General features: G+C 42.2%; 1 protein-coding gene across 2 annotated transcripts; it reads left to right on the top strand.

Annotated features, from left to right (window-relative positions):
* Positions 1-11663: 11663 nt before the first annotated feature.
* oacyl (O-acyltransferase like) lies at positions 11664-83670 on the top strand. Of its 2 annotated transcripts, none has more exons than XM_072573527.1 (16): positions 11664-11807; positions 14012-14151; positions 14229-14307; positions 21388-21529; positions 21625-21869; positions 26314-26373; positions 29977-30147; positions 31735-31837; positions 34965-35066; positions 65466-65631; positions 67704-67783; positions 69391-69504; positions 71177-71306; positions 73026-73095; positions 77789-77931; positions 83018-83670. In XM_072573527.1, exons 1-16 carry the CDS (start codon positions 11678-11680, stop codon positions 83117-83119), a joined length of 1977 nt encoding a protein of 658 aa, XP_072429628.1. In that variant the 5' UTR covers positions 11664-11677; the 3' UTR covers positions 83120-83670. The 2 variants fall into 2 exon arrangements, with proteins under 2 accessions (XP_072429628.1, XP_072429617.1); XM_072573516.1 differs by having other exon boundaries at positions 72909-73095.
* Positions 83671-130439: the final 46769 nt, after the last annotated feature.

Genomic DNA, 130439 nt, shown 5'->3' with positions numbered 1-130439 from the left:
AGAGATTATCTTATGATGAGAAGTTGAGTAGCTTGGCCTGTACTCACTGGAATTTACTCACTGAGATTCCCAAAGCTCAGCTCTAACATGTGGATCATTCTGGGTAATCTCCTTTCTCAGACTGTGAGAGCTGGATAGAAAGTAAGTATTTTGGGAACTTGTGAAATGTTCATGTGATGATTTTAGAAAGGAATATTTTGTTAATAAAATTGAGTTGAACTGCAAACTGAATTCTGTGTCCCTTTTAGTTGAGTTGATTTGATCTATTGTCATCATCATAGAGTCATAGAGATGTACCTTGAAAAACTTGGCGAGTAGTACAGGTAGATCAGAGTAAGCAAGGGCATACAGATCATAGGGTGAAAAAAAAACTTGGACAGAGTAAGGATTATAGGTTACTTCGTGCTGAGAGCAAGATCAACATTAACAAGATTAGCATTATTTGAAGTTAGAGAAATCATTCATCAGTCTAGCAACGGCTGGGAAGAAGATGTTCGTGTGTGTTCAAGCTTCTGTATCTTCTGCCTGACAGAAGAGGTTGTAGGGTGTCTACCTCATCGATAAAAGAGCTTGGGTAAAGTGTTTTTAATACATTAACTGGTTGATGTGTCCAAAACACTTATTACAAAGTACCTGCTGATTTATATTTAAAGTGAATATAGTTACTGCCAAGAAAGGCTTAAAATATGAAAATCGTTTCAGATTATCTGTTGTTTGAATGCTCAGTACTGAATGTACTTCTATAATATCTAATAACCTGTTATAATAATTACTTTGTTGCATGTGTTGGGCTTCCAAGAGCCCAAAAGCTTTTAGCTGTAGAAGCAGGAGTGAATCGCAATTTCAAGAGGTAAAATCACAATGTACACAATGTATTTTAACTGGAACAACTGGTCTCAGCCTTGCAGCTGGTAGATTTTTGTTTACAAGTAACATTCAGACCACACAAACGCCAGGCTATAACCATCACCAATAAGAGACAATCTAACCACAGCCCCTTGATATTCAGTGGTGTTATCATCACTGAAGTCCCCGCTAACAACATCCTGGGGGTTACCATTGACCAGAAACTCAACTGGACTTGCCACAGTGGCTGCAAGTCCAGGTCAGAGACTAGTATACTGCATGAGTAACTCACCAGTTGACTCCTGAAAGCCTGTCCATTGCCAACAAGGCAAGATTATGATGGAATACTCCCCTCTTACCTGGGAGAGTGCAGCTCCAGTGGCACTCAAGAAACTTGGCACCATTCAGGACAAACAGCCATCTTGATAGGCACCACATCCACAAAAATCCACTCTCTCCACCATCAATGCTCAGGAGCAACATTGTTACTTTATACAAGATGCACTCCAAAAATTTCCCAAAAATCTTTAGACAGCACCTTCCATATATGACCAATTCCATCTAGAAGGACAAGGACAGCATTCCAAAGGAACACCCAACATCTTCAAGTTCCTGTCCAAGTCACTCACTATCCTGACTTAGAAATGTATCGCTGTTCCTTCATTAAATTGGGTAAAATCCTGCAAATTCCTCCCAAATGGCATTGTGGGTCTACTTAGGACAAATGGAACTGATGAGATTCAAACAAAGCAACTCATCATGACCTTATAAAGGGTAGCTAGCAACTGGCATAGCTAGTGATGCCCACATCCCATGAGTGAATAAAACATTTTCACTATGATGAATGAGATTCAAGGCCCCAATTCCAACTCTCACTGAACTTCATGTTTTGAATGCAGGCAGCTAAGACATTCACAAATTTTTGTTTACCAACTTCATACCTCAATAGGTAGAATCAGAATCGGAAACTTGTAGAAAAATTATCTCCTAACAGAAGTGAATAAAGTTGGAGAGGGTGGACAAGCTAGGACCTTTTTCTTTGGAGTGAAGGAGACTGAGAGGGTCATTATAGAGGTGTATAAGATCATGAGAGGCATGAATAGGTTACTCAGTCTTTTTCCTCAGGTTTGGGGAATCACTGACTTGAGGGCATCAGTTTAAAGTTAGGGGGAAAGAATAAAAGGGAACCTGAGGGGCAACTTTTTTACACAGAAGTGGTACGCATATGCAATGAGCTGCCAGCAAAAGTGGTTGAGGTGGATACATTAACAACATTTAAAAGCCAGTTGGACAAATATGTGGATAGGAAAGATTTAGAAGGATATGAGCTAAGTGCAGGGAAAAAGGGTTAGCGTGGACTGACATTTTGGTCGGCATGGATCAAGTTTGGGCCAAAGGGTCTGCCTCCGAACTGTAGGCTCCATGATTCTAAGTGTGGATAGAAGATAATTATGGGTGAAAGTAAAGATTCAGATAAATGCAAGGTGCTGCATTTTGGGAAAGCAAATCTTAGCAGAACTTATACACTTAGTGGTAAGGTCCTAGGGAGTGTTGCTGAACAAAGAGACCTTGGAGTGCAGGTTCATAGCTCCTTGAAAGTGGAGTCGCAGGTAGATAGGATAGTGAAGAAGGTTTGGTATGTTTTCCTTTATTGGTCAGGGTACTGAGTACAGGAGTTGGGAGGTCATGTTGCGGCTGTACAGGACATTGGTTAGGTCACTGTTGGAATATTGCGTGCATTCTGATCTCCTTCCTATTGGAAAGATGTTGTGAAACTTGAAAGGGTTCAGAAAAGATTTACAAGGATGTTGCCAGGGTTGGAGGATTTGAGCTATAGGGAGAGGCTGAACAGGCTGGGGCTGTTTTCCCTGGATGTCGGAGGCTGAGGGGTGACCTTATAGAGGGTTACAAAATTATGAGGGGCATGGATAGGATAAATAGACAAAGTCTTTTCCCTGGGGTAGGGGAGTCCAGAATTAGAGGGCATAGGTTTAGGGTGAGAGGGGAAAGATATAAAAGAGACCTAAGGGGCAACTTTTTCACGCAGAGGGTGGTACGTGTATGGAATGAGCTGCCAAAGGATGTGGTGGAGGCTCGTACAATTGTAACATTTAAGAGGCATTTGGATGGGTATATGAATAGGAAGGGTTTGGAGGGATATGGGCTGGTTGCTGGCAGGTGGGACTAGATTGGGTAGGGATATCTGGTCAGCGTGGACAGGTTGGACCAAAGGGTCTGTTTCCATGCTGTACATCTCTGTGACTCTATGACTCTAACTGCCTATTCTTACACAGACAGAAATTTAAAGGGTTGAATGAGAAGCATATAGCTTTTTGTTTTAATACAAAACTGCTTAACATAAAATAATCATCTCAATAGGACAATGGATAGCCATGAAATATTTGTTTTATAAACTGTACATGTTTGATTAGTGACAGGAATCGGCACAGAGCTAAAAGAAGACAACTCATTCTTTTTTACCATTCTCATGATTCATCAGAGCCACTCTGTTCCCAATCTGAGTATTTTTAAGTTAACTTACAACACTTGTGTTCATCTCAAGCGACACTGAAAAATGTCCCATCCAAGATGTAGCTGCTAACTTGATTGGTGCCCAACCAACACATTGAATATTTAGACCCTCCACAGCAGATGCACAACACCAGTTTGTGCCATTTACAAGATACACTGGAACAATTTGTCAAATGTCTTTTTGCATTCTCTTCCCTGCATCCTCCACCACCTAGAAAAGTGAGGGCCACAGCAGCATGGGAACACCACCACCTCCAAGTCACACTCCATTCTGACTTGGGAATATATTGCTGGTCATTCACTGTTGTTGGGTCAAACATTCTGAAACTTCCTTCCTAACAGCACGTACCTACACCACATGGACTGTTGTGCTGCAAGGCCCAACCTCATCTTCTCCACAGCAATTCAAGATGGATAATGAATGCTGGTTCAGCCTTAGACATATACATTCCAAGAATGAATTTTAAAAAATGGTTCACCAATTTCTCCCGAAAGCATATTAAATGTTTTAATAATGATAAATCAAATAAATTGACTCTCATTCCAACTTAGATGTGAATGATCACCATGTGAATTGATTCCCATTAACATTTCATAGATTAACATGCAGTCACAGAGACAAGGTATCTGATACAGTCATGTAAGTACATCAGAATGAGTTTCTTGTCTCTCAAAGACTGAATATCAAAGACAATATACTGCTGTTCATCTCAAAATGGAATTGGCAGGAGCTGAAACAGTTTGTCAAACTATTCGCCTGCCCATAAATTGTAAATTGTTTGTGGGGAAAACTTGATGGTTCATACCCTTGCCACTCCAACCAAAAGAAGTTACATATTCCATCAAAACATAGCATAGCTATGCACAATGAAGTCAAATTGCCATCTTCTGTTAACAGTGTTTGCTTGTCACAGTATTGAGTCACAGCACTAAAGTGTATACTGAATTCTGTGATTCACTTCCTGTAACATTTCTATTTTAGGTTTGAATTGTCACAAGATCAATTTGAGTTTAACTTACTATGCGCATATTAACAAAAGGGAAAGAATGACTTAGGTATAACCTAATTCCACATAAGCACGTGAATATTTGAATTAGGAGCAAGAGTAGACCATTAGGCCCATTAAACTTGCTTTGCAATGTATGGCAAAGTGTTTCACGTGAATTGGCAAATTACTGTAATCATCAGTAAGTGATGGAAGGTGTTGATAGTGCTATCAAGCATCACGTCCTCAACAATAACTTGCTCAGTGACACCCGATTTGAGTTCTGCAAATGCCACTCGGCTCCTGGTTCAAAGAAGACAGAAGAGCTGAGTTCCAGGGTGAGGTGAGAGTTACAGCCCTTGACATCAAGGCCGCATTTCACCAAGTGTGGCATCAAGCAGCCCGAGCAAAACTGGAGTTAATGGGAATCGGGGGAAAAACTCTCCACTTCTTAGAGTCATTCCTGGCACATAGGAAGATGGCTGTGATTGTTCGAGGTCAGTCATCTCAGTTCCAGGACATCTTCACAGGAGTTCCTCAGCGCACTGTCTGAAATCCAAACATCTTCATCAATGACCTTCTTTCCATGTCAGAAGTGGGATATTTGCTGATAATTGTACAATGTTCAGCACTATCCATGACTCCTTAGATACAGAAGCTGTTCATGTTTAAATGCAACAAAATCCAGACAGTATTCAGGCATGGGCTGACAAGTGGCAAGTAAAATTCAGGCAATGACCACCTCCAAGAAGAGAAAATTATACCACTACTGTTTTGCATTCAATGATGTCATCATCGTTGAATTCCCCCACTATCAACATTCTGGAAGCTACTATTGACTAGACACTCAACCAGATTCTCCATATAACTATAATGATTACAAGAACAGATCAGAGGCTAGGAATACTGCAGCAAGTAATTCATCTCCTGACTCCTCAAAGCCTTTCCACCATCTACAAGGCATAAGTTGAGTGTGATGGAATACTCCTTACTTTTGGATGACTGCAGTTCCAACAACACTCAAAAGCTTGACACTATTCAGGACAAATGAGCCCATTTGGTTGGCACAACATTCACAAGTACCCACTCCCTCTGCCACTGATGTTCAGTAGCAGCAGTCTGTACCACCTATAAGATGCATTACAGGAATTCACCAAAGTCCCTCAGTCAGCATCTTCAAACCTCATGGCCTCTACAATCTAGCTGGCAAGGACAGCAGATTTATCCCTTCCAACCATTCCCAATCCTGACTTGGAAACATATCATCATTCCTTCAATGTTGCTGGGTCAAATTCCTGGGGGTCCTTTCCTAATGGCTTTGTGGCTCTATCTACAGCTCATAGCATGTAGCGGTTCAGGTATGCAGCTCACCACCAGCTTCTGAAGTGTAATTAAAGGCAGCAATAACTGTTTGCCCAGCCAGTGATACCCATACCATGCTAGTGCATAACAAAGGTGGAATACTGTATTCACATAGAAGTAACATGATGGAAGAAGAAATAGGGCTAGGTGTATTGTATGCAGTCCATTGAGCCAGTTCCTGCCAGAGCCCTACAGTATGCCGCATGCCTCCTAATCTCAGATAGCTAGAGAATAGCTGCTAATATCATCTCAAGCGAAAGAGCAACGTGATTCGTAGTGTACTTACAGTCAATTTCAAGCACTTTAAATGAGCACTTGATTACTCGTCCAGCAACAGTACTGCAATGCCATCAGTGCCCAGAAAGCTATAATTTGGACGACCCAATGATTATAGTTTGTCAATGTTCAGTTTCATTTCTGTTGTACATCTAAATAAGTCTTTTAGTCACTGCTGCTGCTTCTTGTTCCAAAATGTGTTGCATTGTGAGATCTTATCTACATTGTTGTTCCATAAGTCAAATAATCTCCTTCCTTTCCCTTGACTCCTTTCCCAGCCCCTCCCCCTCCCTTCCATTCCTCCCTGCCACCAACCAGATTCATTCCTCCCATTGACCAACCGGGTTGTACCCTCTATCTGTGTTCGCTTATACACTTCACCATCCTGCCCCCACCACCCCTTTTATCTGCAGGTCCCGCTACACACAACCTCAGTCCTGAAGAAGGGTTGGACCCAAAACGTCGACTTCTCCACCTCCTGATGCTGCCTGGTTTGCTGTGTTCTTCCAGCCTCCTGCTTGCCTACCTCCACAGTATTGCCACTGTGCACTGGACATTCGGGACATGAAGTGCCAAATATCAGGGACGATATCAGGATTAATTAAAAGGTAAGAATTTGTTGGAATCTTTCTGATAAAGCAAAAGAGTCATTGGGAAACTGCTGATTCTTATGGTGCCCCAAATCTCACTTACATGTATCGCATTACATCTACTCAGACCCATATGTTTTGGTTACCTGATTTCTCCATGGCGTTATGGTGAAAGAGCCATTGTGATCAGCAATGTTCTAATTTTTCACAGCCTTCTCCCCTCTGCAGTGCTGGGTTGTGCAGTTTTCTTCATTTTGGGTATTCCTTTGAGATAGAGAATGACTTCCTTCCACTCTGAAATTGTAGGTCCTGAGGGCACTAAACAGTCCCCTGCTGGATCTCCACACTTTGCCTTGCAAAGAGGTGTGAGGCTGAGATGCTTGGGTTTTCACTTGCTCCTTCTGTTCTTTGTGCTTGACTTCCACCTGTGCATGATGGAGATGTTCAAGATGACTGGCACAAATGCAGATGCTTCTTCACCAACATTGCTTGTCTCAGGCAAGGTATTCCCACAAGTAGGTGAGGATGTTATATTTAGCATGGAGGCTTTGATGAAGCCTTTAACATCTTATTCTCTGTCGCTGTTGAAGAAGCTCAGAGTGGAAAGTGTTACAACACTGATAGCAAGCCAAACTCACTAACACTGCATTTGCAACACAGTTAAATTAAAACATTTGACCATCAAAATTGCTCAATTGTTCCTAACCAGACTTTATATATAACCAATTTTGGACTCCAAATTCATAGCTTAAGCCAAAATTAACAATTTAGCAGAACATCGACAAACTAACAAGGCAATCTAATTAACATGTATAATCTTAAACCCAGTCTTTTTTGATTACCAACTTCTACTTGTATACCAACAGACCAACAGATAGAAAGACAGACAGAGTTAAGGGATAAATTATTATAAAGTAAAAGAATTATAATTTGCTAGTTCATTAACTATTTCAACAATGAATACCAGGCTTTCATGAAATCTGATATGTTGGATTACAGACACAAATCTTGTTTAAAGTCCAAAGTCACTGCTCAAAGCAAACAGCTTCTGCAGACCTTCAGAAACATTTTCTGAAATCTTTTAGACTGGGTTTTTTCTCAGGAATTTCAGCAAGTCAATAACTAGAGAGTAACTGGAGAGAAAGAGTGAAGTTAAAATTAGAATTTATAAAATACAATACTGCACAGAAACAGGCCCTTTGGCCCACCAAGTCAGTGCTGATTTCTACTCCTTATTGAGACCCACTAATTATTGCCCATGCACAGTTTCTATCCCTCAGTTCACCTTCCATTCTTGTGTCTATCAAGACACTCCTTAACCATTGTTAATGTGCCTGCTTCCACCAGCTCCGCTGGCCATGTATTCTTGGCACCCACCACCCTCTGTGAGAAACATTTTCTCTGCACTTAAATTTTCCCTCTCTCAGTTTGAACCTGTGCCCTCTTGTGGTTGACCTTTCCACCCCAGGAAAAGCCTCTGACTATCCACACTATCTATGCCCCTCATAACTTTGTAGACCTCTAACATATCGCCCCTCAGCCTCTGTCTTTCCAGTGAAACCCAAGGTTATCCAACTTCTCCTCATAACTAAAACCCTTTATACCAGGCAACACCCTGGTAAATCTTCTCTTCACCCTCTCCAAAGCATTTGTGTCCTTCTGGTTATGTGGTGACCAGAATGCATGCAATATTCCAAATGTGGTTGAACTAAAGTTTTCTCCAGCTGTAACATAACTTACCAATACTTGGATTTGATACCCCAGCCAATGAAGACGAGTGTGCTGTATATGCCTTCTGACCACTTTATCCACCTGTGTTGCCACTTTCAGGGATCTGTGGACCTGAATGCCCAGATCCCTATGTATGTCAATACTCCTAAGGGTTCTATCATTTATTATATATTTTGCATCTGAATTTGATCTTCGAAAATGCATCACCTCACATTTGTCCAGATTAAATTCCATCTGCCATTTCTTTGACAAATTTGCAATCTATCTATATCCCACAGTATCTTTTGTCAACCTTCCTCACTATCTGCAGCTCTGCTAAATTTGGTATCATTTGCAAACTTACTAACTTACTAATCAACTTACTAGCCACCTACATTTTCCTTCAGATCTTTTATATCTATATTACAAACAACAGAGGCCCCAGCATTGATCCCTGTGGAACACCATTAGTTACTGATCTTTATTCTAAAAAGCATCCTTCCACCACTTCTCTCTGTCTTGTCTACCAAGCCAGTTTTATATTCATCTAGTTAGCTCACTCCAGATCCCAGGAGACTATATCTTCTGCACCTAATGTACCATGAAGTACATTATCAAATACCTTACTTAAGATCATGCAGACAACATCAACTGCCCTTCCCTCATCAATCATTCTTGCCACCTACTCAAAAAACTCAATCAAGTTGGTGAGACATGACCTTCCCTGCACAAACCCATGCTGCCTATCCTGTTGAAGAAAACTCTCAAGACTCAGACCTTGAGAACTGATTAGTTTATTACACGATATATCATGGGGAATTCACCATCCTAACTGTGGCTTTACAGGATACTACAGGATTATATAGAGAAAGCAGATAGGGCTGATCATTAATTACACAGTTTGGAATGCTTACAAATTGATACTAAATTAGAGGTTAGTCATTAGGGTCAAAACTAAAGCACTATTATGCATTCCACAAGTGGACAGATTTACACAGATTGCTAACACTAAGCAGAGATGTCTCTAATTAGCTGAATGACTGTGAAGTGGCAATAATTCGTGAAGGAAATGAGACTAATTGACAAGTCTATGTCCGCTTGACCGATTCTACAGTCTGCACTGATCATTTATCAAAGTGGGAAAATCACGAACTTGACACCTCAGGAAGATAAGGCCTACCTTTCACATTACCTCATAGTAAGGAATGGACAGCCAGCAAAGTTCTGGGGACACAAAATGGTTTCTCAGCCGGATTAGGAAAATGGCTTCCAGGCAAATTATGTCAACCTTCCCCAACACTATCACTAACAAGTCCATTCACTTCCAAATGTGCATACACCCTGCCTCTCAGAATCTTCTCCAACAGCTTCCCCACTGCCAATTTCAGGCTCACTGGCCAGTGGTTACATGGATTATTTCTGTTTCCCTTCTTAAGCGAAGGAATAACGTTGGCCATTCTCCAGTCCTTTGGAACTTCATCTGAGGTCAAAGATGATGCAAAAATATCTGTTGAGGCACAAACTATTTCCTCGCTTGCTTCTCACAACAACCTGGGATAGATCCTGTCTGGTCCTGGGGACTTGTCTGCCTTAATATATTTCAAGATACACAACACTTCCCCCTTCATTATGCTGACCTACCTGAGAGTATTCAAACACCTTTCCCTAACCTCAGCATCCCTCATGTCCCTCTCTTTGATGAATACTGATGTAAAGTACACATTAAGGACCTTATCAATTTCCTCTAGCTCCATACGTACCACCTCATTTATCCTTGAGTAGACCTATTATTTCCCTAGCTACCCTCTTACTTCTAATATATGTATAAAATGCCTTGAGGGAATGCCTTGACGTTGAGAAAATGGAAACCCTTTCTGTTAATGAAGGCCATTGAGGTTAGGGAAAGGTGTGTAAATACTCTCAGGTAGGTCAACACAATGAAGGAGGAAGTGTTAGGTGTCTTGAAATACATTAAGGTAGACAAATCCCCAGGGCCAGACAGGTCTGTTTGAGCATTAATTGTATTAGGCCTATAGTCAATGACATCCTGCAGCTGGGGAAACATGATGGACCTCTCTGCCTGACTGCCACATTATTTAATATGACTCAGAGTTACTGGCCATTTTGAATAGCATATTGATCACACCCTTGATACACAGATAGCCTATAGACTGCATTGGTCCCAAAGAGATCCTTGGAAAGACACAGTAGTGTTGGGTGTAGAGCAACAGTGAACTTTCACACCACTGGAGTTGGGTATTCAGCAAACCTCGGTTTATGCTGCTGTACAGCAGAGAGACCAAAGAAGGCCTCCCAATGGTCTCCACTGACACTGTCACTTAAACATTTGGAGAAAGTTCAGCTCAAGCAATTTGAAAGAGACAGAAATTAGACCCTGTTTGATGAGTACTCTGTTTTACTTGGCCAGGCACCAAAGCCTCTTGGCCCCTAAGTACCAGGATAAAAATTGAAGAGCAGAGTAAACTACAGTTAATAGTCCTTTCAAATACCATAACCTAAGCCTGACTGCCTCAATGTCCAAATTTCACCTTCCATGGCTCTGTCTGCTGGTAAAATCCTGAAGCAATGTCAAAACTTTTTACTTCCACTCAAAAAAAAGAGTTCACTCTCATTTTACCTTCGCCACCTGAAACCACTAACTCCAAACTCACGCAAAATAAACCTGCAGGCTTAATTCTTTTCTCTCAGTCAGACAGGTTTTCCTAAATAATAGCAAATACTGTTCTCCGAAAGTACGACTTGGCCATGAAGTATTTGGAGGAGCTTCTGAGGAATTGATAAATTGTTGTATGAAGAGATTTTCCTCAGCGTAATTACATTCTGATAATTTTCCTTTCCATATTTCAGTAGTTATTTCCTTGCAATGATCAATTTCCAAACTGACATTTAACAGGGTATCAATCCTTTCTCCCCTTGATGCTGATTGGGTATTGGGGACTGCTGTCATTGGAAATCAGTTTCATGCAGTAAGCACTGAACTAACTTGGACAAATTTGCTTTCAGAAGCAGTGACCATGACAGTGATGTGACAAATGATTACTTTAACTGAAAAGATAGTGAGATATTATATTTCCAATGTGGAAATTTTTCCTACGAACTTGTGCATCTGTTAATTGAACAGCTGTCAATCAAATAGCTACAAGGATTTGCATTGTTCATACTCTCTTGAATATAACTAATTTCATGCCTTTAAATCATATCGTGAAATTATAGAGCTTTTGATGAGCCATTTTGATGGTAGCATCAGGAACTAAGGTCAAATGACATCATAAATGTTCAAGTGTATCAGTATATATCTTTGCAAAGGACTGTAGTACAAAGATTTAACACACCAGCAAAATGCTGAGGGTCTGGATGTTGCTTGTTCTGTCCCTGCCTCAGTTTAGAATGTTTGAGAGAAATTTATCTTCAAAATGCCTGGAAGATACCAATGAGTTTCTAGAGGACCTTCAGTCTGAAACGCCCCAAATGTATGCCTTATTAAGTAAGTACTGTCAACATGATTCTTAAACTGTGAAATATAGTGAAATTTTTAACAGAAAAGCTGATTTCATATGCAGAAGAGTTTAACTTAGAAAATCCATGTCAAATGACTGTGCAGAAGAGTGAAGAGAAGGTGAACAGAAGGAAGGTGTGTTAAATGTTGAGTGGAGGAAAAGACGGGAACTCAAAGAAATAAACAATGGAAGGGGAGAAACAGAATGACATGAAAAGAATGAAAAAGCAGAAAAAAATAGACAGAAGTCTGAGTTTTCAGAAATTGAGAGTCCCATTTTATTGCTTGTGACCTCTTGGATGGTTATCTGTATTGGTGGAAAGGCAAAGTGCAGCTTGAATATTTTTGAATTTGTTCATGAGGCCAGCCTTTATTCCTATTTCTAATACACGTGACATTGTGCCCATCTGATAGCAGCCCTTTCAATAGTCATCCCTAAGAAGGGATTCCGAATGAAGGGCTTTTGCCCGAAACGTCGATTTTCCTGCTCCTTGGATGCTGCCTGATCTGCTGTGCTTTTCTAGCACCACTTTAATCTAGACTCTGGTTTCCAGCATCTGCAGTCCTCACTTTTGCCTATCCCGAAGAAGGGGTTGAATTTGTGGGCATCTTTCCTCTGACAAGCACAATGCATGTGACATACACCATCTGTCAGGCTCATTGTAGTCTGTACCAAAAGACATGTCTAGTGTAGCATTTCTTAGCCAATGAGTTTGGATGTGTCAGGGTTCTTTCGAGCTGCAGAAAATGGAGATTTTACTTAACTGAAACTTTTATTTTTTGATTGCTCTTTGGGAAAATGTATCTGGTATCTATTCACCTCTTTCATTTGCCAACTTTTTTTGCTTGGAAATTGCATTACACAAAGAGGGTGGCCCAGAAAAGGTGAACACTTCATGGCATCATTTCAAAGGCTGGCTGGCGAGTTACCCCTAATGTCCTATTAATATGCATCTCTCAACAACATCCCCCAAAATAAATCTTTGGTCATTATCATATTAATTTTATGGAAGTTTGCTGTGCTTATATTGGCTGTCATGTTTTACGTTACAATTGCAACTACACTCCAAAAGTACCCAACTGGCTGTAAAGAGCTTGAGGTGTCCTGTGGTCATTGAGAATGCTATATTAATGCAAGGCTTATTTCTACTTTCCCTCAGTCTTCTCTAGAGTATATAATTTCAGTTTTTCCAAACAATAAGTTCATAAGGTTATCGAGCAGAATTAGGCCATTCAGCCCATCAAGTCTGCTCCATGATTCGATCATAGCTGTTATGTTTCTCAAACCTATTCTCCTGTCTGCTTAACCTATTCTCCTGTCTCCTCCCCTTAACCCTTGATCACCCTACTAATCAAGAATCTACTTATCTCTGCCTTAAATACACTCAATGACTTGGCCTCCACAACCTTCAGTGGAAATGAGTTCCACAAATTGACCACCCTCTGACTGAAGAAATTCCTCCTCATCTTAATTCTCAAGAGTGATCCCTTCACTCTGAGACTGTCCTCAGGTTCTAGTCTCTCCTACCAGTGAAACGTCTTCTCCACCACCATTCAATCCAGACCTCTGGGTATTCTGTAAGTGTCAATGAAAAATTAACCTTCCATTGAGTACCAACCCAGAGTCCTCTACCTCTCTTGGTATGATAAGTCCCTTGTACAATCTCAGTAGCATATCTTTACTTTTGTATTCTAGCCCTCATGAAACATTTCCCAACAGTCAGATATCTTAAGATAGATATTATCCATTTAGTTTTTCTTTTTTGAACTGTTACATGTGGCTGGAGACCTTTGTTGATATCTAGTGAACAAAATTGCCCACAATCCTCCAGGTATTGCTTTACTCTATCTGATTTTTTGTGCCATTCTATTCAGCTACAGGAGTTATATTTTAAGTATTTTTCTCTGCTCTTATGATGAAATTTGAATGGAAAACGGTATGAGTTGCTCACATGACACTTTGGAGAAATGCTAACTGGTGTGATTTATTATTTAGCTCCTGAGCCCACACAGAGCTATGCTTTATGAAGCTTCAGCCAACAGATCAATCCTTCTATAATAGGATGTGGTTTCCTAACCATTGCACTCAACTTATATGCCTTCAGGCTAATGGATACACTCTGAATTAGTTGATGTAAAAAAAAGTCATTTTCAATGCATAATAAACATATTTTCTTTCTTTGGAAATTTAGTGTATGATTCTATTGGAAAAGATGGCAGCAATATTCTACATGGAAACATTGATCAACTGGGGTCCTACAGTGAATGTACCTCAGCTCAAAGTCCTTCTGGAAAGTTTAGTGGACAATATTGTAAATTGACAATTCAACAGGTATACCATTGCCATTAAAACAAATATTGCTTGCTTGTAGAACTGATCTTGCAATAACATTTTGCTGTTTTTAATAGGGCAAGATTGACTATAATGTTGCTATTTGTGTGCCCAGTTCTTGTAAGAACGAAGACATAATGATGCTTGAATGGCTTGGTAAGAATGACTGTATCTTATAATATGCATGCACAGCATTCGCTGTCATTTGCTGTCAATGGAGGTGTTTATTGGATATTAGCTCAGCTCCAAGGGGAAGGGAGGCTGGACCAGATCTGACCTATTACTATATAATCCTTTGCTAGTCAATTGGAGATGGCACTGAGAACGCCAACATGCGTTCTTTGTGATAAATGTAGTACGAAAGTAATTCCATTTTTTGGAACAAATCAAATAGAGGAACATGCACAAATTGTCCCCTTGTGATCTGTAAGTTTACATAATTGTTAATATTGTGATTATAATTTGATTTTATATTTTATTCCATCTCCAATCTCCCTATGAAGCCCCTTGCTTAGATTGGAGTCTGCCATTCCAGTGGGAAGAGTAGAAACCAAAATATCCACATTTACTAAACAATGCCCCAAATGAATTTACCAACAAGATTTCACTTTTGTAACTTATTTTATTGTGAATCATTAATAAAACAAATAAAAAATGAAATGAAAATCAAACAACACTTCAAATAAAAGGTAAGTGGGGATGTGAGTTACGAGCATCATACGAAGGGACTTTCAGGGAATTTGGACAGGCTGAATGAATGGTAGATAGAATATAATATGGTTATAATATAATGTATGAGATTATCCACTGTAATAAGAGAAACAGAGGTTCAAAGCACCGTATTTCTTAAACGGTGAGAGACTGGAAAGTGCTGATGCTGATAATGACCAAGATGTCCTGGATCATGTCACTGCAAATTAGCATGCAGCTGCAGCAAGCAATTCAGAAGTCAACTGATATGTTTATCTTTATTGCAAGAGGATTTAAATACAGCAGCAAAACAAGAATATCGGTGAGACTGCAACCGCACCATTGTGTGTAGTTCTGGTTCCTGTTGTTTAAGGAAGGATATGCTTGCCATAGCAGATCTACAGGGGAGCTTCACCAGATTAATTGCTGAGATGGTGTGACTGCCCTATGAAGAGAGAATGAGGAGACTCGGTGCGTATTCTCTGGAGTGTTAAAGAATGAGAGTTGAATTCATGGACATTTATAAACATTTTAATAGATGTGAGGTAGAAAAGATGGGTAGAACTTACAGGGATTTGAACGATGTGGGGTAGGATGAAGACGTGCAGCAAAATTGGACGAAAAATCTGGTGAGGCCCAAATCTAATTCAGGACCAACTTGTGCCATCTTTGGTGCTTTTTACAAGCAGCATGGCAAGGGTCTCACTAGGTAACGAGTTGCCCATTGATGGTGATTATTGCTTATTCTGTGCCATGGTGACAGATCAACTCACCTCATTCAGCCTCCTATCTTACCAAACCCATTAAACAAAGAACAAAGAACAAAGAAAATTTACAGTCCAGGAACAGGCCCTTCAGCCCTCCAAGCCTGAGCCGATCCAAATGTACTGTCTAAACCTGTCAGTCAATTCCTAAGCATCTGTATCCCTCTGCTCCCCACCTCCTCATGCAGCTGTCCAGACGCATCTTAGATGAATCTGCCTTGCCTGCCTCTGCTGGCAACGCGTTCCAGGCACCTACTACCCTCTGTGTAAAGTACTTGCTGTATGTATCCCCCTGAAACTTTCCACCTCTCACCTGGAAAGCATGACCTCTGATTATTGAATTCTTCACCCTGGGAAAAAGCTTGTCTCTATCCACCCTGTCTTTACCCTTCATGATTTTGTAAACCTCAATCAGGTTCCCCCCTCAATCTCCTTTTTTCTAATGAAAACACACCTAACCTACTCAACCTCTCTTCATAGCTAGCACCTTTCATGCTGGCAACATCCTCGTAAACCTTCGCTGCACCCTCTCCAAAGCGTCTACATCCTTTTGGTAATGTGGCGACCAGAACTGTACACAGTATTCTAAATGCAGCCGAACAAATGTCTTGTACAATTTTTACATGACTTGCCAGCTCTTATGCTCAATACCCTGTCCGATGAAGGCAAGCATACTATATTCCTTCTTGACCACTCTATCCACCTGTGCAGCAACCTTCAGGGTACAATGGACCTGCAATCCCAGATTTCTCTGCCCATCAACTTTTCCTAAGGCTCTTCTGTTCATTGTATAATTCACTCGAGAATTAGTCTTGACTAAATGCATCACCTCACATTTGTCTGGACTGAAATCCATCTGCCACTTTTCTGCCCAACTCTTCAGTCTATCTATATCCTCTTGTATTCTCTGACAGTTGCTTATGCTTTCTGCTACTCCACCAATCTTCGTGTCATTTGCCAATTTGATGATCATACCAACAGTGCCCTCTTCCAGATCATTTATGTATATTACAAACAACAGTGGCCCTAGCACTGATCCCTGTGGAACACCACCGGTCACCTTTCTTTATTTCGAGAAACTCTCTTCAACTACTATTCTCTGCCTCCTTATGCTCAACCAGTTCTTTATCCACCTAGCTAGAACACCCTGCACACCATGTGACTTCACTTTCTCCATTAGTCTACCATGGGGAACCTTGTCAGACGCCTCACTAAAGTCCATGTATATGACATCAACAGCCCTTCCTTCATCTATCAATTTGGTCACTTCCTCGAAGAACTCTATTAAGTTGGTAAGGCATGATCTCCCCCGCACAAAACCATGTTGCCTATCACTGATAAGCCCATTCTTTTATAAATATAAATAGATTCTATCCATCAGTACCCCCTGAAGCAACTTTCCCACCACTGATGTCAGGCTCACGGGTCTGTAGTTACCCAGAATATCTCTACTACCCTTCTTGTACAGGGGGACAACATGAGCAACCTTCCAGTCCTCCGGCACCTCACCTGTATTGAAGGATGCCACAAAGATATCTGTCAGGGCCCCAGCTATTTCCTCTCTCGCCTCCCTCAGCAACCTGGGATAGAATCCCATCCAGTCCTGGGGATTTGTCCACCTTAATAACCTCTAGCCTACCCAACACATCTTCCCTACTTATGTCAACATGATCTAGCCTAATCAAACTTCTATCTCTAATCTCAACATTCATCATGTTCCTCTCCTCAGTGAACACTGATGCAAAGTAATCATTCAGAATCGCACCCATTCTCTCAGGTTCGACACACAGCCTTCCTTCATTATCCTTTAGTGGACCAATCCTTTCTCTAGTTACCCACTTACTTCTTATACAAGAATAAAATGTTTTGGGATTCTCCTTAATTCTGCTTGCTAAAGCTATTTTATGACCCCTTTTAGCCCGCTTGATTCCTCATTTAAGACTTGTCCTACTCTTCTGATATTCGTCCGGGGCTGTTCTGTTATTAGCTGCCTAGACCTTATGTACGCTTCCCTTTTCCTCTTGGCTAGTCGTACAATTTCTCCTGTCAACCACAGTTCACGAATCTTGCCCTTCCTATTCTTTGCCTTCAACAGGACATGCATATCCTGTACTATCTTTAACCTATCTTTGAATGCCTCCCACATCTCAAATGTGGACTTCCCTTCAAATAGGAGTGTATAATCCACATTTCTGAGCTTTTGGTATAATTGGTCTTAGCCCAGTTTAGTACTCTTCCCTTAGGACCAGTTTCTACTTTATCTACGAGTATTCTAAAACTTACAGAATTGTGGTTACTGTTCTCAAAGAAATCCCCCACTGCAATTTCTACAACTTGTCCTGTCTCATTCCCCAGTACCAGGTCCAATATGACCCCTTCCCTCGTCAGACTATTGACATACTGATCCCTCCCACAGTCCAAAGATGTGCAGGTCAGGTGAATTGGCCGTGCTAAATTCCCCGTAGTATTAGGTAAGGGGTAAATGTAGGGGTATGGGTGGGTTGATCTTCGGTGGGTCAGTGTGGACTTGTTGGGCTGAAGGGCCTGTTTCCACACTGTAAGTAATCTAATCTAATCTAATCTAAATCACTCCTGGACATTTCTTACAAATTCTACACCATCCAGACTTCTGACACTAAGTGTATCCCAGTCAATGTTGGGAAAATTAAAATCTCCCATCACTACTACCCTGTTGCCTCTATATCTTTCCATAATCTGTTTATCTATTTGTTCTTCTACCTCATACTCACTGTTGGGAGGCCTGTAATACAGTCATAACAATGTAACTGCACCCTTCTTATTTCTCAGCTCCACCCATAATGCCTCACTACCCAAGACCTTCGTAGTGTCCTCCTTTAGCACAGCTGTGATATCATCCCTGACCAGCAATGCAACTCCACCCCCGCTTTTACTTCCTTCCCTATCCTGTCTGAAGCATCTATATCCTGGAACATTTAGTTACCAATCATCATGCCCTTCCTTTAACCAAGTCTCTGTGATTGCAATAATGTGATACCCCCAGGCACCAATCCTTGCCCTAAGTTCATCTGCCTTACACACGAGACTCCTTGCATTAAAGTAGATGCATTTCAGGCCACCAGTTCTTTTGCGCTCATCTGCTCTCTGCCTACTCTTCTTTTATTAATGTTACCTTCATAATTCTTACAGTCTCCAGTCTCCATCTCGCTGCCTACTTGTTTTCTCTTCTGGTTCCCAGCCCCCTGCCACATTAGTTTAAAACCTCCCCAACAGCAGTAGCAAAAACTCCCTCAAGGACATTGGTTCTGGTCTGGTTCAAATGTAGACCGTCCATTTTGTAATAGTCTCACCTTCCCCAGAACCGGTCCCAATGTCCAACAAACCTGAACCCCTCCCTCCTACACTACACCATCTCTCAAGTCATATGTTCATCCTGTCTATTTTTTTCATTTGTATGCTGGCTAGCATGTGGCACTGGTAGTTATCCCGAGATCACTACCTTTGAGGTCCTCCTCTCTAATTTCTCTCCTAGCTCCCTGAATTTTTCTTTCAGGACCTCATCTCGTTTTTTACTTATATCATTGGTGCCTATATACACCAAGACAATTAGCTGTTCACCCTCCCCTTTTAGAATGCTCTACAGCCGATCAGTGACATCCCTGACCTGAGCACCTGGGAGGCAACATACCATCCGGGAGTCCCGTTTTTGGCCACAGAACCGCCTATATACTCCCCTCACAATAGAATCCCCTATGACTATGGCCCTACGAGCATTTTTCCCACCCTTCTGAACAGCAGTGCCCACCACGGTGCCATGATCTTGACAACTGCTGCCCTCTCCTGGTGAGCCATCTCCCCCAACAGTATCCAAAACAGTACACCTGTTTTGGAGGGAGATGACTGCAGGGGACAGCTGCACTCTGGATGCATAGACTTAGATGGCAGAGTGTGCACCAACAATTAGTATTGCAGCAAGGACACCTTGTAGTGTAACACTTAGCTCATAGACTGGATTAGGTTGCATCTCAGACCTGCTAACTTTCTCTCTCAGCACTCACTTACTTAATGCTTACCTGCAAGCTTAGAGCAGCTAGCTTGTTCTCTTAACACTTGCTCACATAATGCTGAGACCATCCTTGACTGCTTTGCATTGCCTTGTCAATTAGTGCAGACACATAGCTAAGTGGCTAGCCTTGCTGCTCAGCATTCCTCAATGTAGGGAGCACAACCTCCTCCGTTTGTGGTTAAGTGGTCCTGCCACACAATGTCAAAGGCAGCCACCTATACAGGTCACGGGAATTGACCACAATCAGATGTTTGGGTGGAGTATTCTCATTTAGGGGGCTTGTGTCTCTACAGTCCAGGGAGTAAGTCATGGTCAGTCATTTGGCTCCAAAACAGGCAGTTAAGGGGAGAGGGCTGGTGTGATTGAGATGATGTATTGGCACCAGTCATATCTTGTTCAGGACTGGCTGGTCATGTTGGTCAAGGGGTTGGCCACAGTCTATTCATCAGGTCCAGCTAGAGAAAATAAAATGGGAAGAGAAAAAGGTGTGACAGTGGGGAGCAAGGGTGGTTGTTAACACTGGACTGAGTCTTGACAGCTCAATCTCTGAATCTTTGGAATTCTCTACTTTAGAGGGCTTCAAAAATTCAGTCTTTAAGTAAGTTCAAGGAAGAGATTGATAAATTAGTGAGTTTTGAGAAGATTTGTGCTCATGTTGAGGTTCTGGATGTATGTTTCCTCGTTGAGCTGAAAGGTTCTTCTTCAGATGTTTCGTCACCATACTACGTAACATCATCGGTGAGCCTCCAGTAAAGTGCTGGTGTTGTGTCCCGCTTTCTATTTATTAGGTTTCCTTGGGTTGGTGATGTAAGTTTCTGTGTTGGTGATGTCACTTCCTGTTCTTTTTCTCTGAGGGTGGTAGATGGTGTCCAAATCGATGTGTTTCCAAAAGACTGGGACATAAAACCAATGCTTCACCAGAGGCTTACTGATGATGTTACCTAGTATGGTGATGCAATGTCTGAAAATTAACCTTTCAGAGATTACTAAATTTTCAGCTACTAATAACAGAATAGGATATAGATATTTTATAAGAGTATTGAATTAAATGATCAGCTATGATCTAGAATATCAGGATAGCATCAAGAGGCTGAATGGCCTTCTGCTGCTTCTCTGTTCTCTATAATTTATACAGATATTTAAAGTCCTTACTAAATATTCTTAAAAACAGTTACAAAATTCATGATCTTTTCAAGAAGCTACAAATGTTCCTTATTGCTGGTGGGTCATATGGTGAATCCATTCTGTTTCAATGGAGAATAAGGCAAAATGAGCATGTGGTGTCATGAGAATTTCAGCTCCCTCAAGTTGCCTATTGTTTTTGATTATTCGTGAAATAGTTTTCTGAGATGTATCACAACTTCAGTGTCTCGATATACTCAGCCTATCATTTAGGTCAATCCCAGTATCCTGGCAGCAGTTGTGATACCTCCATTCTGCAGCAGTGTACAATGCCTGCTGCAGTTGAATCATTATCACTGGCTAGAGGGCAGCTACTGAAAAACCGGGGGCTATCTTTTGACAAGCTTGAATGTGACTCTGGTGTGCAAACCATGGACATTTGGTTGCAAATTTGGATTACTGCTAATATTATTATTGTCTCATTTCCAGTTTTTAAGTACAAATGTGGATGACAAGATTTGGTGTTAATTTTTTATAATTTTTACTAAATTGCATAGTCAAATCTACATTTGTATTATTAAACAATATACCTTTAGCTTTGTTTTCTACTTTCAGGTTTGTTCAAGTACAAGAACACGTCTTTCATATCTCCTTCTCCAATATTATTATTCCTTGCAAATAACAATATATACAGAGTGAAAAGTGTGTATTGCCAAAATAGCGTTCCTAACATTGATGTCTTTGTTGGCATTTGTATGTACGTATTACACATACATAATACCTTATGACTTAACATTGCACTTGCATATTTTACATGGAGAATGTCTCTTAAAATCCTTTTTTCTAAAACAGGTTTGTTGTTGTTCTTTTCATTATCATGACAATATCTGGGACAATATTTATTACAATAAAAGAGTGGAAGACCAAATCAGCTGGTAACAAGCTGAAGGATAGTTTAAGTTCAGCTCACAAGCACTATGGGACAGTTTCATTTCATAAAATAAATGGTCAGCAATTGCAAGTAAGTACCCTAAAATCCAAGCTTGAATCACCAGGACAAAATCCAATGGAAACAACAGAAAACAACAATGGAGAAGGTAAGATGCATTTAACATTATAATAATATATCAGTGAAATAGATGTTGTATCATGACATAATGTGAATTTTTAAAAAATGTTATTTGATGAATCTGAGTGTCACTGGCAAGGACAGTATTTGTTGCCCTTACTGAGCTTAAACCTACTTTATGAAACAACCTTGACACATGACACATAATATTAAGTTGGCATGGGGTCACATGGATGGTGGCTATGCTAAAATTGTGGCTGAAAATGATAATTGGGCAGAATGGAAAGGGCTGTATTTCACTGTATATGATCTGTAGGCAGCCACATTAGAACACTTAATTTCCAATCCATGACTTCTCTTAAATTTATGAATGCAAATTTCACTTGTCTATTATTTTGTAAATAAGCTACACAGTTGAAGAGAGGTCAGGATAGAAATGATAGGATATTTTCCCTTTCATGCTTAGATATAAAACCAACGTTGTAGATTGGCTGCACTTGAGAGAAGCTGCCTGATTTTCAAAAGATCTCATAAACTGGTTGACTGTAATGTCCATTTTATGCTAACACAGCAAGTTGGAAATCCCCCTAAAATCATAATGCTGTAATGTTAAAATGATGTTAGTCCTTGCAGTAGTAAATTTGGTTAACACATAGCTCCGGATATTTAATTATTTGTTTCTTAAATTGCTACCTTATTATTGGATCTTGTAATCCAGCTTTACAAGCAAACTTGTTTATGCTGTTTATGACTGACTCCTTAAAACAGTATTAGTAAAAGAAATATAATCCTTAATGTGATATTATTGTGTAAATCAGCCCCTGAAGACTTCTTCACATAATTATTTTACTGCATAGAGGAAGCCATCTGACCACACAACTGGATTTTCATGGAGTTGGGGAGAACTCTGCAAAATTTTAAAAAACATAGCCAGGACTCGACTCTTGCCACCCCTGATTTTTGACATTGCAGAAAGGGTGAGGCTGGCGTAGATTCTTACCCACTCCCTATAAACACAATCTGGCCAGCTCCGCTGCAGGAATAGGCACCTAGAACAAAGAACAATGCAGCACAGGAACAGGCCCTTTGGCCCTCCAAATCCACGCCAAGTTCACATATTTTGCCTTTCCATACTAAAACTGTCTTCACTTAGAAGGGGCTTTGAGTATAAGGATAAGCAAATTATCCCTCTGTTCCCTTCCTATTCATGCTCTTGTCCAGGTGTTTTTTGAATGCTGCTGTTGTGTCTGCTTTCACCACCTCCTCTGGCAGAACGTTCCAGACACTCACCATCCTTTGTGTGAAGAACTTGCTTCGCACATCTCTTTAGAACTTCCTCCCCACAACTTGAACTTATGTCCCCTAGTAATTGACCCCTTTATCCTGGAGAAACGCCTCATACTTTCCACTCTATCCATGTCATTTACAATCTTATAAACTTCTATCAGGTCACCCCCTCAGCCTCCTGCGCTCTAGTGAAAACAAATCCAGCCTATCCAACTTTACTTCATAGCTAAAATCGCCCATACCAGGCAATATCCTGGTAAATCTTTTCTCTATCCTCTCTAAAGCAATCATATCCTTCTGGTAGCATGGTGACCAGAATTGTACACAATATGCCAAGTGTAGCCTAACTAAAGTTCTATAAAGCTGTAGCGTAACTTGTCTATCCTTATGCATAATGCCCCTTCCAATAAAGGTAAGCATGCCTTAAGCCTTTTTTACTACCTAATCTACCTGCGCTACCACCTTCAGTAATCTGTGGACCTGTACTCCCAGATCCCTCTGCATATCAAAACTCCTAAAGATTGTGCCATTCACTGTATAATTTCCACTTGTACTTGACCTTCCAAAATGCATCACCTCACATTTGTCTGGATTAACCTCCATTTGTCGTTTTTCTACTCATGCCTCCAACTATCTATATCCTGTATCTTCTGACAATCCTCCTCACTATCTGCAACTCCACCAATCTTTGTGTCATCTGCAAACTTACTGATTAGACCAGCTACATTTTCCTCCAAATCATTTATGTAGGTAATGAACAGCAGAGGTCCCAGCACTGACCCCTGTGGAACTAGTTACAGTTCTCCATTCTAAAAAAGCATCTTTTAACCACTACCCTCTGTCTCCTGTGATAAAGTCAGTTCTGTATCCATCTTGCCAGCTCGCCCTCATACCATGTGACTTAACATTCTGTACCAGTCTGCCATGAGGGACCTTGTCAAAGGTTTTACTAAAGTCCATGAAGATAATGTCAACCGCTTTTCCCTCATCAATCATCTTCATCACCTCCACAAAAAGCTCGATCAACTTAGTGAGGTGTAACCTCCCCAATCCGTCTATTGGTAATAAATCCATTTGCTTCTAAATATGCATAGATCTTGTCCCTGAGAATCTTTTCTAATAATTTCCCTTCCACCAACATGAGGTTCGCAGGTCAGTAATTTCCAGGATTATCTCTGCTACACTTCTTACACAATTGCATAACATTGGCTATTCTCCAGTCCTTTGGGACCCCACCTGTGGCCAAAGAGGATACAAAGATGTCTGTCAATGCTCCATCAATTCGTTCTCTTCCCTCCCTCAATATTCTGCGATAGATCCCATCAGGACCTGGGGACTTATTTACCTTCATACTTTCTAAGATGCACATTACCTCTTCCTTTTTAATAGCAACGTGGTTTATAAAAATGATACTCCCTTCCCTGAGATCATCTTCCACTAATTCCTTCTCTTTGGTGAATACCGACATAAAGTATTAATTTAAGACCTCACCTACCTACTTGGCTCCCTGCTTTGTCCTTGAGCGGGCCAACCCTTTTCCTGGCTACCCTCTTGCTTTTTATCTGAGAAGGTGAGGACTGCGAATGCTGGAGATCAGAGTCGAAAAGTGTGGCTGGAAAAGCACAATAAATCAGGTAGCATCCAAGGAACAGGAGAATCGACATTTTGGACATAAGCCATCCTGATCAAAGCTAGCACTGCTGCCTCACAGCGCCAGTGACCCGGGTTTGATTCCCACTTTGGGTGACTATGTGGAATTTGCACATTCTCCCCATGTCTGTGTAGGTTTCCTCCCACAATCCAAAGATATACAGATTAGGTGAATTGGCCATGTTAAATTGCCCATAGTGTTAGGTACATTAGTCAGGGGCAAATATAGGGTCTGGGTGGGTTACTCTTCGGAGGGTTGGTGTGGACTTGTTGGCCCAGAGGTTCTGTTTCCATACTGCAAGGAATCTAAACTTTTCTTGACCCCTTTTAGCCCTTCTAATTCCTTGTTTATGTTCTTTCCTACTTTCATTAAATACTTCAAGGACTTTGCCAATTCCCATCCTCCTAAACTTTATGTATGCTTCCTTTTGCTTTTTGACCAAGGTTATAACATCCCTGGTCATCCAAGGTTCACGTAACTTGCCATGCCTGTTCTTCATTCTCACAGGAACATGCCAATCCTGAACTCTTATCAACTGCTGTTTGAAATACTCCGACATGTCTGATGTAGATTTACTTTAAAACAGCTACCTCTGTTAATATTCTTCAGTTCCTGCCTAATATTGTTGTAGTGCGCCTTCCTCCAATGTAACACCTTCACCTGAGGACTGTTGTTATCCTTACCCATGAGTATCTTAAAACTGACAGTATTATAAGCACTACTCCCAAAATGCTCCCCCACTGAAAGTTCCCTCACCTGACTAGGCTCATTTCCAAAACCAGGTCCAGTATAACCCTCTGTACCAGGTTTCTTTGAATTGGGTCAGGTTTTAAAGCAATTGTGGTTCACAACCCCTTGGAGGTGCCATGAACAATTTTCTGGATGAGAGAAACTTTCGTAAAGTAAGTTCAAAAAAATCTTACCAATACATCTTCCAACCTCATACTGACCTCTGACCCGCTGCAAACCATCATGGCAACTCATACCTTCCATGTTAACCAATGGGCACTTCCATCTGCATTCATCGAGTTTACACTCTGTTCAGTGATGATGACAGCAGTGAAGACCCTGGTTCCCCTCTACAGGCAATGTTTCATAATCACAGCTGTATCCCTGAACTTGTTGGTGCTGTGCATTTATTCTTCTCTTCTTCCTCCTAATGCTAGCACAGCTACTGGGGTAAGTTGATCATGGAAGTACTGACCTGTGAAAAATAGTAGGAATGGGATATTTGTTTCCATTTGAGATCTTGACATAATTAAGCTATCCTTCAGGCTCTATCTTGAATGAACACTTCCCTCCAGCTTTGGTGTAGTGCTTTCTCAATGACCCACAAATGGTTTTTCTTCTTCTTCATTCTGTCACATTAAATACGTTTGGAGTTTTTGAAGCCTTGATGCTTACTTTGTCTTCTATGCATTAGCATAACCTGACTCTTTGTTGCCTTCATTAGCTCCTCTGGTAGATACTGTCCTGCAAACATAGGATCGACAGTGTGCATTAATGGTTTCATGCCCATGTTGTTCACTTACAGATAAACGGATCTGGGAATGCTCCTGTTCAGCTGAATGTGCCACCACCACCACCACTGCTGGTGAGTCTTAGATGCCCTTCTGCTCAGAGTTAAATGAACCACAGGACAGGTTTGGGATGTTGATAGAGTTTATTCTCCTTTATTTTGCAGAGAGTAATTCACTTCAGTGCTAAGGCTGTAAGGGATTACTGGACCCATACTATTTTTTAGTTTCTGTTTTGATTCTCTCTGAGGGGAGAAATCTCAGGTCTCCTCCTTATTTTCTGCACATTCTCTGTGAAGCCATCATTTTGCATGACAATTTTGAAAAGTGATGATGCTTGTAGGTCTCTCTGCTATAGGAAGGATGTTTTGAAACATAAGAGGGTTCAGAAAAGATTTACAAGGAAGGCATGCCAGGTATGGAGGGTTTGAGCTATGGAGTGAGGCTGAGCAGGCTGGGCTGTTTTCCCTGGAGTGTCAGAGGCTGAGGGGTAATGTTATGGAGGTTTATAAAATCATGAGGGGCATTGATAGGGTAAATAGGCAAGGTTTTTTTCCCAGGGTAGAGCAGTCCAAAACTAGGGGGCATAGATTTAAGGTGAGAGGGGAAAGATTTAAGAGGGGCCTAAGAGGCAACTTTTTCATGAAGAGGGTGGTGCTTATATGGAATGAACTGCCAGAGGAAGTGGTGGAAGCTGGTAAAATTACAACATTTAAAAGGCATCTGGATAGTTACATGAAAAGGAAAGGTTTAGAGGGATATGGGGTAAATGCTGGCAAATGGGATTAGATTAATTGGGGATATTTGGTCAGCATGGATGTGTTGGACTGAAGGGTCTGTTTCCATGTTATAATTCTCTATAATTCTATGACTCTCAATATTTAATCTGATTCATTCAGCCTTCACCCTGCATTCTTTGCTACACTTTTCTCCAAACACTGTCGATCAACGTCTTACTTTCCCCCATGACTATTGGCCTTTTCACTACCTAACTAGATATATCTTTTCTTCCCCCTGGTCCCACTTCCATTCAGATCCCCAAGCCCAGCCTTAGTCTTATTGTTTATTCATCTATTCTTTCTCCTTTACCCCATTGTATTCCCCACCTTAAATATGCAACTCCTACACATCCTTAAATAAAATCAGAAATTGCTGGAGAAACTCAGCAGGTCTGGCAGCATTAGAACAGTTTTGAAAAAGGGTCACTGGACTCAACATGTTAACTCCATTTCTCTCTTCACACCAGACCTGCTGAGTTTCTCCATTTCTGTTTTTTGTTTCAGATTTCCAGCATCTGCAGTTTTATGTTTAATTCCATGTTTTCTTGTCCACCTCACCCGTAACACTGTGATTCTCCCTTCTGCACCCCTGTTGCCCCCTTCTATTCCCTAGTATTCTTCCACTGTCCCTCACAGCAACACACAAAGTTTCATTTGATATTGTTCTTCCTATCTAACCAACTTTTGTGTGACACTTTTGAATTAAACATTCTTTTGAATTAAAATCCATTTGGGATTAAGCTTCGTTTGCCTGCCCCTGTCAGTTTTTCTGGCATCAGATATTGTGGTTTCTTCACTTGAACAAGCTTGTTGCCAGAGTCATCTTCAATCTTCACTCTGTAAGTGTTAAAGAGCAACAAGAGAAACCAAGACCGCAAGACTTTCCATGAGTTGGTTGATCTGGTCAGACTTCAATTTTACTGTGTAAGCGTTTGGGCAAAGAAAAGCTTGATTTTGAAGGAACCATGTTACTGAAAAAGTTTGTAATCGCAATGGCTTGGAAGGTGAAGTCCACCCAGCCATGCAGACACATTGTACATTTTATATATGGTTGAGTTTTTGAACACATCTTTCTATTTTTTGCGTACCCAGATTGTGCCTGTACATGGAATTCCAGCCAGACTGAGGTGTTGATTGTTAGTTATGGAATGCAAAAGATGTTCTTGAGCATGTAAGTTAGGAAAGCCGACAAGCCTGAAAGGTTCTGAGAATTTAGTACCAAATATTTAATGCATTATTCGGAAACAAATATTTTGCCTCCATCCAATTAAATTCTTCCACATCCCTTTGCAAAAGCTTTGTGTGAACTCTTAGTCTATAAGATATCAGAGCAGCATTAGGTCATTCAGCCTGGTCAGGTCTGCTCTACCATTCGATCAGCCTACTTTTCTCAACCCTGTTCTTCCCATCACCCTTGATTCTGTAATTAAGCAAAAACCCACCTATCTCTGTCTTAAAGACAGTCAATGACTTGGCCTTCACAACATTCCATATGAATGATTTACTCAGATTCACCACCTTCTGGCTGTAGAAATTCCTCCTCATCTTAAGTTTCTGTCCTAACTTTCAATTTCATATTTATTAATTTAATTTAAATTCTACCAGCTACTGTGGTGGAATATCTGCCCAAAACATAAATATTCTGTCACAGAGACATGGAGACCTACAGCTCGGAGATAGGCCCTTTGGCCCAAACTGGTCCATGCTGACCAAAATGTCCATCCATTCTCACCCCATTTCCCTGCACTTGGTCCATATCCTTCTAAACCTTTCCTATCCATGTATTTGTACAAATGCCTTTTAGATGTTGTTAATGTACCCACCTCAACCACTTCTGCTGGCAGCTCATTCCATATGCATGCCACCTTCTGTGTAAAAACATTGCCCCTCAGGTTCCCTTTTATTCTTTCCCCTCTTATGTCTGCATTGCTAATCCTGAGACATTACCATTATGCCATCATCTCTCCACTTGACATTTCTTTATCTTGTTTCAATTCTCAAAAAGTATTGATTATTTGAGAAATAGTTTCAGGAGAAAAAGCTAATAATAAAGCAATGTTTTGTCTTGGATATATCTGTTTCAATAAACTCTTATACCACTCTGATGTGTCACGTTAATCTCAAACATAAGAAGTAAGTTCCTAAAACTCAAAGTTTATCTCTGAAATACATGCATTTTCAAATCAAATGCAGTCGGTTCTGCTACAAAGTGGTAGTTTCATTCATGTGCAATCTTGTGTTATAAGAAAATCACGCAATAGCAGCACCACTTAAACTAATGGGATCGGAATCACATTATAACCAATACACGCTTTAATGTTTGTGCTTTAGTGTTCCCAGTTTGTCATCACGTTACTGCAAATTCACATTAACGAAACACGTGTTATCGCAGAAATATCTATCTGCAACATATTACAATCTTTCCCTACCTTACTATGTGATTTCTTAATGTGGTATTACTTTAAACTTGGCAAATGATCCTAACTGAGTTAAAATGTCTTGAACTTTTATTAAGACACTAAAGACTTTCAATTGCAAATGGAAACAGAAAATGTTGGGAACTGCTCATGTCAGGGAGCATCTTTGAAGTGAGAAGCAATTAATGTTAATCAGGTCAATAAATCTGATCAAAATAACCTTGTTTTAACATAATTTTAATTATCTAATTCTTTTAAATCTTACTAGGTTAATTTTTCTTCATCTATTTAATATCATACTTACCAGTAAAACGGGCATGGAAGTAAAGTATTGTTGAAGTTAAATGAAACAAGTTGAAAAATAAGGAATTACATGGAATTACTAGTTCTTTGAATAGATTTAAAAGGACACTACAGTAATTTACAGTAATCATCATGGTACTAATAATAAACCTGTTTTTTCCATGGTATTTGGTCTTTGCAGATATCATCAACTGTATACTATCAAGCTTTGCTGTACAAAACAGTGTCCCTGCCCTGTTATCCACTAAGAACACCATGAGATCATATTCAGTAATATACGGGATCCGAGTTTTGAGTTTACTGTGGATAATTTCAGGGCACGTCTGCCATTTCACTCTGTTTAATAATCTAGGTAAAGTTGATTATATTAAGCTTATCTGTGCATGCATGCCTTTTTGTAGTTATTATATTGTTTGTTTTGAAACATTCACTTACAATAAAGAGAAAATTTGAGCGAAAAATATTAATAAAACAGCTAATTAAAATGATAGGGCTGTCATAATGTACCTCTGTTTACAAACTTTCCTTATATGACATGCAGGCAAACTGACAATAGAAGTATAAAGTAGATGTGTCGCATATAGACAGGATAATGACAAAGGTATTTGGCACGCTTGCCTTCATTACTCAGTCCTTTGAGTACAGGATTTGGGGTGTTATGTTGAGATTGTACAGGACATTGGTGAGGCTTCTTCTGGAATACTGTGTCAATTTCTGGTCACCCAGTTCTTGTCAGGATATTATTAAGCTGGAGAGGGTTCAGAAGAGATCTATCAGGACGTTGTCACATTTGGAAGGTTTGAGTTAGAAAGAAAGGGTGGATGGGATTTTTTTTCACTGGAGCATAGAAGATTGAGAGGTGACCTGATAGAAGTTTATAAAATAATGAGAGGTATAGATAGAGTTGATAGTGTTTTTTTCCCCTAAGATGGGGAATTTCATGACTGGGGGCACATTTTTAAGGCGAGAGGAGAGAGATTTAAAAAAGACATGAGACAAATTTTTTGGACAGAGGGCGGTTCAAGTGTGGAATGAACTTCTGGAGGAAGTGGGTGGATGTGGGTACAGTTACAACATTTTAAAGACATTTGGATGGACACACGAATAAGAAAGGTTTGGAGGGATATGAGTCAGGAACAGGCAGGTGGGATGAGTTTAATTTGGGATTATGTTTGGTATGGGCTGGTTGACCAAAGGGTCCGTTTCCATGCTGTATGACTCTATGACTGTGCTTAAAAGGAATTTTTTTCTCCACCAATTAATTTGATATCTATAATTGAATTCTAAGCAAACTAATTAATTGGTTTTGATAAATCCTCCAGAGGTAGCTCAGATAAGTATCTATTTCAGACATTGAAGTTTTTTGCAATAAAGATAATAACAGATTATCATCTACTCCAGGAGCATCAGGGATAACATTCTGTATTTGTGATTCTAAAGCAGAACAATATATGACATTGGCCATGTAAAATGATTCGCCCTTATTGAGCCAATTTGATTTTCTGTTCTGTTAATGCAATTTTTTTAAAATGAGGAAATGAGCACAAAAAGATAAAATTAGTTCCGTGATGTTCACTTGCTACTGGAACTGAGAATATTTTGCTTGCAGTTTAGGACAAGCAGAATTGAACAATGTGTTGCATGATACTGTCATCATTCAGTACCTTTGGGGATTGGAGAAAAAGTTTCAGGGATTTATATTCTTGAAAAATGTATTTGCTGTAGGTTTCTTTTCTCGGCAAATTGAGTATTGGGTATAATCCTTAGGAAGTCAAAATATTACTAGGGTCATGGAAGTCATGAACTCTTATTACGTATTCTCTTAGCTTTATGTGAAGCAAATAATTTTCTCTGTATGTTTACATCGTACTTAAAAAATGTCCACTTAATGAATCCACTTTAATAACTTCAAAAGTATATTTTTATTGATTTCTTTTAGATAATCCTGTACAGTGGTTGGTGTCTGTCCCAAACAATGCCCTTTATATTTTTTCTCTGGGCGGTCCATTCTATTTGACAGTGGATAGTTTGTTCCTGATTAGGTGAGTTAAACAGCTTCATTGGAACAGGTGAACTGTGATGTGACCTTTGTAACTCCTTGCTTGTAAAAAATCACCAGGCAACTGACGGAGTTGTTCAGGCACCGATGAAGGGTAAGAGACGAATTTGGGTATGATTATTGAGAGTACATTGAACATATTCACTATCAACAAACTAATCAAGTACTGAGATCCTCAAGGCTGTATTAAATTGTGTTTCACACTGTATGTATCACTGGTGAAGACATACTTTAAATATTACATGAAACATGTGACACACAGTCCTAGATTACACTGCAGTTCCATTCTGTTTCTCAGTTGGGAGATTGTGGCTGATGCCTGACGTTTTATTGATATAATGCAAAAATAAAATAGTCTCTTTGGCAGTCCGAAGGTAATTTAGATTGGCTGTGGCTTCAGACTGGAAAGTTTATTTATGTTTTTGAATGTTTTTCAAAATTAGTGTATTTTCTCTCAGCATATACCATTAAGTAGCTGGATGAAAATTGTGGTCCAGGTACAATCCAATTGTCCTAGACTGTGCACAAAACTAGTGCAAGCATCATTTTCTTATAGACATTGCTAGCTGTTCAGCATTTCTTGCATGTCCCCAGTTGCACTTGAGAAGGTAGTGGTGAGCTGCCTCCTTCCATGTGCAGTAGGTAGACCCACAATGCTGTTAACTAGGGCATTCTAGGATTTTCACCCAGCAACAGTGAAGGTATGGTGATATATTTCCAAATCAGGATGCTGGGTGGCTTTGAGGCAACTTACAGATGGTGGTGTGCCCATGTGCCTGCTGCCCATCTCCCTCAAAATGGATGTAGATTTGGAAGTTGCTGTCTAACATGCTCTTCATGTTTCTATTGTTGTGGGAAAGCTCAGATCTCTGATCAGCCTTGGAGATTCTGTAGAATAAGGAAAGAATCAGCTCGATCCAATTGTTATATTGGGGCAGCACCATTTCAACCAAAGTGTAACAAAAAGGAAAAGAGGTCAAAAGCTTCATACGGGGAACCACCAGCCGGAGGAACACTCCAGGATATAAAGGTTAGCATGTACCTGCCAATGAACTCAATGCTTGAGTATGCCAAAGCATGTGAGGTCAGATAAAGGTCACCTTATTTAAGTAATACTAGTGAATGCCTTCACTACTGGGAGCAGATCTTGAACATGCAGCAAACAGGGCAACTATTTTGTGTGGCAAAGCCTAACTCTCTGGGCTTTGTCCAGCAGCCTTATAAATTGTAGGCTGCATCACTTGACAACCAAATACTAGAGCTTGCCCCACACATCCAATTGGTTCTGATCCTCTAGTCTGTGGCTCCTCGGAGACAAGATGTATGACTGAAAACGTATGTTGAGACACCATTGTCACCTTGATATGTTGACTCACATTGGAAATGCCCATATGAACTTCCCACGAGTAATTCCTCTCATCTCTGGGACCCTTCACTGACTGAGAAGCTTCTTCTCACATGGTGCATTTCCCCACTACATTTTCATCAGATTGTGGCTCAGCAAACTGTTAGCTGGAGGACCTTCGACTGGACACCTCCCCTTCGATAAAGCCGATATCTTCTAGACCAGATTGAGACAAGCAGACAAGGTTGTCATATTTGATGTATCTGGCCCCTTGGCAGAAATTTGAGGAAAGACATTCTGGCTATTGAGGGAGTGCAGCGTAGGTTCACGAGGTCAATTCCTGGAATGGCAGGATTGCCTTACACGGAAAGACTGAAGCGACTGGGCTTGTATACCCTTGAGTTTAGAAGACTGAGAGGGGATCTGATTGAAACGTATAGGCTTATGAAAGGACTGGACACTCTGGCAGGAGGGAACATATTTCCGTTGATGGGGGAGTGCCGAACCAGAGGACACAACTTAAAAATACGGGGTAGACCATTTAGGACAGAGATGAGGAGAAACTACTTCACACAGAGAGTGGTGGCTGTGTGGAATGCTCTGCCCCAGAGGGCAGTGGAGGCCCAGTCTCTGGATTCTTTTAAGAAAGAATTGGATAGAGCTCTTAAAGATAGTGGAGTCAAGGGGTATGGAGATAAGGCTGGAACAGGATACTAATTAGGAATGATCAGCCATGATCATATTGAATGGCGGTGCAGGCTCGAAGGGCAGAATGGCCTACTCCTGCATCTATTGTCTATTGTCTATTGTCTATTGTCTATAAATGACCAATGCATAGTCCTTGTGGGATAAAGTCCTGTCTTCACATTGAAGACACTCTCTATTGTTTGTGTGGCACAGTCACAGTTTTAAATGGGATAGATTTAAAGTTGATCTTATAACTCAAATCTGTCTATCAATGAGGCCTTGTGGGCCATTAGTGGCAGGAGAATTTTACTCAACCACAATCTCTAAATTCATTACCTCTCTCTGTACCATTCCCATCAATGCTGGTTCCATGAAAAGTGTAGGAGAACATGCCAGGAACAGCAGCAGGCATAACTATTAATGATGTGCCAGCTAAAGAAAGGAAGAATGATAGAGAAAAGTGATTCCAGAGCTAATGTGGGATATAGCATGTCAAAGCTCTGCTGCCCCGTGGAATGCAGATGTGAACGGCAGAGAACAATTAAACAACTTACTGCAGAAGGTTGCACAAACACTTCCATTCTCATGATGATGGGGCAGCCCAACACTTCACAAAATACACAGCTTAAAATTTCAAGATGTATCTTAATTTTACTGCATGGTAGTAGACACTGTAAGTCTCAAAGATGGGGTTATGGTCAGTAGGATGAAGGGCTTCATCTTATCATCAGCTACCAATTAATTAAAGATGGCTACCCTGTATCCAGAAACAGCCAATGTACCTGAGAGCTAGCAGCACAGCAGTGTCACTGGGAGTCATGGCTACTGCTTGGACTGCAGCTGGCAATTGACCAGAATTTGTGAAAGAAATCAGTGAATTCCAAAGCATAACAAATAATAAATATAGACCTCCACACAATTGTACTACATTTAAGAATGATAAATGTGTTGTGATGGCCTGTTAAATTAGATATTAAGTGATTAGGCTTTGGTAATTTTAATAAGCAAAAATAATCCTACATTAAAAATACAACACTGACCCTGAACAAATGCCAATTTGTATTGTGATCTTTTTCAGTGGTTTGCTGAGTGCAAGAACACTATTAAATATGCATCATCAACCTGAGCAAGGTCTGACCTTCAAAATTCTAAAGGACTATGTTATTAGAAGATTACAGAGGTAAGATGCTGTTTAATATCATTGGCCAGTTAACAGGTTTAGCATGAAATGTAGGCTGATGCTTTAACATTTGCTGTATTGTTAGAGGTGCTGCCTTTCCAATGAAACATTAAACAAGATGTTTTCTGTCTTTTTAAATGGATGAAATCGATCAGCTCTGTCTTTGTTCAAAGAAGTAGAACTTCTTTCTAAATGTTCTGACCAATATCTACTTCTGATAATATGATTAATCCCTGGATGAAGTTCCACAATTTATTATGGTGCAGACAAGGCACCTCAGATTATAAAGCATCCATGTGAGGAGAAATGAGCTAGCCCTTTTTTATTATTAACTCACTTCCTCAGTTGGTCACAACAAAGTTAATTTGAAAAGGATCCTTCCATTTGGAGACCTTTCTCCCAGACCAAATAAAAGTATGTTTTAAAAGGAGTCAATAAATAGAAAGCAGGAATTATCAACAGTGCTTTGCCTGAGGCCCATGGAAGATGTTACCTAGTGTGGTGACAAAACATCTGGAAATGAACCTTCCAGCTCAATGAGCAAACCTACATCCAGGAGCCAATTTAAATGCATTTGGAAATAATAACGCAAAACATACTCACAGATTAGGAATAAGAAGTAAGTTCAAAGAAAGTTAAAAATGAAAAAAAAAGATCCTTGTCTGAGTTACTTGTGAAGAGTAAATAGTGAAAAGTTGTGGCCATTACATTGAATGGTACAGGTAGCATTGGTATTTGTTGTTGAGCAATTAGTTTTTAGATCATTGGTTTTTCAGGTTAGTTTGAGATTCTTTTGTCCTGGTTCCCTTCGATGGTGGTTGGCTAGCAGCGGTCCATGAGAGCAAATATTATTTTCGTTTCTTTGCCTCCAGTGCAGAGGTGTTTTATGCCTGTTCTAAAACTGTGACCTTCACAGCACATTAGTACACACATTAGTATGTCAGGACACTAACACATTTAGACTAGCAGCTGCAGTTGGTTTTTAACCTTTTATTTGTATATTCCTGGAAGGATAAAACAGGAACACGCCTGCAGGAGATGGCTTCCTGCTGACAGGGTGATGGCTGGTCAACTCATCATCGCTTCCTTGTTAATCTTTCAGTTTGAAGTTTCACTGACTCTATACAGGAGTGGTGTGCCAGGGTCCCTGCCAGACAAGCCACTGAATTTATATCCACAGTCCTCAATTTAAAAAAAAACATATATTAGAATTAAATATTTGATAGGTGCATAAGTACTCTGGAGTCCTGATTCATCATCATGACCCTGAATCAATATTGCTGAAACCAATCATGTGCTTCATTCATTGTTCTTTGTAGAAGATTCATGTAAGCAAATTGACTGCCACATTACCATGAGACAATAAGATATAGGAGTAGAAGTAGGCCATTCAGCCCATCAAGTCTGCTCTGTCATTCAATGAGTTGGTCGCTAATCTGGTAATCCTCAACTCTACATAACAGTGCCAATAATTCAAAACTATATCATGAGATCATGAAAATCATTATATAAGCGCAGGTCTGTCTTCTAAATGTCTTATTTTGTTTGCTCTCTTATGCAACTCTTTCATTAAACTGGCCATTCCAAAGAATAGTCATATTGGATTCAAAATATTGACAGGTTCTGTCTCCTTCCTACATTTTTTCAATACTTTATGGTTTTTTATTTAAATCTCCAGTATTATTGGCTTTGACCCAGTCACACTGAAAGTTAGAATGATTTGGAGATGCTGGTGTTAGACTAGGGTGTACAAAGTTAAAAATCACACAACCCGAGGTTATAGTCCAATAGGTTTATTGGAAGCACTAGCTTTTACCTGATGAAGGAGCAGCACTCCGAAAGCTAGTGTTTCCAAATAAACCTGTTGGACTATAACCTGGTGTTGTGTGATTTTTAACTTTGAAGGTTAGAAGAGGAACTTGCACTGCTGATTATTTGATGTTGTATGATATTGAATTTGAACCAAATTTTTGAAGTATAATTACGTGTTTTATAAGAAATGCTGCAGCTAATTTGAACACAGTCATCTCAACTCCAGAACATTTTAAGAGGATCGTGTGCTTAGTCACTATTGGACTTCATAAAGACTGGAAAGTGCTTTATAAATACATACATATTATTTACCATTACTTTGCATACTTATAAGCATTTATTTGATAGATTTTTTTTGTTTCCAACTTGAAATGACTCAGAAACAACTATTGCAAATCTCATCACAACACATGACATAACCTTCTAATGACATATCTCCTTGATGCCATTCCTCACAAATTTGTTGCTACTCTTCTGAAAACTGGAGGCATGTGGCTGATTGCAAGTCCCATAGGAATACTAGTGGATATGTGTATCCTGAATTACTTGGAATATGTACTCTGACTATTCTTTGACTGGAAGAAGCCATTATAGCCCTATTGTAGAGGGATTAGATTTGTAGCAACAGTAGCAGTGTTGTCACTCCTTGTTTGTCATTCAAACATTAAATAAACCTGAATGGCCTGTTTCTATGCTTTAACGTAATGCTACCACTTAGGAGAAAATGAGTGCTAGTAAGCTTAATGAATCAGATTATAGGGAAATATTATTACGAATCTACATACCTCAAAACCAAGTATATTGAATCAACAAATTTAAGCCAAATGTTCTTTTCATTCAGCATTTGGTAGTCTGTTGTCTGGGCATTGATTTTAGCAACTCTAGACTTTCTTTTATCATGTGGTTGAGGCCATACTATCAGTTTGGGATCAAAACAGACTGGTTGACAAGAACTGCGTTCAGACTCTGTGTTCAAAGTAACATGATTTATTGTACATTAATACTAAATATTGCAATACAAGCAGTTGTAGATATACGATGATCTAATTGTATAGTTACTTTGGGTAAGGAACTAATCTATTTTCTTTGTGAGTTCATGCCCATTTGCTTTAACAGCACTTTCCCATTCTATAATGTTCTAGACTAGTGTAGTGTTTTTTGATGGAGCTTTGTCTTATCTGTTCTAATTCTGCCCACACTGTGCTATTTGTGCTCAGTCGGTTACAACTCCATGACTTCATCACAAGGTTAAATAAGTGAAACCATAATACAACAAAATGATAGCTAAGCCTCCCATTTTTCTTATGTCATGGGATGGCTGTGACAAAAAAAGTTTTTTTTTTGGTAGTGTGTTTTTCAGAACACTATTCCAGTCATTGGGAAGTATCTAATTTTGTATGTTGACCTTTTGGTCTGCTCTTAAATGTGAATCAACTATGTAGGTCAATTGTTTTCTTTTTCCTTTTCAAACTGTTGAAATGGTAAGTTCGTTCCTTCATATTTTCTTCAGTTTCCCTCAGTTCTTTCCATAGACGGTATGTCTGCACCCTCCCCATGGTCTTTAGTCAGATTATAGCCATTGCCAAGCTGTTTTGTTTCTCACTGTCATTGTATTGCCTCATGGAGATAATCTTTTACATCAATTAACATTTTCCTTGTTTTCTGCTAAGCTAGCTGCTTACAGGCTATTTAACCCATTGTCTTTTGTTCTGTGATTGGATTGTCTAATGATATGTTTCTTCAACTCTACATATTGACAAAGTGTCTACACCCTAGTCTCTTCACTTCAGAAATACTGACTAACCTGCCATCCAGAATTTTCTGTTCAAATTTCACATTTTCATGCATTTTGTCTTTTACCTGTACTATCTGATATCTTTTACAAACCCACCGACTCCCACAGCTACCTGGATTACACCTCTTCCCACCCTACCTCTTGCAAAAATGCCATCCCGTATTCCCAATTCCTCCACCTCCGCCGGATCTGCTCCCAGGAGGACCAGTTCCACCACAGAACACACCAGATGGCCTCCTTCTTTAGAGACCACAATTTCCCTTCCCACATGGTTAAAGATGCCCTCCAACGCATCCCGTCTACATCCCACACCTCCGCCCTCAGACCCCACCCCTCTAACCGTATCAAGGACAGAACGCCCCTGGTGCTCACCTTCCACCCTACCAACCTTCGCATAAACCAAATCATCCGCCGACATTTCCACCACCTCCAAACAGACCCCACCACCAGGGATATATTTCCCTCCCCACCCCTTTTCGACTTCCGCAAAGACCATTCCCTCCATGACTACCTGGTCAGGTCCACACCCCCCTACAACCCACCCTCCCATCCTGGCACTTTCCCCTGCCACAGCAGGAACTGTAAAACCTGCGCCCACACCTCCTCCCTCACCTCTATCCAAGGCCCTAAAGGAGCCTTCCACACCCATCAAAGTTTTACTTGCACATCCACTAATATCATTTATTGTATCCATTGCTCCTGATGCGGTCTCCTCTACATTGGGGAGACTGGGCGCCTCCTAGCAGAGCGCTTTAGGGAACCTCTCTGGGACATCCGCACCAATCAACACACCGGCCCGTGCCCAACATTTCAACTCCCCCTCCCACTCTGTCGAGGACATGGAGGTCCTGGGCCTCCTTCACCGCCGCTCCCTCACCACCAGACGCCTGGAGGAAGAACGCCTCATCTTCCGCCTCGGAACACTTCAACCCCAGGGCATCAATGTGGACTTCAACAGTTTCCTCATTTTCCCTTCCCCCACCTCACCCTAGTTCTAAACTTCCAGTTCAGCACTGTTCCCATGACTTGTCCGGACTTGTCCTACCTGCCTATCTCCTTTTCCACCTATCCACTCCACCCTCTCCTCCCTGACCTATCACCTTCATCCCCTCCCCCACTCACCCATTGTACTCTATGATACTTTCTCCCCACCCCCATCCTCCTCTAGCTTATCTCTCCACGCTTCAGGCTCACTGCCTTTATTCCTGATGAAGGGCTTTTGCCCGAAAAATCGATTTCAAAGCTACTTGGATGCTGCCTGAACTGCTGTGCTCTTCCAGCACCACTAATCCAGAATCTGATATCTGCTGTGTATTAGATGATCCATACATCAAGAAGGTTGACTCTTAATTGGCTTCTGGGCAATTTGGGAAGGACAATAAATGCTGGCACAGTCAACAATGCCCACATCCTGTGAATGAATTTTAAAAAAGACCACGGGCAATATGATATTTTTGTTCAAATTTGTTATCAAATGTAAGTTCAGGGACTCTGAGTCTTAAATCTCATAAAACTCTTCAGTATCAATTGTAACATTTGTCCAACCTAATTAGATTAATCAGCTGTCACACCAAGGGTAAATTATTAGATGACACATCGATGCCAAGATTAAATCTATGTGCTCCATTTATGAAGAGGAAAGTTACATCCTAAAGCTCATCTCAGCTAGTAACTTACTGAATAGGAGAATATCCTGAAACTGTTTGCTAAGGAAAATTCTCTGTCAATTAGATGAGTTGTCTAAGATAATTTGTTCATAAATGTCTCAAAGATGATAATAGTTTGATTCAATTTAATATGCTAGAGAGTGTGCAACAGTCGAATGTCAGAAAAATGTTGCACCAATTTCAACGCACGTGTGTGATGATCGCCTGCATTTAAAGGACACAACAGGAATCTTATTGTCAACCCCCATTAAGGTCAAATAAATGTGTTATGAAACTTGTCTGCAGCATGCCAGGAACTAATGTTCCAAGTTTTAAAATGCCAGGGGGTTACCAACACCATCAGAAACTGATCACCTCATGGCAGTTGGATAAAGAGTGTGGAGCCAGCTGTGATTGCATGCATCGAATCTGCTCTTGAAGTGGTTCATTGAGATAGAGGGGACTGAGAACTCGGTAAGGTGATCCTTTAGCCTTCTGCAGCTGGCAGGGAGAGTAGGCACCCAACTCTTTGTTTATGAATGAGGTTGGCACCCATCCTGGTATTGTCAGGACAGAAGAGCAGGAGGCAAGCTGCCAAAAACAGATGAGTTGTCAGCTACTGAGAAGGAAAGCTTCGACTCTCAATAGAGAGCTGAGTGTCAGATTTCGGGCCCTTTGGGGATGCAGGAATCAAAAAGCCCTGGGTGGTAGGAGATAATTTGAGGAAACAGGAAAGCAGGATGGTAATGAGACTAAACCCAAGGATAGAACTAACCAGAGACAACAGAGAGCCTTTGCTGCAGGAATCTGTGATTCCAGGAAGATGATATCTGGCATTTCTGTCCTCATTGCCAAAGACCTCATGCCTTGCAGCACTGATCTCCATATCCTGCCAGTAACAATCAAAGGTGACGGGATATGTTGTATTGTCTGGGAGTTATTTCTTCATAAACAGCCACTGATGTGAACATACTTACGTTTGCTGCCATAACATAAGAACAAGACTTCGGTAATGTATTGCTGAAGAATTCAATAGATTTTTCTTAGAGTTCCTGATTCCTTCATATATTATGATAACATGAACCCGTGTGATTGGCCAGGCTAAGCAGTTTGGATGTAAGCTGTAGCATACTGCACTCAGCTCGTCAAACCCCAAATAGACTCAGCCACAGATAGAGTCTGAGACATTTATACTATCTGATCACATGACATGATTCAGTGATAATATCATCAGCATGTATTTTAAAGGTAAACAAAACACTGAAAGAACTGTGGATGGTGGAAATCTCAAACAAAAACAGAAATTGCTGTAAAATCTCAGCAGGTCTGGCAGCATCTGTGGAGAGAACTCAGAGTAATTGTTTGGGGTCCAGTGACCCTTCCTCAGAACAGTTCTGGAGAGATGTACATTATTCTTTATTACTGTTAGTTTATAACTTGGTTGTCTTGCTGCTGGTTGCTAGTGTCAGTGGACACCATCAGTGGACTAACATCAGTGGACTTTTCTTTCTCAATTTCTGTATGTGTGCTCGGTATATTATTCAGTTGTCTGAGCTGGTTCCTGTGCTTTTGCAACACAGCACCATGATCAATAATGACTTTTTACGTTCTGAGCTGGTATAAGCTTTCTGAAACTTTTGGTTGGATCCTGGTATTTGACATTGGGTTTCCGACGTATGCCCTCTGTCTGATGCATTGTTATGGTAGTTCACTATCTGCTCACTGGTGCTGTATCTGTTTCATTCTCCTCTGTCATTGAGGAAGACAGTCCTCTGGCTCTTTCATTCCCACCACAATGGGTGTGGTTGAAACCTTATTAATGGCTTCAAAGCATACATCTGTGTATACTTGTAACCCTGCCACTGCTTGACCATTCATATCAATCAGGTTCAAGATTTCAGGAATTCAAGCTGAACTTGCGCTACAATATGACTGTGCCACTGCATGAAATTAATGGTCCATTAAATGCTGTGAGGCAGTCTTTAGTATCATTAGAGTCTTTTAGGGCCTTTAGGGTCATTTGTTCAAGTACATCTCTTTTAGAGTGGCTAGTGTAATATGTTGGGACTAGCGCCTGTACTTATTCTTGAAATTATAGACCAGTTAGTCTGACCTCAGTGGTGGGAAAGATGCTGGAGTCTATTATAAAGGATGAAATTACGACACATCTGGATAGTAGTAACAGGATAGGTGAGAGTCAGCATGGATTTATGAAGGGGAAATCATCCTTTACTAACCTTCTGGAGTTTTCTGAGGATGTAACTCTGAAGATGGACAAGGGAGATCCAGTAGATGTAGTGTACCTGGACTTTCAGAAAGCTTTTGATAAAGTCCCACAAAGGAGGTTAGTGAGTAAAATTAGGGTGCATGGTATTGGGGGCAAAGTACTAACTTGGATTGAAAGTTGGTTGGCTGACAGGAAACAAAGACTAGTGATAAATGGCTCCATTTCGGAATGGCAGGCCAGTGGGGTACCGCGAGGATCAGTGCTGGGACTGCAGCTTTTTACAATATATATTAATGATATAGAAGATGGTATTAGTAATAACATTAGCAAATTTGCTGATGATACTAAGCTGGGTGGCAGGGTGAAATGTGAGGAGGATGTTAGGAGATTACAGGGTGACCTGGACAGGTTAGGTGAGTGGTCAGATGCAGTTTAATGTGGATAAATGTATGGTTATCCACTTTGGTGGCAAGAACAGGAAGGCAGAATACTACCTAAATGGAATCAATTTAGGTAAAGGGGCAGTACAGAGAGATCTGGGTGTTCTTGTACACCAGTCAATGAAGGCAAGCATGCAGGTACAGCAGGTAGTGAAGAAGGCTAATAGCATGCTGGCCTTCATAACAAGAGGGATTGAGTATAGAAGCAAAAAGGTTCTTCTGCAACTATACAGGGCCCTGGTGAGACCACACCTGGAGTATTGTGTGCAGTTCTGGTTTCCTAATTTGAGGAAAGACATTCTGGCTATTGAGGGAGTGCAGCGTAGGTTCATAAGGTCAATTCCTGGAATGGCGGGACTACCTTACGCTGAAAGACTGGAGTGACTGGGCTTGTATACCCTTGAGTTTAGAAGACTGTGAGGGGATCTGATTGAGACATATAAGCTTATTAAAGGATTCGACACTCTGGAGGCAGGAAACATGTTTCTGCTGATGGGTGAGTGCCGAACCAGAGGACTCAGCTTAAAAATATGGGGTAGACCATTTAGGACAGAGATGAGGAGACACTTCTTCACCCAGAGAGTGGTGGCTGTGTGGAATGCTCTGCCCCAGAGGGCAGTGGAGGCTCAGTCTCTGGATTCATTTAAGAAAGAGTTGGATAGAGCTCTCAAGGATAATGGAATCAAGGGTTATGGAGATGAGGCAGTAACAGGATATTGATTAAGGATGATCAGCCATGATCATATTGAATGGTGGTGCAGGCTCGAAGGGCAGAATGGCCTACTCCTGCATCTATTGTCTATTGTCTATTGTCTATTTCACGGTGTGTCGATCTAACTTTCAGAACACACGATGCTGATGGTTATTGACGTGTGTGTAAGGTTGACACTATGAAAAGCTTAGTCATCTTCCAAAATGTACTTTTTACTTTATTGACTGAACTTAATTTATGTTTGTGCATATTTTAAATATAACCCTTGGTGCCTGCATTGTGCTGTTGTTCTCACTTTTTTCTATCCCTTGTGCCTTGTTGCAGTGTGATGATAATGTGGCTTTAAGATGTATATTTTGTCCTGGTTTATATTAAGAGACAAATTGAGCAAAAGGTGTTAAGCAGTCTCCGGTAACATTAACAGTTTGTAAGGCCTTGGGTTATTTTTCAAAGTTGGAATAATGGAGGTAACCTGGATAGGTGTGGCCAGGTCTAACAGACTAGGATTTCTTTTTTAGCTTTTAGATTCAGCAGAAGTTGCTGGAGTCTCAAAGAAGTGGCTATTTTTCCCCCTCTCTCATTTATAACTAGAAGCTGGGGTTTCTCTTCCTACTGCAGGCATTGCCTGTGAGAAAATCTGATTTCTGAATTTGCCTTTTTGCCAAGGGATGCATTTGTGGAAGCTACTATATTAGAGCTGTTAATTAGTAACTATTATTGTATCTATTGTTCTGTTCAGTTTTCCAATAGAGTTAAGGTAGTCTTCAAAGTTTGTGAGAAGATTTATAGTTCGGGTGCTCGTTGTTGTGGTTCGGTTCATTGAGTTGGGAATTTGTGTTGCAGACATTTCGTCCCCTGTCTAGGTGACATCCTCAGTGCTTGGGAGCCTCCTGTGAAGCGCTTCGGTGATGTTTGCTCCGGCATTTATAGTGGTTTGTCTCTGCCGCTTCCAGTTGTCAGTTCCAGCTGTCTGCTGCAATGGCCGGTATATTGGGTCCAGGTCGATGTGTTTATTGATAGAATCTGTGGATGAGTGCCATGCCTCTCGGAATTCCCTGGCTGTTCTCTGTTTGACTTGTCCTATAATAGTAGTGTTGTCCCAGTCGAACTCATGTTGCTTGTCATCTGTGTGTGTGGCTACTAAGGATAGCTGGTCGTGTCGTTTTGTGGCTATTTGGTGTTCATGGATATGGATGGTTAGCTGTCTTCCTGTTTGTCCAATGTAGTGTTTTGTGCAGCCCTTGCATGGGATTTTGTACACTACGCTGGTTTTGCTCATGCTGGGTATCGGGTCCTTTGTCCTGGTGAGTTGTTGTCTGAGAGTGGCTGTTGGTTTGTGTGCTGTTATGAGTCCTAGTGGTTGTAGTAGTCTGGCTGTCAGTTCAGAAATGTTCTTGATGTATGGTAACGTGGCTAGTCCTTTGGGTTATGGCATGTCCTCATTGCATTGTCTTTCCCTTAGGCATCTGTTGATGAAATTGCGAGGGTATACGTTTTTGGCGAATACATTGTATAGGTGTTCTTCTTCCTCTTTTTGCAGTTCAGGTGTGCTGCAGTGTGTTGTGGCCCTTTTGAACAGTGTCTTGATGCAACTTCTTTTGTGTGTGTTGGGGTGGTTGCTTTCGTAGTTCAGGACTTGGTCTGTGTGTGTGGCTTTCCTGTATATCTTTGTGGTGAATTCTCCATTCGGTGTTCTCTGTACCATCACGTCTAGGAATGGGAGTTGGTTGTCCTTTTCTTCCTCTCCAGCGAATCTGATTCCTGTGAATGTGACGTTGATGATCAACCAAATATATGAACAAATCAACGGCATATCCATGGGCTCACCCATCTCTGGACTCATATCAGAAACTGCAATGCAAAGATTAGAACAAACAGTCTTACCGCAAGTTCAACCCTAACTCTGGGTGAGATATGTGGATGACACCTTTGTAATCATTATAAACACAGAAATAGAAAACACACACCGGATCATCAACGCCACACTCACAGGAATCCGATTCACTAGAGAGGAAGAAAAGGACTACGAAAGCAACCACCCCAACACACACAAAAGAAGTTGCATCAAGACACTGTTCAAAATGGCCACAACACACTGCAGCACACCAGAACTGCAAAAAGAGGAAGAAGAACACCTATACAATGTATTCGCCAAAAACGGATACCCCCACAATTTCATCAACAGATGCCTAAGGGAAAGACAACGGGAACGAGGACATGCCATAACCCAAAGGACTAGCCATGTTACCATACATCAAGAACATTTCTGAACTGACAGCCAGACTACTACAACCACTAGGACTCATAACAGCACACAAACCAACAGCCACTCTCAGACAACAACTCACCAGGTCAAAGGACCCGTTACCCAGCATGAGCAAAACCAGCGTAGTGTACAAAATCCCATGCAAGGGCTGCACAAAACACTACATAGGACAAACAGGAAGACAGCTAACCATCCATATCCATGAACACCAAATAGCCACAAAACGACACGACCAGCTATCCTTAGTAGCCACACATGCAGATGACAAGCAACATGAGTTTGACAGGGACAATACTACTATTATAGGACAAGTCAAACAGAGAACAGCCAGGGAATTCCTAGAGGCATGGCACTCATCCACAGATTCTATCAACAAACACATCGACCTGGACCCAATATACCGGCCACTGCAGCGGACAGCTGGAACTGACAACTGGAAGCGGCAGAGACAAGCCACTATAAATGCCGGAGGAAACAACACAGAAGCACTTCACAGGAGGCTCCCAAGCACTGAGGATGTCACCTAGACAGGGGACGAAACATCTGCAACACAAATTAAGTTAGTCTTAGTTCATCTTTATATTGTTGTATGTTATCTATAAAGTTTAAATAAATTGTGTTTCATTTAAGGTTGAGTAGTTTGATCAGTTTAATTGCATTTGGAATGCAGGACTTTGTATTTGCTTTTAAAGTAAGAAAATCATAGAGTCTAGGTTATCTTCTTAAAATATTTTTGACAGGGTCTGGTCTGGTCCATAGTGCCAGGGTCTGGCTTGCTTTTGAAACCAGATTTTCTGAACATGTGTGCCCAATGACCTTTGATGTCACATACTTTGCAGATGTGAAACGATGCTGGGCAAGTTTGGATAGTTGTGAAAAACCAAGTCTCTGACAGATGTTGTTGGTTTGATGCACTTGGCTGACCTTAACAACAGTGTCATCTATACCTAAAGCATGTAATTGATGCTGGCCAGTCTTATGGTTTCCTGTTGATGTCCATTTCCAGTAAGACATCAACAGTATGGCTCTTTGCCTTGCCCAGAAGCTCTTACCTGACTTTTAATCATGTAGAAATGATTAGCAAATTGGTTAATCTCTATGGAAGGTTTTCATTAGATCATAAAATCATTACAGTGCAAAAAGAGGCCATTTAACCTACCAAGTCCACACCTATCATCCAAAGAGTATCCAACACAGACATTTATCCTAACCCCGTAATCCCACATTTACCATGGCTTGCTCACCCAGTCTACATATCCTTGGATGTTACGGGCAATTTAGTATGGCCAATCCATCCAACTAGCACATCTTTGGACTGTGAGAAGAAACTGGAGAACCTGGAAGAAACCCATGCAGACACAGGAGAGTGTGCCAACTCCTCACAGACAGTTGCCAGAGGCTGGAATCAAATCAGGACCCTGGTGCTGTGAGGCAGCAGTGCTAATCACTGAGCCACTGTGCCATTTTCTTCAGAGGAATCACACTCATTCCTTTGCTGCAGCATCTTACATCCAATTCATCAACAAGGCTCGTGTAGTTAAAAACTGAAAAACTGCAGATACTAGAAATCTGAAACAAAACAATAATTGCTGGAAAAGCTCAGCGGCTCTGGCAGCATCTATGGAGAGAAATCAGAGTTAACATTTTGGTTCAGGCGACCCTTCTTCAGAACTGATGTTTAGGCTTTTGTAGTTGTTGTCTGTATGACCTGGGTTGAAGTCTGTTAATCTGGAAGTTGATTCGTAGCTTGAACTGGTCTTCAAACACTCTTCAGATCTTGTATGTATCTTTTTTTAAAATCATCTCTTGGAAAGATTAAATGCAGTTAAGCTGTAAAACTCTTCTTTAATGATAGTAAAGAAGATTATTAGAGGTCTCCTCTCAGGATCATATATTGCTTAATCTGTGAAAGAAAGCTACATATGTATTGCTTAAATTGTTGTAATTGAGTGAAGATGCCACTCACTGCTCAATCCATAACCAAATGTTTGGCTTCTGTTTCTCCTTGAAGGCTTGCAGATATTTTTGTTGAAGTGGAATGCAGGGCTTGTTTGCAGAATTATAGAACAGTTACTGCTCAGAATGAGGCTATTTGAGCAATCAGCTCTGCACCAACTCTCAAAATTAGCATCATGACTTAATTCCATTGTCCTGCCTTTTCTCCCATTCCCTTGCACACTGTTTCCATTCAAATAATCATCTACTGCATCCTTGAATAACTTAATTGTATTTCTTCCACCATGTTTTCGTGCATCACATTCCATATCTGACCACACATTGTGCGAAAACATTTTTCTCACATCATATTTACTTCTTTTACAAATCACTTAACATCTGTGCCTTCTAGCTATTGGTCCTTAGATGAATGGGAACAGTTTCTCCCTGTTTGTTCTGTTCAGCTCCTTTATGATTTTAAAACATTCAATCATATCTTCTCTGAGCTTCCTTTTCACCGAGGAGATCATTCCCAACTTCTCCAATCTATCCTCATAACTGAATTTTCTCATCTCTCGAACCATTCTTGTAAACCTCTTCTTGACTCTCCCCTGTGTTTTCAAATAATTCCTGTAGTGTGGTGCCCAGGTCTATACTTGGTACTCAATACTCAGCCATACACAAGACCAGCTGAGGTCGAACATGTGTCTTCAACAAGTTCAGCATCACCTCCTTGCTCTTATATTCTATGTCACTATAAATAAAGTCTAGGATTTGGTATACGTTGTTGTTGTCTGTCCATGTTACTTCGACCAAAAATGCATCATACAGTCATAGAACATAGAAAAGTACAGCACAGAACAGGCCTTCGCCCACGATGTTGTGCCGAGGATTATTCCTAATCAAAAATAAAATAACCTAACTTACGCACCCCTCAATTCACTGCTATCCATGTGCACATCCAGCAGTCGCTTAAATGTCCCTAATAACTCTGCTTCCACCGCCATTGCTGGCAAAGCCCTTTATGCATTCACATCACATAAAGAATCTGCCTCTGATACCTCCTCTATATCTTCCTCCTAATATCTTAAAACTATGACCCCTCATGCCAGTCAATCCTGCCCTGGGGAAGTCTCTGGCTATCGACTGTATCAATATCTCTCATTACCGATCTTCCTCCTTCTCTCCAGAGAGAAACATCTAAGCTTAGTCAACGTCTCTACATAAGGCAAACCCTCCAGTCCAGGCAGCATCCTGGTAAACTTCCTTTGTACCCTCTCCAAAGCCTCCGTATCTTTTCTATAATAGGATGACCATAACTGGACACAATATTCCAAGTGTGGTCTCATCAGGGACTTGTAGCAAAACCTTGCGGCTCTTAAACTCGATCCCCCTGTTAATGAAAGCCAAAACACCATATGCTTTCTTAACAACCCTATGCACTTGGGTGGCAACTTTGGGGGATCTATGCATTTGAACACCAACTGTTCCTCCATAACTGCCAAGAATCCTGCCTTTAATCCTTTATTCAGCATTCAAGTTCGACGTTCCAAAGTGCATCACTTCGCATTTATCCAGGTTGAACTCCATCTGCCATTTCTCAGCCCAGCTCTGCATCCTGTCTATGTTGTGCTGTAGTCTGCAATAGCCCTCGATACTATCAACGGTACCTCCAATCTTTGTGTCATTGGCAAATTTTCTAACCCACCCCTCAACCTCCTCATCCAAGTCCTTTATAAAAACTACAAAGAGCAGAGGCCTAAGAACAGAGCCCTGAGGGACCCCACTCACCATTGACCTCCAGGCAGAATACTTTCCATCTACAACCACTCTCTGCTTTCTGTCCGCCAACCAATTCTGAATCCAGACAGTCAAATCTCCTATAGCTCATACCTCCTAACTTTATGAATGAGCCTACCATGGGGAACCCTATCAAATGCATTGCTAAAGTCAACATACACCACATCCACTGCTCGATCTTCGTCAACCTGCCTCGTGACCTCCTCAAAGAACTCAATAAGATTTGTGAGGTATGATCTGCCCCTCACAAAGCCATGCTGACTGCCTTTAATCATGTTATGCTTTTCCAAGTAGTCATAAATCCTATCCCTCTGAACTCTTTCCAGAACCTTGCTGACCACAGGTGTAAGACTGACTGGTCTGTAATTGCCAGGGATTTCCCTATTACCCTTCTTGAAAAGAGGAACAATATTCGCCTCCCTCCAATCCTCCGGTACGACTCCTGTGTACAGTGAGGAAGCAACGATCTTCGCCAGCAGCTTAGCAACCACCTTTCTCGCTTCCTGGAGCAGCCTGGGATAAATTTGGTCTGACCCTGAGGACTTATCAATCTTAATGTTTGCCAAACTTTTGTGCACATCAACTTCATCAATCTTGATCTGGTCAAGCCGGTTTCCCTGCTCCTCAAAAATTCTCATTCACAAGTAGTCCCTTTCCTTCATGAAAACCAAAGCAAAAAACTCATTTAGGGCTTTCCCTATCTGCACTCCACGCACGAGTTCCCTACACTATCCCTGACCAGCCCTACCTTCTCCCTGATCATTCTCTTATTCCTTACGTATGAGTAAAACACCTTTGGGTTCTCCCTAATCCTTCCTGCCAAGCCTTTCTTGTGCCCCCTCCTGGTTCTCCTCAGTCCATTTCTGAGCTCCTTTCTATCAAGCCTGTAATCCTCTCAAGTTGTGCTAGACCGTGGCTTCCCCAGCTTACATAAGCTGCCTTCTTCTTTTTGACGAGAAGTTCCTCTGTTCTCATCATCCAAGGCTCCTTACTCTTACTCCTTCTTGCCTGTCTCAGAGGAACAAATTTATGCATCACTCGCAACAACTGCTCCTTATGTTTGTTGTGCCCTTTCTGTGGAACAATTGCTTCCAATCTATACTTCCCAACCCCTGTCTCATAGTGTCATAATTTTCTTTTCCCCAATTAAATATCTTATCATGGTAACTGCTCTTTTCCCTCTCCATGGCTATGGTAAATGTGAGGCAGTTTGGTCACTCACCAAAGTGCTCTCCCACCATGAGATCTGACACCTGTCCTGGCTCATTGCTGAGCACCAAATCCAAAATGGCCTCTCCCCTCATCAGCGTGTCTACATACTGATTAAGGAAACCCTCCTGAACACACCTGACAAAAATGGCTCCGTCCAACCCATCTGCACTAAGAAGGTTCCAGTCAACATTGGGAAAATTGAAGTCACCCATAACAATAACCCTGCTATGTGTGCACTTTTCCAAAATCTGCTGGCCTATGAGTTCTTCAATCTGCCTGCTGCTATTAGGGTGTCTGTAGAAAACCCCCAGTGAGGTGGTTGCTCCTTTGCTGTTCCTAACTTCCACCCATATTGACTCCGTAGACAAACCTTCCTTGACAATCTTCATTTCTGTAGCTGTGATGCAGTTATAGAGTCATACAGACCCTTGTCTATAAGGGATCTTACCAATTTTTATCGATGCACTACAGAAAGCCTTCTTCATGATGCATCAGAACTTGGTATAACAACTGCTCTTTCAAAGACTGTACTACTACAGAGAATCATGAATGTAGCCCAACTCACCCATGCTGACGAGACATCCCAATCTGACCTCATCCCATTTGCTAGCATTTGGCTCATATCCCTCTAAACCCTTCCTATTCATATACTCATCCAGATGTCTTTTAAATGTTGCAATTATTCCAACCTCCACCACTTCCTCTGGCAGCTCATACCATACATGCATCAGCCTCTGCGTGAAAAAGATACCTCTTAGGTCTGTTTTAAATCTTTCCTCTCTTACTTTGACCTGATGCCCTCTAAGTTTAGAGTCCCTCAGACTAGGAGAAAGACTTTGGCTATTCATCCTGTCCATACCCCTCTATGTGGTTGCTTCCCTCAGCCTCCAACCCTCCAGGGAAAATAGTCCCAGCCCTTTCAGCCTATCCCCATACCATTACAATTCTCTGCATTGAAAGCAATTTGCCATCTATCTGCCCACTTCCCCCTTCCATATGTCTATATCCTTTTCAATTCCACATTGTGGAATTGATGCATTTCATGACGCATGCAAACTCGGTTTAAGATCTGCTCTTCCCATGACTGTATGAAACTACAGAGAATCATGAATACAGCCCAATCCATCACGCAAACCAGTCTTCCATCCATTGACTTCATCTATATTTCCCACTTCCTCAGGAAAGCAACCAACATAAATAAAGACCTGTTGTGGTTCTGTTCGCCGAGCTGTTTCTGTATCTGACACATGGTGGAAAGATTCGATTCTTTCGGCATTCATGGAGGAACCGGGGTTGTTCGTATGTGGCACTTAGGCGGTTGGCACAGGATTCCCATTTCCTGGCTTGTCTTAGCGTCTCTCGCCCGTAGGTGTTCAAAGTTTGGGAGAAGATTTGTAGCTCGGGTGCTCGTTGTTGTGGTTCTGTTCGCCGAGCTCGGCGAACAGAACCACAACAACGAGCACCCGAGCTATAAATCTTCCCCCAAACTTTGAAAACAAAGACCTCTCCCATCCCAGATATAGTCTCTTCTACCCTTTTCTGTCAGGCAGAAGAAATAAAAGTTTGAACGAACGCATGAACAGATTCAAAAATAGTTTCTTCCCCTGTGTTGTCAGACCTTTGAACGGACCTCTCAAATGTTCTCTCTTGCTGCACCCGCTCTGTGGCTGTAATACGATATTCTGTTCAGCTACCCTGATGCACTTCGTACAGTATGATCTGCCTGTATAGCACCCAAAGCAACACTTTTCACTGCATCTTGGTACATGTGACAACCATCACTCAATCAGTTAATCACCTGCATGCCTTGAAATTATTCCCACATACCATGATGTGGATCATTATTATATAGCAGGAAGAGCAAGGGTCCTAATACCCATGCCAGTGAAACACCATTACAAGCCTTTCTTCAGCCCTAAAATATCCATTATCAATTACTATTTGAACTCTATCTTTCAATAATTTTGTGTTCACATCACTGCTATACATTTCATAACATAAACTATAACCTTTCTCATAGCAGGTGCTGTTTACTCCTTTTTATTATTCTTTAGCTATTCTTTATGTTTGTTTTTCCTTCTCTTGCTTCTATTTTACAATGCTTTGCAGTGTTGTAGTCTCTTTAACGAGCGCTGTTGCTTTTCGAACAGTGTCTTTAATAAATAAAGTCCTTGTAGAAGCAGGTGTCAGCCACTAGAGGGGTTTCACATGAATGAAGGAGTAATGAGCTTTGATAGGGAGGTCACTGTGTTTAAACTGATGGCACCCTTTGACTGCTCATTTTAATTTTAGATTGTAAATAAAAAATGTCTGGCTGCTGAAGTAACTCCACAGAGGCTGGTATCGCTTCACCAAGTCATCCCTTGTTTAAATGTGGAGAGCCCTTGTCACTAATCCAGCTCTCAGAGCCAAGTCTCAGAGTGAACTGTACCTCTCACACTCCTGTTTATATTTTTAAATATTTTTTATATTCTTTTCCCCCACTCTACTGCCTAACTGCGGTACAGTTTATATTTTCCCCACCCCCATGTTGTGTGTGTGCAGGTGTGAGACACAGTGTCAGACATCAAGTGTATGAACCTATATTCAGTTTCCACCACCAGGAAGAAAGGAAATACCAGGTGGCCAGTGACAAGCAGTGCCCTTCACATCAAAGGGCAATGCTGCGTGATCAAACAGTGAAGGGGAGGGCAGGGGTTAAATCAAAATAGAGTTGGAGGGGGAAATAAAACACTCCATTTGCGGTGCAAACCTCTCTCTGTAAAGCTCGAGGCTGTTGGTAGACATTGTATCCTCCTTCTCCAGAGATACCAGGACACAGACATAACCATGGAAGAGGACAGGCAATTGGCCATAACAACCCCCTTCACAGATACTCCTGTTTATATCTGTCAGCCAGAGCTCCCTGGTTGGATCATGTTAACAGCACCAATCAGGGAATGCGTAGTCTATGAGGTCCATCTCGCTGACCTCATAAAACTCACTACATCCTTTCCCCTCTGAGTCTGAGGACATAGACCAGTTCTTTTTGTTTTGTAGCTCCTGGGACATTTTAACACTGGGTGAGGTTCTTCCAACTGTGATGACACTATGACTTTAAGAGGTCTTTTTTATGCAGAAAGGTTGAGACAGACGTGGGAAGCAGGCTGCTCAAAGCCAATAAAGTAAATAGTTTGTGAGGCCTTGGGTTTTTTAAAAAGTTGGAACAATGGAAGCAGCCTGAATGGGTGAGGTCAAGCTCCCACAGAGCCAAAAGTTTTAGTTTTAGCTTTCTGCAGTGGCTGGGTCTTGAAGCTGGGTGTCGAAGCTTTTATTCCTCTGTCTGTTACAGCTAGAAGCTGGGATTCTCTTCCTGCTGTTAGAATGGTAGGTGAGACAATTTATTTTACTGAATTTGCTTTTGCTAAGAATGTGTTAATGGGATGTATTTGTATTGGAACAGTTAATTAGGGTGTTTTGCTTAAAGTTGGTAGTTTGCCAAATTGAATTGCATCTGAAAGGGTCGAGACTATCTTTTTTAATATAGTTTGAGGGGGTTTGGTCTGATCCATAACATAATTCTGCCTCTTATACTGGCCGGGATGTCTCAAGAAGAAAGCATTCTCCTCCTCAGGCATCAAAGTCATCAAGATAGCGACATCTGTTATGTCTATCTCAGATTCTGAGGTATAGTCAATGCTTGATGGAGAGAGAGAACCCACGGGTTCCAGAACAGTCGGAAAGACTGCTCCTACAACGTTCGCTTTCATATGGTCCACGTGCTTGTTCCCAAACTTTACACATCACTGGAGCTGACCTCGCATCGATCATCTAGGAGAAAGTGAGGACTGCAGATGCTGAAGATTAGAGTTGAAGAGTGTGTTGCTGAAAAAGCACAGCCGGTCAGGCAGCATCTGAGGACCAGGAGAATCAACAGTTTGAGCATAACCCTTTCATGAGGAATGAGGTCATTTCTAGCATCACACTTTTCGACTCGCATCGATCATACCTTCACCCATCCCCGTGATTCCTACACCAACTCTATCGCCTGAAGTAAACGGTCTCTCTCACTTAGCAGAATCTTGTATCGAATTTGATGTTTCTGATGTTGTTTCACCCTTCCCTCCACCATGCCCCCCACCCCTTCGCACCCACTCCACCCCACCCCCCAACACCCAGGGCCAGGAAGATCAGATTTCAACTGGTGTGGAGACTTCTCCCTATTCACAATCTTGCTGGAGCTATCCCTGTAGTTGCATGAGGTGTGGTCCCATAATCAAATAGAAACCAGGACAGTTTGGTACCGAATGAAGCTGTAGGCTGTTTCTTTAAACCTGCCTTCAAAGTTTGGATTGCTCTTTCTGCTGGACCACTGGATTATAGAAGGTATGGAGCTGTCCTTATATATTGAATGCAATTTGCCTTTAGGAAATACTCAGATTCTCTGCTGATAAATGTTATCCGTGACCAACACTTCTGGGAGTCCATGTACTGCAAAAGGTGCACAATGGAAGCAGCCTGAATGGGTGAGGTCAAGCTCCCACAGAGCCAAAAGTTTTAGTTTTAGCTTTCTGCAGTGGCTGGGTCTTGAAGCTGGGTGTTGAAGCTTTTATTCCTCTGTCTGTTACAGCTAGAAGCTGGGATTCTCTTCCTGCTGTTAGAATTGTAGGTGAGACAAGTTATTTTACTGAATTTGCTTTTGCTAAGAATGTGTTTATGGGATGTAACTGTATTGGAACAGTTAATTAGGGTGTTTTGCTTAAGGTTGGTAGTTTGCCAAATTGAATTGCATCTGAAAGGGTCGAGACTATCTTTTTTAATATAGTTTGAGGGGGTTTGGTCTGATCCATAACATAATTCTGCCTCTGATACTGGCCGGGATGTCTCAAGAAGAAAGCATTCTCCTCCTCAGGCATCAAAGTCATCGAGATAGCGACATCTGTTATGTCTATCTCAGATTCTGAGGTCTAGTCAACGCTTGATGGAGAGAGAGAACCCACGGGTTCCAGAACAGTCGGAAAGACTGCTCCTACACCGTTCGCTTTCATATGGTCCACGTGCTTGTTCCCAAACTTTACATATCACTGGAGCTGACCTCGCATCGATCATCTAGGAGAAAGTGAGGACTGCAGATGCTGAAGATTAGAGTTGAAGAGTGTGTTGCTGAAAAAGCACAGCCGGTCAGGCAGCATCTGAGGACCAGGAGAATCAACAGTTTGAGCATAACCCTTTCATGAGGAATGAGGTCATTTCTAGCATCACACTTTTCGACTCGCATCGATCATGCCTTCACCCATCCCCGTGATTCCTACACCAACTCTATCGCCTGAAGTAAACGGTCTCTCTCACTTAGCAGAATCTTGTATCGAATTTGATGTTTCTGATGATGTTTCACCCTTCCCTCCACCATGCCCCCCACCCCTTCGCACCCACTCCACCCCACCCCCCAACACCCAGGGCCAGGAAGATCAGATTTCAACTGGTGTGGAGACTTCTCCCTATTCACAATCTTGCTGGAGCTATCCCTGTAGTTGCATGAGGTGTGGTCCCATAATCAAATAGAAACCAGGACAGTTTGGTACCGAATGAAGCTGTAGGCTGTTTCTTTAAACTTGCCTTCAAAGTTTGGATTGCTCTTTCTGCTGGACCACTGGATTATAGAAGGTATGGAGCTGTCCTTATATATTGAATGCAATTTGCCTTTAGGAAATACTCAGATTCCCTGCTGATAAATGTTATCTGTGACCAACACTTCTGTGAGTCCATGTACTGCAAAAGGTGCACAAAGTTTTCCTATCATTGTTCCTGTGTTTAACGAATGAAGTCTATGCATATCCAGTCCCTTTAAATGGGCATACACAATGACTAAGCACATTGAGCCAATGAAAGGATCTGCATAGTCGACGTGTAACAGGGTTTACTTGGCCATTCCCATGAATGTGGGAGAGCTGCTTTGTTAGCACTCTGGATATTGCCCCACCAATGTGGCTATGTCTGCATCCAATCCTGGCCAATTGACATAACCTCTTGCCAACATCTTCATTTTGGAAACCCCTGGTGGAGTTCAGCCAATATCTGGTGGTTACCTTTGCTTAGGACAATCAATGTAGTTCCCCATAATAATACGCCGTCCTCAATTGGGATCTGGTCTCTTGAAGTCCAAATTCTGATGGTGATGCCTTTTTGGTTTCCCCCATCATGACCAGCTGTTTCAGTTTTGCCAGGACCAGATCTTTCTGCATCCAAAGTCTGATATTGTCAGCTGTGACTGGAAGCGTATCCAGTAAATGTAAAGCTATTAAAGACTGTTCTAATGGCTGTGATGTATCTACTAGCAGGAAGTGATTCAATGCATCCTGGATGATATTCCAATTGTAATTATATGCAATTCATGTTCAAGCCCATTGCTGAATTTGGCCTGAAGCTATGGGAGACACTGCCTTGTTTAAGTAGACTTGTCAGGGGTTTGTGGTCCGTTATTATAAATTTACATCCATAAAGGTATTGGTGGAACTTCCTGACTCCAAATATGAACACCAAACCTTCCTTCTCTATCTGGATGCCTTTTCACTCTGCACTAGCCACAAAGTCTAGATGCATACACTACTGGGCATTCATATCCATTGGGCTACTTACAAGCTAATACCACCCGATGGCATATAAGGAGGAATCGCATGTCAATACCAGATCAAAGTTGGGATCATAGTGTGCCAACACCTTAGAGGATGATAGCTGTTTCTTTACTTCTCTGGAAGGTATGTCTTGGCTACATGACCAATTCAAAGGCTGACCCTTTAAGACTTGATGCAAAAGTGCCAGGATGGAAGCCAGGTTATACATGAACTTTCCATAATGATTCACTAGACCAAGAAAAGACATAAGTTCCGGTATAGATGTGGGAACTGGGGCACCTTTGATTGCCCTCGCTTTATCTTCCAATGGGTGTAACCTGATCTTGTCAACTCTGTAGCCCAAGTAGATCACTTGGAGTGACTTGAACACACATTTTTCCCTTCTAAGGTGTACATCCGCCTAAGAGAAATGTCCGAGGACTATGTCCAAGTACTCTCAGTGCTCACTCATTGGTCTTCCCTGTTATTAGCATATTATCTAAGTGGCGATCTGGGATAGACCCCATAAAATGTTATCCATCATCTGCTAAAAAATTGCACAGACTGATGATACCCCAAATGGCATTGTCGATATTGGTACAAACCCTTATGGGTATTAATTGCAGCATAATTATGAGAATCCTTATCTGACTGCATTTACACTTATGCATGGCTCATGGGGTTGGCATGGTGGCACTACTACCTCACAGTGCCAGGGACCCACGTTCGATTCCAGCCTCAGGTGACTGTCTGTATAGAGTTTGCATATTGTCCTGTAAAGGTTCTCCAGTATACATTCTCTGTCTAGCTGAGGTCTTGCAAATTTAAGTGTTGGAGTCCAGAGTTTTTTTAAAGAAAGAGAGAGGTATAGTATCGACTGAATCATAATTTGGAGATGCCGGTGTTGGACTGGGGTGTGGGTTTCTTCTGGGTACTCTAATTTCCTCCCACAATCCAAAGATGAGCAGGTTAGGTGAATTGGCCGTACTAAATTGCCCATAGTGTTCAGATTTATATAGGTTAAGTATATTAGTCAGGAGTAAATGTAGAGTAATAGGGTAGGGGTACAGGTCTGCTGTGGGTTATTCTTCGGGGTGTTGGTGTTGACTCATTAGGCCAAAGGACCTGTTTGCACACTGTAGGGATTCTGTGATGTTGATTCTATGTTCAGCTTTGCGAAGGACAGTCCCCTGCCAGCTTTGTGTATAAATCCACTATGCGAGGGATTGGGCATTTATCCAGCTGTGAAAACCTGTTTACTGTTTGTTCAAATTCCCACACATAGCCAAACCAACTCATTGGGCTTCACAATCAATACGACTGATGCTGCCCATTATGCAAACTGGACGACTTCTTCATTTTCCAGACTGCTGATTTTTGTCTTTACCTTTGCCTGTAAGGACCACTGGATGGGGAATTGTGGAATTGTGGAATTGTGGAATTGCTTCTCAGTCAACATGCAAGGTGGCCTTGCTCCTTTGATATTGTTGTGGTTCTGTTTGCTGAGCTGGGAATTTGTCTTGCAAACGTTTCGTCCCCTGTCTAGGTGACATCCTCAGTGCTTGGGAGCCTCCTGTGAAGCGCTTCTGTGCTGTTTCCTCCGGCATTTGTAGTGGCCTGTCTCTGCTGCTTCTGGTTGTCAGTTCGAGCTGTCCGCTGTAGTGGCCGGTATATTGGGTCCAGGTTGATGTGTTTGTTGATAGAGTCTGTGGATGAGTGCCATGCCTCTAGGAACTCCCTGGCTGTTCTCTGTTTGGCTTGCCCTATAATGGTAGTGTTGTCCCAGTCGAATTCATGTTGCTTGTCATCTGTGTGTGTGGCTACTAAGGATAGCTGGTCGTGTCGTTTCGTGGCTAGTTAGTGTTCGTGTATACGGATCGTTAACTGTCTTCCTGTTTGTCCGATGTAGTGTTTTCTGCAGTCCTTGCATGGGATTTTGTACACTACATTAGTTTTGCTCATGCTGGGTATCGGGTCCTTCGTTCTGGTGAGTTGTTGTCTGAGCGTGGCTGTTGGTTTGTGTGCTGTTATGAGTCCTAGTGGTCGCAGTAGTCTGGCTGTCAGTTCAGAAATGCTCCTGATGTATGGTAGTGTGGCTAGTCCTTTGGGTTGCGGCATGTCCTCGTTCCGTTGTCTCATAACCTCAACACCAAGGAGAGGGAAGCACTAAAATCACTAAGAAACGATAAGAACATAATTATACTACCAGCAGACAAAGGCAGAATGACGGTCATCCTGGATAAAGCAGAGTACATGCAAAAAGCACAACAACTACTTGCAGATACTAACACCTACCAAAAGAGGGAGGTTGACCCCACCCCACAGCTCACCAACAGGATAAACAACACACTGAGGAAACTACAAAAAGACAACAGAACGAGGACATGCCGCAACCCAAAGGACTAGCCACACTACCATACATCAGGAGCATTTCTGAACTGACAGCCAGACTACTGCGACCACTAGGACTCATAACAGCACACAAACCAACAGCCACGCTCAGAAAACAACTCACCAGAACAAAGGACCCGATACCCAACATGAGCAAAACTAATGTAGTGTACAAAATCCCATGCAAGGACTGCAGAAAACACTACATCGGACAAACAGGAAGACAGTTAACGATCCGTACACATGAACACCAACTAGCCACGAAACGACACGACCAGCTATCCTTAGTAGCCACACACACAGACGACAAGCAACATGAATTTGACTGGGACAACACTACCATTATAGGGCAAGCCAAACAGAGAACAGCCTGGGAATTCCTAGAGGCATGGCACTCATCCACAGACTCTATCAACAAACACATCGACCTAGACCCAATATACCGGCCACTACAGCGGACAGCTCGAACTGACAACCGGAAGCGGCAGAGACAGGCCACTGTAAATGCCGGAGGAAACAGCACAGAAGTGCTTCACAGGAGGCTCCCAAGCACTGAGGATGTCACCTAGACAGGGGACGAAACGTTTGCAAGACAAATTCCCAGCTCGGCAAACAGAACCACAACAACGAGCACCCGAGCTACAAATCTTCTCCCAAACTTTGAACTCCTTTGATATTCCCTGGACATTCCTAAAAATCTTCTGGGTATTTAATTAAGATTTCACTGAGGTAGCCATGTCCTATTCAAAAATAATGAACCAATCCAGGTGAATCTTTCTGAACAAATTTGTCCCATCAAGCTTGAGCCTGGGCCTTTTACTACAATCAGTGGTAACTGAACCAGGTGCTTCTGATAAGAGTTCAGAACTGAAGTTATACCCTTAATCTGTAAAGGTTCCCCAGTATACATTCTCTGAGGTAAAAACAATGACTGCAGATGCTGGAAAGCAAATACTGGATTAGTGGTGCTGGAAGAGCACAGCAGTTCAGGCAGCATCCAACGAGCAGCGAAATTGACGTTTCGGGCAAAAGCCCTTCCTGATGAAGGGCTTTTGCCCGAAACGTCGATTTTGCTGCTCATGGGATGGTGCCTGAACTGCTGTGCTCTTCCAGCACCACTAATCCAGTATACATTCTCTGTCTAGCTGAGGTCTTGCAAACTTAAGGGTTGGAGTCCAGAGTTTTTTTAAAGAAAGAGAGAGGTAGAGTATTGACTGAATCATAATTTGGAGATGCCGGTGTTGGACTGGGGGGTACAAAGTTTTTGACTGAGTCATAGAATCACTACAGTGTGGAAACAGACCCTTTGGCCCAACAAATCCACACCAACCCTCCGAAGAGTAACCCACCCAGACCCATTCTCCTACCCTATTTCTCTACATTTATCCCTGACTAATGCACCTCATTTGCTCATCCCTGAATACTGTGGGCAACATAGCTGGCTAATTCACCTAACTTGCACATCTTTGGACTGTGGGAGGAAACCAGAGCACCCGGAGGAAATCCACGCAGACACGGAGAGAATGTGCAAACTCCACACAGACAGTCGACTGAATTGAACCTGGGTGCCTGGCGCTGTGAGGCAAAAGTGCCAACCACTGAGCTACTGTGCCACCTCTGACTGCTTCAGAACAGATCTGTATAATTTTCTTGAACTTTATGTGAAAAGAAGGTAAGTCTGTCTCCAGATTGTTTAATTTATAGATCAGTACTCACACAAAATGGTTGCTGTTAGTTTTCTGAATGTTTTGAGATCCCACTCTGTGATCTTCAGTGAAGTTTCCAAGGGTCTGCAAACAAGATCTTGGAATCTTTCATAAACAGGGATTGTTGCTTAGCACCTTACTATCATGATGTGATATAATATGGTATATTTGAAGTTGTTTCTTCATAAACAGCCAATATTTATAACTGAGATCTGCCTTGCTTTTTACATTTATTGATTCTGATTATGATAATCCATCACATACAAGATGATTAGGGGGTTAGATAGGGTTGACAGTGAGAACCTTTTTCCACGTCTGGAGTCAGCTATTACAAAGGGGCATAGCTTTAAATTAAGGGGGGGTAGATATAGGACTGATGTTAGGGGTAGGTTCTTCACTCAGCGAGTCGTAAGTTCATGGAATGCCCTGCCAGTAGCAGTGGTGGACTCTCCCTCTTTATGGATATTTAAGCGGGCATTGGATAGGTATATGGAGGATAGTGGGTTAGTGTAGGTTAGGTGGGCTTTGATCGGCGCAACATCGAGGGCCGAAGGGCCTGTACTGCACTGTATTCTTCTATGTTCTATGTTCTATAAGAACAAGGCAAGGGTAATATAATGCTAAAGTATTCAACAGATATTTATTCCAGCTCCTGGAATCACAGGCACTTGAATGTCTGCACTAAAACCAAGAAATGTGGGGTATGTAATCTGTAACAATTTCCATCAGAGTGTCATGCTGAAGGGGGACTTAGTAAGATGAGTAATCATGAACAGGCCTGTACTGCATTCTAGATGTGAGACATAACATGACAAAGGTAAGAGAGGAAAGGGAGAGGTGATGAAAGGCAATGGTACTGAACAGAGATGTCTCTGTTGCACGAACCTGTACCCTCTTTCTGCCTCTTTCCAAGAGAAGGACCTCTCTTCTCTTTTTCCTGACTCCAGCATTAGATCCAGGTTGGTTTGAAGAAGTGAGGCTCTCCCTTCGCTATGGTAACATGCCTCCAGCCCCTCTCACTGGGCACCTCACTTACCTCAGATGAAGTGGAAGACTTTTGCACTTTCTACAGGTGTCTGCCTCAGGAATGGCTGCTGTGGGAATTCCAAACCAATATGACCCATTTTCTCTTCCCATCCCATTGGTGTAGTAGACAGGAAGCTCCACTCTGTGACAATTAAAGGCTTACTCCAGCAAAAATCTCAACTTCAATAGATTCTCCCAATTGGATACAGGTTTCCAATCTGAAAACAAACCTCGGTCCCGTTATTTCTGGGGTGTGGGTGTCACTGGCTGACCAGTATTTATTGACTGTTCCTAATTCAAAAAGGTAGTGGTGAGCTGACTTCTTGAACTGCTGCAGCCCACCTGCTGTGGGTTGGCCCACAATGTCATTGGGTAAGGAATCCAGGAATTTGACCCGGCAACAGTGAAAGAACGGCGATATATTTACCTGCCTTTATAGCAAACATGTTCTCTAAGTTGACTTCAGAAATTTTGACTTCAGAAAACAAAGTATTTCTGAATTCTAGTACTCCCCTTAATCTTTGCTGCACTGGGTTTTGTTATCTACAAACTTTGAGCATACTCTCTGTACATTTAAATTCTGGTTGTTAATATATATCAAACTGAGCAGTGGTAGTATCAACTTCAGGGACTGCCCTGTATATTTTGTTATCATCTGAAATACAACCTTTCAGCATTACTCACAGCTTCTATTCCTTAGTTAATTCTGGAGTCAGTCTGTTACTCTGTCTTGAGTTCCACGAGCTTCAAAATTCTTGTACTCTATTTATGTGATGATATATCAAATGTTGTTTGAATGTCCATAGACAAATCAGATAAATTTAATCACAATTCTCAGTTACTTCATCAAAGACCTCAAGCAATTTAATCAAACACAACTTGTTTTTAAACAAAAAAAAGCTGTAAATCTGAAACAAAAACAGAAATTGCTGGAAAATCTCAGTAGGTCTGGCAGCATCTGTGGCAAGAAAGCAGAGTTAATATTTCTGGTCCAGTGACCCTTCTTCAGCCCTCTTTTTAACAAATCCTGGCTGTCATTTATTCATTAACACATTTTTCCAACGAACAATGAGTCTTATCTCAGATTGCTCTCTTTAAATGTTCCCCAGTCACCAACATTAGGCTGACTGTTTTGTAGTTGCTTTTTTCCTTTCCTCCTTACCTCCACACTACCACCTAACTGCTGTAGTGCTTATTTTCCCCCAGCACCCATGTTGTGTGTGAGCAGGTGTAGGATGCAGTGAGAAACAACAGATGCTTAAATCTTTATTTGTATTCCACCACCAGGAAGAAAGGAAACACCCAAGTGGCCAGTGTCAAGCAATGCCATTTAGTTGCTATTTTTCATCCCTCTCCTCTTGTTAGCTGTCATCCACTCCTTTCCTACCCATATCTAAGGAGCATTGATGTACTTTGTCTTTGTTTCATTGTGCAGTGATTGGAACCAGCTGGATCTCATTGACTACAAGATCTTTGATCAGAGTTGTTAGCTCTTGCTGACCAATATAATTAAGGGATGAGCAATGCCCTTTGTGAAGGGTGTTGCTTGTCACTGGTGAGCCTTGTGTTTCCTTTCTTCCTGGTGGTGGGAAAAAAGGAATAAAGGTTTGTACACATCTGTGGTTTTTCACTATGTCTCACACCTGCACATGCACAACATGGGTGCTGGGGAAAATATAAGGACTACCGCAGTTAGGCGGTAGTGTGGGGATAAAAAAAACAGAAGAAAATAAACCAGGAGATTTAGAGTCTCCTCAGTTTAAAAATATATAAATAAGGGATTTAGAATCACCTCAGTTGAGGGGATTGACTCTGAGCTAGATGGCTACAGCCAGTATACTGTGCACAAGCAAATAAAAGGTGACTTGGTGACTGGATACCAGCCTTTGTGCAGTTACAGAGTCATCATTGTTTCAAACTTGGCAATGACTGATCTTACAGACCTTAGAGGTGAAAAGTTATCTCAAGGTCTGCTTCTGGAACTTCCGAAAAAAAAACTGACATTACAGCCCATTAATTTCTGAATTTGTTTTAATATGTAAAAACTATATTCTCGTGCATTTGCTAATTTTTGTGGAAGTAAGTAGTAGTGAATACAAAGGAAAGGACACTTTTATCTACTCTGTTTCTACACTTTTCCTAAAATTAGCAAATGGTAGAAAATATGCCCCAAAGTGAGTCAGAGCAAAAAAAAGCAACGTAATCTAAAATTAGTGCTATTAATTAAAAAAATTATAATAATGGTACATTATAAGAATAGGCACTGACAGGAGTAGGTACAATTGTCAGCATTAATCAATATGTCTTGTGAAGCTGTTTCATTTGTGGCTGTCATATTGAAGATTTTATAATTGGAGTGAATGCTATGTCAGATCTGAGACACAAATTGTTGCCTCAGGAAAGTGGTTTCACTCTACTGTGTTATTTTGTGTGAATGGTTACTAGTCATACTGGTAGAATTGCTTCATTCCAAACTGTGAAGGGACCATTTGCAACATGTCTGTGCAATGGAAAATACATGCCAGATGAAATTGCGAATTGGGTGACACCTCATAAATCTGTCATTAATCTGTCATTTGCATTATGCCTCTGTCCTGCGAGTTGAATTCTTTGATTTGTCATTTGAAATATCTGATTACCCAACTGCAGAGTAGAAATTTATTTGTCGAAGTTTCTTATATTTGTTCTGAATATCAGGAGAGAGAGATCTAATTATTCGCTTCATCACTTTTCTATAGCTTCACTGTTACAGTGAAAAAAAGATACATTTTATAGGATCTGTCGATCTATCAGAAATAAAATAAAACTAAATTGTTAAACATTCTCTTCCTTTATTTTCAGAATTCTGCCACTATATATATACATGATGTGCTTATATGTTGGAATGTATTCACTTATTCCCTGGAAGTCTTTTGGAGAAAATGCAAAGTCCCAGTTGGATAACTGCAAGAGATCCTGGTGGACAAACATGTTGTTTCTTAACAACTTTGTTATGATTGAGCAACGTGTAGGTTCAGTCTCTACAGAAATGTAGACAGTTTCTTATTTACATATCTTTTAATGCATACATCTTGGGTTTCCATTATTCTTCAAGTCAAATTACTTATGTTGTATCTGTGATGCAATATTAAATTAGTTCAGAGCTATAATTATTGGGAAAGATAATGGCCTGTATTTATATCCACTTGGTGAGTGGCAGAGAGTTGGGGAATAGTTAAAATTGGAAAAAAAACAGTTTACAATCCTAATTACATGCTGCCATTTTTAGAGAAACTGGTTTTATCATATTTAAATTGAACTTCTGTGATGTTACTGATGCTCCAAATTTAATCAACAAATGACTTGCAGGTTTTCTAGGGCCTGGAAAATCTGAAAAGCAAAAGAGAATGGTTATCTGCCAGCTCCAATTGGTCATGTATTTTAAAGCATACTTATACATCAGGAACTGCAGATGTCAGAGAACCACATAAACTAGGAGCAATAGCATGTCATTCAGCTCTGCTGTGCCATTTGATAAGATCATGGCTGATCCTGTAACCCAATGCCATAGTCCTGCTTTCTCCCAAAATCGTCAATGTCTTTAAATCTAAAAACCTATCCATTTTTGTTTTGAATATATTCAACAGCTTGGTCTCCATTTGCAGTATAGAATTCCCAGATTCACTACCTTTTTGAGTGAAGAATTCCGTTCATCATCCCAATGCTAAATGGCCTACTGTGTATGCTGAAACTTAGACACTTGGCTCCAGAATCCCCAACTAGAGAAAACAATCTGCCTTCATCTAATCTGTCCAGTGCTGTTAGAATGTTATGCATTTCAATCCGATCCCCCTTTCAACCTTCTAAACTCCAGTGAATACAGTGGAATCAACGTCTCCTCATAGGAGAGTCTTGCCATCCCTGGTATCAACCTCGTGAACTTCCACTACAGTCCCTTAATGTCAAGTGCACCTTTTCTTTCATAGGAAGACCAAAGTGGCATGCAATCTTCCAGGTGTGGTCTCACCAAGGCCCCTAAAATGTCCTCTTCTCCCAAAATGACTGAGGTGACCACATCTCACCACACCGTAACCACTGATCTACTGCCTTCTAAACACCCTCACCTTGGCTTCTCTTTGTCCCTTACTTCTGGGTTTGATCACCCACCTTTCCCATTCCTGAAATCTAGGTTCCATTCTTAACAGCCTCTTGTCAAGTTGACTAATGACTGAACAGGAGATTGTATTGTATTCAGCAATTACTTTATGATGCCATCAGTGCTGGATGCTCCATGAACTGCAGTGCAACCCTGGATTGACCCAATCCCTGATAGGTATTAGGGCCAATCATTCAATGTATTGTTAGAATGAACATGGGGTATGTAGAAGAACAGAACATTAAATTGTAAGTGTATCAATGCCCCAGTTTTCATGGTCACCAACAATACTCATGAGGAAGCTGTCCATAAAAGTTTAGCAAATGCTTTCATAAGTTTTCCTACAATCAGTTTTAACTTGGTATTGTTTATAGGAGGTCTTTTGGATGTTTGCAGCAGAATTTCTGTCTGGTTTATTGGTTCTGTCAAAATCCTATCACAGATCCTTGAAAAAGGTATGTAGTGTCACAGGGCATAGTACTGTATGACCATGCATTTTACCATCTCATGGTGATCACCTATAGCCTGATTCGGCCAAAGATCTATCCACGCTGATAAGTCTTAATGCTCTTCATCTTCCCTTGGTCTCAATTGTAGTTCAGTGATATCCCGGTGGTGTCTGCTTGCAGTCTAGATGGCATCAAGCCATGCTCTCTGCAGATAATACAACTGGGTTCACAGGAATCCTATCTGACAAGATGTCCAAGATCTTCTGGGAACACCTGGAAAGATTGCCTCAACTGCTGCATGAGAGGGGCAGAAAATTTCCTCTGAAATTTTTGGTGCTGGTTATAATGGGCCCCCAACATCAATTAATCCTTTGCTGTGCTCAAATTCCATTCCAAAAAAGATAGAGGGTTTCTTGACTAGGACATATTGTGAAATGAAAGAAACCATTGCAGGTTTATTATGACATAACTTACCAAGAAAAACTATGTTTGCAGTGCATGGGTTGGACATGGTACCTTGCAAATGACTTCCAGTTTTACATCACAACACCAGTTTTCATCTTTCTTCTTTACAGGTAAGTGTTATTATTTAGTGATTTACTGTTCCTGTTTTAAGAAAAACATTAAATGCCCAGTGGTTGTTGCCTTTTGCTCCCTGTTTTCCTGATTGGACACCTCTAGGATGATGGATTTTGAGCATCACCTCCGATACTGGAGTGTTGATCTCGGTTACTTTGCAGAGCTCTGTTTACCCAACACTGGCAATCTCTGGACCCGCTTTATAGATAACTTGTCAGAGGGAGGCAAAATGATTCACACATATGGAGTCCTTATAAACTGCCCATTAAGGGGATGGGCAAAATTAGTATATGTGGTTAAGTAGAGGAAGATCAGTGGTTAGCACTGCTGCCTCACAGCATCAGGCTGGGTTTGATTCCACTCCTGGGCAACTGTCTGTGTGGAGTCTGCAGCTTCTTCCCATGTCTGTGTGAGTTTCCTTTGGGTGCTCCAGTTTCCTCCCACAGTCCAAGATGTGCAGGTTAGGTGTATTGGTGAAGCTGAATTGCCCATAGTGTCCAGGATGTGCAGGCTGGGTGAGTTAGTCATTGGACATGCAGTATTACAGGGATGGGGTGGGTCTGAGTGTGGTGCTCTTCAGGGACTTGGTGTGGACTCGATGGACCAAATGACTTGCTTCTACGCTGTAGCGATTCTAAAAAAACAGGGGCCATGATTCCTGGGCCGATCTTCAGGCCATTATGGTCGCAGATTAAATAAATGAAACATTGAAAGACAGGAAACAAACTTCAAACCACAACAGCAGAGGTAGTAGCTGTCCTGGCTGTTAGTTTGTAAGTCAAGAGTGCATCTCCCCTGCCACTTACTTTTGGGATGCCTCACTCCTACTTGCACCAGTCAGGACCTGGCAGGCCAGTTCTGCTCCTTTCTTGAGACTGCATACACTCTTCCAGATATTGGGTCCTTTACCATTGAGCCTTCTCATCTCCTTAGAACCTCACAAGCAACAATCCAGATGATTGTTTGTTCTGTTCCCTGTAATGTGAGACCCTGCCCACTGCTTGTTTAATACTAGCAATGGAAGAATGAGCCGTTAAGCCGTTAAAATTGGCAATAGCATTAGAAGATCATCCATGAGTTATCTTGGAGTGGAGTTAGGAAGGCAGTGGAATCTCACTCACCCATCTTTATTCTTCATTAAATACTCAAGATGGGGGAGGACACAAGATTTGCCACAATTAGTTCTGTTGTAAAGTTCTGAAATGCATTTTCATGAACAAGCCATTCTTAATAAATGCTTGGCACTAATTTTAAATTACTTCAAGAAGTCATAAGAATATCTGGTCGGCATGGATGGGTTGGACCAAAGGGTCTGTTTCCATGCTGTACATCTCTATGACTCTAATATTCAAATGAAACCTCACTAAAATATTCGGCTATTGGTTATAAGTCTGGCTGAGGGGTTTGATGCTGATACGGGGGGAGGGTCTGAGGAAATTATCTTTGTTTACTTGATTAGACTTTGGGTGACTTGACCTTAGAAGAATTTCTTCATGGTGTCATTCCATGGTGGAAAATAGCTGTCTTTGTCATTGCTCACCAGGTTGAGTAGGATCCTTTTATGTTAAAGATCAGAATTATTAACTTCTCTGTCTGTCTTTAGGAATAGGTTGTTAATGATTGCCCTTGCAGGATTTCTGTTGTTGACTTGTTTCATTGTCACTGCTTTGATATCCTGGTTCTTCAAACTGCCAATAGGACTTCACTTTGATTCCAGGTAAGTGTAGAATCTAATTTTTGTTACAGATCTAGGCATTAACCCTGGATCGATATACACCTAGAAGCTACTGTCAAAATATTGAAGGTCTAAATGCTTGATGAGGTTACATGACATTGCTACATTTATTAATAGAAGTGATATCCTGTTTGTTTCTTAAGCTGGGGTGGCACGGTGGCACAGTGGTTAGCACTGCTGCCTCACAGTGCTAGAGATCTGGGTTCCATTCCCGCCTCAGACAACTGTCTGTGTGGGGTTTGCACATTCTCCATGTGTCTGTGTAGGTACCCTCTAGGTGCTCCGGTTTCCTCCCACAGTCCAAAAATGTGCAGGTTAGGTGAATTGACCATGCTAAATTGCCCATAGTGTTAAGGGAAGGGGTAAATGTAGGGGAATGGGTCTGGGTGGATTGCTTTTCGGAGGGTCGGTGTGCACTTGTTGGGCCAAAGGGCCTGTTTCCACACTGTAAGTAATTTAATCTAATCTAAACTTTACTCAGAGCTGCTCCTGTTCTACTGTCAGATCTCCATAAATGGGATTTCCATCACTGGGAAGTAGGAGCAGATCTGAGATAACTCCTGGCTAATGTGTCCAATAAAGTAGCAGAAGGATGAATATCATTCAAGGGCATGAAACATTCAACCACTCAGATCACCAACAGTCATTTCCAGGAAATAATCTCACGTCATAGTCAACATAGAGCAGGGTTAAATGAATGAACAAGTGTACAAATTAAGAACAGGTGAAGGACATTCAGCCGTCTAATCTGCTCCATGTTCAAATGTTCATAGCTGATCTAATCATATCACATTCCTGCCTCAGAAGTAAACTTTCACCCCCTTGGTATTCAAAAATCTATCTTATTCATTGTTAAAAGTTTTTCAAGACTCTGCTTCCACTGCTTTTTGAGGGCATTTTGGAGTCACATGATGTATACCTCATATATGAGCTTCTGCTTTCTAGTTTACTCAAATGAGCTGAATTTTTAAGCCTGGATGGTGAAGGGCAAGTATAGAATTTTGTGTCACTGGTCAGCCAGTTCCTAGGCACAACTGCCTGGTGTCATTTTCCTGAAGGTGGGATGAAGGATGGGATAAGTAAGATGACTGAATGACCATGTAGGATGGAGAAGAGGGCAGCTTCTAGAGGTGACATCCTGTGACAGATGCACAATCCCCCAAAAATCTCAGAATATGGCCATTTCTGAAGCAGCCCCTTCAATGCTGCACCAAAATTTAGTTCCTATAACAGTCTATAGAATCACCTCTTGATGGCTGTTCTGGTTATAAAGGTAAGAGAGAGAGACAGAGAGAGCCAAGCCTTAAATGGCATTCAAAGGAGATCTACGACACTAATTTTTTGTATGGTAAGCCCGAGGTGTGAAGAAACTTGGGCCATTTATTTAGTCCTGAAAGGAGATGGCTAAGAAATCACCTCACGCAGTAAATAAGAAATAAAATGTTATGGAAAGTGTAAATCTTGAAAACTACTTCAAAGTAAACTATAATAGTGTTACAAGAGAATTAGGATCAATCTTGAAGCCACACATGCATGAAGACATTGAAAGTTTTGAACAAAATGAATCGGAATGTTCCCGCTGAGAATTAAAAATTCATTGTTTTAAAATTCATTTAAGTTTTCTTACTAAACATGATTTTATATTTGTCTTCAGACTGCTTACATATGGGGTTTACAACATACAATACTACGTAAAGCCTTATTGCCGCTATGGTCCATTTTTAATTGGAATTATGTTGGGCATTTTATTGCATCACAGAGAAACATCTTTACTGAAAACCAAGGTACCTCTTGTGTTGCGTGGTGGTAAAAACTTGAAAATATGTATCTGTTTGTAAGGAACTGGGATATTCACTTAAAGCTGACCTATAAATGGTTAAATTCTAAAGCTTTGTGGTTATATGATGTGCACATTGCAGGTGGACTAGCGGTTTTGAGAATGCAGTCTCAGGGTTTGGCTCAATACTCCAATCACCCTTCCATCAATTACAACACAGGGGTGCAGTAACTTGATGTGCCATGGCATCCTGCGTAAATCCCCCTAAATGTTGCAAGCAGTTAGTTTGCTGCCTGGATATCACTATTTTGCCCAAAACAAACATATAGGCATATAACAGCAAAGTCACAATTTAACAAAATTTATTTTATAACTAAAAACATGTCATTGGATAGGGGGTAACACTTCAATTTTGTCCAGTCACCTATACATTTGTTATTATATCAATACTTGTTTGGTCGTTGCTCCTTTGACCTTCACTCAGCTACAAATATTACATATTACTCCCACAGTCCATACAGTTTCTACAATGGTCACAACATCAAGATTGCTAAAGCTGCCAACACTATCCTCTGTGATCATTATCTTGGCATGCTATCCTTTCTTATCTCCTTAACTTCCACCAGTCACTCAAAATCCGATCACCTTCCCTCTATTGGCCACTTTCACAAGTTTGCCATTGCATGGTAGCACAATGGTTAGCACTGTTGCCTCACAGCACCAGAGACCCGGGTTCATTTCCCGCCTCAGGCGACTAACTGTGTGGAGTTTGTACATCCTCCCCATGTCTACGGGGGTTTCCTCCGGGTGCTCCGGTTTCCTCCCACAGTCCAAAGATGTGCAGGTCAGGTGAATTGGCCATGCTAAATTGCCTGTAGTGTTAGGTAAGGGGTAAATGTAGGGGTAGGGGTATGGGTGGGTTGCGCTTCGGCGGGGTGGTGTGGACTTGTTGGGCCTGTTTCCACACTGTAAGTAATCTAATCTAAACACCTAACCATTTTCTTGAAAAAGACAATTACACAAATCAAAGTAGGTAAAAATGGGCCAGCATGGCATGCACCCTAAGCCATTAATGTAACTCTGAAGTTATGTAGTAATATGCTGACAGTGGGATCCATTTAGAATCCTAGTAGTCACCATTCAAGATTCCACATAGTTAGAAGCAGCACCGACTTCAGCAATTCTTTACATCCTCTCTGACCTGTGAAAGCTCCACACAATATATCATATTTAAATACCTCATTTATAGAACAGCACATTGTTGCCCTGGCAACATTTTCCAGTTTGAACATACTCCTGCATACACTTGGATCCTTGACTTTGTCTTTCTGTATATGCCGTCTCCCTCTGCTCCTGCAATAGCACAAGAATCTTCAACTATCTCAGTCCACTTCTGGAAATCTTCCTTAAACTTTTTCACCTCACAACCTCCCTACCTGCTTTCCTGAAATCTTCCATATGACTAAACCTTCAGTGTCCTGCTCTAATATTCTCATAAAGGCTCAGTGTCCATTCCTCTTCTCTGTAATGTTCCAATGAGTGCTGATTCATGTTAAATGGAAATTATTATTACTGCTTATTAATGACAGTGAAATGCTTTCTTTTCCAGGCTTCTGTTGTTGGTGGTTGGCTGTGCTGTCTGGGCACGATGATTGTTGTGATAGCATTAGGTTATGCTCTAGATGATTCAACTGAAACCTACTCTGTTCTTCCTGTGCTGTATCAGGCACTACACAGATCTGCATGGGCTGCTGCGGTTGGATGGATCATACTTGCATGTGAAGAAGGATATGCAGGTATAATTCTTTAGTAGCAGTGAGTTTCAGACAGGCCTTGGAACATTTTACAATTGTCGAACCCAACACTAGGTTTTTCAAAGATGTCTTCAGACTTTCTCTTTTGATTCACTGGACAACATCTGTGATTCCCTGCAAGGGCATCTGGCAGAGGCCTTTACTCCAAAGGAACAAGAGTGAGTCCATTTGAACCGTACTGATGCACCTCCTGATAACTATATTGAGTGGGATTGATAGTATTGGGAACAGATTGCATTGATATAGTGCTTATCCGGGGAAACATTGAAAGAAATGTTCCAAAGTCAAAGCCGGGTAGATTGAGAATAAATAAAGTTTTCACTGACATTTACGAAGCAAGTTGCAAAATCACATAAGGTTTAATGAGATACTTTTCAAGCATAGGATCAGCATATTAAAAGCAGAGTTCAGGGAGGTGTATTTAGATGGAAGTTACAATATGACAACAGGGCAACGACGTGAAGGGAGTTTAAAACAAGGCTGATTGACATCCAATTTGGATGGGCTACAGTTTCCTCCATTTAAAAACCGGAAAGACTGAAGACATTTAAATTGCAGCTAGCTTTGTGGATTTGGACTGATAATGTGCCTACCCAACTGATCAATTCTTGTGGGTTGTAACACAGCTTTCTAAGAGTTACTCAATCACAGTCCAGAGCAGGAACCTTAGGGATTTTTGTTTTCCTTGTTCAGGTGTGTTGAGAGTAATTCCTTCCCATCATGGTTGCAACCTTCCAAAACCAAAGCATTATAGTTTATGTGGATTGTCTTCATACTAGGTAGAACATAAAGTAACAGAATCAATTGTGCCTGTTTTTCTGCCCTAAAGTTTACATCATATAGATTTTAGATAGGCCTTGTGCTAATATAATTTTTCATAAAGCCTGGCAGGCTACACAGTTTATATCAGATTCTGAAGTCGATCTACCACAGTTGACAGAGTTTACAATGGTGGCTACTCTGCTATTTTTCACTACAGAGAAGATCAAACTATCAACAGTTAGGTATACACTGCTAGCCATCACCAAGCTAGTGAAAGACAGAGAACAGTGTTAAACCAGAATCTTTTTTTTCAATGTTATTGCATTTGTAGCCTTCTCAGAAAATATAGTTTTAATGCATTTCTAAAAAAGAAACCTAAATTCATAAGAAATATTCTAGTCAACTGACCTATTAAAAAAAATTCTCATTTACTGTTAAATAGGAGCTGAGTAATGAGTATGAATATGGTACCTGTCACAATCAGATTGCACCTAGAAACCAGGCAATGCCTGATGCATTCCATGTGTATGCAAACATCTACTGAATACTGGCAGCCTTTAACGTCAGCTTTAAGGTCAAATCCCGTTTTGGACTCTTTGAGATGGTTAAGAATGGAACTTGTGTGTACGCAATAAACCCCGTATATAATGTGAAGACTAAAAGAAAATTACAGGATTACTTCATTAATAATTGGGGCAGTTTTAGTCACTTTTTTTTCTACTTCACAAGATGTGTGCAAATTGGGACTTCTGTAGTGCAGGTGAAGAAGTCTAACAGCTTGTCACCTGCAGGAACATGAGTAATGCAAAAATAATTAGATGCAGTAGTTCCTTAAATCACACTCCCAGATGAGACTGTTACTTTTATTCTAAAATCCTGTTAAGGACTAAAAACTTTTTTTTGTTAAAGTGGACAAATGGAAAACAAAGGCACGTAGAGAATGAAAATGAGATTTCACAGTTTCGAACAAGCTAAACTTTACTATACAAGGTTAGAAAAGTTAGATGATCCATTATGTCTGAATGTGAATATATATAAAACTCAGACTCAAAAATTGGGATGAACATGAGGTGATTATTGAGTGACAGTCATACTGTAGTCTAACACCCCACAGACCGGACTTTAAGTGGTTGATGCAGCCAAAACTGATTCTACCTAAATATTACTGATAATGAGTCACCAAATGTCATTACAGCTTTGTCTCCCATTTGGCCATTTCCAATTCTTCATTTTCAAAGACCTCGTCCTGGAACATATGAGCATTTGTTTTGGTTTGATTTCTTCTGCTGAGACTGTATCCCATTGAATTTCTGAGACTGCATTACAGCATCCAGCAAAGTTGCTTTGAAAAGGTTGGAGTGCATCATGACAATGCCTCTACTAATCAGAGTCTACTTGTCAACTAATCAGCAATCTCATATCTTGCATTATTAATATTGTTTTTTTCCTAGGAGTTTGTATTCTTGTGAAATGTCCTGATGAATGCAAGTTAGAAAGCTTTGTCAGTATGTCTTTTTTCAATAATTTTCATGTTCTGTGCAATCAAACCATTTGTAAACATTTAATTGTTTTCCAAGTTTATTAGAGGTATTATTTAATTGCAATGCTTAAACAAAATTGGGTGGCACGGTGGCACAGTGGTTAGCACTGCTGCCTCACAGCGCCAGAGACCTGGGTTCAATTCCCGCCTTAGGCGACTGTCTGTGTGGAGTTTGCACATTTTCCCTGTGTCTGCGTAGGTTTCCTCCAGGTGCTCTGGTTTCCTCCCACAGTCCAAAGATGTGCAGGTCAGGTGAATTGGTCATGCTAAATTGCCTGTTAGGTGAAGGGGTAAATGTAGGGGAATGGGTCTAGATGAGTTGCTCTTTGGAGGGTTGGTGTGGACTTATTGGGCCGAAGGGCCTGTTTCCACACTGTAACTAATCTAATCTAAAAAAAAAGTGGGCAGCACGGTTGTCAGCACTGCTGCCTCACAGCACCAGAGACCCGGGTTCAATTCCAGACTTAGGCGACTGACTGTGTGAAGTTTGCACATTCTCCCCGTGTCTGCGTGGGTTTCCTCCGGGTGCTCCAGTTTCCTCCTACAGTGCAGGTTAGGTGAATTGGCCGTACTAAATTGCCCGTAGTGTTAGGTGAAGGGATAAATGGGAGGGTCACTCTTCGGAGGGTCAGTGTGGACTTGTTGGGCCGAAGGGCCTACTTCCACACTGTAAGTAATCTAAACTGCAATAACTTTCTTTCAATGAGCAATCAAGGTGAATGGTCAAGACCCCTAGAGTAGGAGAATAGTAAACTTGAAAAGTTGAGCAGGGATAAAGTAGCAAATTTAAAAAAAAGGATGTCAGAATTTTGAAGTCTAAAACTTGTCCAAAATGAGGGAAGCTGAAAAATGGGCATTGAATAAGTCTGAAATCCTTAGAAAGAATTAAACTATAGTTTTCAATAGTAGTAAAAGAAGGAGGAAGAGTTTATGGAGTGACACATTTGAAATGTAGGTGCAACAAGAAAGGAAAGTTCAGATGGGTATAGTCATGGTAAAATAAATGAATGTGAGATGGAAGCACAAGAGACAGAGGGAAGCAAAAGAGCAATTGTTTGTCAATTTGCAATTTGTTTCCTCGTAACTTCTCAAAGAGAACTGCATTAAAATGACTACAGATACAAAAAAAGCTATTCAGACTTGGTATAGACTTTGGTTTTATTTCTTTTTCATATATAGCACACATACAAAATGCATACTCTCAAGGTGATGATAGCATTTAATTACTTTAATCACATAACCTGGTTGGCTGGATTCTTATTTTTTTCAAAAGAGGGTACTGTTAGGGTGGATGTGAAGAATTCATGAAGTGGCTATAAAACTAAAGGACAGTCTCATGTTAAAAGGAAGTGGATAATCTCCAAAATGGTTTTCAGATAGTCAACCAAGATTAAGGTATAGAAATCTGCATGATTGGAGGCACTACCAAGAGAAACAAGGCCAGTTCCAAGCCCCCTCACTAAATCTTGCTCCTGGGATTCCTGGTGTTGGCAAAATGAATTGTCTCAATTGGAGAAATCAGCTGAGAACCAGGGCCTGAGCATGGGAAGCGAAACAATATGGACAAGTGCTTTTGCTTCTGACTGTCAAACTGTTACATCAGCTGGAAAACATACTGTGTGCATAGTCAACAGATATGGACATTCCCATAAAGAATAAAAGACAGGGAGCACTGCCTCAGCAGAGGGCTCATGACATTACAAAATTGGGTTTCAAGAAGGGTCAGCAAAACAGAAGAAGGGAAAAGAAAATATAAGGTAGAAGAAATGAAAAATAAAAGTCTCATATTGTCAAATATTCTGAATGGCTTAACTTCAATCTCATCTTGCATCGATTAACGAGGGAATCAGTGGTCATCAGAAATGGGTGGGAATGTGGATTTGAGGCCATTATCAGATCATGATGTGAATGTGCTGGTGTTGGATTGGGGTGGACAAGGTCAAAAGTCACACGACACCAGGTTATAGTCCAACAGGTTTATTTGAATTCACAAGCTTTTGGAGCACTGCCCTTTCATCACTTCACCTGAAAGTTAGCTGAGTTGGCTGAACAACTGGTTTGCAATGCAGAGTGATGCCAACAGTGTGGATTCCATTCCTGCAGCTAGCTAAAGTTACCATGAAGGACACTCCTTCTCAACCTTGCCCCTCGTCTGAGGTGTGATGACCCTCAGGTTGAACCACCACCAGTTCTCCCTCTCTCATGAGAGTGTTGCTCTGTGACTGGCAACTTTATTTCAATTTGGAAATATATTGCATGTTTCAAAAAGAAATGAAAATCAGTATGTGTAATTGGTAGTCTCATATCCACTGAAACCCTTGACTAAATTCTAATAAGCTTTCTAACTGAATTTTCTATTAATTTTCCCCTTAGGTTTTATTCAAAGTTTGTTATCCAGCAAGCTATGGATCCCACTCGCCAATCTCAGTTATGCCTGTTTTCTCATACATCCTGCTGTCATAAGTATTTATAATGGGCTTCAGGAGACACTCCTGCATTACACAGACATCAACATGGTGAGTAATCCAAGAATTTCCCTTGATTTAATTTCAGGAATATTCAAGGACAGTCAGTATGAGACTGCAGCAGAGCAAGACAAAGGTGGAGTGAATATACTGATTGTATTGTTGGAAATATTGGCTCAAAGTAGAAACAGGAAGACAGATACTCTAACAAGGGTTTACTGCAAGAAGTAAACTCTTCAGGGTAAGAGGTGAATGGGAGATTAGGAAAAGTGTGATTGATGTGCAGTGAGACCAGTGACAGAGTGAGGTCACAAGCGAAAGCCTGAAGAAAGTGCAGGAAAAGAAGTTAAGAGGTGAATAGGGTTGGTGAACATTTCTAACCTTTAAAGTAAAGTAAGGTCTTCAGCTTCTGTTTCAGTCTCCAGTGTTTTCCTTTTCTATTTCTTAAAAATATCTATTTAAGTAGTTGGTTGATACAGGTGATGTTTCTACCTTTTAGTTTTTAAACATGAAATATTACAATGAGGTGTAAAGAGCACGGAATATTGAGTAATTAATTTATAATTAAAATTAGAAATAGAATTTATTGTCATGTAAAATCAACTACAGGGATACAGGAGTACAGTGAAAATTGCACAAAGTCACCATTCTCCGGCACCATCTTAGATACAAAGATACTTATGCACAAATCTCAGCTACAAAGTAGAAAAGTTAAGAAATAAAATGAAAAGTTCAACATTACAGTCCTTCTCAAGTGCCATAGGCCTGCATCTGGGCTCTTCATCCCGACACCGAGACCATCGTCAACATGAAACAGCTGGCAAACCTCGAGCTCTGCAGCCGCAGAACCATGGCGCCTTTCTTCGACGCCATCTTTCCCCATTTGATGCCACCAAATTGAGTCTGTACTGGGATTGAACTTGGCAATTCAGCTATCACTGAAACTGCTGGGATCTGCACTGGGCCCAAACTCGCCTCCCTCCACCAAACCTTGCCTCTGTCATATTGGACACTTTGATGATTCCCAAGCTCTCCCTGGAAAATAAGTAAGGTTAAAGTTTTTTTTTAAAAAATGCAGAGAAAAGAAAAAGGTAACAGCAGAAAGAGCAGCTGATCTCTGGCCACCTGGGCTCAGTCCCACACATACTGCTACACTGCTGCCATTTTGACTGGCTTCAATTGGAATTCACATTGGGCCTCAACTCGCTACCACTGATGCCTTCTGAGGAAGAGTGGTAAGTGGAAAGGGGAAAAAACAAGAAAGGAAAAAAGAAGACAAGAAACGGATAAAGTGGACGACTTCTGGCTCAGAGCCCTATGCCACCATTTTGAAATCTGGGACTGTTTGAGAGGACCCTCTGTGTTCCTGATGAAGGGCTTTTGCCCGAAACGTTGATTCTTCTGCTCCTTGGATGCTGCCTGACCTGTTGTGCTTTTCCAGCAACACATTTTTCAGCTCTGATCTCCAGCATCTGCAGTCCTCACTTTCTCCCACTGTTTGAGAGGGGCAATACTGAAAGAGTGCCGCAATGTCGGAGAGTCAATACCGAGAGAGTGCTACACTGTCAGAAGGTCTGTACTAAGGGACTGCCGCACTTTCAAAGGATCAGTACTGACAGAGTGCAATACTGTCAGGGAGTCAGTACTGAGAAAGTGCTGTACTCTCGAAGGGTCAGCACCAAGGGAGTGCTGCACTGTTGGAGGGTCAGAACTGAGGGAGTGCCGCACTTTCAGATGGTCGGTACTGAGGGAGTGCTGCACTGTCGGTGAGTCTGTACTGAAGGAGTACTGCAGTGTTGGAGGGTCAGGATTGAATGTTGCAATGTTGGAGATGCAGTATTGTGGGAGTGCCACACTTTCAAAAGGTCAATATTCATGGAGTGCCAAACTTTCAGAGGGTCAGTACTGAGAGAGTGACACATTTTTCAGAGGGTCAGTACTGTGGGAGTGCTGCACTGTCAGAGGAGCTGTACTGAGGGAGTACTGCACTGTCAGAGGGTCAGTATTGAGGGAGTGCTGCACCATCAGAGGGTCAGAACTGAGGGAGGGCTGCATTGTCGGGGAATCATTACAGAGAAAGTGCTGCACCACTGGAGGGTAAGTACTGAGGGTATGCCGCACTGTCAGAGGATCAGCTCTGAGGGAGTGCTGCAACATCAGAGAGTCAGTACTGTTGGAGACTCGCACTGTCAGAGGGTCAGTATTGAGGGAGCACTGCACTGTCAGAGAGTCAGTACTGAGGGGAGTGCTGCACTGTCTTGAGTCAGTACTGATGGAGTGCTGCACTGCCAGAGAGTCAGGACTTAGATAGTGTTGCACTGTCGGAGACTCAGTTCTGAGGGAGTGCTGCACTGTTGAAGAGTCAGTACAGAGGGAGTGATGCACTATTGGAGATTCAATACTGAGGGAGTGCTGCATTGTCAGAGGGTTATTACTGAGGGAGTGCTGCACTGTAGGAGTGTCTGTGCTGTGGGAGTTCTGCACTGTTGAGTATCAGTAGTGGGGATGACCAGCACTGTTGGAGGGTCAGTACTGAAGGACTGCTGTACTATTGGAGACTCACTACTGAGGGAGTGCCGCATTGTCATGGAGTCAGTACAAAGGGACTGCCACAATGTCTGATGTTTACTACTGAGACAGTGCTCCACTGTCAGGGGGTCAGTACTAAGTGGGTGTTGCACTTGCAAGGGTCAGTACTGAGGGAGTGCTGCACTGTCGGAAAATCAGTATTGAGGGAGTGCAGCAATGTCGGAGGGTCAGTACTGAGGGAATGCTGCACTGTCAGAGATGCAGTACTAAGTGATTGCTGCATGGTTGGAGGGTCAGTACTTAGGGAGTGGTGGAAAGTCAGATGGTTAGTACGTGGGAGTGCCGCACTGTCAGAGTGTTGGAGGGTCAGTACTGAGAGAGTGCAGCAATGTCGGAGAGTCAGTACTGAAGGATTGCCGCATGTTGGAAGATCTGTACTGAGGGAATGCTGCACTGTCAGAAGGTCAGTACGAAGGGAGTGGTACACTATCGGAGAGTCAGTACTGAGGGAGTGCTGCACTGTCTGGAGGCGGTATTGAGGGAGTGCCGCAATGTCAGAAGGTCAGTCCTGAGGGCGTGCTGCACTGTCAGAGGGTCAGTACTGAAGGAGGGTCAGTATAGTGGGAGTACTGCACTGTCAGAAAGTCAGTACTAAGCAAATGTTGCACAGTTGGAGGTGTAGTACTGAGGGAGTGCTGGACTGTTGGAGGGTCAGCACTATGGGATTACTGCACTGTCTGACGGTGAGTACTGAGGGCTTGCGGCATTGTCAAAACATCAGTACTGAGGGAATGCTGCCCTGTCGAAGGGTCAGCACTGAGCGTGCACAGCACTGTCAGAGGGTCATTAATGAGGGAGTGCTGCATTTTCGGAGGATCAGTACTGAGAGAGTGCTGTACTGTCAACGGGTCATTACTGAGGGAGTGCTGCACTGTCCAAGAGCCAGATATGAGGGAGTCGGTACTGAGGGATTGCTGCAATATCAGAAGATCAGTACTGAGGGAGTGCTGCACTGTCGGAGGATCGGTGCTGAGTGAGTGCTACACTGTCAGAGGGTCTGTATGGAGGGAGTGCTGCACTTCAGAGAGCCAATACTGCAATGTTTGAGTTGCTGCCTTCATTAAACCGAGCCCCCATTAGATGTAAAAGATCTCACAAATTCATTTGGCAAACAAATTGGGAGTTTTCCTGATGCACTGGACAGCACATGTTCACCATTCACTGCAACTAAAACCAGATTGAACTTCTTGGTGCTTGTGGACCCTTGCTGGGCATAAAGTACAACAGTGGCTATGTTTCAAAAGTACTTTGTTGACTGTAAAGCAGTTTGAGACATTCTGAGGTTGTGAGAGGTGCTATACAAATGCACCTTATTTACTTACAGCGAATATTCCTGACAATAAAGTACATGTAGATTGGGTGAGAGCAATAATCTGTTAACCTATAACCCTCTCAATGTAAAAGATCATACAACTTAGACTGTCTTACAATAATATTAATTGAAACAATGACCATTCTTTTGATTGTTTAAAACGATGCATTTCTAAGCAATTAAAGAAACACACATAAAGATGTATAATAAATCCCTGACAAATCTGGGTCTGGACTGTTGGTTTTCCCTGACATTAGTGTAAACAATGCAAAGGACTAGGGAATTTACGATTCAAACTGCATTCGGTGCAACTTGCCTTTTCACAGTCTTGAGCACTAACTTTAAAGTCATTGTACTACCCACCAAATTAGTGACCCTCCTGAGATGCACTAATTACCGATGGCAATTTCCCCTAATTACACTGCCATTGCAACTTCATCTTCATCTTCAGAAACTTTTCAAAGATTTGAAGTTGGAACTTTTGGCAGAAAGTATGTTTTGAATAAGTTGATTTTAAACCCATAGTTTCCTAGTATAAATAGAATGTAGTCTCATACTTTTTTGAAAGTAATTTTCAGTAACTTAAAAGCAGGTTACTCACAGAAGCTGAGTTGACATTTTGATTTGAAATGTTTTTCATGAACCCACTTTCAGTTATATTCAAAATGTCTCACGTTAGCACTCATATATAGCAAGAGATGTTATTTAAAGAAAATGTTGGCTTAAAAATATTTTAAAATGCTGCCATATTGTGCTGATTGACAGTTGGTTTGTTTACTATGATGTGTAAGTAAATGTGAGTTGATGCATGCATTTTGTGGTTGCTTAGAGATACAAAATTGTTTTTAAAACCGGTACAATTTTGAATGAGGAACCTAACTCCAGAATTACAAGATTATAGAAACTTGAAGTTTTGAAAACATACATCATTCTAGATCTGTGACCCTCAGTGTTATGTAATGCATGGATAATAGTTTTTTTCTAATATTTTGTATCATGAATATCCTCAGAGCTGTATGTTCATCATTATAGTGTTTGCAATCAGGATTTTCACTGTTCTTCCAGTAAAATTACAATGACAGAGTTGGCATGGTGCTGAATGAATTTAATAATCAACTTAATAATCAACACAATATGCAGACATTAATTTATTGAGAGAGTCTTTTCTTCAAAAGGTATGTCTAATTATTCAATATTTATGGCCAAAAATTTTTATCTCCTCTTCTCTTTTCCCAGCTTTACCTCTTCATAGGTCACACAATTCTGGCACACATTCTAGGACTGCTGCTGTGCATACTCATTGAAAATCCTCTTCAACTGTTAAGAAAATACTTCTGACGATCCAATTCGAGGGAGCTCCAATCACACCTTCGATATATTCTCGCCTGAAGATCCAACATTTTGATTTTGTCTTCAAGATTATAACGGACTGAAATATTGAATCTTTAAGGCTCAACACTTAAATATCTCATTCTTTGATGACGTAACCAAAGATAATTTTTAATACTTCTGTACTTTTTGAAACTGTTTAAGAAAAGGTGACCAACAAAGTGTATTTGGCACAAGGTTTATGTCGTAGTCTGTATTAGAACTGTCCAAGTCTTATTATCTATGAACCATTCTTATTGAGATGCATGCTACTCACTTAAATTCATTTGTTAATGCAACACTGCTCAGGATTGATTTTTATGTACATGACTAGTTATATGTTAATTTTCTGGTAATATTTACTGCATAAAAACTTATTTTATAAGCTTTGAATTATACCCTCGTAGAAAACATTCGTAAATAAAATTGCTACTTTAGATGTAGAAACATGGATCATGAGAAACTGATTTCTGTTCATTGGGCATTTGATATTGTTACTCAATAAACTCATGTAAAATGTGTATGTGCATATAAATAGATATATATGCTGTAGTTATAAGCACTGAAATCAGACTTAACAGCTTCACAGTGCATAAGAAGTTTACTCAAGATGAATGCTTCCTCAAATTATTTCCCAACATAATTCCATTTTCATAGATCAGAGAATCCCTACAGTGTGGAAGCAGACCATTCAACCCATCGAGTCCTCTCTGACCCTCTGAAGGGCATCCCACTCAGATGCAACCCCCTTACCCTATCTATGTAACCCTGTATTTCCCAATTGCCGCCGCGATATTAACCGCCTCAACTTCTCCACCCCTCTCACCCACTCCAACCTCTTACCCTTGGAACGTGCAGCCCTCCACTCCCTCTGTTCCAACCCCAACCTCACTATCAAACTAGTAGACAAGGGAGGCGCGGTTGGAGCACCGACCTTTACACTGCTGAGGCTAAACGCCAGCTTGCAGACACCTCCTCGTACTGCCCCCTTGACCATGACCCCTCCTCCCACCACCAAACCATCATCTCCCAGACCATCCATAACCTCATCTCCTCAGGGGATCTCCCATCCACCGCCTCCAACCTCATAGTCCCACAAGCCCGCACCGCCCGTTTCTACCTCCTGCCCAAAATCCACAAACCTGACTGCCCCGGCCGACCCATTGTCTCAGCCTGCTCCTGCCCCACTGAACTCATCTCTGCATACCTCGACACGGTCCTGTCCCCATTAGTCCAAGATCTCCCCACCTATGTTCGGGACACCACCCATGCCCTCCACCTCCTCCATGATTTTCACTTCCCCGGTCCCCAACGCCTTATCTTCACCATGGACATCCAGTCCCTGTACACCTCCATGCCCCATCACGAAGGACTCAAAGCCCTCCGCTTCTTCCTTTCCCGCCGTACCACCAGTACCCTTCCACTGACACCCTCCTTCGACTGACTGAACTGGTCCTCACTCTGAACAACTTCTCTTTCCAATCCTCCCACTTTCTCCAAACCAAAGGAGTAGCCATGGGCACCCGCATGGGCCCCAGCTATGCCTGCCTCTTCGTAGGATATGTGGAACAGTCCATCTTCCGCAGCTACACTGGCACCAACCCCACCTTTTCCTCCGCTACATCGATGACTGTATCGGCGCTGCCTCGTGTACCCACGAGGAGGTTGAACAGTTCATCCACTTTACCAACACCTTCCACCCTGACCTCAAATTCACCTGGACCATCTGAGACTCCTCCCTCCCCTTCCTTGACCTTTCCATTTCTATATCAGGCGACCGAATCAACACGGACATTTACTATAAACCGACCGACTCCCACAGCTACCTAGACTGTACCTCCTCCCACGCTGCCCCCTGTAAAAACGTCATCCCATATTCCCAATTCCTTCGTCTCCACCGCATCTGGTCCCAGGAGGACCAGTTCCAAAACCGTACAACCCAGATGGCCTCCTTCTTCAAGGACAGCAATTTCCCCCCAGACGTGGTCGATGATGCCCTCCACCGCATCTCTTCCACTTCCCGCTCCTCCGCCCTTGAGCCCCGCCCCTCCAACTGCCACCAGGACAGAACCCCATTGGTCCTCACCTACCACCCCACCAACCTCCATGTACAGCGTATCATCCGCCATCATTTCCGCCACCTCCAAACGGACCCCACCACCAGGGATATATGTCCCTTCCCTCCCCTATCAGCGTTCCGAAAAGACCACTCCCTCCATGACTCCCTCGTCAGGTCCACACCCCCCACCAACCCAACCTCCACTCCCAGCACCTTCCCCTGCAACTGCAAGAAATGCAAAACTTGCGCCCACACCTCTCCCCTTACTTCCCTCCAAGGCCCCAAGGGATCCTTCCATATCCGCCACAAATTCACCTGCACCTCCACACACATCATCTATTGCATCCGCTGCACCTGATGTGGCCTCCTCTATATTGGGGAGACAGGCCACCTACTTGCGGAATGTTTCAGAGAACACTTCTGGGACACCCGGACCAACTAACCCAACCAACCCGTGGCTCAACACTTCAACTCCCCCTCCCACTCCACCAAGGACAGACCATAGCAACACGACGGTTGGAGGAAGAGCGCCTCATCTTCCGCCTAGGAACCCTCCAACAACAAGGGATGAACTCAGATTTCTCCAGTTTCCTCATTTCCCCTTCATGAACCCTCATGAAGAAGGGTTCATGCCCGAAACATCGAATTTCCTGTTCCTTGGATGCTGCCTGACCTGCTGCACTTTTCCAGCAACACATTTTCAGCTCTGTATTTCCCATGGCCAACCCACCTAGCCTGCACATTCCTGGGCGCTATTGGCAATTTAGAATGGCCAATCCACCTACGCTGCTCATCTTTGAAATATGGGAGGAAACTGGAGCACCCAGAGGAAGCCCACACAGAGACAGGGAGAATGTGCAAACTCCACAGAGTCACCTGAGGGTGGAATCAAACACAGGCCCCTGGCGCTGTATGGTGACACTTTTAACCCTTAAAAATTAATATAATCCCAGATGCCAACAAAAACAAAAAGCATGATGGTAATATTTGGCATGTAATTATTAAAGTTTGTATAAGCTTTGTATGATCAGGAAGGAGAGATCACATCCAGAGTGAGATGCAGCCTGAGTGAGCATATGGTTTGGGAAATTTGAGAACGACATGGGAATTCAGTGCTGAGGGAAAAAGAGGTGCTTTTTTCTTGCTTCTTTTTGGCTCATAGTTTGTGAGGTTTTATTTTAAAAAAGGATAAATTCAAGCTCAGGATCAGCAACCAAGCACAAAACTTTAAGTTCATATGTTGATAATAACAAGTAATTTGATTCTCTGTTGTGGGTTACTTTCAGATTGAAGAGAAGTAGGAGAAATATTTACAGGTTACAAACTAAAAGACTGATATGAATTGTTTAAAAGTAAAGTTAAGAACTAAGTGGGCGGCACGGTGGCACAGTGGTTAGCACTGCTGCCTCACAGCACCAGAGACCCGGGTTCGATTCCTGCCTCAGGCAACTGATTGTGTGGAGTTTGGACATTCTCCCTGTGTCTGCGTGGGTTTCCTCCGGGTGCTCCGGTTTCCTCCTACAGTCCAAACAATGTGCAGGTTAGGTGAATTGGCCAAGCTAAGTTGCCCGTAGTGTTAGGTGAGGGGGGAAATGCAGGTGAATGGGTCTGGGTGGGTTACGCTTCAGCATGTTGGTGTGGACTTGTTGGGCCGAAGGGCCTGTTTCCACACTGTAACTAATCTAATCTCACCTAATTAAAATAGAGATGCTGGGACATGCGTTGTGTTGTATCTGCATGATGTGGGAGTTAATGGACCCCATTGTGGTTCGTGGTGATCTCATCTATAGCAAGTGTTGGTTGATTGAGGAACTCCAGCTCAGACTTAACGAGCTGGGGTCTGTGCTTCGAACACTGTGACACATTGGGGAAGGGGAGACTTATGCTATGTTTCAGGAGGCAGTCACAACACTTAGATTAACTACCTCTGGGCAGGATGGTGTGACAATGAATGAAGCAGGTAGAGGGATCCGGAAAGTAGTATTCAAGGAGCCTTAGTTCCTGAGTTTGTCTAACTGGTTAGAGATTCTTGCTCCCTGTGTCAATGAGAATGGAGGCTGCAAGTGGGTTGAGTAAAAAGACCATTGTACTGTGGTACAAGGAGCTGAACAAGAGATGGGCGAGAAGAGAAATACAGTTGTAATTGGGGAAAGGATCATCAGAGGAATAAACACTGTTCTTCGTGGCCAGGATCGAGAGTCCGCAAAGCTGTGTTGCCGGCCTGGTGGCCTAGTTCAAGATATTTCATCTGGATTGCAGAGGAACTTGGAACTGGAGGGGTAAAATCTAGTTGTCATGATCCACATTGGTATCAATAAAAAGAGGAACAAAGTTCTGCTGAGGGAATATGAGCAGCTAGGGGCTCAAGTACAAAGCAGAACCAAAAAGGTAATAATCTCCATGAGCAAATTGTCACAGGGTCAACAAGATCAAAGTAAATACATGGCTCAAAGATTGGTGTGAGAGAAATGGACATGAGATATAGGCATCAGTACTAGGGATGGAGGAAGCTCTTCTGGTGGGACAGGCTCCACCTGAATCATGCTTTGACTTCAGGCACAGCAGGTAATAGAATTAGTATGGGAAGGAGAGCAGTCAATGTAGGACTGAAGATGTTGTACTTAAATGCCTGATGAAGGGCAGATGCTCGAAATTTCGATTCACCTGCTCCACTGGAAAATGAGGCTGGAGAAGTAGTAATAGGGAACAAAGAAATGGCAGCGGAACTGATTGGGTATTTTCCATCAGTTTTCAAAGGGGAAGATATCCAGCAGCATACCAGATCTTCAAGACAGTTGAGCGCAGAGATGAGTGCGGTGGCCATCACTAAGGAGAAGATGCTGGGCAAGCTCAATGGTCTGAAGGTGGATAAAATCACCCAGATCAAATGGATTACAATGCAGGGTTCTGAAGGAGAGAACTGAGATAGTAGAGGCATTGATAGTGATCTTTCAGGAATCACTGGTGTCAGGGACTGGAAAATGTCAGCATTAACACCCCTGTTTAAGAGGGAGGGAGGCAGAAGATAAGAAACAATAGGCTGATTGTTGGTAAGATTTTAGAGTTCATTATTGAGGATGAGATTGAGGAGTACTTGGAAGTGTAAGGTAGAATAGGACTAAGTCAGAACAGCTTCATTAGGGGGAGGTCATGCCTGACAAATCTGTTAAAACTCTTTATGGAAGTTATGATGAAATTAGACCGAGGAGAGCCAGTGGACATGATGTCTTTGGATTTCCAGAAGGCATTTTACAAGGTGCCACACCGAGGCTGTTCAATAGGATAAGAGAGAAAGTGAGGACTGCAGATGCTGGAAAAGCATAGCAGGTCAGGCAGCATCTGAGGAGCAGGGCAGTCAACATTTCGGGCATAAGCTCTTCATCAGGAATGGGGGGGGGGGGGGTGGTTAAGGGGGAGCGAGAGATAAATAGGAGGGTGGGTTTGGGGTGGGAGAGAGGTAGCTGGGAAGGTGATAAGTAGATGCAAGTGGGGGATAATGGTGATAGGTTGGAGGGAAGGGTGGGGTGGATAGGTGGCAAGGAGAAGGGACAGTTAGGACAGGTATGAAACTAAAAGAACCTTCACAAATGCAGTGCTGAATTGGAGGATTGGATCTGAGATGAAGTGAGGGGAGAGGAGTTGAGGAAACTGGTGAAGTCGATGTTGATCCTGTGTGATTGAAGGGTCCCAAGGTGGAAGATGAGGTGTTCTTCCTCCAGGCGTCAGGTGGTTTGGATTTGACGATGGAGAAGTCCCAGGGGCTTGCATGTCCTTGGTGGAGTGGGAGGGGGAGTTGAAGTGGTCAGTCACAGGGTGGTGAGGTTGTTTGGTATGTATGTCCCAGCGATGTTCCAAGCCTATGGTGTAAGGGGCAAAGCACTGGCATGGATAGAGGATTGGCAACTGGCAGAAGTCAGAGAATGAGGATAAAGGGATCTTTTTCAGGATGACAACCGATGACTAGTGAACTTCAGGAGGGGTCAGTATTGAGATCACAACTATGCACTCTATATCTTAACAATTTGGATGAAGGAACTGAGGGCATTGTTGCTAATTTGCAGATGACACAAAGATAGGTGGAGGGAAGGGAGTGTTGAGGAAGGAGGAGGCTGCAAAAGGACTTGGACAGGCTAGCGGAGTGGGCAAAGAAGTGGCTGATGGAATATGATGTGGGAAAATGTGAGGTTATGCCCTTTGATTGGAAGGTGCACAGACTATTTTCGAAATGGGGAAAGGCTTTCGAAGTCTGAAGCTCAAAGAGACTTGAGAGTTTTAGTTCAGGATTCTCTTAAGGATAACATGCAGGTTCAGTTAGCAATTAGGAAGGAAAATACAATGTTAACACTCCTCTCAAATCTTTCCCTCTCTGTCTACTCCTTTGTATATTCCGCTCATGTGCAAGTGGCACTGTAACTGCTACCTACAGAACGATGCAAGCAATGTTCTTTCTTGCTCTGGTGGTCAGCAAAAACCTCCAAATTATCTGAACAGCTCATGAACATCATAAATGGGCCAAATGATCTGTTTCTGTGCAATAGATTCAGAGTGTGGAATCTTCTCAGTGTTGTTTTTAAACGGATCCTGATTCTGTTGGTCTCCAAATTGTGCCCATCTGATTGGAAGTGGAAAGTTTATAGGATTTTCTAGGAACCCCTTTCAATTAATAGCAGTGGGTGAGCTGCACAGCTGAAAGGACCTATCAGAAGACCCAAAGACCCAGGGGGCCCATTTGGAGCAGTGGGTATTGCCAATGTATGAGGCGACACCTAAATATGGAAACATCCTCTGAGTGAGAAACCCTTCAGAGAATGATCTGCAGCTGCAGCTAATACCTCCTGTCACTCACAGCTGTAGGAGAACGCATAAAACTAAAAGAACCTTCACAAATGCCAGCCTGCTACTGGTTGCTGCTTCCTGGTATCTGATGGGTTTCCAATTTTGCATGGGGGAATTACCCATTGTTAAGAAATCCCAGCACTGTCACCAATTTACCCCAAGCTACTGGCTGTTGCCATTCAGGTGGATGTCAGTCAGACTCCACATTGAGCAAAACTGCTTAGAGTTGGGAACAAATCAACATTACACCATTCCCTGCAAGTTGGCTGTCATTAAGCTTCAAAGGTTATAAAACACTTTTCAATGTCCAGTTTCACGAAAAGTACTCTATAAATACAACTCCTTCATTTTCAATAACTGCCTCTGCATGTTTGATAAGATTCTGTCCAATGTAACTTGAGGCAACACGAGATTTATGCATTTATTATTTTCCAATATATTGAGCCTGTTATATCAATAAACACTTATCATTCACAGTCCTAGACAACATTAGATATGAAATGTCAAACCAGGCGATGGTTTGTTCGCAGTCTTTGATAAATGTTGTCTGAAAACTTCAGCTTTAATTAAAACACTTCACAAGATATTTTCTCAGCCATTCTCAATGCGGTGTCTTTTCAGTTCCCTTCATTTTACAGCTGGATTTTATAACTCTGATTTTGTAAGTTTCAAAGCCAAGGGCGCACTCCCCATGGTCGGATCCTGACTTTCACCTCTGATTCTTACAGCCTGTGTGCCATTAATGCTCTCTTATGGCATGGAGCCTCTTTCCCCTGTGTGCGTTATTGTGCTTTTGCATGAAGTATTCCATCTGTGACCTAACCAAAGTTTTATAAACTAGTAACAAGACTTGCTTTCTCCAATATTCTACACCCCAGCTAATGAATGTTGTATGCTTTCTTCATCACCTTGTCTATCTAGGCCGAGCTCTTCAGGAACGTATGGACTTGAATACCAACGTCCCTTTGTTACTCAGTACTCCCTAGGGACCTACCATACATTGTGTATAGCTTTGCCTTGTTAGACCTCCCAAAATGCATCACCTCACACTTACTGGGACTAACTTCCATCTGCCAAAGCTCGTCCCAATTTACCAACTAATCAATATTAGACTGAAGCCTGACACCATCCTCCTCACTATCAACAATAATAGAAATGTTTGTGTAATCTGCAAATTTACAAATTATACCTTCTACATTTATATCCAAGTCATTAATAAACATAACAAACAGCAAGGATACCAGCACTCAGCCCTATGATTCGCCACTGTTCATAGGCTTCCAATCACAAGAACACTTTTCCACTAAAATCCTTTGACACCTATTTGTAAGCTAATTTTGGATACACTTTGCCAACTTTCCTTGGATCCCATTGATTATTACCTTTTGGAGCAGCCTTCCATGCGGAAGCTTATCAAAAGCCTTAGTGAAGTCCATGTAAACCACATCAATTGCATTACCCTCATCAATACATTTAGTCATCTTTTAAAAAAAAACTCAACTAAACTATTCAGTCAGGATCATCCTCTAACAAATCTATGCTGACTATCCGTGATCAATTATTGTCTTTCCAAGAATTGTTTAATCCTGTTCTTCAGAAGTTTTACCTATAATTCCCTTGATGCTGACGTCAGATGAACTGGTCGGTAATTACCTGGCCTATCCTAGCAAAGGAACCACATTAGCTATCCTTCAGTCATCTGACACTTAGATTGGGGCCTGTAAAGTATTAAATATCTCCACCAGGGCTCTAGCAATCTCCTCCCTTCTCTCCTATAGCAGCATAGGAAAAGTCTCATCAGACTCTGGGGATTTATGCACCTGTTTGCCCATTAAATTATCTATTTTCTCCTCCATATTAATCTTAATGTGTTCTAGAACCATCCCAACCTTATCCTTGGCTACAATCTCTTTCTCCTCTGTGAATACAGACAAGAAGTATGAATTTAAAACCTCACCTGTGTCCAGTGGCTCTACGCAAAGGTTGGCCTTTTGGTCTCTAATATGTCCCATCCTTTCCCTAGTAATTCTCTTTCTCTTAATATGCTTATAAAAAAAACCTTGGGGTTTTTCTTGATCTCATCTGCCAAAGATATTTTGTTGTCCCTCTTTACCCTCCTAATTTCCTCTATACTTATGAGAAGCCTCCACAGTTTTAAATGCACTTTACCAGACATACGCTTCTTTTTCTTTACCAAATTCTCGATATCCCCTGACATGCAGGGTTCCTTGGACTTGTTGCTTTTGCCTTTCATGCTTAAAGAATCATGTTGGCCCTGAATTCTCACTATACTAATTTTAAAAGATTCCCACTTTCCAAATGTAGATTTATCTGCAAGTAGCTGCTCCCAGTCTATGTTTGCCACATCCTGACTAATGATATTGAAATTGGATTTCCTCCAATTTAGACACTTAACCTCTGCACTATCCTTATCTTTTTCCACAAGAGATGAGTTTGTTGAAGAGTCAAGGATGAGGATGACACCACATGACCAGCAGTCATGAAGAGTCCAAGCAATAGCATTCTAGACTAAGGATGTGTTTATAAGTTGCTCTATACCTGCTTCTTCTTTTATTCATTCAAGAGGCATGGATCTCATTGACTGGGCCAGCATTTATTGCCCATTCTTAATTGTCCTTGAGGTGCCTTCTTGAACACACAGTACTGCTAAGGAGGGAGTCCCAGCAGCAGTTTGAGGTTTTCAAGTACTCTAAAGTTACGAATTGATTGGAGAGAGGTAATTCTGTGTGAAGGAAAACTACACCATGAAAGAATCAGGTATTTAGTATTTCTTAGTGTTTAGTTTGATTTATGATTACATTAAAGTTTGATATTTTCACCTAACCATTGTAGAGATTTGTAATCCAGTTCACGCATATTGCCAATCTAAAGGTAAACTCACAATACTGGTGGTGAAGGTAATGAGCTAAAGTCTAGAAGTGTATTTACAAAGGTTAAGGAGGCATCATGGAAGCAAACATTTTCCACAGGAGCCTTGCAGTTCAAAAAGCTGGCACTCCTAGCCAGAACCATCACATTCTACCTTGGCCTTACTAACCATCTCAGATCCCACCACTCTGGAATGAAAGCAATTCCTTCTGAATGCTGAGGGTGTACTTCAAAAGGAGAGACTCTGGAAATAAGCCACATTCTGAGTAGATATCTGACTCTCAATCCTGATCAGGATATTCATCTCGCTCTGTATTTCCACTTAAAGGTCACACTTATCTGAAGCTTACTGTTCTTTCACTTGGCTAGCATATCCTTGATGTTGAAGTTTCTTGCTTCCTCCAGTGCTAATAGTCTCAACACCATCACTCTACATTGGGGAGACTGAGTGCCTCTGAGCAGAGCGCTTTAGGGAACATCTCCGAGACGCCCACACCAATCAACCAAACCGCCCCGTGGCCCAACATTTCAACTCCCCCTCCCACTCTGCCGAGGACATGGAGGTCCTGGGCCTTCTTCACCGCCGTTCCCTCACCACCAGATGCCTGGAGGAAGAACGCCTCATCTTCCGCCTCGGAACACTTTAACCCCAAGGCATCAATGTGGACTTCAACAGCTTCCTCATTTCCCCTTCCCCCACCTCATCCTAGTTTCAAACTTCCAGTTCAGCACTGTCCCCTTGACTTGTCCGGACTTGTCCGACCTGCCTAGCTCCTTTTCCACCTATCCACTCCACCCTCCCCTCCCTCTGACCTATCACCTTCATCTCCTCCCCCACTCACCCATTGTACTCTATGCTACTCTCTCCCCACCCCACCCCCCTCTAGCTTATCTCTCCACGCTTCAGGCTCACTGCCTTTATTCCTGATAAAGGGCTTTTGCCCGAAACATCGATTTCGTTGCTCGTTGGATGCTGTATGAACTGCTGTGCTCTTCCAGCACCACTAATCCAGAACCATCACACTTTAGCCAGTTTTAATCTTTTCATCAGGTTGTATCTATGCCTTTTTCCTTTCATACACAAATTAGTCTGTCCTTCAAATGAAATACTTCTGAACATTTTATGGCAGTGTTGAAAACTGAGGCTGTATTGTTGCTTATGGGAGGTGCTGCAGCTTTATCTTTCTTTGTGATGTGTGCCTGGAAGGTTGTGGATCTTATGCCGTGTCCTTCATAAGTAACAGTTGTCGCTATCCCTTTAAGACTACTTTGTCATATGCTTGAATCCTGCAGAGTTGTTAACCTGCATTACTGTTCCATAAGATCATTTGGACAATGAAAATTTGGCTGAGTTGATAGCCTTTTACAGTCAGTGTTTGGAGGTCATGGTTTGGAATGCCATGTTAAGCTTTATACCATATAATTTATTGTGACAATTAAGTGCAGTACTGAGCAAACACAGTCATAGTTCATATGGGATGTAAAATCGAAGCCCCATCTGTGTGTCTCAGTGAAACAATAAATCCTTGTGATGACATGAAGAACTGAAGGGATTTCCCCTGATGCCCTGGGCAATGTTGTCTCCCAGCTATAACATTTCAAGTAATCTGCATAGCAACAACAACAGCAATGACAGCAGCACAAACTTTACCAGTTCCACAGGCAGGGTTTGTGAGAGGGGATAGGTTTATAACATGGCATTGAAAGACATCAAGAAGAAGCCTGGATTTTTTCCACTGTTACTACATATTCCCAAAAGGGAAACAGAGATGAAAGGGCCAAATAATTTAATGAGGTGGCCAGTTATGTTTCACTAAGGTTGGGATAAGCCCCACTCTGCATGGAAAGACTGGTTATTGAAGAAGCCTCTAAGTGGGATTATGGGAGGGGGTCTAGTGCACACAATTTCTACCTCATTGTCCAGAGCCCTGAATGATGATTGCTGCATTCTACAATACAGTGCAAACTTACAGGATTGACAAGAGCACACCTGAATGTAATTCTGCATGAAATAAAAGTGATCATGTCATTAAGCAATGGGAGGTGTTGGTCTCGTGGATCTATCAGGAGACTATTAATCCAGAAACTCAGCTAATGTTCTGGGCACCCAGATTCAAATCTCGCCATGACAGATAGTGGAATTTAAACTCAATAATGATCTGGAATGAAGACTGTACTGATGACCATGAATCCATTGTCGATTGATGGAAAAACTCTTCTGGTTCACCAATTTCCTTCAGCAAAGGAAACTACCATCCTTACCTGGTCTGGCCTACATGTAACTCCAGGCCCACAGCAGTGTGAATAACTCTCAACTGCCCTCTGAAATGCCTAGCAAGCCACTCAGTTCAAAGGCAATTCCAATTCCAATTCCCAAGAATGAATACAAAAAAAGAGCTGAATAGAATATTTTCAGTCCAGGTTTCATAAAGTAAAATTGGATATCTGTGAGGTGACTATTTGAAGCAGTAGAAATATGTTCCACCATCATTTGTACTCTCTGTCAGCTGACCCTGATCCAGCTGGCTTAGGGAGTGGGGAGGGTGTCTGAGACCAGCAGGGAATGAGAGTTGGATCCAATGGTAGGGGTAAGGGACAGAGCGGGAGAAGCAGGTAGAGGAGAGGAAGGCGTCTGACAGTGACAGAGGGAGGATCAGGTCAGGCAGCACAGAAGGCAGTTTGGCTCTGTCGGCGAAGGGAAGTCAGGTGGGGAAATAAGGTCAAGTGATGGGGGCACAGGGGTTGGCTTCCAGGGATGTAGGAGGGACAAGATCTGGACTGGGGACAGGGCTCTGGCTAAAGGTTTATGACAGGCATAACAACGAGCTTTTTCTTCACTTACAGATTACAGCTTAGGGACTCGATTACAACTTCAACTAGAAAAACCAGAAACCTGCTGTTCCATGGAGTGAGCGATTCTGAATATAAAGCATAGCACAATCCAGCACAGGAACAGGCCTTTCAGTCCACCATGTCTCTATGACCACAAAGCCATTCTAAACTAATCCCATCTGCCTGCACATGGTTTGAATCCCTCTGTTTCATGCCTGTTCATATGTCTATCTAAATGCTTCTAAAATGGTTTATCATATCTGCTTCTACCAACTCTCCTTGTAGAGAGTTCCAGGTAGCCTACCATACTTTGTGTAAAATATTTGCCTCACGTATCTCATTTAAACATTCCCCCTTTCATGTTAAATTTATGTGACTTTTCCAACTGGAAGAAAGACTCCAACTAGCCACACTATCCATGTCTCGCATAATTTGATATTCCTCAGGTTACCCCTCAGCCTCTGCACTTTCGCAAAGCAATCCAGGTTTGTACAACCTCTCTTTATAGCTAATACACTCCAATCCAAGCAATATCCTGGTTAACCTCTTTTGCTTCCTCTCCAAAGCTTCCACATCCTTCCTATAGCATGGTGACCAGACCTGAACACAATACTTCAAAGGTGGCCCAACTGAAGTTTTATAAAGGTAAAAACAATGACTGCAGATGCTGAAAATCAAATACTGGATTAGTGGTGCTGGAAGAGCACAGCAGTTCAGGCAGCATCCAACGAGCAGCGAAATCAACGTTGAAGGGCTTTTGCCCGAAACGTTGATTTCGCTGCTCGTTGGATGCTGCCTGAACTGCTGTGCTCTTCCAGCACCACTAATCCAGTATTTGAAGTTTTATAAAGCTGCAACATGACTTATCAACTTTTATACTTAATGACTCATCAGTGAAGGCAAGCATGCCTTCTTTACCACCTTATCTGCTTATCAGGAAGCTATGGACTTGCATCTCAAGATCCTTCTGTACACTAATGCTCCTCAGGGCCCTAACGACTAGGAGAAAGTGAGGACGGCATATGCTGGAGATCAGAATCATAAAGTGTAGTGCTGTAAAAGCACAGCAGGTCAGACAGCATCTGAGGAGCAGGAGAGTCAACATTTCAGGCATAAGCCCTTCATCAGGACTCTTAAGAGTCTTGACATTTAAGGTATATTTCCCTTTTGCATTTGCTACTTCCAAAATGCATCACATTACATTTGTCTGGATTAGACACTTCTCTGCTGAGCTTGCCATCTGATCTATATTCTGCCGTATCGTTTGATAACCTTCCTCACCATCCACAATTCCACAAATCTTTGTGTCATCTGTAAATTTACAAATCAGGCCACCTACATTTTCATCCACTTATATATATTACAAACAACAAAAATCCCAGCACTGATCATTATAGAACACCACTGGTCACAGGCCTCCAGTCAGAAAAATACCCCTCCACAACTACCTTCTGTCTTCTATGACCAAGCCAATTTTGTATTCAACTTGCCGATTCACAGTGAATATCATGTGGCTTAATCTTCTGGGTCAGCCTACCATGAGAGGACTTCATCAAATACTTTAAAGTCCATGTAGACAACATCTACTGTCCTACCCTCATCGATCGTATTTTTCATTTCCTCAAAAACTCAGTCACGTTTGTGAGAAACACCTCCCCACACAAAGCCATGCTGACTGTCTCTAATAAGTCCATTCTCTCCAAATGAGAGTAAATCTTGTCCTAAGAATCTTCTTCAATAGTTTCACTGCCACTGATCCTATAATTTCCTGGATTGTCCCTGTAGGCCTTCCTAAACAAAGGAACAACATTAGTTATTCTCCAGTCTTCTTGGACCTTGCCTGTGGCTAAAGAGGTTACAAAGATCTCTGTTAATCCCCCAGCAATCCCCTCCCTTACCTCCCTCAATATCCTGGGATAGATCCCATCAGATCATGCTTACTTATCTACCTTAATATTTTTCAAGACACCCAACACCTCCTTTTTCCTAGTATTAGCATATCCTAGAAAATCAATATATCCTTCCCTAATCTTACCTTTATCCATACTCTTCTCCTTTGTGAAGACAGATGTGAAGTACTCATTTAAGGCCTCACCCACTTCTGATCCACTTCCACCAATAATTTCCTTTGTTCTTGAGCAGACCTACCCTTTCCCTAGCTACTTTCTTGCTCACATTTTATATGTATAAAATGACTTGGGATTTTCCTTTATTCTGCTTGCCAAGGATTTTTTCTGGCCCATTTCAGCCTTCCTGATTCCTTGTTCAAATTCTTTCCTGCTTTCTTTACATTCTCCAAGAACCTTGTCTGATTTCAGTTTCCTAAACCTTACACATGCTTCCTTTAGCTTTTTGATTAAAGTTTCAATATCTCTTGTCATCCAGGGTTGACAAATCTTGTCATCCTTATCTTTCATCCTCACAGGAACATGCTGGTCGTGAACTCTGATCAACTGGTTTTTAAAACACTCTTTCATGTCAGATGTGGATTTACCCCCAAACAGTGGCACCTAATCTAATTTCTCCAATTCCTGCTACATACTTTTGTAATTAGCCTCCCCCCAAATTGGCATTTCCACCCAAGGATCAGTCTTACCCTTGACCATATTCATCTTAAAATTTACAGAATTATAATCACTGTTCCCAAAGTCCCCCTCCCCTCCCCAACTAAAACTTTGAACACCTGGCCAGGCTCATTCCCTTATAGAGTATGTCTTCTTCCTTAGTTGGACCATTGACACATTGTTTCAAATGATCCCTCCTGCATGAACCTAACAACTTTGGCCTCCTCTAGGCCCCTGGCACTAAGGGAGTTCCAGTCAATATTGGAGAAGTTAAACTCACTCATGACAACTCTGTTGTTTTTACATCTTTCCATGATCTGCCTACAAGTCTTTTTTCTACCTCCTGCTGATTATTGGAAGGCCTCTAGTCTCACTCTATCATTGCACTTTTCTTATTTTTGTGTTCTATCTATATGGTCTCACTGGATGAGCCCTCCAAGATTCTTCGTACAGCTGCAATATTAGTTATTCACACAAGTCCCTCACCCCTTTTCCATCTCTCTCCAGAATGTTGGGCTGCCAGCAAGTTTCTGTAATGGTTACAACATTGTGGTTCCATGTACTAATCTAGGGTCTGCACTAGTCTGCCTTACTGATTATGCTCCTCGCATTGACATGAAGGGCTTTTGCCCGAAACGTCGATTTCGCTGCTCCTTGGATGCTGCCTGAACTGCTGTGCACTTCCAGCACCACTTATCCATAAATACACTTAGGCCACCAGTCCCCCATGTTCGTCAATCTGGTCCTGCCTGTGCTTCCTATTAGAGAAAATAAATATTTATCAGTAATCCACAATAAAACCTATTCTAAACTTCACAGCATTTCAGGAGTTAAAGAACTTCTCCTCCCACTTAGTTGTGTGATGGAGAAAGGAAAAACCTTCTTCCTATCTCATTCCTGATCACAATATGGTTGTTAGATCAAAGGCATGGAGCTCCCCTTCTAACAATAAATCAGAAGATTTAACAACAGGACAGACTGCTGCTATTCAACAAGGCAGCTCATTGCTACCTTCAGTTAGTCATGGGTGACATCTGCTCTTGCCCAGGAGGCCCACATTTGAACTGAACACTGGTAATAAAGGAAAGAATTTGAAGAATTCAGCTACTGTGTGCAATTACATAAGAATAATTCAGACAAATTTTAAGTTTCATCATAAGAGTTGAAAAGTTTAAAATCAACTTTTAAATTGGCATGTCCTGCATAATTATTACCAACAATTGCAGTGACTGAGACAAGGCTGTATTGCTTCTGTTGCTAAAAAATTGAATATGCAGAAGCTGCTGTTGAAAACGTCACCTTGAAGAAAACATTTATTGCATCAAATGCTATTTGTCTTGCAAAAAGTAACAATGTAGCTCTCATGTAGTATATGTCGCAATTTCCGTGAATAGTCTGCAGCATGAGCTGGCAATGCTCATTTAACATCTACTGGCATGAAGAAAAATAATGTTTCATTTCAGTAAGAATTTCTGCCAAGTCGAAGCAGTTGCCAAATTTGTAAGGAAACCCTGAACTAGATGTAGTAACTCACATTTATATAGACATGTATTACAAGACTGTTCTTTGTTTTTTTTTTCTCCCCTGTGTGCCTGTTTGCCCTGTAATGATGATACAGATAAATGAATCACTCCAAAGGAAATAAGTTCATGCCTGCTGCAAATTCTGACTGGGACTGTAGCATCCTCCATCAGAAACTTGAGATCGCTTCTCCTTTTGCAGCCCCTTTTCCTCCTTTACAGACTCTTTTTGTTCCTTTGCTTACCCTCATTGCCCTTTACAGGTCATCTTGCCCCCTTGCCACTTCTTTTTCCACTTTCTAGTCTTCACTCCTCTATGAAGCTTCCCAGCTGCCAAGTTCCCTAATTTTGCTCCCCTTCCTCTGAACTGGCAGCCTCCTTCAGGCACCCAATTACATCCTCTTCCCCACATTGCCATCTCCCTTCGTCCATCCACCCCTGGCCCGAGTCAGGCAATGTCACTGTCCTTCCACCACCTCTGCCTAGACTCACTCCCCATCCCACAGCCTCCGGCCTCATTCCTTTAGTCCTGCAGCCTTGCTCACTGCCACATTCATCTTCTCACTGTGCCACTGAAGGAGAGAGAGAGAAAATAAAAGGAGAGAAAAGGAGGGACAGACATTTTCACGTCATGCATGAAAGTGCGTGAAAGTGCCAGAGAAAGTGGTGGAGGTTGGTACAATTACAGCATTTAAAAGGCATCTGGATGAGTATAGGGAGCATCCACAAAAAAACCTGTTCTTAAAATTCGCAGCATTTCAGGAATTAAAAATCTTCTCCTGCTACATCCTCTTTCGGTTAGTTGTGTGATGGCGAAAGGAAGATCCTTCTTCCTATCTCATTCCTGATCACAATATGGTTGTTAGATCAAAATCATGGAACTCCCTTTCTAACAATATAATCTGAAGATTTAACAACATTTAGAGGGATATGGGCCAAGTGCAGACAAATGGGACTAGATTAGGTTAGGATAGCGGGTCGGCATGGACAAGTTGGATCGAATAGTCTATTCCCATGCTGTATGTCTCTATGACTCTATGGCCTGCTAGCCTGATGTCAGTCTTGGGCGAAATACTAGAATTTATTAGAAAAATGAGATAGCTGGAGATTTACAAATTAATGACCCAATTGAACAGGGACAACATAGATGCATGAAGGGGAAAAAAGGATGCTTGACAAACCTGTTAAAACAATTTTGAAGATGTTACTTGTAGGAAGCCAGTGACTGTGGAGTATTTGAATTTTTAGAAGACTTCCAATAAGAGGTCCCCACACATTGAATTGAATTGAATTGAGTTTATTGTCACTCGTACCGAGGCACAGTGAAAAGCTTTGTCTTATGAGCAATACAGGCAGATCACAGAGTTAAATAGCATAGGTAAGTAAATAATAGGTAAACAGCGACAAAAACAAAAACATAGGCCCAGGCAAATATTAAGAGTTTGTGAGTCCATTCAGTATTCCGGCAACAGTAAGGTAGAAATTGTTACAAAACCGGCTGGTGCTCGTGTTCAGGTTTCTGTACCTTCTCCCCGATGGTAGAGGTTGCAGAAAAACCTTGCCAGGGTGGGACGGATCTTTGAGAAAGCTGGTGGCCTTTCCTTAACAGCGGGCCTGGTAGATGGATTTGATAGATTGTCCAATCCTTTGTGATTGTCCAATCCAAGTTCACCACTCTCTGTAACTGTCTCTGATCTTGAATGGTACAGTTGCCATACCAGGTAGTGACACATCCAGCCAGAATGCTCTTGATGGCACACGTATGAACATTGGCAAGTGTATTTGCTGTCATATCACATTTTCTCAGCTGCCTGAGGAAGAAGAGACGTTGTTGGGCCTTTGTAACCAGTATGTCCACATAAAATGTCCAAGAAAGCTTGTTGTGGATGACCACTCCCAGTAGCGTGACACTCTCCACTCATTCCACCTCTGTGCTGTTAATGTGTAGGGGGGCATGAGTAACATCCCGCTGAAAGCCAATAATGAGTTCCTTGGTTTTGCCAACATTGAGAGCTAGGTCATTCTTAGTGCACCATTTTTCCAGGTCTTCCACCTGTCTGTCGTCTGTTTTGTCACCATCTGAGATTTGACTGACTATAATGATGTCATCAGCGAACTTGTAAATGTCATTAGTCTGGTATTTGGCAATGCAGTCATGGATATGCAGTGAGTACAGTAGGGGGCTGAGTACACACCCCTGGGGGTCTCCAGTGTTGAGTGTTAGTGAGGATGAAATATTGTCCCCAATCTTCACTGATTGTGGTGATTTGAGCACTTGCTGAAGTAGTAATCTATGGATTGAGGATTAGTTTATGGAAAGAAAACAGAGTAGGAATAAATGGATCATTCTCAGGTTGCCCAGATGTGATGTTTGGGGTACATTAAGAATCAGGACTTGAGCTATTCACATTCTACATCATTGATTTTGAAATGGGGAAGAAATGTAATATTTCCAAGTTTATGGATAACACAAAAATATGTGAAAATGTGTACGATGGATGCAAAGAGGCTTGGACAAGCTTAGTTACTGTGGAATAATATTGCAGATGGAATGTAGTGTTGGTTTATAGATTGGATGCAGAATATGTAGGAACATTGGATGGTGGGAGCAGGAGTATTCCTTTTAGCCCCTCAAGCCTGCTCCATCATTCTGGCTGATGTATGCTTGATCAATCTACCTCAACCAAGCAATTTATTAGCTGATGTCATTAGTATCTCGTGATCTATTGATTAATGTGCTGAGAATTTCTGAAATGATCAGAGGTTTGGAAGAGTTGATATCCAAAGGGATTTGGGTGTTGTTATACCAAGTCACTGAAAGCCAACGGGCAGGTGCAACGAGCGGTTAGGGAGGGATATAGTATGTTGGCCTTTATTGCAGGAGAATTGTTTTTCAACATTCATTCATGGGATGTGGCCATTGTTTGCTAGGTCAGCTGAAAATGAAAATTGCTTATATTGCTGGAAAGAATGATGCACTATCAAGGATTCAATGATATTGGAATTGTGTAAAGAGTGAGACAGTGATAAGAATCTGTATAGATTTCGAAGAATGTAAATCTAAATATTTGTACTTTATGTTTATGCTCATGTTTATGTCCCTCTCTAAGCAGCCTATTATTCTGTAATAAAGAGACAACTAAAACTTAATTACTTTTTTATGTTAATGTACTTTAAAATTTACTGTAAATTACTTAATTGCATTTTTAAAATCATCGTAACCAGACCAAACCCTTTTCATAAGAGAACGAAAAAAAGTGAAAACAATTAATTGATATACATTTTCATCAAAAGCAAAGTGGTGCAAGTGTTATCACCATATCAAGTGAAAGGTTAAGTATAAAAATATCTTCATTTTAAGTGATACATCATGTGTACTATCTAATTAGTGTAATCATTAAACAAAAGAGGATGATCATGAATATGCATTCACAAGGATCTAAGGAGCTGATCTGCACTAGCCATTTAAATACTGTTGCTATAACAAGCTGGGGATTATGCAAATTAACTCCTGACTCCCCATATCTTGCCAACATCTCCAAGGCACAAGTCAGGAGTGTGTTAAAATACTTACCACTTGCCTGGATGAGAGCAGCTCCTTCAAAACTCAAGAAGCTCAACACCATCCCTGATAAAGTAGCACACTTGATTAGCACACAACCACCACTTCCCAACATTCACTGTTTCCTGCATTGTGATTCCGTCCAAATCCTGGAAAACCCTCCCTACCAGCAAAGTGGCTATACTTGTACCACATACAGCAGGTTCAAGGATGCAGTTCAACACTACCTTCTCCAGGGTAATTCAGAATGGCCCAGCCAGCAAAGTCCACTTACTGTAAGACATTTTTTAAAAAAGCCTAACTGAAGCCATGTCCAGATTGCCTGAGAATGCAGCTTGAACGTAGAACATAGAACATAGAACATTACAGTGCAGTACAGGCCCTTCAGTCCTCGATGTTGTGCCGACCTGTCATACCAATCTGAAGCCCATCTAACCTACACTATTCCATGTACATCCATATGCTTGTCCAATGACGACTTAAATGTACTTAAAGTTGGCGAATCTACTACGGCTGCAAGCAAAGCAGTCCATATCCTTGCTACTTTCTGAGTAAAGAAACTACCTCTGACATCTGTCCTATATCTATCACCCCGAGACTTGAAGTGGTAAGCAGAACTAGCCATCAATTGATGGTTGTGTCACTCATGTTTTTTTACAAAAGGTATCCAAATAGACTCCTTACCTAACACCACTGTGGTCCTGTCACAAAGGCTGCAGGATTCAAGGAGAACACTTCTTCTCAGTCTAAATAAAGATCAGAAATAAATGTAAGCCTTGTCAATGTGCACCACAATTTAGAACAATTACTTTTGGGACAGACAATGCGTGATTTTAGCCTTTCACGATTTAATGTTTCTTAAACATCAAAGATTGTTAGATAGTGGAGAAATATATGTTCAATTATAAAGTCAGGCTAATCAAGTGCTGCCTGAATAAGTTGATGTTATGCAATAAGAATCTATAACTTCCCAACATTCCAAGATGGTGGCAACAGAGCAGCCAGTATCTGGGCTCCTCAGTCTGGGATTTACCTATTTTGTCCCTTTTTTTCCTGTTTTTTTCTTTTCTCATCCTTCTTCTTCTTTCTCTTTAAAGATTTTTCTTGTTTTTAAAAAAACTTACCTTGCAGCGGTGACATCATCAGCGTAGCTGAGGGCTGGAGCAAAGCAGGCTGGAGGCATAGAGCGGAGCACGCTGGAGGCCTGAGTGGTGTAGGAAGTGACAGTGGGCTGGAGGCCAGAGCAGTGCAGAGACGGTCAGTGGGCTGGAGACCTAAGCACATTTGGGACAGCCAGCGGGCTGGAGGCCCGAGTAGAGTGGGGACAGCCAGAAGGCTGTAGGCCTGACCAGAGTTGGGAATAGCCAGTGTGCTGGAGGACTGAGTGGAGTGGAGACGGTCAGTGGGCTGGAAGACTGAGCGGAATGGGAATGGCCAGTGCACTGGAGGCCTGAGCAGAGTTGGGACAGCCAGCTGGCTAGACGCCTGAGTGGAATGGGGAAGGAGAGCAGGTTATAGGCCTGAGCAGTGCAGGGATGATCAGGGGGCTGGAGGCCTGAGCAGTGTGTGGACGATTAGTGGGCTGGAAGGTGTCAGTGGGGGAGCACTTTGGGGCCAGCGACCATAATTCTATTCGTTTTTAAATCGTGATGGAAAAGGATAGACCAGATCTAAAAGTTGAAGTTCTAAATTGGAGAAAGGCCAATTTTGATGGTATTAAGCAAGAACTTTCGAAAGCTGATTGGAGGCAGATGTTTGCAGGTAAAGGGATGGCTAGAAATTGGGAAGCCTTCAGAAATGAGATAACAAGAATCCAGAGAAAGTATATTCCTGTCAGGGTGAAAGGGAAGGCTGGTAGGTATAGGGAATACTGGATGACTGAAGAAATTGAGGGTTTGGTTAAGAAAAAGAAGGAAGCATATGTCAGGTATAGACAATATAGATCGAATGAATCCTTAAAAGAGTATAAAGGAAGTAACAGTATACTTAAGAGGGAAATCAGGAGGGCAAAAAGGGGACATGAGATAGCTTTAGCAAATAGAATTAAGGAGAATCCAAAAGGTTTTTACAAATATATTAAGGACAAAAGGGTAACTAGGGAGAGAATAGGGCCCCTCAAATATCAGCAAGGCGGCCTTTGTGTGGAGCCACAGAAAATGCGGGAAATACTAAATGAATATTTTACATCAGTATTTACTGTGGAAAAGGATATGGAAGATATAGACTGTAGGGAATTAGATGGTGACACCTTGCAAAATGTCCAGATTACAGATGAGGAAGTGCTGGATGTCTTGAAACAGTTAAAGGTGGATAAATCCCCAGGACCTGATCAGGTGTACGTGAGAAATCTGTGGGAAGCTAGAGAAGTGATTGCCGGGCCTCTTGCTGAGATATTTGTATCATCGATACTCACAGGTGAGGTGCCAGGAGACTGGAGGTTGGCAAACGTGGTGCCATTGTTTAAGAAGGGGGGTTAAAGACAAGTCAGGGAACTATAGACTGGTGAGCCTGACCTCAGTGGTGGGCAAGTTGTTGGAGGGAGGCATTTTGGGAAAGCAAATCTTAGCAGGACTTATACACTTAATGGTAAGGTCTTAGGGAGTGTTGCTGAACAAAGAGACCTTGGAGTGCAGGTTCATAGCTCCTTGAAAGTGGAGTTGCAGGTAGATAGGATAGTGAAGAAGGCGTTTGGTGTGCTTTCTTTTATTGGTCAGAGTATTGAGTACAGGAGTTGGGAGGTCATATTGCGGCTGTACAGAGCATTAGTTAGGCCACTGTTGGAATATTGCATGCAATTCTGGTCTCCTTCCTATCAGAAAGATGCTGTGAAACTTGAAAGGGTCCAGAAAAGATTTACAAGGATGTTGCCAGGGTTGGAGGATTTGAGCTACAGGGAGAGGCTAAACAGCCTGGGGCTGTTTTCCCTGGAGCGTCGGAGGCTGAGGGGTGACCTTATAGAGGTTTACAAAATTATGAGGGGCATGGATAGGATAAATAGACAAAGTTTTTTTCCATGGGATCAGGGAATCCAGAACTAGAGGGCATATGTTTAGGGTGAGAGGGGAAAGATATAAAAGAGACCTAAGGGGCAACCTTTTCACGCAGAGGGTGGTATGTGAATGGAATGAGCTGCCAGAGGATGTGGTGGAGGCTGGTACAATTGCAACATTTAAGAGACATTTGGATGGGTATATGAATAGGAAGGGTTTGGAGGGATATGGGCCGGGTGCTGGCAGGTGGGGCTAGATTGGGTTGGGATATCTGGTCGGTGTGCACAGGTTGGACCGAAGGGTCTGTTTCCATGCTGTACATCTCTATGACTCAATGACTCTATGGAGGCCTAAGCAGTGTGGGAACAATCAGTGGGCTGGAGGCCTGAGCAGAGTGGGAATGGTCAATGTGCAGGAGGCCTGAGCAGTGTGGGACAGCTAGCAGGCGGGAGGCCTGAGCGATCTGGGGACAGTCAGTGGCTTGGATACCTGAGCGATGTGGGGAAGGACACTGGGCTGGAGACCTGGGTGATGTGGGGTCAGACAGTGGGCTGCAGACCTGAGCAGCACAGGGCGGACAGTGGGCTGGCGACCTGGGTGATGTGAGGAAGGACAGTGGGCTGGAGACCTGGGTGTTGTGGGGTCAGACAGTGGGCTGGAGACCTGAGCAGCACAGAGATGGACAGTGGGCTGGAGATCTGGGCAAGACAGTGACGGATAGTGGGCTTTAGGCCTATGCAGTGCAGGATGACCAGTGTACCCAGAGCAGGGACAATTGTTGGATTGGGGACTGGTGTGGGTGGTCAGTGGCTTGTGAGCCTGGTCAGACCATGTGTGGAAGCACCCTGCATAAGGCTGGAATGTTTATCTTTTTAACTTTAGTTCTTATTTTTCTAACTTATTCTATCACTAGCTGTAAGTTAATGTGACTTTCTTTTTATCTCTCTATTTTGTATCTAAGATCTGTCCCTCAGTGTTTGTACCTAAGATGTCACCATGTGGGTTCGCATCGTAAACCTTTCCCTGTACTCCTGCACTTCTGTACTCGAGTAATTGTGACAATAAACCTATTCAAATTCTAATGACTCACTATTTCACTCGCAGGGCTCCAATAGCTGTGGTTACAAATAAACCTGTTGGACTATAATCCAATTTTGACTTTGTCTGCCTCAGATCAACACTAGCCCCTCCATATCAATTCTAATTATATTATGCAAATTATTTTGTATCTTTCCTTGCTCTTGATAATTTCTGAGACATTTATTATTCTTACAGTTGCACATTGCTTTTAGATCTTCACATGGAACCTGGAAGAAGTGGAGAGACCTCAGAGTTCCAATGGAGTAAGGGTGGCACGGTGGTTCAATGGTAAGCACTGCTGCCTCACAGCGCCAAGGACCCGGGTTCGATTCCAGCCTTGGCCGACTATCTGTGTGAAGTTTGCACATTCTCCCTGTGTCTGTATGCATTTCCTCTGGTACTCCAGTTTCTTCTCTCAATCCGAAGATGAGGTGAATTGGCCACGCTAAATTGCCAATAGTGTTCAAGAATGTGTCGGTCAGGTAAATTAGACAGAGGCCTAGGATAATAGAGTAGTGGAATAGGTTTGGGTGGGTCACTCTCCGGAGGATTGGTTTGGACTTGTTGCGCTGAAGGGCCTGTTTCCACAATGTAGGGAGTCTATGAAATTCCTTGATGGGAGTTGAAGATGCGTAGGGATTAGATGTCCACACTGAAATGAAAATAGTAAGGGCCAGGAAATTGGAAGCTGTTAAAGCATCTTGAGTGAACTAACATTGGAATTCAGGGGAAAACTTTCTATTAATTGGAGTTGTACACAACACAAATCATGATGGTTGTGGCTGGTGGAGGTCAATTATTTCATTTCCAGAACATCCTTGCAGAGTTCTACAAGCTAATGTCCTAGGCTCAACCATCTTCAAAAGTACCATCAATCACCTTCCTCCATCATAAGACCAGAAATGTGGATGTTCCCTGATGATTGCATATCGTTCAGGGGCATTCTCAACTTTTGAGAAGATTTGTAGCTCAGGTTGCGGTTCTGTATGTAAGTTTGCTCACTGAGCTAGAAAGTTCATCTTTAGACATTTTGATACCACACGAGGTAACATCATCATTGAGCCTCCGGTGAAACACTGGTATTAATGACCCGCTTTCTATTTATTTGTTTAGGTTTGCACGGGTTGCTGATGTCATTTACTGTGGTGACATCAGTTCCTTTGGTGATGCCATTTCCTGTTCTTTTTCTCAGAGGATGGTAAATGGGGTCCAAGTCAATGTGTTTGTTGATAGAGTTCCAGTTGGAATGCCATGATTCTGGGAATTCTCATGCATATGCCTTAGTAAGAGGATTAAATTACAGCTTCCAGGATGCAGACAGGAAAGATTTCTTAGCAGCGTTAGAAACAACATTGGAAGACAATAAATTCACACAAGAAACCAACAAACCATTAGACAGACAGCTGCACCAACATTAAGCAGGAAAAAGGAAGGAAACACACTCAAAACACAAGAAAGGAAAGTGCTAGAATAACTCTAAAAAGATAAAAACGTAGTTATCCTGCTTGCAGAAAAAGGATGCTTGACAGTCATTTTAAATCAAACAGACTACATTGAGAAAATGAACGCAATACTTGCAGATTCTAACCCTTACAAACAGGTGGCGATAGACCCCAACCCACAGCTAGAGAACCAAATTGTAGCCTTACTAAAAAAACTTCAGAAATCTGGAGAATTAAATAAGACTGACTTCCAAAAAAATGAAGCCAGATGGATCCAACACACAACGCTTCGACAGATTACCTGAAATTCACAAACCAGAAGCCCTCCTCAGACCCATAGTATCACTACCTGGAACACCAATGTAAAGATTAGCCAAGCAGCTACACCAAAGACTATAACACAAAGTAGAAGATTCACACCACTCCATCCACTCTGCCCAAGAATTCCTGAATACTATCAAAGGCACCAAGATAGAAAAGGATGAAATAATGGTCTCCTTTGACGTGACAGCCCTATTCACATCTATCAACATCAACCTGGCTCAAAGGTAAGCATCATGGTTGCTTTATGAAGGACAACAAATGTTGACCCTGCCAGTGACTCTCAAGTCCCATGATCACACAAAATAGATTTAAAAAGGGAGAAATGAAAGAAATAATTTGCATTTTTATTGGACCTTTCACCATTTCAGAATGTTGCCAATCATTTATGGCCAAAGGAAGTGCTTTCTGATATGTAGCTACTGTTATAACGAATCAATGTGAACAGCCATAAAGAGAAGTTGAAATAGATAATGTCTGTGCTGTAGGAATTCCCTGGCACTGTCAGCACTTTTTAATTGTATTCAATTTACTGACAGACAGTAGTGATTTTTCCAGAGATATCAAAAATCCTCAATTTTTATTTGAGATCCATAGACATTCAATCTGAAGGGGTTTGGTTTAGTCAGTTGGCTGGACCCCTGACTTAAGATACAAAGTAATGCCAACTGTGTGGGTTCAATTCCCAAACCAACTGCAGGTTACTGTGAAGGACTCTCTCAACCTATCCCCTCACCTCAGGCATAGTGACCCTCTGGTTAAAAATTTTGAGGTGCTGCACGATTTGGAGATGGTATGACACATCTTGTTTTTGGCTGAGTAAGGATGAAATGAAGAGCAGTAACATGTAGTTGAAAGTCAGAAGAAAGAGAAAGGGAAATTCTAAGCAGTACTGAATTTGGTCATGTCAGTAAAACTAGGGAGAGACTTAGAATAAGGCAGGTAGACGAGACCTCCAGTGATGGAGTAATCCGTGAAAAAGGAATTGCCGGTGTATCTAATAGTTTTTTTTACATAGCTAAAGCATTTATTGTACTTGTAAAATGAGAGCATTGACTGAGGAACAGGATTGGCAAGATGGCCGAAGCTGTCTGCTATTGCTAGTTGTGAGAAGCTGTTGGAGGTGCTTCGGAACACCTTGAAGCTACACACAGCTGAGCTTTTCATCATCCTTTCACTGGAAACAGCAGGCTATAGATTAGAAGGATGAGAGAAATTGAAGCTATAAAACTATTTCCTACATTTACTATCTTAGAAAATTGATGCACTATGATATGTTGTTGCCTTCGAGCATATTTCAATAATGGTATTGTTACTGCTAAGTAAAATTGAACATTCTGATGTTCTCTACAGATGTTTTATTTATATTTTCTCTGTTCAGTTTTCTGTGTTTTGCAGCATATAGATAAATCTTCAATGAAACCATGTACTTGTCAAATTGTTTGTTGTTCAAAGATGAAACAAAGAACAAAGAAATTACAACAAAGGAACAGGCCCTTCGACCCTTCAGCCGATCCAGATCTTCTATCTAAACCTGACACCGATTTTCCAAGGATCTGTATCCCTCTGCTCCCTCCCCATTCATGTATCTGTCTAGATACATTTTAAATGATGCTATCATGCCCGCCTCTACCACCTCCACTGGCAACACATTCCAGGCACCCACCACCCCCTGCATCAGAACTTTCCATGCATGTCTCCCTTAAACTTTTCCCCTCTCGCCTTGAACTCATGACCCCTAGTAATTGAGTCCACCATTCTAGGAAAAAGTAAGCATTTAACTTTCATCTCTTGAACCTTCACGTATTATTCAGTGAAGTAATAAAATTGAAGGCTTCTGATAGACTTCTGAACAGCAGAGTTAAAGCTTGAAATTGGATGCAGTAGTACAAGTCATCAATGAACATTTCGATTTACTTACATATACAGCTTGGAACAAAAACATTTACAGCCCAGGAACAGGCCCTTCAGTCCTCCAAGCCTGAGCCGATCCAAATCTACCATTTAAACCTGTCACCCCATTCTTAGGAATCTGTATCCCACTGCTCCCCACCTACTCATGCATCTGTCCAGATGTACCTTAAATGAATCTACTATATCTGCCTCTACCGCCTCTGCTGGCAATGCGTTCCAGGCACCTACCACCCTCTGTGTAAAGTACTTGCCGCGTATATCCGCATTAAACATTTCACCTCTCACCTTGAACAAGTGACCTCTCGTTATTGAATCCCTCACCCTGGGAAAAAGCTTGTCTCTATCTACCCTGACTATACCTTTCATGATTTTGTAGATCTCAATCAGGTCCCCCTCAATCTCCTTTTTTCTAATGAAAATAAACCTAACCTACTCAACCTCTCTTCATAGCTAGCACCTTCCATACCAGGCAACGTCCTTGTAAACCTTCTCTGCACCTTCTCCAAAGCGTCCACATCCTTTTGGTAATGTGGTGATCAGGACTATACACAGTATTCTAAATGCGGCCGAACCAATGTCTTGTACAATGTTAACATGACTTGCCAGCTCTTATAGTCAATACCCTGTTCGATGAAGACAAACATACCATATTCCTTCTTGACAACTCTATCAACCTGTGCAGCAACCTTCAGGGTACAATGGATCTGCATTCCTAAATCTCTCTGCTCATCAGTGTTTCCCAAGGCTCTTCCATTCACTGTATAATTCGCTCCCAAATTAGACTGCCAAAATGCATCACTTCACATTTGCCTGGATTGAGCTCCATCTGCCACTTCACTGCCCAACTCTCCAGTCTATCTATAGTCTCTATATATCAAATGTTTTACTAAAGTCCATGTATATAACATCTACAGCCTTCCTTCATCTATCAACTTGGTCACTTCCTCGAAGAACTATTAAGTTGGTAAGGCACGATCTCCCCTGCAAAAAGCCATATTGCCTATCATTGATAAGCCTTCTCTTTTCTAAACATAAATAGATCTGATCCCTCATTACCTTCTCCAGCAACTTTCCCACCACTGACGTCAGGCTCACTGGTCTGTAGTTATCCGGAATATCCCTATTACCCTTCTTGTACAGGGGGACAACATGAGCAACCCTCCAGTCCTCCGGCACCCCACCTGTGTTTAAGGATGCCACAAAGATATCTGTCAGGGCCCCAGCTATTTCCTCTCTCGCCTCCCTCAGCAACCTGGGATAGATCCCATCCGGTCCTGGGGATTTGTCCACTTTAATAAGCTCTTGCCTACTCAACACATAGAGTCATAGAGATATACAGCATGGAAGCAGACCCTTCAGTCCAACTTGTCCATGCCAACCCCCTCATCTTGAAAACCCCCATCTTAGGGAAAGGACAACTACCATTAACTGTATTTGCACCCCTCATTATTTTATAAATTTCTATAAGGTCAATTCTCAACATCCATGCTCCAGTGAAAGGAAATCCCAGCCTATCAAACCTCTCCTTATAACTCAAACCCTCAAGTCTCGGTACGTCCTGGTAAATCTTTTCTGCACCTTCTCCAAGTTAATAATATCCTTCCTATAGCAGGGCAACCGGAACTGTGTGCATACTCCAAAAATGGGCTCACAATGTCCTGTAGAGCCAGAACATGACAACTGATGTAATGTGTTTCTTCCCTACTTATGTCAACGTGATCCAGACTAATCAAACTTTAATCTCTAATCTCAACATTCATCATGTTCCTCTCCTCAGTGAACACTGATGCAAAGTAAACATTCAGAATCTCACCCATTCTCTCAGGTTCAACACACAGCCTTCCTTCATTATCCTTTAGTGGACCAATCACTTCTCTAGTTACCCACTTGCTTCTTATATAAGAATAAAAGGCTTTGGGATTCTCCTTAATTCTGCTCACTAAAGCTATTTCATGAACCCTTTTAGCTGCTTGATTCCTCATTTAAGACTGGTCCTACTCTTCCAATATTCGTCCAGGGCCCGTTCTGTTCTTAGCCATCTGGACTTTATGTATGCTTCCCTTTTCCTCTTGGCTAGTCCCACGATTTCTCCTGTCATCCACAGCTCACGAATCTTGCCCTTCCTATCCTTTGTCTTCAACAGCACATGCTATCCTGCACTATCTTTAACCGATCTTTGAAAGCCTCCCACATATCAAATGTGGACTTCCCTTCAAATAGCTGTGTCCAATCCACATTTCCCAACTCTTAACTAATTTTGATAGAATTGGCCTTGGCCCAGCTTAGTACTCTTCCCTTAAGACTACTCTCATCTTTGACTATGAGTATTTTAAAACTTACTGAATTATGGTCACTGTTCCCAAAGAAATCCCCCACTGCAACTTCTACCACCTGTCCTGGCTCATTCCCCAGTACCAGGTCCAATATCCTTCCCTCATCGGACTATTGACATACTGCTCTAGAAACCTCTACTGGATGCTTCTTACAAATTCTACTCCATCCAGACCTCTGACACTAAGTGTATCCCAATCAATGTTGGGAAAATCAAAATCTCCCATCACCACTACCCTATTGCCTCCACATCTTTCCATAATCTGTTTACCTATTTGTTCTCCTACCTCACGCTCACTGTTGGGAGGCCTGTAATACAACCCCAACAATGTAATTGCCCCCTTCTTATTTCTCAGTCTACTCATAATGCCTCACTACTCAAGCCCTCCATAGTGTCCTCCTTTAGCACAGCCGTGATATCATCCCTGACCAGCAATGAAACTCCAACCACATGCCATGATCCTGGCAACTGCTGCCCTCCCCTGATGAGTCATCTCCCCCAACAGTATCCAAAACGGTATACATGTTTTGGAGGGAGATGACCACAGGGGACACCTGCAGTGCCTTCCTACTCTTTTTCTGCCTTTTGGTCACCCATGCACTGTCTCCCTCAGCAATTCTAACCTGTGCTGTGACCAGTTCACTAAACGTGCTATCCACGACCTCCTCAGCATTGCTGATGCTCCACAGTGAGTCCATCCACAGCTCCAGAGCCGTCATGTGGTCAATCAAGAGCTGCAGCTGGACACACTTCTTGCAAGTGTCAGAAATGTCAGCCACGTTCCTGAGCTCCCACATCAAGCAAGAGTCACATGCCATGGATCTGAGATCCCCTGCCATTGTAAGCTTAGCTTTATAACAACTAACTAAAACCAAACAATGCGCTTAAATATATGAAAAAGAAAGAAAAAAAAATAAAACCTTTACCTTACAGAGTCTTTTTCTTCTGGTTGGGGATGGAGGGGCGGGAGGGAGATACTACACATGTAGTATCTCGGGTTTAGCCACTGCCCAAATATACCTTCCCAGCACCCTCCCGGTCTCCACGTCACTTCTGCTGTGTCTCCCGCTGCTCCCAGACAGGAAAAAGGCTGTGGGCTTTGAAGGTAAGTACTTAAGCAGTTTCCTTATCTTCCCAGCACCCTCCTGGTGTCCACATCACCTCCAATTTGTTTCCTGCTGCTTCTGGACAGGGAAAAAAAGTAGCAACATTTTCAGAGATCTATCCTGGCCCCTCCAAGGTGAATTGTTTTGACCACATATTAGAGCTGGTGAACTTATTTTATCAGAGGTCACGCAGAAATGTGGAGTTATAGAAAAAGAATTCAGAGGACATTGATCCAGAGATAGTACATTCCTATTAGAGTGAAGGCAAGGCTGGTAGGTGTAGGGAATGCTGGATGACTAGTAAATAGAGCTTGTGGTCAAGAAAAACAAGGAAACATATATCAAAGATAGATAGCCGGGATCAAGTGAATCCCTAGAAAAGTATAAGGGCAGTAGGAGTATACTTATGAGGGAAATCAGGAGGGCAAAAAGGGGATGTAAGATAGCTTTGGCAAACAGGGTTAAGGAGAATCCAAAGAGGTTGTACAAATATATTAAGGACAAAAGAGTAACTAGGGAGATAATAGGACCCTTAAGGAACAACAAGGACTCATAAGTGTGGAACCACAGGAGACAGGTAGAGATACTAAATGAGTACTTCACATCAGTATTTACCATACAGCAGGATATGGAAGCTAGAGAACTTGGAGAAATAAATAGTGACATCTTGAAATGTGTCCATACTGTAGTCGAGGAGGTGTCGGGCATCTTACAATGCATAACTGGGATAAACTCCCAGGACCATATCATGTAAACCCTGGAATTTTGAGGGAAGCTAGGGAAGTAATTGCTGGGTCCCTTGCTGACAAACTTGTATCATTGATAGCCAAGAGTGAGATGACAGAAGACTGGAGGTTGGCTAACATGGACCCATTATTGAAGAAAGGTGGTAAGGAAAAGCGAAGCAATTTTAGACTGATGAACCTGACATCAATGGTGAGCAAATTGTTGGAGGTGATTCTGAGGAACATTTAGAAAGACAAGGGCTGATTAGGGAAAGTCAACATGGCTTTGTGCATGGAAAATCTTTATTGGTCAGAGTATTGAGTACAGGAGTTGGGAGGTCATGTTGCAATTGTACAGGACATTGGTTAGGCCACTGTTGGAATATTGTGTGCAATTCTGGTCTCCTTCCTATCGGAAAGATGTTGTGAAACTTGAAAGGATTCAGAAAAGATTTACAAGGATGTTGCCAGGGTTGGAGGATTTGAGCTAGAGGGAGAGGCTGAACAGGCTGGGGCTGTTTTCCCTGGAGCATTGGAGGCTGAGGGGTGACCTTATAGAGGTTTACAAAATTATGGGGACATGGATAGGATAAATAGACAAAGTCTTTTTCCAGGGGTCGAGGAGTCCAGAACTCGAGGGCATAGGTTTAGGGTGAGAGGGGAAAGATATAAAAGAGACCTAAGGGGCAACTTTTTCATGCAGAGGGTGGTACATGTATGGAATGAGCTGCCAGAGGATGTGGTGGAGGCTGGTGCAATTGCAACATTTAGGAGGCATTTGGATGGGTATATGAATAGGAAGGGTTTGGAGGGATATGGGCCGGGTGCTGGCAGGTGGGACTAGATTGGGTTGTGATATCTGGTCGGTATGGACAGGTTGGACCGAAGGGTCTGTTTCCATGCTGTACATCTCTATGACTCTATGATTCTATGACTGAGTTTTTTGAACAAGCGATTAATTAGATTGGTGAAGGGAGAGCGATGGATGTGATCCAAATGGACTTCAGCAACATGTTCAACAAGTTTCCACATGGTAAACCAGTTAGCAAGGTTAGATCACAGTGGAACACGGTAGAGAGCTAACCTTTTGGATACAAAATTAGCTTGAAGGTAGGAGACAGAAGGTGGTGGTGGGTTGCTTTTCGGATTGGAGGCCTGAGACCAGCAGAGTGCCACAAGGATTGGTGCCTGGATCCAGTGCTTTTTGTCATTTATAGAAACGATTTGCAAGTGAACATAGGAGATATGGTTAGTAAGTTTGCAGATGACACCAAAAATGGTGATGTAGTGAACAGCGAAGAAGGTTACTTCAGAGTACAATGGGACCTTGATCAGATGATGCAAATGGCCGTGGAATGACAGATAGAATTTATTTTGGATAAATGTGAGGTGCTGCATTTGGAAATGCAACTCAGGGCAGGACATACACTTAATGATAAGGTCCTTGAGTGCATTGCCGAACAAGGAGACCTTGGGGTGCAGGTTCATAATTTCTTGAAAGTGGAGTCCCAAGTATACAGAGTGGTGAAGAAGGCATTTGGTACAAATGCCTGTATTGGTCAGTGTATTGAGTATCAGAGTTGGGAGATCATGTTGTGGTTGTACAGGATATTCATTCAGCCACATTTGGAATACTACATTGAATTCTGGTTTCCCGGCTATTGGAAAGAAGTTACAAAACTTGAAAATGTTCAGAAAAGATTTATAAGAATGTTGCCTGGGTTGGCGGGTTTGAGCTATAAGAGAGGTTGAGTGGTCTGGGGCTATTTTCCCTGGAATGTCAGAGGCTGAGGGGTGACGTTCTAGAATTTTATAAAATCATAAGGGGCATAAATATGGTAAATAATAAAGGTCTTTTCCCAGGGTTAGGGGAGTGCAAAACAAGAGGGCATAGGTTTAAGGTGAGAGGGAAATTACTTAAAAGATACTAGGGACCAACCTTTTCACACAGACGGTGTTGCGTGTATGGAATGAGCTGCTAGACAAAGTGGTGGAAGCTAGTGCAATTGCAACATTTAAAAGGCACCTGGTATATGAATAGGAAGGGTTTAGAGAGTTATGGGCCAAATGCTGGGAAATGGGACTAGATTAATTTAGGATAGCTGGTTGCTGCAGACCCTCACCACCCGATTCTACCTCCTTCCCAAGATCCACAAGCCTGTCCACCCTGGCCGAACTATTGTCTTAGCATGCTCCTGCCCCACTGAACTCTTCTCCACCTACTTCGACACTGTTCTATCCCCCCTAGTCCAGGAACTCCCCACATACATTCGAGACACCACCCATGCCCTCCACCTCCTCCAAGACTTCCATTTCCCCAGCCCCCAATGCCTCATCTTCACCAATTATATCCAATCCCTCTACACCTCCATCTGCCATGACCAGGGCCCTCCAAGCCCTCCGTTTCTTCCTCTCCTGACGTCCCCAACAGTACCGTTCCACCGACACTCTCATTCATTTGGCTGATTTGGTCATCACGCTTAACAATTTCTCCTTCAAATCCTCCCACTTCCTCCAGACCAAAGGGGTAGTCATGGGCACCCGCATGGACCCCAGCTCTGCCTATTTCTTTGTTGGCTACGTAGAACAGTCCATCTTTTGTAATTACACCGACACCACTCCCCACCTCTTCTTCCACTACATTGATTACTGCATCGACGCCACCTTGTGGTCCTGTGAGGAGGTTGAGCAGTTCATCAACATCACCAATACATTCCACCCTGACCTTAAATTCACCTGGACCATCTCTGACACCTCCCTCTCCTTCCTGGACCTCTCCATCTCCATTAATAATGACCGACTTGACACTGACATTTTTTACAAACCCATCGACTCCCACAGCTACCTGGATTACACCTCTTTCCACTCCACCTCCTGCAAAAATGCCAACCCATATTCCCAATTCCTCCACCTCCACCGTATCTGCTCCCAGGAGGACTAGTTCCTCCACAGAACACACCAGATGGCCTCCTTCTTTAGAGATCGCAATTTCCCTTCTCACATGGTTGAAGATGCCCTCCAACACATCTCATCCACATCCTGCACCTCCGCCCTCAAACCCCCCCCACCCCGGGTCCTCACTTTCCACCCTACCAAACTTCGCATTAACCACATCATCCACCGACATTTTTGCCACCTCCAAATGGACCCCACCACCAGGGATATATTTCCCTCCACACCCCTTTCTGCTTTCCGCAAAAACCGGTCCCTCCGTGACCACCTTGTCAGGTCCACGCCCCCCTACAACCCACCCTCCTGTCCTGGCACCTTCCCCTGCCACCACAGGAACTGCAAAACCTGCGCCCACACCTCCTCCCTCACCTCCATCCAACGCCCCAAAGGAGCCTTCCACATCCATCAAAGTTTTACCTGCACATCCACCAATGTCATTTATTGTATCCGTTGCTCCCGATGCAGTCTCCTCTACATTGGGGAGACTGGATACCTCCTAGCAGAGCACTTCAGGGAACATATTGGGGACACCCGCACCAATCAACCACACCGCCCTGTGGCCCAATATTCCAACTCCCCCTCCCTCTCTGCCGAGGACATGCAGGTCCTGGGCCTCCTCCACTGCTGGTCCCTCACCACCTGACACCTGGAAGAAGAACGCCTCATCTTCCGCCTCGGAACACTTCAACCCCAGGGCATCAATGTGGACTCCACCAGTTTCCTCATTTCCTCTCCCCCCACCTTACCCCAGTTCCAACCTTCCAGCTCAGCACTGTCCTCATGACCTGTCCTACCTGCCAATCTCCCTTCCCACCTATCCGTTCCACCCTCCCCTCTGACCTTTCATCTCAATCCCCACCCCATTCACCTATTGTACTCTTTGCTACCTTCCCCTACCCTCCTCTCTGACCTATCACCTCCATCCCCACCCCCATTCATCTATTGTACTCTTTGCTACCTTCTCCATTCCCCCTTCCGCCATTTATCTCTCCACCCTGGAGGCTTCCTGCCTCTATTCCTGATGAAGAGCTTTTGCCCGAAATGTCGATATTCCTGCTCCTTGGATGCTGCCTAACCTGCTGTGCTTTTCCAGCACCACTCTGATCTTAGCAAAGGTTGGACTGAAGAGTCTGTTTCTGTGCTGCACGCCTCTATGACTGTGACTCTATGCGATATATAATGCATACGAAACAGTCCTAGCAATCCATTCTTCTTGGTTGCTCACCACCTTCCCCTCTCTGGACTCTGACTAAGTTTTTTTAATGTTCATTTGTGCAATATGGGCATTGCTGGCTGGGCTATCATTCATTGACCCTCTCCACTTGCCCGTGAGAAGGTAGTAGTGAGCTGCCTTCTTGAACTGCTTCAGTCCACCTGCAGTGGGTTGACCCACAATGCCCTTAGTGAGGGAATTCCAGGATTTTGACCCAGCAACAGTAAAGGAATGACAATAGATTCCCAAGTTAGGATGGTGAGTGGCTTGGAGGGGAACTTGCAGATGGTGGTGTTCCCATATATCTACTGCCCTTACCATTCTAGATAGAAGACACATGGGTTTGGAAGGTGCTGTCTGAGAATCTTTGGTGAATTTTTGCAGTGCATCTTGCAGCTAGTACACACTGCTGATACTGAGTGCCGGTGGTGGAGGGAGTGGATACTTGTGGATGTAGTGCCGATCAAGTGGGCTCCTTTGTCCTGGATGGTGTCAAGCTTCTTGAGTGCTGATGGAACTGGACTCATCCAGGCAAGTGGGGAGTATTCCATCAGACTCCTGACTTGTGCCTTTTATATGGTGGACATGCTGTGGGGAGTCAGGAGGTGAGTTACTCGGCGTAGTATTCCTAACATCTGACCTGCTTCTGTAACCACTGTGTTTATGTGGTGAGTCTAGTTGTGTTTCTGGTCAATGATTTTGACAGTGGGAGATTCAGTCATGGTAACAACATTGAATGTCAAGGGGTGGTATTTAGATTGTCTTTTACTGGTGATGGTGATAGTCTGGCATTTGTGAGTCATGAATGTTATTTTCCACTTGTCAGCCTAATCTTGGATATTGTCCAAATCTTGTTGCATTTGAACATGGACTGTTTCAGTATCAGAGGAATTGTGAATGAGCTGAATATTGTGCAATCATCAGTGAACCTCCCCAGTTCTCACCTTATAGAGTCATAGAGTCATAGAGATGTACAGCATGGAAACAGACCCTTCGGTCCAACCAGTCCATGCCGACCAGATATCCCAACCCAATCTAGTCCCACCTGCCAGCACCCGGCCCATATCCCTCCAAACCCTTCCTATTCATATACCCATCCAAATGCCTCTTAAATGTTGCAATTGTACCAGCCTCCACCACATCCTCTGGCAGCTCATTCCATACACATACCATCCTCTGCGTGAAAATGTTGCCCCTTAAGTCTCTTTTATATCTTTCTCCTCTCACCCTAAACCTATGCCCTCTAGTTCTGGACTCCCCGACCCCAGGGAAAAGACTTTGTCTATCTATGCCCCTCATAATTTTGTAAACCTCTATAAGGTCACCCCTCAGCCTCCGACGCTCCAGGGAAAACAGCCCCAGCCTGTTCAGCCTCTCCCTGTAGCTCAAATCCTCCAACCCTGGCAACATCCTTGTAAATCTTTTCTGGACCCTTTCAAGTTTCACAGCATCTTTCTGATAGGAAGGAGACCAGAATTGCACGCAATATTCCAACAGTAGCCTAACTAATGCTCTGTACAGCCTCAATATGACCTCCCAACTCCTGTACTCAATACTCTGACCAATAAAAGAAAGCACACCAAACGCCTTCTTCACTATCCTATCTACCTGCAACTCCACTTTCAAGGAGCTATGAACCTGCACTCCAAGGTCTCTTTGTTCAACAACACTCCCTAGGACCTTGCCATTAAGTGTGTAAGTCCTGCTAAGATTTGCTTTCCCAAAATGCAGCACCTCGCATTTATCTGAATTCAACTCCATCTGCCACTTCTCAATCCATTGGCCCATCTGGTCTAGATCCTGTTGTAATCTGAGGTAACCCTCTTCGCTGTCCACTACACCTCCAATTTTGGTGTCATCTGCAAACGTACTAACTGTACTTCTTATGCTCGTATCCAAATCATTTATGTAAATGACAAAAAGTAGAGGACCCAGCACCGATCCTTGTGGCATTCCACTGGTCACAGGCCTCCAGTCTGAAGAACAACCCTCCACCATTACCCTCTGTTTTCTACCTTTGAGCCAGTTCTGTTATGATGGAAGGAAAGTCATTGATGAAGCAACTAAAGATGGTTGGGCCTAAGAGATTGTCCTGACAAGCTCCTGCAGAGATGTACTGAGCTGAGGTTCAATTACTTTTAACGTGAGGAAATTAAAACAACCAACATCAAACAAGCAACAACTTGTCCTTGATGTAATAAGATGCTCCAAATTGCTTCACAAGAATATTATGAAAGGAAAGTAAGACTGAACCACATAAAATATTAGGGCAGACGGCCAAACCTTTGATTGAAGAAGTAGGTTTAAATGGCGGCTTTAAAGGTGGAAAGAGAGGAGAGATGTAGCTGCTTTGATAATTAAAGATAACTTTGGACAATTAGTTAATTCAATAAACTAGGCCAGATTAATTTAATACAAATTACTACTCCTTTTCAGATTTCCAGATAGTAACCATCCACTCCCACAATGATTCGCATTTTGCATGTGGCATGTATGGATGTAGATTTGCTTGCTGAGCTGGAAGGTTCATTTTCAGACATTTCATCATCATACTAGGTAACATCTTCAGTGAGCCTCCAGACGAAGCATTGTTGATGTTTCCTGCTTTCTATTTATATATTTGGGTTGGTGATGTCATTTCCTGTGGTGATGTCATTTGTTGTGGTGATGTCTGTTCTTTTTCTCAGGGGGTCGTAAATCGGGTCCTAGAAACATGACATTCCAACCGAAACTCTATCAACAAACACATTGACTTGGACCAGATCACCACAGGAAATGACATCGCCACCGGAAATGACATCACCAACCCAAAGAAACCCAAACATATAAATAGAAAGCAGGAATCATCAGCAACGCTTTGTCCGGAGGCACACTGAAGATGATATCTAGTATGGTAACAAAACGTCTGAGCATGAACCTTGCAGCTCAGCAAGCAAACCTAAATCCAGAACCTCAACCTGAGCTACAAATGTTCCCAAAACTCACTTGGCATGTATGTTGATGTATAGCCACAACCTGATAAGTTAAAATCAGGTGGTTAGAAAAAGTTACTTGGTACATATAGTAAGCTTAATTATATTTTAAAAATGTAGCTTCTCATTAAGTTTCTCACAGAAGCGCACAATCTACAACGATATAGTGAACATTCTGTGAAGAACAACAAAACAGCTCGTGAGTGAAATGCTCATTTTTAGATATTACAGGACCAGCTCATCTCCAATCATTCGTGCAATGGAACAAATGTATTATCTAAGTTTGGATAAGGTTAGAATACTAAACAGCAATTGCTTCTTTGTTCTCAGGTCTCCATACTTTCAAAGACCCCTTACCCATCCCTGGTGTTGGGTGGATACCTTCACAATCCATTTTCTGAATATTTTCAAAACTACTTTGAGCAGTTTTATTCATTTCTTTTTACCTCCTTACACTGATTATTTATTTTAAATTATTTTATGTTTTTTGTTGATAATGATCACAATTGAATATGACTGGTTTGTCAGTAGATTTCCACCTTGTCTTTCTGCCTGGTCAGATGTACCTCAAGAAATAGGAACTGCTTTTTGACAATGATTTGCTCACATAGGGTGTAACATATTCCTTGCACGTGTGATATCTTGCAGTTCAAAATGTCAGACTTATAATTAAAGAGAGAAATACAATCATTGCATATTTCTTGGCTAATGAAAAGTAAAGTTTCTCTGAAGAAAAAAACATTCACCAGGAAATCAAAAAGATGAATTGGTTATAGGGTAACACGACAATTTAAAAGCACTCCCTAACTGATGCAATGGGCAAAACAATCCATGAATGGTGAAGTAAATGGAGTTGAAATTGAATAAAATTCTGAATGAATACAACTGAAGAAGCAGGAAAATATGTATTTTCATAACCTAATGTTCTGAAAGTTTGATGGACTACTAAATGCATTAGCTGATTATTCATTAAAGGAATCAATGTGTCTGTATTTTTGACCTTTTAGTTGAGATTTTCAGTTGCTGGTGGTTCTGGCAACAGGTCTAGGTTTAATTTGTTAATTACGTTCCTGCACAGTGGCACTGGTTGGGCTGCACCTTTAACATAGAACGTGGAACATAGAACAAAGAACGGTACAGTATAATACAGGCCCTACAGCCCTTGATGTTGTGTTGACCTTTCATCCTACTCTAAGATCAAACTAACCTATATACCCTTCATTTTACTATCATCCATGTGCCTATCCAAGAGTTGCTTAAATGCCCCGAATGTATCTGACTCAGCTACCAATGCTGGCAGTGCATTCCATGCTCCCTCCACACTCTGTGTAAAGAACCTACCTCTGATATCTGCCTTAAACCTTTCAACAATCACCTTAAAATTATGCCCCCTTGTGATAGCCATTTCTGCCCTGGGAAAAAGTCTCTAACAATTAATGGCAGCCCATCTGCCATCTGCACTATTTGCTACTGACACAAAATGACAATTACGTGTACAATTTACAAGGTGCACCATAATAAGTCATCCAGGCTCCTTCAGTTGTACCTTCTACTCATGACTTTTAACACTGAGAAGGACAACATCAGCAGTTACAAGGGAATGCCACCACCTCAAGTTCCTCTCCAAGCCACTCACTATTCTGACTCGTAGTCATATTGTCATTGCTTCACTGTTGCTGGGTTAAAATCCTTAAATTCCCTTCCTAACAACAGTGTGTGTGTCTACATTATATCCATTGCAGTAGTTCAAGATGGCTGCTAACCAATGCCTTGGGCAATAAACACTGGCCTAGAAGTGCTGCCCACATCTTGTGAACAAATAAAAACAATTATTACGTATGACTATCACTTTGATACCTTTCACTCCCACTCACTCCCATAGGTTTCTGCTACTCCACTGAGGTGGAGGCAGTCTGCTCCACTGTACCAATATCTGACTGTGTTCCTCTGACTTCCATCCTCACCTTTGTTGCACCTATAGCTGTCCTCTGCAGGATACTACACATCACCTTTGCAGGGGCAGTGTCTATTACAGGGTCTTGCTGCTTGAACGTTTCCTGAGACGGAGGGGCTAAGAGCCATGACAGAACCCCTTTGTGAGCCTCTTTGACTTCCTCAGCCCTTTCATTATATTCTTGAAAACTTCAAGAGGCCACTGACTGGGATGTAGTTGCCATCAACTGTCCACATCTTTCTGCCATCAGTGACTTGAATTGGTTGATGCTGTACAGTGTGGTACTCTTCCTGTAGGTTTCCATTACGTGGTCCTGCACCTGCAGACTTGACCTTCTATGAGGGACACCACTCTGCTAATGAAGGAGCATATGCATTAAGACGCCTGAACTATGATGGAATATGAGTGCTGCTCCTTTGTCTGCAGTGTACTAGCTGAGAAATGTCTTCCATTCAGGAACCTCAATCCTCCTGTTTGATTCACCTAAGGCACAGCATTTTCCCCATGCAAGTATGCCTATCTCTGTCCTCCAATAGCCTGAAGGGATTTGCCCACAGTTGACACTACTTTGCTCTTTTCCTACTCACTGGTGATGCACTGCACATCCCGCATTTCTGACTCAAACCTACAATCTGGCCCCACCGAGGTGAATGTGTCTGCATTGGTGGGTGGATGAGCTGGTTTTGTGGAGTCTTGTCCTGCCAATGGGGCTGGCGATGAGCTATGTTCTGTGACTAAGAGAGACAGAAAGAACTTAGACTACTCAGTGATTGTATCACTACAACCAACAACACCCCCAGAGAGGACAGTAGTTGACAAACCACAATACCTCTCTGAGAATTTTCATCAGTGAACAGAGGTAAAAAAGTAACCATTTTCTTATCTTCTAGTCTTGCTATTGCTGATGGTCTACTGAGATGGCATCTATGCAGTGACCAGTGACCCCTCCTCTAGACAATACCTCACGACTCTCTGCAGGCCACCCTATGGCTCCATGGTCCAGACAGCCAGTTCAAATTAGCACTCTAATTGCATAACGTCTGTTGTCAGGGAGTCTACAAACAAGAAAAATAGTTAACTGAACACCTTGAAATTTTTCATTAAACCCAGAACAGCCAGTATGCATTCATGACATGTAGGTCATGCCCGAAAATCTTCACTGATTTTTAAAAAATGTGACTGAAGTAGTGGGCAGAGGAATGTCTATGGATGCTGTTAATATGATCCACAAGGTAGTTGATATAAATTCTGCATGAGAGATTGTTAACTAAGTTAGAAGTCCACAAGTGCAAATTACTGATGTGGCTGGAAAATTGGTTGAGTGGCAGGTAACAGAGAGTAGTAATAATGGGTAGGCACTCAAATTGGCAGCATGTGACCAGTGTCCTACAAGAGTCCGTATTAGGGCCTCAATTATTAATTAATGACTTAGATAATGGCATGGAACATCATCTAAATTTAGTGATGATACAAAGTTAGGTGGCATTGTAGACAATATGGATGATAGCATAAAATGATGAAGGAATACTGATAGACTAAGTGAATGGGAACAATCTGAGGTAGATAGAGTTTAATGTAAGCAAGTATGAGGCTATCCATTTTGGACTGAAAAAAGATAGGTCCAGGTACTTTCTAGATGGTATGAAGTTAAATACAGTGGATGTCCAAAGTGTCTTTAAGGTTTACATGCATAAATCTTTAAAAGGTCACAAACAGGTGCAGAAAATAATCTATGAAGCTAATGAAGTGCTGGCCTTTATGGCTGTAGGACTGCTGAAGTTTGGCTGCAATTATAGAGGACCCTGGTTAAATCCCACTTGGAGTACTGTGAGCAGATCTGGGAAGGATATATTGGTCTTGGAAGGAGTACAATGTAAAGGTGTACGAGGTGAGCTACTGGGATGGATTGAGGATTCGCTGTCTGACAGAAGGCAGAGAGTTGGGATAAAAGGTTCTTTTTCAGAATGGCAGCCGGTGACAAGCGGTGTCCCGCAGGGTTCAGTGTTGGGGCCACAGCTGTTCGTATTATATATTAATGATCTGGATGAAGGGACTGGGGGCATTCTAGCGAAGTTTGCAGATGATACAAAGTTAGGTGGACAGGCAGGTAGTACTGAGGAAGTGGGGAGGCTGCAGAAGGATCTAGACAGTTTGGGAGAGTGGTCCAGGAAATGGCTGATGGAATTCAACGTGAACAAATGCGAGGTCTTGCACTTTGGCAAAAAGAATACAAGCACAGACTACTTTCTAAACGGTGAGAAAATTCGTAAAGCCAAAGTACAAAGGGATCTGGGAGTGCTAGTCGAGGATTCTCTAAAGGTCAATATGCAGGTTGAGTCCATGATTAAGAAAGCGAATGCAATGTTGTCACTTATCTCAAGAGGGTTGGAATATAAAAGCACCGTTGTGCTACTGAGACTTTATAAAGCTCTGGTTAGGCCCCATTTGGAGTACTGTGTCCAGTTTTGGTCCCCACACCTCAGGAAGGACATACTGGCACTGGAACGTGTCCAGCAGAGATTCACACGGATAATCCCTGGAATGGTAGGTCTAACATATGAGGAACGGCTGAGGATCCTGGGATTGTATTCATTGGAGTTTAGAAGATTAAGGGGAGACTTAATAGAGACGTACAAGATAATACATGTCTTGGAAAGGGTGGACGCTAGGAAATTGTTTCCGTTAGATGAGGACCCGTGGACACATCCTTAGAATTAGCGGGGGTAAATTCAGAACAGAAATGCGGAGACATTTCTTCAGCCAGAGAGTGGTGGGCCTGTGGAATTCATTGCCGCAGAGTGCAATGGAGGCTGGGACGCTAAATGTCTTCAAGGCAGAGATTGATAGATTCTTGTTGTCTCGAGGAATTAAGGGGTATGGGGAGAATGTGGGTAAGTGGAGTTGAAATGCCCATCAGCCATGATTGAATGGTGGAGTGGACTCGATGGGCCGAATGGCCTTACTTCCACTCCTATGTCTTATGATCTTATGGTCTTATGGTCTTAAATGTACAAGAATGATACTTGGACTTCAAGAGTTAGTTTATGAGGAGAGATTATACAAATTAGGCCTGTTTTCTCTCAAATGTAGAGGGTTAAGTAATGATCTGATTGAAGTCTTCAAGATATTAACAGGAGAAGACAGGGTAAAGATAAATAATGTAAAATGATTGGGGATTCTAGAACCATGGAACATAGTTTGTGAATTAGGGACAGGCCATTCAGGAGAGATATTAGGAGGTAATTGGGTGGTAGATATTTAAACATAAGACATTGAACAATACTGCACAGGAATGGGCCCTTTGGTCCACAAAATTACACTAATCCCTTCTGCCTTCCCATGGTCCATATCCCTTCATTCCTTGTATATTCATGCGCTTATATAAAAGCGACTGAAATGCCTCTATTGTACTGCCTCAACCACCACCCCAGCATCATGTTCCAAACTCCTACCACTCCCTGTGGAAAAAGCCTGGCCTTTACATCTCATTTGAACTTTCTCACTCTCACCTTAAGTGAGTGGCCCTAACATTAGACATTTCAACTCTGGTAAAAAGATTCTGTCTGTCAACTTTTTCTATGTTTCTCATAATTTTATCGACTTCTATCAAGTCTCCCTTCAGCCTCCACCGCTCCAGAGAAAATGCTCTTCTACAAACTATAATGGATGCTGGATCAATTGTTCATTTTAAATTGGTGGGGAGTGGCTGATGGCTTAATGGTATTATGCCTGGGACTATTAATTCAGAAGCTCATCTAACGTTCTGAGGACACGAGTTTTAATCCCGCTATGACATTTGGTGGAATTTGAATTCAATAAAAAATATTTCAAATTAAGAATTTATTGATGATCACAATACCATTGTCAACTATAGGGAAAACCTATCTGGGTACTTAATGTCTCTCAGGGAAGGAAATCTGCCTTGCTCACCTGGTCTGGCCTACATGTGACTCCAGACCCAAAGCAATGTGGTTGACTCTCAACTGCCCTTTGAAATGGCCTAGCAAGCCACTCAATTGTATCAATCATGATAAGGTCTCAACAAAGAACTGGATGGATCATGTGGCATCAACTTAGGCAACGGCAGAAACAACCCTGTCGACACTGTAAAGTACTTCTTACTAGCATCTCTGGGCTAGTGCCAAAACTGGGAGAGCATCTCACAGACTAGCCAAGCAATATCTTGACATAGTCATACTCGCAGAATCATACCTCACAAACAATGTCCCATTCACCACAGATGGAATAGAGTGCCCTGGGAGTCCTCAACATTGACTTTGGACCCGACGAAGGGGGTACCATGTACCGTGATGAATCAGCTGCTTTGTGTTGAACAACAGTTGGAGGAAGCACTGAGGGTGACGAGGTGCAACATGTACTCTGGGTGGGGGATTTCAACATCTGCAACTAAGGAAGGCTCAGCAACAACACTACTGGTCAACTCCTAAAGGAAATAACCTCATCTTCACCAATTTGCCAGCTGCAGATACAATCCTCGTAGAGACAAAGTCTTGCCTTCATTATGTCTTGTGGCATTATCACTGTGCTAAATGGAACAGACTTCAAACAGATCAAGCAACTTAAGACTGGGCATCCATGAGGTGAGGTAGGCCATCAACAGCAGGAGAATTGTATTTCAGCATAATCTGCAACCTCCTGGCCTGGCATATCCCCCATTCAACCATTGCCACCAAGCCAGGGGATCAACCCTAGTTCAATGGACAGTACAGAAGGGCATGCACCAGGAGCAGCACCAGGCATACTTAAAAATGAGGTGTCAACCTGGTAAAGCTACCACACGGGACTGGATCAGATCTAAGCTCTGCAGTCCTGCCACATCCAGTTGTGAATGGAGGTGGGCAATCAAACAAATCACTGGAGGGGGATGTTCCACAAATGTCCCCATCCTCCAAGATGGAAGAGTCCAGCACATCAGTGCAGAAGATAAGGCTGAAGAACTTACGGCAATCTTCAGTCAGAAGTGCTGAGTGGGTGATCTGTTTCAGTCTCCTCCAGTGATCTCTAGCATCACAGATACCAGTCTTCAACTAATAGAACTCACTCTGCATGATATTAAGGAATGATTGGATGCTTTAGATGTTGCAAAGGCTATAGGTTCTGACAACATTCTTGCAATAGTACTGAAACTTTGTGTTCTAGAACTTGCCGCACCCCCTAGCAAGCACTTCCAGTACAGATACAACACTGGCATCTAACTGACAATGTGGAAAATCCTACCTGGCTAATTACTGTTCCATCAGTCTCCAGATGATCATCAGGAAAGTGATAGAAGGTGTCATCAACAGTCACCTCAAGCAGCACCTGCTCAGCAATAACCCTGCTCCGGTGACGGCCAGTTTGGGTTCCATCAGGGCCACTCATCTCCTGACCTCATTGCAGCCTTAGTTCAAACATGGACAAAAGAGCTGAATTCCACAGAAGAGGTGAGAGTGACAGTCCTTGACTACAAGGCTGCATTCAACGAAGTGAGGCATCCAGGAGCCCTGGCGAAACTGGAACGACTGGGTATCAGGGGACAAACTCTCCGCTGGTTGGGGTCATACCTGATACATAGGATGATGAATGTACTTGTTGGAAATCAATCACCTCAGCTCCAGGATATCTCTGCAGGAGTTCCTCAGGGTGGTGTCCTGGGCTCAAACATTTTCAGCTGCTTCATCAATGATGCACCCTCCATCATCAGAGCAGAAGTGTGGATGTTCACTGATGATTGCACAATATTCAGCACCATTTACAACTGCTCCGATACTGAAACAGTCCATGTTGAAATGCAACAAGATCAGACAATATCCAAGATTGGGCTGAAAATTGGCAATTAACATGCACACCACTGAAATGCCAGGCAATGACCATCTTCAATCAGAGACGATCTAACTACTGCCCCTTGACACTTAATTATTTTATGATCATGAGTCTCCCACTGTCAACCTTTGGGGCTACCACTGACCAGCAACTCAACTGGTCTCATGAGATAAACACAGTGGCTATAGCCACAGGTCAGAGGCT

This window comes from Chiloscyllium punctatum, chromosome 1 (assembly GCF_047496795.1).
Source record: "Chiloscyllium punctatum isolate Juve2018m chromosome 1, sChiPun1.3, whole genome shotgun sequence".
NCBI lineage: Eukaryota > Metazoa > Chordata > Chondrichthyes > Orectolobiformes > Hemiscylliidae > Chiloscyllium > Chiloscyllium punctatum.
The sequence above is the reverse complement of the archived record's forward strand: the minus strand, read 5'-3'. Positions and strand labels throughout refer to the sequence as shown.

Bases quoted from the DNA above. Each gene is read 5' to 3' on its own strand.
- oacyl (XM_072573516.1), top strand. From the start codon at position 11,678: ATGTTGCTTGTTCTGTCCCTGCCTCAGTTTAGAATGTTTGAGAGAAAT. The intron at 21,530-21,624 runs GTACGTATTACA...TTTCTAAAACAG, and splicing joins GTCTTTGTTGGCATTTGTAT to GTTTGTTGTTGTTCTTTTCA. The intron at 77,932-83,017 runs GTGAGTAATCCA...CTCTTTTCCCAG, and splicing joins ATTACACAGACATCAACATG to CTTTACCTCTTCATAGGTCA.